Source organism: Hemicordylus capensis, chromosome 5 (genome assembly GCF_027244095.1).
Source record: "Hemicordylus capensis ecotype Gifberg chromosome 5, rHemCap1.1.pri, whole genome shotgun sequence".
NCBI classification, from domain to species: domain Eukaryota; kingdom Metazoa; phylum Chordata; class Lepidosauria; order Squamata; family Cordylidae; genus Hemicordylus; species Hemicordylus capensis.
Genome location: NC_069661.1, coordinates 81475858 through 81620036, shown reverse-complemented (window position 1 = coordinate 81620036; position 144179 = coordinate 81475858). Strand labels below are relative to the sequence as shown.

At 43.7% G+C, this 144179-nt stretch overlaps 2 long non-coding RNA genes across 3 annotated transcripts; both read left to right on the top strand.

The window, feature by feature from the left end:
• Nucleotides 1-55109: 55109 nt before the first annotated feature.
• On the top strand, nucleotides 55110-123117 carry LOC128326001 (uncharacterized). Of its 2 annotated transcripts, none has more exons than XR_008307790.1 (5): nucleotides 55110-55169; nucleotides 58273-58384; nucleotides 97639-97711; nucleotides 120519-120690; nucleotides 122985-123117. It is a non-coding gene; the product is annotated as an uncharacterized LOC128326001 (long non-coding RNA). The 2 variants fall into 2 exon arrangements; XR_008307791.1 differs by lacking the exon at nucleotides 55110-55169 and adding an exon at nucleotides 55214-55298.
• On the top strand, nucleotides 71950-76723 carry LOC128326002 (uncharacterized). Its single transcript, XR_008307792.1, has 3 exons — nucleotides 71950-72006; nucleotides 74213-74356; nucleotides 76413-76723. It is a non-coding gene; the product is annotated as an uncharacterized LOC128326002 (long non-coding RNA).
• Nucleotides 123118-144179: the final 21062 nt, after the last annotated feature.

Here is a 144179-nt window from a genome sequence, read left to right as displayed (position 1 = left end):
CATCACCAAGACCTGGCAATGGCTTAAGAATGGTTACTTGAAGAAAGAAACAGAGGGTTTAATACTGGCTGCGCAAGAACAGGCACTAAGAACAAATGCAATAAGAGCAAAAGTCGAAAAATCCACCACAAACAGCAAGTGCTGCCTTTGTAAAGAAGCAGATGAAACAGTGGACCACCTCATCAGCTGCTGTAAAAAAATCACACAGACTGACTACAAACAAAGGCATGACAAGGTAGCAGGGATGATATACTGGAACATCTGCAAAAAATACAAGCTACCTGTAGCCAAAAATTGGTGGGACCATAAAATTGAAAAAGTTGTAGAAAATGAAGATGTAAAAATATCATGGGACTTCCGACTACAAACAGACAAACATCTGCCACACAATACACCAGATATAACTGTAGTCGAGAAGAAAGAAAAACAAGTTAAAATAATCGACATAGCAATACCAGGGGATAGCAGAATAGGAGAAAAGGAAATAGAAAAAATCACCAAATACAAAGATCTACAAATTGAAATTGAAAGGCTGTGGCAGAAAAAGACCAAAATAATCCCAGTGGTAATTGGCGCCCTGGGTGCAGTTCCAAAAGACCTTGAAGAGCACCTCAACACCATAGGGGCCACAGAAATCACCATCAGCCAATTACAAAAAGCAGCTTTACTGGGAACAGCCTATATTCTGCGACGATATCTATAATAACCAACAGTACTGATGATAAAATTCAGCCATCCCAGGTCCTTGGAAAGGACTCGATGTCTGGATAAAGCAAACCAGTCAATAACACCTGTCTGACTGTGTAAATAAATAATAATACAAAGTTTGACTTATTAAAAAAATGTCATGGGTCTTATGCAAGGCTGCCAAGTGTCTCTTTAGCCAGCTACAGGGTGTTGTTGTTGTTGTTGTTTTTTAAAAAACAAAAACAAAAACAGAGGTCAATGGAAAATTAGGGGGGAAGGGCAGCTGAAACCAGGCACAGTTGTAGATAGGGTAGTGGGACTCTGTGTATTAAATTTGAAGTTGATCCATCACTTCAATGATTTTTAATACTTTTTTTTTGACAGACAAGGTGTTTCACTTTTATGTTTTTTATATCCCCATCGATCTTGCACAAGGCTGCAATAGGCCACCAGATGGCAGCCTTGTGCAAGATCGATGGGGGGGGGTAATAAGCAAAGCAAAAAAGAAATTTTTAAAATTAAAGCAAAAGGAAAAATATAGAAATGAATAAACAGACGTTGACTCCAGAGCACAGGAAACAAGTCTGCCCAGAGTGCTATCATGTTAGAAGTCACAGGGCAAAGCCACTCTTCCATCTTATCTCATCTTGATTTGCTGTATTTCTGGGGTCTCTCCACACATCAGAATCATACTCCACAGAATGACGGAGTATCCCAGGAAAACATTTTAGAAATAGCAATATTTTTGGACGCAAATTATCTGCATTAAGCTAAAGATAAAGATAAAACCTGTAAAGATAAAACCTGAGTCATTCCACATGCTATATGAACAATACCTTCCTTTCTTTGTAATGAATTCATGCTAAATCTTGTCCTCATCTGAATGCACCCCAACCCTCAACATCCAAAAGCACTGTAAACACCCTGTGCGGAAAACCTCCTGAACTACCTCACAGTAGGTGACATCGCCAAGCAAGCATAGGGTGAAAAAAACCAAACTCCAAATCTACCATTACTGCACAACCTTAGCTCCAGCTGTCTCTTGTTTTTTTGGTAATTTGTTTCCTTTTGTACATTTTTGCAAAAATTAACAATAGAATTGTTTTTAAAATGCAGTGTCTTCCCTCTCCCATTTACCTAAAGGACATAAGAACATAAGAATAGCCCTGCTGCATCAGGCCCAAGGCCCATCTAGTCCAGCATCCCATTTCGCAAAGTGGCCCGCCAGATGCTGCTGGAAGCCACAAGCAGGAGTTGAGGGCATACCCTCTCTGCTGATGTTACTCCCCCGCAACTGGTACCCAGAGGCACCCCGCCCCAAAGGCTGGAGGACATTTTGTGGGGGGTGGAGTGTGTCAGTCAATAGTATTCTGCATTTTTGCTTTACCAGCATGTGAGGGTTGGTTTATAAATGAATAATACTGCTGTGGGAATTCTAAAATGCCTTGTTGTGCAATGCAATCAACACCACTTTCACACTGATCTAAATATACATTTCCATGGAAGTCAACCCCACTATTTTTTTCCCAATTGATTGTACTTACAAGAAAGTGGTTGTAGGATTGATGTGTATGTATTTGAAGAGTATCTATGCAGTATTTGAGTCCTGTAATGATCTTAGACCAGGCAGTCTCAGCTTGGTTTATTAAAACAGGCTGAATGGATTCACTAGTTGTAGCTGGGGTATTTGCGTGACAAAGGTTAGGAAATAGAAGTCAGGCAGAGGATTGTAATAACTAAGAGTAAAGATTTCCTAGGAAGTGATTCTGCAAGGTTTTTTTTAGAACTGGAGGTTAGCCAGAAAGAAGAGAGAATGGAGAGCACTGTCAAAGTCTGGAAAAGAAATAGGGGTCAAGAGAAAAGGTTAATAGAGGAAAGGGACAGAGACTGGTGTAAGTGTTAAGCCATTGGAAAAAGGAAATGTGGCCGGGAAATATTACTCTCCTAAGAATAGCTGAATGGATTAGCCTGTAAGGAAGGCATTCATTAGTTTAATTAGTACTAGCTGAATGCCCAGGACAAACAAAAATGGTGAAGTTAAAAAAAAATTGGAGAGACTGGCAGGGGAGTGACATATTATGCATTAGAAAGAAAGAGAAAATTTATTTCGACAATTTGGAAATACTTGGACAATAGTAGCCTAGTACTGGTATACATGAGAGTTTTGATTTTCTACAAAACAATTGGGGAAATGAGCTGAATTCAAAGAATAGACCAGAAAGTAAAACTTACTTTTTTCTTTTAGTAGTGTTTAGTGTAATATGTGAGTAAAGATACATGAGTATATCAGTATGCACACATGCATGCTTGCCAGTGGTGGAGCCAGTGAAACAATGTCCCTGTTCTACAAATGGGGTTTGTCCAGGCTCCAAAGTACCCGTGTGAGCTCTCTGCTCCAGAGCTCATTTGCAGCCAGGATTTGCTGGTTGCTTGCATGATTTACCTTCCTCTCCCTCCAGCGAGGAGGAGAAACAGAAATAATGCAGTCAATCAGCAAACGCTGGCTGGAAATGAGCTCTGGAGAGCTCAGTCAGAGCTCTCCAGACCCTGTACACGCCCTGTTTGTCTGTGACATTGCATGTGCAAGGGGCATGTGGGCTCCACTGAGTCAGTGCGAGCTCTCCAAAGCTCATTTCCGGGCCTGCATTATTTCCCTTTCTCTACCTTGCTGGAGGGAGAGGAAAGTAAATAATGCAGCCAGCCAGCAAACGCTGCCTGCAAATGAGCTCTGGAGGGCTGGGGCATGTCCTCCAGTGATAGGGCCGTATCCATGTGTGTGTGACATCATGCACAGCAGGGATCTTACATAGCCCTTTTCATTGGCGGCACAGATTCTTTGAACCCTACTTCTCAATGGTGGCTCTGCCGCTGAGCACTTTCCAGATTACACACTCTACAGTGGTTGGGGGTGGTGTAAAATGTTTCGGTTTGGTAGGATTGCATGGAAACATAAAGAAAGGGTGGATTCCGTTTGTTGCATAGTTCGTGGTACAGCTGTGGCCATTCATATTCCCACCCATAACAATGTGTTTTCCCATGAGGGAGTGTTCGGACTGTGTGCTCTCCATGCCCCATATTGGACCAATGAGGTTTCAAAGGAGGTGGTGGATGATATGTGAGGCTTTTTTTTTTTTTTAAGCAAACCAACCTTTTTTCTTGGGGGCTTTGCACAAAGTCACCTGTAGGGGGAGCAAATAAATAAAGCTGAGAATTGCACAGACCTTCCGTGGCTGCTTGCCTCTCTGTCTCTTTCAGCTGTCTCTCAGTTCACTTCCCCCCTGATTTTTTTCCTTAGCTGCTGTGCTGACCAAGGCAGTTTCTGGTTTCGATCACACTTCCTCCTATAATGCCAGACTTCACTTTCCAGGTCTTTATGAGCAACCCCACACCCTGCCCCTGAAACCAGGAGGAGATTGTTGACTGCAAAGCCTGGAGCCTTTTGTGGTGTTCCTGCTACACAGTTCCTAAAGTGGAAGAAGACTGTAGATCTAATGTTAATGGCGTGCACGCATAAGGCCTCTTGAGGGTCCTTAGGCAGACCCTGAAGCTGAGCATTGCACCTTTGTGCTAAAACCCCAGCAAACAACTTTTTAAAAAATTATCAGAAGCTGAGAAAACTGAGGGAAACCCCCCCCCCGTTTCCTCCTGAGAACCTTCCCCCAGAGGGACCGCGTGGCAGGAGGAAGTAGCCCACCTTTCACCTTCCTTGGGTCCCAGACTCATACAGCTTTGAGGTGCCCCAGTAGTGAGGCTTGGGTGGCTGCTGGCAGGCAGCTCCACAAGCAGAGCGGTCTCCCTGCCTTAGCCCGTGGGGGGGGCACTTTTTCCTGAGGGGACCCGGGGGGGGGGAAGCAGTTGCATGGGCAGTGGCAAGGCTGGGTGCAGTGGCAAGGCTGGGTGATCTGCCTACCCAGAGGCAAGGACCTGCTCATCTGCAGGGGGAAGTAAGCCTTTCATGGCTTCCTCCCCTTGCCCTGTCGGAGCCCTTTCTCTGATCGTGAGAAAGTGCTCACTGTTCTTAAATGCATTCAGAACCCAGTCTTTTTAAAGCATGGTGTACAGAGGAAGTGTACTGTTGTGCCTGGGTTTTACGTAACATGTGAATAACTATACCTGCATACAGATACCTGCATACACTGAAAACAGATTGTTTGAGTGTTGAATACTGTGGTGAATTTTCCTGTGACTCTTTGAGGCTATTCACACACACACGTGCAAAACCAAGCTAAGGGAGACCAGCATGGTTTTGCACATGTGTGTGAAACACCTGGATTGGACCAATCCCAGCGGCTCCGTGGCGGACCCTCCGAGCTGCTGAGAGCAGCCACTGCTCTAATTCAAGATGACAAACACATGGACATTTGAGGCTCAAGTGGGCTAACTTGTGGACCATCTAACCGATTTTAACCAATTTTGATGCAGTTGTATTGAATGATATATAGGGACTCCGCAACCGGTGTACTTTGTGATTATGCCATACACCCTGATTCAAGATGGTGAATGTGTAAACGTTTGAGGCGCAAGTGGGCCAACCTGTGTACCACTTAACTGATTTGAATCAAATTTGCTACAGCTGTAGTGACACTTCAGTGGTGTAGTTTGTGATGATGTCATCCACCCCAATTCAAGATGGTGGATGCATGAACATTTGTGGCATAACTAGACTTACCTATGAACAGCCCATTCAATTTGAACCAAATTTCCTTACATTGTAGGGATGCATAGGGATGGCTCAGGGGTGTAATGTTGTCATCCACCCCAATTCAAGATTATTTCTTGTTTACACAGTCAGACAGGTGTTATTGACTGGTTTGTTTTATCCAGACATCGAGTCCTTCCTAAGGACCTGGGATGGCTGAATTTTATCATCAGTACTGTTGGTTATTATAGATATTGTTGCAGAATATAGACTGTTCCCAGTAAAGCTGCTTTTTGTAATTGGCTGATGGTGATTTCTGTAGCCCCTATGGTGTTGAGGTGCTCTTCAAGTTGTTTTGGGATTGCACCTAGGGCGCCAATTACTACTGGGATTATTTTGGTCTTTTTCTGCCACAGCCTTTCAATTTCAATTTGTATTTTTTAATAATAATAATAATAATAATAATAATAATAATATTATTATTATTATTAATTCAATTTTTACACTGCCCTTCCAAAAATGGCTCAGGGCAGTTGACACAGAGAAATAATAAATAAATAAGATGGATCCCTGGCTTATGTGTGGATGGCTTATGGATGGCTTATGTGTGAGCATTTGAGGTGCAAATGGGCTAACTTGTGGACCACCTAACCGATTTGGACCAAATTTTGTGCCATTGCAGTGAGTGATACAAAGAGACACCACAACAGCATAGTTTTTGATGATGCAATCCACCCCAATTCAAGATGGTGGGCATGTGAACATTTGAGACACAAGAGAGATAACTTGTGAACCTCCTCACTGATTTGAACCAAATTTGCTACAGCTGTAGGGACACATAGAAATATCTCAGTGGCATCGTTTGTGATGATGTCATCCACCCTAATTCAAGATGGTGAATGTGTGAATGTTTAAGTTGGTGGGCTACCTTGTACAGATGGTAATTAAGATTATAGTGAAAGGAAAGTAGACAGATTAGTTCTTACCAGAACAACTTGCTTTAAATATATAAATGAAGTCCTGTATACAAACCATGTCCATGCCTCAAGGGGTAAGATTCAAGAGTTATTTAATAGTAAGGATAACTAGAGATTAGTGGCAGTAGAGATGTATTAAAAGGACAGTGGAGGGTTTTAATATTAAGAAAACCCACTACAAATATACATTTGAATTGGGCTTTAAACACTGAAAGATTTAGTGTTTAGACCCAGTTTAGGAAGACATTGGTGTAACAAACCTTTGAGCACTGGGTTCCACTGCATGAGACATCTAGTCCCACCAGAATCTATGATTCAATATGTTAAAACTAACACAACTGGTAGGAAATATTGTGAGTCAATATGTAGTATTGGAAACTTTCAATTTTGTTGGAATGTTTAAGTTGATATGTTTAATATTGCTTTGATAGAAAATTGCCCCCAAATGTTTTACAGGATTTACATCTAAAATATTGGCTCATTATTTCATAAAGCTCTCTTCTGCATACCCTGGTGACTTAGAATGTCAAACATCAGCCTTAATAATCAACAGCCCTCGTCTCCAAAAATGAGTACAAGCTGACATGAAGCCCTGAATGGCATAAGGTCAAGAGAATCCCTTTCAGTCCGTTGTTAAATTAATGCAACCCACTCCTAAATAAAACAGTCTCTGGGTTGTTGAGAATCAGTGACAGTGAAAAGCAAAAAAATAAAATACCCATCAAGTGAATAAAAAGCCCTTAGGCTAAAACCATTAAAATAGATGACTGAAAGGTTAGCAGTTAGAAAGAAACCTACTTCCTCTAGAGCTTCTTTACAAACTTTAACAAGTATTTGGATCCCTGTTACTACACTTTTAGATTTGCTGATCATTTTTAGTTCATTGTATGCTCTCTAGCCGTTTGAAGGGGAACTCCCTCTCCCATCAAATCAAACTTAGCAATATAGAAATGAATGTTACATGTACAGCTAGCAAGTTGGTTACATGGCAAGGAGGACAAAAGGGCGAGCAGCAGCTCTATCCATACCATTTGCTCATGTAATTACTGTAAAGGAAATGTACTCATTAGTGTTAGACTGACAGCTCTGGAGCAGAGATAAACATGAGGAGGATCACTGTGTGTGCTTTCCCACACTGTCCTACCTGTAGCACACTGATGACCTGGAAGGGAGTTCATTCCCCGCACTGATGTAGGTTTCAGCCTATCTGGTGAGATTTCCAATTGGGGTGCCAATTAGAGTAAGCTTGGCAGTGGTCCTGTCCTTTTACCTGGACACCTTTCTGGCAGAAAGCAGTTCTGAGGTGTAAGAAGCTTAGTTAATGAATGTGAAAACAACAGCTGAAGAGAAGAAAAGCTCCTTTTGTTAGACATACTCTATTTGACTCATGTCGACACTCATGAAGTTAAAGAATAAGTTTCTGTCAATGCTGTTGCTACCTACCATTTCACACTGAAGCCAAGTTTCTTGTCTTCCTCTGTTATTGACTGGGAACATTATTCATGTATTCTCCCCTCAATGGGTTCTTGCTAACATTATAGCTACTTTACAGCTTCTAACTAAGAAGCAGACTGTGGGGCATCATTCACTCAGTCTTTGTATTGCTCACCTTCAGCCCGCCCTCATCTCCTTAAAACCAATGAATGATTTCTGCAGGAAATTGTTTCAGCTGCTTCATCATGGAACAGTTTAATTATTATCCCCATGATTTAATAGAGACAGGACTTCAGTTTAAAAAAATTGATTTAATATGTTGTTGTTCTGTCATGATTATAAAAGGTGTGGATATTTCCTGGTGTCTGAAAATGTAAGATAAGTTTTGATATTAACTCTCTTACTGAGCCTGACAAAAGCAATGCACAATTTCGGTGACTAAATGTTTCTTGGTGACAACATTTCCTTCTTCTTACTATTCCACACAGCCTGTGATACATTTCTGTTATAATTTTATTGGTAGCCTGCTATCAAAAACACAGTGTTCTTGGTCTTAAAGCCACACAAACCCTGAGCATTTTGCCTTGACTCACAATCCAGAGAAATTAATATAAATGCAGGGCCGCTGTGAAACTCTTTGGCAGTCACAGTGAAATTCCTGGTAAACAAGATTCTCATCACAGAGCAGCTCCAGGAATAATACCTTTTTGCTGTTAGGCCTGGTCAAAAAGCCAAAGATTTAGTGGGCATAAAAATGGTAGCTCCAGCTCTGGAATGAGGCACAATTTCCAGGAATATTACAGGGTGAAGTATCCGCTGCTTTTGATGTGTACTTAAACACAGGAATTAAGTTTCAAGGTTGTTATTCAGTGGGCTTTATGGCCCTTTGCTTCAGTTTTTGAAAAACACACACAGTTTCCAGAGGCAGATATACAATTTCTATCACTATGGCAGCTTCACAGATCTATAGGACTTCCTTGAAGGAGTCAATAAACTAATGTGGATAAGGGTGATTATGTCGATACTATGCATTTGGACTTTCAGAGCGCCTTTGACAAGATCCTCAATAAAGGATCCTTAAATAGCTAAATAGTCATGGCATAAAAGGGCATGTCCTCTTATAGATTGGCAATTGCTTAGAACAAGAACTGGCTAAGTGTAGCCCGCAGAGCTTCATTTGCAGCCCCCCTAGTTGAATTACACACTGACACTGCATGAGACCCTGTGGTTTCCAATGGCCTGCCAGATACTCCTTTGGTTTCTAATTCTCCCACTTGATACAGTGACATTATGTTAGATACCAATATCACTGCATAATGTACAAATTATGCTGCCAGAAAAATCTGCTCTTTTCACAGTGGGTATACCAACTGAAAGTTCAGATCTCATTTTGGGCATTATTTTTTTTTTAAAAAAACTGATTTGCTGGAGCACTGATTTTATATTGCTGGGCATTCTCCAGCATAGCATTTTAAATCTGCAGGACATTGTGAGAACAATGGCTATTGTCTGGTACATGCCCTTTCGAAAATGCACAGTTGTACTTGCCAGCTATACTGCTAATAGGGAAGCTACTGCATACCTGCTAATCTAGCAGGTGAACTTTAGCTGACAATGAAGTGAGATGTGTTCTATTAGATTTAGTTATTGTATCATCCACTTTTTGTAGATTACTGGAAAGTGTTAGCAGATATCCCACTGCCAGTCTCATAAGCAGTACTCAGCTACACTCATGTTCTGTCAACAACATGTATTTGCCTGGATACCTGGACACATGTCAAAATAGTAAAAAGGAAAATTTATCTCTGACATTTAGAAGCAATTCTCATGATCGCCAAAAAACAGGCTAAGGGAGCCTAGCCCACTTTTTGGTGGTCATGTGCTGTTAGGGGAGCCACGCAGCTCCTGGCAGCAAACCAGCCTAATTCCCCCTCCCCTTAGCTGAGGTTAATGGAGCAAGCGCTCCGTTAACCTCCCCTTCCTGATCATGTATTGCTGTGGTGCAGCTCCGCACTGCAGCAACACATGAGGAGACCCCCGGCAGGAGGCTGAAACCAGCCTCCCAGCCCTGGAGGTCTCTCCAGGATGCCCCATGCACTTGCATTTGTGCAGGGCATCCTGGAACTTCTGGGGGCGATGCAGCCTTTAATCCCCACAGCCCCTGCCAGCTCTGTGACGGAGCCGGCAGTCATGTGGGCGGCCAATCCGGCTGCCCAGGGCTCCACGGGTGATTTTCTGTGGGGAGAGCAGGCTAAGCCCACTCTCCCCGCAGACCTCATTTTGGCAAGTCTCACATGATCGTGAGACTTTGCTTTTTGTGTACAGGGAGGTTTTTAAATTTTGTATATGGGAGCATTTAATCATATGAGCCTCTACTCACAGTGGCCTGGTACAGATGTCATGCAGAATCTTAGCCATTGCTGGGCTCCGTGTGATGTCCCTGAGCCTCAGGAATGTGCGCTCCCTGCTCCCATCTCCACATGAGCATCTACTTCCTTTTTATGTGAAAATAAGCCAAGATTGGCATTGTTGTCTGAACCCATAAAGCTTAGTGTATTATTACCTACCTCAAATAACTCAAGTTCTGTACCTGAAGTAAGTTACAGATCTTGGGTTATTTGAAGCAAGTCAGTTAGAATAAGTCAAGATTGATGGGCTCAGACAATACAGCTAATTGTGGTGTATTTTAACCAATATAGGGGTGCAGCAGGGAAATGCTTGACAATCAAGCAGAAGGTTGCCGGTTCAAATCCCCACTGGTACTATATCGGGCAGCAGCGATATAGGAAGATGCTGAAAGGCATCACTTCATACTGCACGGGAGGAGGCAATGGTAAACCCCTCCTATATTCTACCAAAGACAACCACAGGGCTCTGTGGGTGCCAGGAGTCAAAATCGACTTGACAGCACACTTTACCTTTAGAAGGTAACTGGTCGTACAGATATGGGACAGGGGAGCACATGTTTCTGAGCCTCAGAGAAATTGGATAGAGCCTGGCAGTTCCACGTTATATCTGAACTAGCCCAGTCTGACGTAGTGAAGTTCAGAAACAGACTTACTCCATCATCTGCTGTTTTTGAGGCCTGAGAAAGAGAAAGAAACTCTCTAAGAAGTTTAGAGAGTTTGCTCTGGGGAGCAAAGCCAAATATTTAACAGACATATATTTGGTGCAACAGAACAGTCACCTAGTTATTTGCTATTGGAACCCATTCAGAGCATCTTGAAAGTCAACACCTGCTGTAATAACTAATGGTAGTAAAAGAGGAACAAAGAACAACAGAAATGACTTCTGAATATCTTTTTTGTTTTACTTTGGCCACATTCCTTCTGCTGTTTGGTAACATAAAAACTAAGCAAGCTTAAGCAAAGTCTTGCTTCACTGCAGAAGAGGAGAATCATTAACTGTAGCAGCTACACAGCCTAACTTGTAAAGGGTGCAAAATCTTTCAAGGGAAGTGAAATAAAAATATTGTCAACGGAGGTTAAAATTTCATTCTGAGAGAAGATTAACCCAATCCTAGATTGGAGAAGATGTACAAAGATTCACTAGATGAGAGATATGGATTTAATGCATAAAGCTTTGCTTCTGTTTAATAATGGCAAAACCCATGTAAAAACATCTATCTGGAGATTGGAATAAGTGATAAAAAAGCAGTGATCTGTGGATCAAGTATTTCTCATTACCCGAATGACAGCAGCATCCAGAAAGCCCAGTCAAATTCCAGTTAATCAGAGGAAGTAAAGTCCATGTCTTGAAATGTTAACAGAACAAGATCCAAATCCTGCAATAAAATTCACACAAGTAACACCTGTGGCAATGTGTGCATTCATTAAAATGACACAATTTACACACAGGGTATATTCATATGGACAAGGAAGTACACAAAGGATCTAATATTTGGTTAGATGCAGCAACAGATGAGTCTAGCAAATAAAATGGTGGGAAGATTTTCTTTCTCTCCCCTGGCTGCATATTAACTGTTAGCCTTTACTTATTAGATTTTTTATCCGACCCTTTCTCCAAGGCAGTATAACTAAAGAACCACTACCTCCAAAAGAAGAAGATAGAAGAAAACTCCTCTTCTTCTGTGGCCTGAAGAAGGTGCTCCCCCCCCACCCCCACCCCCCACCCCCAAAAAGGCATCTGGAAAACCTGCCAAGACTTTCTTCAAACTAAGTCCCAAGGAAGAGGATATATTTAGATACAGTTGTGGCAAAATACTTGAACATGTGTTCTCAGAAATCATCCCCAGATGCGGGCAGTTAATATCTGTTTCTGTGGGGATAATTCAGAAATCTTTATTATGGTTTTAGAATGTGTGTGCAGTATCAAATTGGGGGAGGGAGGTCCTGTATGAGAGCACATTGAAAGCTATAGTGGAAAAGAAGTGATACATGAGCAACCCAGACAGTAATTATTAAAGTCTTCCTCTTGATTCATTACATCTTGAGAAGGGAACTGCCCAGAAAAGAATAGATATATGCCCGAGCAGCCCCTAAAGGGCTTTGCTTTATGCACTGGGTGCTTGCACATGATCAGAAGGGTGGTTTGCGACTGGAAAGAGTCCTTACTCCATCCAGGACAGAAGAGCAGAACCTCTGTTGGGCTTTGCAACCCCCACTTCCAGATGAGTGCCACAGCAGTGAACTTGGAGTCAGGAAGACCTCCATAACTCAGGAGAACCTTCCCACAATGCACTGCACAGCCAGGAAGCAGGAAATTCCATTATATCAGCAGCCGTGCTCTAATTGGTAACAAGCGGGCAGGAGGCAAGGCAAGTTCCATTAAAGCCACTTCAAGCCAGCATTCGTCAGCTAGCACATTCATAGATCAAAGCCCCTCTAACCACAGGACTCTCTAAATAACATGGCAGCTGGTGGCCAGGACCCACAAATGGCATGGAAAGCGGACACATTATCCACTAACCTAAGTACTAAGGCCCCTGCTCTGCACTAACCTGGGTTAAGATTCAGGGTTAGAAGCAGGGTTAGCTGGTTTTGGAAAGCATTGGCTTGGGGTTTTTGCCCTGGTTTACATATGCATGGCTAGCAACACATGTAAACCCTGGTTTACACATGCATGGGTTAGCAGATTGTGAGGCTATATACATGATCCATGTGTGGAGCCTAACCGCTCTCAGCAGGGAGAACGGGCTTATTCCACTTTCCCTGCAGACTAGCAGGGAGCTCACCCTGGGCATCTGGATAGGCCACCCACACAATTACCAGCTCCATCATTGTAGGGGTGGCAGGAATCAGTAGGGGCTGTGGGAATCAGGGGCTGCAAGTGTGCAGGGCATTCTGGGGGGAGCCCCAAGGCCAGGAGACTTATTGGAACCTCCTGTTTGGGGGTCTACTCATGAGTTGAATTGCCACACTGCAACATCTCATAATCTTGAAATTGGGGTTAGCAGAGCACTAGCTTTGCTAACCTCATTTTAGGGGAGGGCTACTTTGGCAAGATAGCCATGGTTGAACCACTGGGCTTGCTCGTGAGCCTGGTGGTTCTTACAATGGGAGAAAACTGGGCTGGGCTCCCTAAGCCCGGTTTTCCTCCATCGTGAAAACAGCCTCTGTGTTTAGATGTTTACTATCTCCCATTCAAGGAGGAAAGTCTCACAATCAGTGAGACCCGCCAGAGGGGGTTCTGCGGGGAGAGCAGGCGTAGCCCACTCTCCCTGCAGAAGATCAAGCCTGCAGCCCTGGGTGGCCGGTTCGGTCACCCACATGACTGCCAGCTCCGTCACAGAGCTGGTGGGGGCTGCAGGGATCAGGGGCCAGGCAGCCCCCAGAAGTTCCAGGAAGCCCCGCACAAGTGCGCAGGGCGTGGCGGAGAGACCCCTGAGCCCAGGAGGCTGCTTGCAGCCTCTCGACGAGGGTCTCCTCATGGGTTGCCATGGTGCGGAGCCGTGCCGCGGCAATACATGATCGGAAAACCCGGGTTAGCGGAGCACTTGCTCCACTAACCTGGGCTAAGGGAGGGGTATTTAAGCGGGTTACCTGCTTAGGGGAAACCAGGCTCCCCTGTGAGCCCAGTGGTTCCCACGGTCCGTGAAAAGTTGGCAAATCTCCCTTAGCCTGCTTTCCACTGATCATGTGAATCGCCCCACAGTGTAGAATACCAAATCAGCCTCTAATTTCTGAAATATGTGAACTAAATGAAAGAAGGGTCATTTGGCTTCTCTGATAGTTACAGTGCAATTGTGACAATCATATGATAATTTGTATGCTGAAAATGGAATCTCCCAATTGCTGATTATATATCCACTAGCTGATCCCGCACAGAGCATCTGTGTGGCAGTACACTCCCCCCACCTTCTGCCCTACTCCCCTCCCCCCCCAGCCTTCAGCCCCAGTCCACTCTCCCCCCAAGTCTTCTGCCCTGGTCCCCTACCCCCCAAGCCTTCTGCCCCAGATTGCTCCCTCCTCCGTTTCCCCCTCTTTCTCTCTCTTTTTCTTTCTCTAATTCGTGCTCCCCCCCCCACTTTTTAGCCTGCTTCTGTTTTCCCTGCTGGCCGTTGCCGCCTCCTCCTTCCTCCAGTCCCTGGTGTCAGGCGGCCAAGCGTTCAGCCGGCTCCTTCCTGCAAGGCCCTCCCTCTAGACAGCTCTTCCGAAGCGGCCAGCCGTTTGTCTCTGCCCAGCCAGGGTCCGCCGCTTTCTCTTCCCTCAGCTTCCCCCCTCCCTTCTGCCCCAGTCCATTCAGTTCTCCTCTCCACTTGCCCATTTTCCTTCTTTTCCTTTCCTCCCCAAGCGGCCACTTCCCTACGTGGTCAACCGCTGCCCAGCCAATCCAGTGCCTCCACCGCCCAGCCAATCTGCCAGGTTGCCAGGACGCATCCCCACAGAGGCACTTCTACAAGAATTAATATAATTGATAGCTGGCAAGTAACTTATTTATTTATTTATTTATTTATTTATTTATTTATTTATTTATTGGATTTATATACCACCCTTCCAAAATGGCTCAGGGAGGTTTACAGCATGATAAAACCAATTAAAACAAGTTAACAATTAAAATCAAACTATTAAAACACAATAAAACCAATTAAACAGCTAAAAACCATGGAAATCAGGGCAACAATTTAAAACAGTTAGTCAATCATTTAAAACCTTGGAAGGCCAGGCCAAACAGATAGGTTTTAAGAGCTCTCCTGAAGGACAGTAATGATCTCAAATTATCAATTTCTGCCAGGAGTGCATTCCACAGCCCAGGAACAGCTACAGAGAAGGCCCCAGACAAACTGGTGGCAACTGGAGATGGACCTCCTCAGATGACCTGAACATGCAGTGCGGATAATGTAGAAGAAGGTGCTCTCTTAGATAACTCCGACCTAAGCAGTTCAGGGATTTAAAGGAGAAAACCAGCATTTTGTATTTTGCCCAGAAACATATCGGCAGCCAGTATAGCTGTTTCAAGACAGGCATAATATGCTCTCTCCGGGTTGCCCCAGAGACCAGTCAGGCTGCCGCATTCTGAACTAACTGAAGTTTCCAAACTATGTACAAAGGCAGCCCCAATGCTCTAGCACATTGCAGTAGTCAAGCCGGGAAGTTACCATCTGATGCACCACTGTTTTGAGGTAATTTTCTTCAAGCAGTGGGCACAGCTTTCAAATCAGCCGAAGCTGATAGAAAGCACTCCTGGCCATGGCCTCCACCTGAGATACTAGGGTGAGGCCTGAGTCCAAGAGTACTCCCAAGCTGCGCACCTGCTCCTTCTGGGGGAGTGTAACCCCACCCAACACAGGAAGATCTAACTCACCCCTCAGATTTTGAGCCCCCACAATGAGCACCTCTGTCTTGGTTGGATTCCGCTTCAATTTGTTTTCCCTCATCCAGCCCATTACTGCCTGTAGGCAGGCATTTAGAGAATGAGAGCCATTTCCTGAAGATGAAAAGGAGACGTAGATTTGGGTGTCATCAGCATACTAATAACACCCAGCACAAAATCTCCTGATGACCTCACCCAGCAGTTTCATGTAGATATTAAAAAGCATTGGTGACAGAATGAAGCCCTGGAGGACTCCAAATAACAGCTCCCATTTTGAGGAGCAACTGTCACCAAGCTCCACCATCTGGAATCTACTTGAGAGATAGGAGCGGAACCACTGCAAAGCAGTGCTCCCTGTCCCCAACTCCCCCAGGCGATCCAGAAGTATACCATGGTCAATGGTATTGAACGCCACCGAGAGATCTAGAAGAGTCACACTTCCTCTGTCGATTCCCGGGTAAAGGTCATCCATCAGGCCGACCAAGGCTGTCTCAACCCCTTAGCCAGCTCTAAAGCCAATTTGAAATGGATCTAGATAATCAGTTTCCTCCAAGACTGCCTGGAGCTGGTCGGCCACCACCCTGTCAATCACCTTGCCCAACCAAGGGAGATTGGAGATTGGCCTGTAATGGTCCATCAATAAGGGGTCCAGAGAAGGCTTCTTTAGGAGTGGTCTAACCAATGCCTCCTTCAAACATGGAGGCAACCTACCCTCCCTCAGCGATGCATTATTATATTAACTCAGCCACCTCCAAGAATCTCCCTGCTAGATAGTAGCAGCCAAGTCAGGCAAGTGTACAGAGAACAGGTGGTAGGCCGCACAGCCCCAAGCAGCTTGTCCACATCCTCAGGAGTCCCAGATTGAAACAGATCCAATCTAATACTGCTAGAAGGATTGCTGGACACCTCCTCCATAGACCCTGCAAAAATAGGGGAGTCCAAGTCAGCCCGAATACAGGAGATCTTGTTCACAAAAAACCTTTAATAAATACTAAGCAAATTTTTCAAAAACCAACTATGTCTAAGACAGGGAAAACTGGCCAGACAAAGAGGCTGTTCTCATGAGCAGCCAAGATGGGGCTCAGGCAGATTAGCCCAGGCTTGGCTTCCCGTGAGAACCTCCGGGAGTTGCATGGCTCCTGGTGGCACCTTGGCAGCAAACCCAGCTGTGGAGCCCACTGGTTAGCTGAGGTTAAGGACACAAGTGTGCCCTTAACTCAGGCTAACTGCTCATGTGCCAGTGCCGGCTGTGGACTCCCACAGGGGAATCCCCACAATGCACCACACACTTGCAGCCGTGGACTGTCTGGATGCACGATTCGCGTGACCAGCAATTCCATGAGGATTGTTTGTGGGGAAGTCATGAGAAAGAGCTCCATATCTTGAGGTTGTAGCCTAAGCATCTGAGGCTTCCATCTTTGGGTATTTCTTGTAGGTTCTTTAGTTTTTAATTTTTATAATCCTCAGTTTTTAGCATTTGAAATAATTTTTAATTTCAAACTTAATTCTGATTGTGGTTTTAGCCTGACTTTTAACTTGTTTACTTAATTTGGTTAATTTGGTTACTTTTATTTTACATTGTATCTATTTTATTGTTGTGAGCTGCCCCTAGCAGTAGTGTACTGGAGGAGCGGAGTATACATATGATAGATAGATAGATAGATAGATAGATAGATAGATAGATAGATAGATAGATAGGGGACTCCACATGCATGGTGGCGGGTAGGTATATTGAAATGAAACTTTTGATCCCCCCCATCTATTGTTTCCTACCAGATTTCATAATCTTTTGAAATTGTTCAGATATGGTGTATGAAAAAGATGCTGTTGAAAACAAATATGTGTTCAGAATGAGAAGTCTTTGAATTGTGTTAGAATATAACTGTAAGTCCTTGAACATGTTGTAAGTTAGCATTAACTCCTTTCGACAAACATGCTTTTCATTTCCTCAGGTGCATTTTTCTTGTCTTGTCTCCCAGTATAAAGCATTGCCATTGTGCAATATAATATAAATGGTAGTAAGTCTTACGGCTCAGTCTTTCATGTGCATAAGTAGTTACATAATTTTTCAAAAATCACATATAGGTAATCTCCGTGTTGATGCAAACAAATGCCTTTATTACAAATGCCATTGTACTTCACTGATGTTGCACTATGGTTTTACATTTGGAACGGTTGTATTGTTTTTCCTAACAATAAAATATACATTTCTAGCTGCCAAACTCGGCATCAGTATTTTTCTCCTGCAAGGATAATAAGAATGGGAAAGTCTTCCTCAGCTGTCAGATTCCTGGGAGCTATCCCAGTGGTTTTTGAGCTGATCTATATCCCACTCCCCACCCCTGCAAGTACATAAAGCAGGAAGTCTCACAGATCAGTAATCTCTGACCAGTGTATTATTTCTCAAGCATCTAATTAACATCTTCAGATAGTGAAAGTCTCCCTAAACAGACATTCTTTTACCACTGGCTGCCTAAAAGAAACAACCATTTGTTTGTTTGTTTCACAGCTTGTGTAATCTTGCAGAATTTTTAGCACAGGTGTTCATTCTTCTTGTGTTTAATAAAAGGATTGGGTAAAGTGATTACTAGGAGAACCGATAGAGATGTTTTAACAGGGATCTCTGCTAAGATGACACACATTTCTTTAAATAGCTGTTGGAGAACAATTAATCTTCAGAGAATATTCTAGAAAGATTTTCCGTCATCATCCTCATCCACAGTAAAGTAGGTTTCGTTAGAGATGTCCTGGAGTTTTGTATTTTTGTTGTGTGTCTTTTAATTGACAGGGAAGAAGTGTTTTCCTGTCTCTACATCATCATGAATTGGTCCCTGTAAATGATAAGATACAGAATTTGATGAAGGATATTCATTATTATAACAAGCTCTATATTCTTAGATGATTCTACTCTATTTACACAAGGTCTATTTGACCAGCTTCCAATAGCCCACAAGATGCTTATCTAAATAAATAATATACAGCTGGTAACACTAAATCATTTTTTTCCATTGAGTATAGGATGTTGGAGGCAAGCTAAAGTAATCCTTTAATTAGAGCCTAATTGTGAATGTTTCAAAGACTCAATCTATTCCCACCACACAGTGAATGATCCTCTAAAAGTCCCAATGAAAATTGGTCTCATGATGTATCCACTTGTTTATATAGAATGTATTCTAGCCAAGTGTCATTGATTTCCATCTGAAAGTAGATAAGCATGTGTTTAACTCCCATAGAACTGGGACTAGAACTTTGGCTGGAGTCTCCTAGCAGAACTCGGGATCAGGAATATTTATGAGTTCAAGTATAATGATGATCATTTCATCATTATAACAACAACAAAAAGCAGGGGGAAAGCAATCCTAGGATATAAATTATGAAATACAAAGAAACTACCTAAAGAATACAAACTAAATGTATGACAATGTAATGCTACATCCTAGGATGTAATGCTACATCCTAATGCTATATCCAACAATTGCCGCTCCAAGCAACAGTATTGGCTATTTTGTGTGACTTTCACATGCTTCGTCCTCTAATGCAAGAGGGAGAGTGGGATTGCAACAAGTTCTGCCCCATCTACATTCATTTAATCAAAAGTTGAAACAGAGCCTATATGCATATAACTGTCCATACACAGTTCTCATCACATAATCAGGAACTCTGCTTTTTCAGGGGTTCTTATACAGGGGAGAAAGGCATACAATCATATGGCTGTTCAATTTCAGTTTGCTACTGTCAAAGAGAAGATAGTTAAGTATATTCTCCACTCTACAAAATACTAGTAAATTCTCTCACTCTCACTCTCTCACACACACACTTCTTCCACCCAGACCTCTTTATTATGGGGGTGGGGGAGAGAGAGAGAGACAGAGAGAGAGAGAGAGAGAACCCTAACCCTACTAACCCTGGTTTCCAGGGCTTTTCAGGTGATAATGCTCAAGATTTCTGAATTACAGGAATAATTGACACAGGGACCTGTTAAAGCAGATATTGGGAGCATACATAGAAATGCCGTTCAGAAGTACAGACCTGTCATGTGATAGGGCAGAACACACATCAGGATGTCCTCCACAGACGTCACAGAGGGCATGCTCTTGCACAACTACATTCTGATTGCATGTGCTAGTAGACATACTATTTGATGTCCCTGTGTTTTTAGTCTACTTTCCTGTAGGCTTATGAGAGCACCCAGCATTCTGTGTGTTCCCCGCTCTCAACTTTGCAATGTCTGGACCAATATGAACCAAATTGGGTACACTTTTAGGGACACATATGGACACCTCAATGGCGTAGTTTGTGATGATGTCATCCACCCCAATTCAAGACAGTGGATGCGTAAACATTTGAGGCGCAAGTGGACTAACTTGTAAACTGCCTAAATGATTTGAACCAAATTTGCTACAGCTGTGGGGGCACATGGGAAAACCTCAATGCAATAGATTGTGATGATATCTTCCACCCTGATTCAAGATGGCAGATGCATGAATGTTTGATGTGCACATGGGCTAACTTGTGGATTTAAACCAAATTAAGTACAGTTGTAGTGAGTGGCACACAGGGAGACCTCAATGGTGTAGTTTGTGATGATGTTATCCACCCCAATTCAAGATGGTGGACACATAAACATTTGAGGCACTAGCGAGCTAACTTGTGAACTGCTTAACCCCATATGCTAACTGGGCAAAGAGGCACCTTTTACCATGGTGATTCTCTTTATGTAGCAGGGGGGAGAGTAACTGGCCCTATCCACCCCCAGCACAGTACTTCCAGTGACTGTTGCTGGTGTGTGTCTTATGTTTCTTTTTAGAATGTGAGCCCTTTGGGGACAGGGAGCCATCTTATTTGTTATTTCTCTTTGTAAACCGCCCTGAGCCATTTTTGGAAGGGTGGTATAGAAATTGAATTAATAATAATAATAATAATAATAATAATAATAATAATAATAATAAAAAATTTAAACCAAATTAGCTACAGCTATAGGGACACATAGGGATGCCCTAATGGTGGAGTTTGTGATTATGTCATCCACTCCAATTCAAGATGGCAGACACAAGAACATTTGAGGCACAAATATACTAACTTGTGTGCTGTCTAACAAATTTGAACCAAATTTGGTACAGTTGTAGGGGGTGACACACCGGGACACCTCAATGGTGTAATTTGTGATGATGTCATTCAGCCCAATCCAAGATGGCAGAGGTGTGAACATTTGAGGCACAAGTGATATAACTTGTGGACCTATATTTGAACCAAATTTAGTCCAGTTGTAGTGAAAGTAGGCAGATTAGTTCTTACTAGAACAACTTGTTATTTACTAGAAACATTTATTTCCCAACTCTACAGGGCTTAAGATGGCTTCCCACAGAACATCAACAAACAACAGAAGTAGCAATGAAAACAAGCAATAATAAGCAAGCACAATCATTTAAAGTGAAATAATAGGATATAAAGCTAGAAATAATTAAAATAAAATGAACACAAAAGTGAAACACTTTTGTAGAATTCTATCCATTCTCCACCATACTTCAGCTCCATATGTGAGCTGGGGGATTATTTTGCCTATGAATATTTCAAGAGGTGGGGCCACGAAATATCTTTTCTAAAGTACATTGTAGTATTTATTTCTCAAGTTTTTCTGTCCTCAAATACAGCATAGTATTAAACAGTTCAGTGTAATGGCGATCACACTGAACTGACATGCTCAATTTGCAATACAAAAAGGGTATTTACCCAGGCAGCCTCACCCATGCTAGGGCAGCCCAGCCTGGATTAGGCTGTGAGTGTGAAGTGCTGGGATCTGTGCAGATCCCAGCACTACCAGCCTGCCTAACCTGACTTTTGTACCTGGCTGTTAGCCAGGGTTAAGGGAGCCAACACACCCTTAACCCTACAGCCGGGATTGTGTGTTTGCTTGGGCTGTAGGCACCCTGAGCAGTCACAGAGAAGGGCACCTAGAGTATGCCCCAATGAGGGTATCCCCCAATGCGCCATGCTTATTGCACAGAGCATTGTGGGATATCCAGAGGCTGAGATGCATTGTCTAGGCTACCAGAAATCCATGCTGCTTGTAGCAGCATGGATTGTCAGGGAGCACGAGCCACTCTCCTAGCAGGAGTCCATTGACTGTCTGGGGGAAAGATGGTTGGATCCTACCTATCCCTGCTGCCTGCCCATGCTATCATGAGCATAGCCTTATAGACTTCATAAAAAAACACAATCCCAGTGTCTTAGTAGGCTTATAAAAATAGTAGAGCTGATGTATTAGCAAAGTGCATTGAAATACTCAGAAAAGGAAAATACAACTGTCTGAACAGGTCCACACTGCACTGGCTCTGAGGAAGGCATTTGGATCAGAGTAAAAAGGGGCTAGGGTTGCTTGTCACTCTGGTCCTCCTCCTTGGGCTTGGCAGTCAGAGTGCTGGCCTCTCACCACAGGTCTATACACACTCTCCTACCACCCACTCATCCCCAGTAGTCTCCCTTTTATAGGCCCCTCACATGACTCTCCACATGATCCTCTCCAGCCCCCCCCTGGTTAAGTCCCTGACCTCCTTTATTACCCCTGTATTGCCTTTACTTAAGTCAATGGTGAAGGGACAGGTGGCCCTTCCCCTGTTCTCCCCCTCCCCCACTCAGCCCCCACCTTTCATCCCGAGGCACATCGCTGATGTCACTACGATGCACCTCAAGCTTCACACCCTTGTTAGCCCTCCTTTCTACAGGAGCCTCCTGGCCGCTGTGCTGCTTTTGGCCTCTGCCGCCTTCAACACACCAGGAGGATCTGATTTGGTTCCGCCTTCCAGGCTACCACCCACCTCTGGAGCTCCATTAGCCCTTGGAGTCATTGCTGTAAGGCTGGCAGGGGCACCCATCGGACAACAACTTTATATATTAGCACAAATAACAGGATTTAGTTGCCCTGAGCTGATTTGATGTGAATTAAGAGCAAAACTACATGTGATCTGTGATCAGATCTTCCAATTCTTCAGGCACCTTCAGATGCAATGCGGATCCTCAGTTGAATTTCAGCATTCCTGGTTTGCTTTTAGTCTGAATGCACCTCTCAAATTCAACAGAGGTCCAGCAAACCAATCTTAAAAGCAGCACAATGTTAAGCATTTCATCATGCTGTTGAATCCCTACCCTCAAAATTGCTTTAGCCCTTCAGTATATAACAACACAAAAAAGCCTGCTTTCATTTTGGTTTACATGTTCTGTATGTTCTTCCAACCAATCCCTTTAGGTTGCTTCTGTACAAAGACTTTACCTGATGCTTTCAACCTGACATTCCCTGAAAAGCCTTTTGATTTGCTATAGCATGAGAGGCAATTTACACACACACACACACACACCACCACCACCACCATGGCATTGTACCTTGATTTGTGTGGATAATACTATTTACACAACCACCAATATTCCAGAATGATACAACTTGCTGTACAGGCAGATAGAGACTGGCATGAGTTGAAGCCTCAGAAGGCTAATGGAGCATAAGGACTGGATATGCTGAATGAATGCATTCAGTCCCCTTATATAGGCATGATCTTTGATGATTCTAGAGAATAGTGACACACATTTTTGTGATTATACAATTGTCCTCTCAGTGTTAGTCTTCAGGCCTATTCTCATGACCATTTCAGCTCAAAAATCAAGATTTGCAGTGGCATGCCAAAAGTCATGTCCAACATATGGTAGCACATGATGACAACTCACTTACTACTAACTGAAACAATTGGGAGGCTACCCAAGTAAGGCTTTTTTACTGATTCACTATGCAGTATAAAGAAAAGTCCTTTGGTTCCATATTTAAGCCCTAAGTAGTGTCTTACTCTAAGCTCAAATTTCTGAAAGGTTACAGAGATTTTGATCACCCTCTGAATCTGTTTTTCACATTAAGTGCTAATGTCTTTGTAAATGCCTTAGGGTTTCATCCTCTCAGTTCTTTGTTGACACAAGACCTTAACAATTAATGATGAACTTTCTGGGAAAGAAGTTTGAGGATTAGGCTGCCAGCAGTTTAAAAACAAAACAAAACCCTACTCTAACACTATTCAGTTCAAATGCCCTCCTTCCCCAAGGTCATGTGAGTTTTCCATTTGCCAAATTTAGAAGACATTCCAAGGATTGAAATTAATATGGATCATCAGTGACATCCAGTGGTTATTCAGGTAATAATCACAAAAATGTAGTACCAGTCTGGCAGACTACTTATAACAGATGTAGAGTGGATTTTTATGTCTATTATTTATTATTTCAACATGGCCATCAATGTACATGGCACTTTACAGAATTCCATAGACAAAAGAAAGACAAGTTCCTGCCCACAAGTTCCTGCCCACAAGGAGAGTACAATCTAAAAGAATAATTCTGGTTTAACATGAGTAAAAGCCCACTTGCATCATTGCCATAGTACATTATGAAGATACAATATTATATGGGCAGTGTTGCTAAATCTGTGACATTACCTCTGTCCCAGCAAACATTTTTCAGCAGCAATTATCCATTGTCCATTAGTTGGACTAAGACATCTGAGCATGGGTGTCCTTTCTAAGTATTCAAAATGTGGGCGGGGGGATGAGTAGGAGCAGTTCAATGCAAACCGCTGAAGTACAATTTTCCAATGTCATTTTTGTATAGCAGGGGCAACAATGAAAAGCTGCTGGTAGGTATTTAAAATGTTGCTGGCTTGTAGCATTTGTAGTATATAGACAATTAACATGTTTTTGTGATTGAGGCTATGAGCGACAGCTGATACAGACCTCAACACAGTCATTCACATGTAGAAAATGGTGATGAAAAACATGACCCACTATCTATCTAATTCTCTCTATGGAGTCATGCCCACCAATCCATTTCTATATTTAGTTTCCAACTAACCTAAAAGTCAGCTGCTTCTACTTCAGCTTCATGCTCCCTACTAGCCTCGTTCTAGCTAGTGAGTAATACCATAACAGCCGTTCCCGCTTATTACCGGCACTTACAGAGAATCATGTTTTTGTTTTCAATGTCAGTGATGAAGCCAAAAGTAGGTCTGCAGAACTAAACACTGTAAAGAAACATTTGAAATTTTGACAAAGCTTTCAAAGATCAAGAAGTAAGATAGTGAAGTATTTCTAATTTAGGGCAGCAAATTAGTCAAAGAAATGTTGCGTGCAAAAGTCAATGTAGATCATTAAAAACAGAAGTAATTTTTTAAAATGTTTGCTCTCAGGCATATGTAATTCATTTCACACATGTTCAGTTAGGGATTAGTTTTAAAACTGAATAGCTTCATCACCACATAAAGACAAAAACAAAATTTGTCTTGCAAAAGGATGGCATCACTTCAAACCACAGCTGAAAAGGGTCTCCAAAGACTTTCCACGGATGAAACGGTACCAGACAAAAGAACCTCAGTGATAGTTTACAGAATTGTCTGTTCTTCAGTTATTCTTTTGGTCCACGAAAATAGAAGTTTAATTCTTTTAGCCAAATGAAAACCACCTCTCATCCCAACAAAAGCAAGACAAAATTCCCTTTTGTATCCCTTCCTCTTTCTTCTTTCAGATACATAAAATAACTTTTTTTTACCTGCAACAAAAGAAGCTCAAAATCTTGTGTATGGTAAAAAGCGGCACCTCTGATTTCTTTCTTTAAAAGAGTTTAGTGTAAGCAGTTTCTAATAGGTGAAGCTGATTTTTCTCCACACACACATATACACACTATCAGAGTATTATGTAGGAATGAAAGTAGTACTCTTTTAAAAACATAATTATTAAATTGCTTACAAATGAAGAAATTAAGTGCATATTTTCTATAGATTGTTCTCACAACCAAACAAGGGGGTGGGGAAGAGAAGGGAAGGCAGGTTCCTACCTGTCTCCTCTCAGATGACCTGAGCCTCCTCTGGGTTCTGCTGTTCATGCACTTACATAAGCAGCATGTCAGCAAACTTCAGAGGGGTAAGGAGGAGGAAAACTCACCCTGGGTGCTCCAGGAGCACACAATGCAATGTGTGAGCAGCAGAGCTGCTGCTCTCAGCAATGCAACAGTTCCACTCTGCCGTCCACAGGATTCTATGGTCCTGACAGCCGCCAGTAGCTGGAGATGCTTGAAGACAGGATCATCAATGCAGATGACCAACTGGCAAGGTAGGAGGAGAGCTGTTTTCCTTCTACTTTGGTTTGAACCTAGGTAACAAAGTCAGCTTACCCAGGTCTGAATGCAACTGCTTCCCATGAGTTCAAACGACCAGGAAGAACTGGACTTTCTGTCTATAGCCCAGATTTTCTGGTCATGAGAACAACATGATGTTTTACATGTAAGCCACAGATCATGGAACTGAGTTGAACTGAGCCAAATTTTCACTTGATTTGTGTATCAAAATGTGCATGTTTACTGAAGGCAAACCTTTCCTCAAAGAACTGAGCAGCTGCATGGAAACTGAAAATGTCCCCCCACCATTTTTTGTCTGTCCATTATGACTCAGATTGAGCTATGCCCTGCAAAGGGTTTCAAGAATCCAGAGAACTGTGCAATTCCTGAGCTAACCTACACACCACAGCTCTAGAAGCTCTCAGTCTGTCTGACAAGTTTAGAGAAGTTCCCTGATGGGACTGAGATAAAGCTTCAGGGTGATTTTCTTAAATGGAAGACTTCCCATCATGATTGTAGACAAGAGTGGTGCTTTCATGAGGTGAGGTGAGGTGGTCACCTCAGATGAAGGACTATTGGGGCACCAGCAGGGTGTCCAAATAGTCTCCCAGCACCATCCGAGCAGCTCTTTGGGACTGATGTGACCCTTGCAAATTCACTCTCATTACAAAGCTGGCAAGAAGCACAAGAATACATATGGAAGGAGGCTGTTGATACCCTTTCTTCCTCCCCGCCCACTCTGCACCATTTTCAAAGCTTGCAAGAGTCATGAAAGGTGACTGGCCCCTACTAAGGCTGTGGGACAAGGTAGCTCTGGTGTTACAATACCTTGGGCTGCCCCAGAATGTAAGCCAGACTGGGTGAAAGGTTAGGCCAGGCCTATTGTCCGTCCTATGCTTGGAAAATGGCTTACAGGGAGTATAAAGATCTACCTGTTGCTCATTCAGGTCAACAAGCTCACCCAGACAAGCTTCAGTTTGCAGAACCAAGACTCAGGAATTTTCCTGAGCTGTGTTCTATGAGCTAATTCAGGGATTACACACAGGAATACACCGTTCCTTTGAATCTTAAATATTTGTCTTTGTTGAATTTTATGAACTTTAGTGTCTAATACTCTCCCTGCTAACTTTGCAAAGAGGCACCTTTTAACATGGCGATTCTCTTCATTTATCAGAGGAGAGTAACTGGCCCTTTCCACCTCCAGCACAGTACTTCCAGAGACTGTTGCTGGTGTCTGTCTTGTGTTCTTTTTAGATTGTGAGCCCTTTGGTGACAGGGAGCCATCTTATTTATTTATTATTTCTCCGTGTAAACCACCCTGGGCCATTTTTGGAAGAGCGGTATAGAAATTGAATAAATAAATAAAAATAATAATATACAGATTAAAAACAGACAAAATTTCAAGGGAATGTGCTCAAAATGTGCCCAAAAGAGAGGATGGGAGGTTTGTACCCTGATCCAAAAAAGTAACAAGATGTGAAATGAGTTAAACAATGGCTACACTTTATTGCTAACATGCATAACAGCTCAGCATCAGTAATAGCATAAATCTAGAGAGCAGGTGTCCCACTCAGCAAAAAACACTGTCCCTGCAGGAGACTGCTTCTTCTTCTTCCCAAAGGCAAAACCAGCTAAGCTTGGAAGCTAACAGCAGATGAGCCTGCTGAAGCATCTTCAGAGCCATGCAATTACCAGCTTGCCTGGTCTCCCAAAGTTCTGAGTGAGTGAATAAAAGCAGTTTCCATTCCCAGAAATGCCTGGACCCAAAACACTTGCAGGCTGTTCAGTAAAACCCTCCTTCATTTCAATAGTGTCTCCAGTGGAACACCAATGCAAGTTCAATATTCCTCAACACCTACACTCACCTGCCAGTGTGATGGGATCTCCCCTAATTGCCACCGTTCTGGCAAAAAGCCATCATGCAGAGCAGGCAGAAAAAATTCTCACCAAAGGGAATTTGGGGGTATGGGGAAAACAAAAAATTCCTGCTTGTCCCCTAGCAGAGACCTGTTAATCTGGCACTGATTGATGGTTGGGTAGGTGGGTGCTGATCTGAAGCATAACTCTGCCAGGCAGCAGGTGGGGCCAGCTTGTATAGTTACACCCCTCCTACCATTGATTGGGCATGCACAGTCATAATGATATGACTATGACTGGTGCAGCACCATAGTGATGTGCCTTCACCTCTCCCATGACCAGGCACAATTCCGCCCACCCTGGTGCCTCCTAAAGCCAGGGCAGGGAGCAGCTATCACAGATTAGTGAGCTGAAGAAGTTGGATCAAAACATCTGATGGAGAGTATGCAGTTGTCTAGAGAACCAGAGAGCATCTCCTCTAAGTTTTCTTAGCCTTCTTCTCAGGACATTTCTTTTTGATACCTTCATGATCCTCCAATAATCAAAATAATCTATTAAAATCAAATATACATATATCAAGAAAAGCTTTCTTTTGGCCCTTGCTGTTTGATCATTGAGTTCTTTTTCATAAATCTGAGGCTGAGCATAACCACCCTTAACCCTTAATAAACAAAATAAAAACTAGAATACTAAGTTAGGTATTAGCTATACCAGCAATCCACCCTTAAATATATTATCATCAACTTGTAGTCTGACACCACCTACTAATTATGGAGTAGTAGGTCACAGAGCTTAATAGGATTAGTTCAGTGTAGAGATCTAAACATTAAAAAGGAGGAAGAGGGAGTTTTCATACTGCAATTTTGTAAGCTTTCCATTTTTAACTATATGTCTTCCCAAGAGTTATTTTTCAGCCGCTTTTCTGAAGTAGTAGTGACACTATTGAAGGGCAAGATTAGAATCAATCAGACCCAAACTTATAGGTTCTCTTAGCCAACAGGTCAAGTTTCTTACTTGACATACAGAAAAGAGAATAGATTTGGAGTTGGGGGGAAAGGAAAATGTTTATTTTTACTTAAACGTTTATTTGTTGTATTTATGTTATATTTATGCAATGTTAAATTTTCTGATTTAATCCTTGCCCTAGATGACACTGGAGACCGGCAGTTATATTTTATATTGGTATAGGAATCCATAACAAGTCTCAGATGATCTTACAGTTAGGATTTAAGGATTCCTCTTGCCTCCTTGGCAGAAAATGCAGCATGGAATTCTTCCAATGTAGTGTTCACTAACTGAAAACAGCTTGAATGGACCTGAGCTATATTTTTATAGAAAGGCTTATCTGGGAACTGGCTCTAGGGTCTAGTTCTGCAGTTCATCACAAAGGGCAGGAAATAACAATCCATCCCAACTATCATTAGATAAATCTTCAAGTTAATATTTGCCCAAGGAGTATGTCCAGGTATCCCCCTATGAAGCAAAAAGAGAAGCATACTGGGATTTGTTCCAGCAGAGAAAGACACATTTGGCACAGGAGCCTAGAGGGAAAAGCTGCTAAAGGAAACACATTTTATTTTATCATTTGAACCATTTATGCCACATCTTATATAATATTTTATGGCAGCTGACAATAACATTTATAAACATAATTACTCCATGATATAAAATGAAACAAAAGAAATATTAAAAAATAGATATTAAAACCTTATTGCAGCAAAAGAGTAACTAGGACATGTTCCTTCCTTCATCTTGTCAAAGGACTTACTTTTGTATATGGCCCCATATTCCAGAAGAAGAAGAAATTCTTACTCACTTTTTATTATCGTCAAAAAAATGTGCTTTTTTGTTGCTGGGCAGAACACACTATGCAGAAAGGAAATAGAAAGCAAAGTGCAAGAGTGGAGTCTAACTCCAGCCCATACCTGAATGTTCCAATATTTAGCTTTTAATGGTCATGTGAATACACTTTCAGAACCAAGAAGCTTTGCAGAAGCATTTGAAAACCTGTGAAGTAAACCTCTTGGGAGAGGTTATTCTGCAGACTTATTCTGCACTCACAGAAATGCTATTGAAGATCATCTTGAAAGGTGAGTAGTTCATATGTGGAAAGATACTTTCTAATATAAGTTACAGGCCATACATATCTTTAAACATAAGCACCAGTACCTTAAATTGGGTGTAAAATGTTTACTGGTAGCCAGGGGAGGAAATGAATTAGTGTGGGTTTAATATGTTCCTACCAGCCAAAAAGGTTGTGCACACAACCATTGCAACCCTGCAGGGAGGGTGCAGGTGTGATTCAGTGTTGAGTGTTCAGGTTGGAGAGGGAGTTCAATAAAAGGAGAATGAGGCAAAAGATACAGTGACACAGAATGAGTGCCCAAACCAGGCACAATGCAGAAGAAAACATGTTCTTGGTCAGACATAATCTATTTCTGTCTGTCTCTCCCCGCCCCCCCCCCCCGCCCCGTTTTCTTTTGTATTGGCAAGTAGTAGTCCCTGCTGGTGTCAGGTTTCAGGAACTAGAGATCATTGCAATTGGGTTGCGCAGTCTGGCATGGGGTTCAGTCTGTGGCATAGGAGTAGCAGAGTGGGCGGAATCCCTCAAAATCAGGAGGATCTTCACATATGGGGCAAGTTGGGTGTCCAGTTTCGCTAGCGGTGAAATGGGTCAGGAAGCTGTGCAGTCAAGGCAGAATGGATGGCCTGCTCTTCAGGGTTGGCGGGCCTTGCATCCATCAGGAGGAAATGAGCACGTCTCATAAGGAACGGGGTGTAGAGTGGTTAAAAAAAGATTCTTCCCTCAGTCTCAGTCTTTTCTCAGTCCATTCTCTCTGTCTGCTTGCCATGGCCTCTCACCAGACTAAACAAAGAGGGGAGTAGGGGAGCTCTAGCAAGCCGGTAAAGCGGGGGAGGGTGCAGAGGAATAGAAGGGGTGACTGGGAGGAGTAACTTAAGAGAAAAGCAATGTGCAGATATCTGGAGAGAAATCAGTGGGGGTGGTGCCCTCTGTTTCCTCAGTCCATCTGCCCTTTGGATGCCAGTGTCTAGGTGGCCTTGACTAAATGCATCCTGAGCTGGAACAGCTGGAGCTGTGCCAAGTTTCCCCCCTCTTGCTCCAGAACAGCTGGAACCGAGATATTGGCTTGGGAATCTGCTGTGCCAGGTTTCCCCCCTCTTGCTCCAGGGTATCATGGTTTTTGTGCTACTAATGTCTGTTGGACTAACTTGGCTCCTGTGATCTCTGGCTTTGCAAAATATGTCCAAATGTCCTACAGGGGGAGCGTGTGCCTTACTCAGCCCCTCCTGGATCAATGGGTTTTTTATTTACACTACAGTTACTTCCTCCAAAGATCTCTGGAATGGATCCTCCTGGTTTGTTTCCCTCCTCTGCTAATTTAGTGGTTTCATTTCTCTGACACAACACTCTTGGACAAAGCATAATCTGGCTAATGCTGTGTCTGAGATGTTTTGCCTACACTTTTGTATTTATCAAATAGCTGCTTTCTGCAGGGGTATTCAACTGAACCCCTACCACTCTATCAACCTCCTTTTGCGATTGGGCCTGGACCAATTGACTTCTCCAAATTTCTGGGTTCCTGCCAGTCTGTCAGCTGGGGACTCCCACCCCTCTATCCTGTTGGGGCTTTCACCAAACTGTTGTGTGCACACACAAGACTCAGCTAATCCATCTGACTCCAATACTGGCAACACTCTTTGTTGCAAAAGTTCCTAGTGGCAAGGGCTACCTCTGCCTCTGCCTCTGCCTCTACAGAAGCCAGCTTACAGTTCAACTCTGAACTGACCTCAGAAACCTGACTCTTGCAGGATTCCTCTTCCTCTGCTCTCAAGGCAGAGACAACTTGGCTGGCGTGCCAATCTCCTATAAATTTCTGCTGCAACAATTCCTCAGTGACAAGGGCTACTCCTGCCCCTGCTTCTGTGGAAACCAACTTGGAAATCTGGCTCTTCCAGGATTTCTCCTCCTCTGCTGTCAAGGCAGAGACAACTTGGCTGGTGCGCCAAGTTCCTTTAAATTTCTCTGTGTGTGTTGGTGTGGCGGAATTGCCATCAGTCTTGGCCACACCCTGTTTCCAAGGCTCCTCTATACTATGTCCATTCTGATCCCAAGAAATGTTTCCCCAAAGATGCCAGTTTTCTTGGCTTTCCTCAATTTTACCTTCCCTGGCATCTGGGCACCTCTACAGGGTAAAGGTGGGCAAGGGAGGAAGATATGTCCCTGTGGTCTGCATCCACACCTGAGGTTATACCCCGTAGCTGACTCCAGCTACTGTGGTGAATGGGTTGGTTACGGGTGTTGAGATAGCTGGCGGGGAGGCTATCTGATTGTTAACTAACATTTGTGGGTAGGCTGGGACCACCTGGGCCCTTTCGGTTATGGCTGCAATTGATGCAGTCTGTGGGGAAGCTTGCTGTGATCTCTCTAGCGCCTCCACCTTGCTTAGGATCTTTTTAGGGATTTCTCTAAATTTTGGATAGACATGTTGAATCACAAGTTCCAGTAGTTTCTCTAACTGCCTGCACTGCCCTTCTCCTCTCATGATAGCCTTCTGGGGGAACCCACACCTGGTGTTGAACTGGGCGACTAGCCAGTTCCTCGACCTGGCGCCTGAGATCTGCTGTGGCAGCCCCATTCCAGCTTTCCATATCCTCTCCATAATCTAGCAGCAAAAAACCAAAGCTTGGTCCTTTCAGACATTGGCTTTTGTGGGTGCTTTCCCTGCTTATTGAAGCCTTGGCTTTCTCTCTGTGTTGGGACAACCCCTCCCTTGTTACTGTAGCTTACAGTCTCAGTGACTGCTGCCACCTTGTGGTGGGCAGGACTTTCTGGTCCCTCTGGATCAAAACCATATTGGGCAGTCACTCTCTGAGCTAGGTCTAGCATAACCTCAAAAGTTGCTGGCTCATTCTCTCTTAGGAGGCCCAGTTTATCTCTATACCAAGGTAGAAGAACCCGTAAGAGAGCCTTTAGGTCTCTCACATTCCATTGTACATCAGTGAGAATAAGGGCTCCATGTGGCACAATTAGTAAATCAGCCAAAAATCTTCCCATAGCTGCTCTGAAGAAACTGACTGTATCCTCCCCAGGGTTTTGCCTAGCAGTTACTGCTTTTTCCTGCATTGCCCCAGCTGGTAGTATTATAGAGCACATGGCCTGACATGCACTCCATAAGTCTAAAATATCTGCCTGGATAACCCTTGTTACATGCATGTTGAACTTTTGTAGGAGCCTGGCCTGTAATCCCGCTGGAACAGCAGCTCTTATCAAAGTTCTCATTTCCTCTAGGGTCAGCCTCATGTCTGCTTGAAGCCGGACAAATCCAGCCATCCACTCTACAATGGTGTTTGCACTTAGATCTGGCAAGGTTTTTGCCAATTCTTTGGCTTCCACAAGTTTCATATTTGTAATAGTAATAGAGCTCCCTTCCTTTAAACCATTAATATTCCTCTGTGTAGTTATGCTGGAAGTGATTGCTGCCACTGTTTCCCTAGCTGGCAGGGGAGCAATCTCCCTAAAAATTTCACTAGCTGGTTCCCTGGTTGGCTTTTCTATGGCTGATGATATCGCCTCCCAGCTGGTCTCAGGATCAATCTCTGTTATGCTTGCAATGTGTAAGGTCTTTTGTTGTAATTCCCTTTTTAACTGTTGGAACTGGGACTGGCACTTACAGGACTGTTTCATTTCTGGCCTAACTTTTGAGAGTTCTTTAATGAGTTCCCTGTAGCCAGGGATGGCTGAATTCTTTTTCTCCAATTCAGCCAATTTTGTGGCTAAGCACTGGTTTTCAATGCCTAGGTTTTCAGTGTGGTCTTGATAACTATATGTGGAGTCATCCAGCTGCTTTTGAGCAAGGGATTCCTTTGGCTTTGCATGACGTATCTCTTCCTGAGCTACATCTAGCTGTATCTGCAGAGTAGCCATGCAGGATTCTGTGTCTAAAGTCAAGCTTTTAATTTCTGACATTAAATCTTCATTCTTTTCTGTCAAAGACCTGATTTTCCCTTCTCTTAGATCAGCCTGTTCTTCTTGTTTGCACACCAGAATTCCAAGGAGAATTATTAAAGCAGCCCATTTGTCTTTGTTAGTGGAAGCTACCTTAATGCAATATCTCTCAAAGACTGCCTTGCAATCCTCAAGAGTATTGATCCTCTGCTTTACAAATGCCAAATTGGGGAAGGGGATAGCCAGTTCATCCAGTGCTTGTTCCCAGTGTCCCTTCCTAGGTCCCTGAAATGCCAGATCAATATCACTGTCCTCCCAGGACTGAATTTTGGGTTTGCTCTCTTTCTCCTCACGTTTCCAGAAAGCCATGGTTTCACCAGAATCCTGCCGACTACGCCATATATATTGTGAACCAAGCCTGATTTGTATACTAGATATGCTCAGGAGCTAGCATATGAAATTAGGCTGGCTTCACCAGTGTCACAAAGTGACCAGTTCTTTTATACGGTGACCATGTATAGTCTGGGCGCAAGGTAGAAAAGAGATCAAAGCAATCCTAAATGATTCAAGTGGCTTTATAATAATAATAATAATAATTCGATTTCTATACCGCCCTTCCAAAAATGGCTCAGGGCGGTTTACAAAGAGAAATAACAAACAAATAAGATGGCTCCCTGTCACCAAAGGGCTCACATTCTAAAAAGAAACTTAAGACACACACCAGCAACAGTCACTGGAAGTACTGTGCTGGGGGTGGATAGGGCCAGTTACTCTCCCCCTGCTAAATGAAGAGAATCACCATGGTAAAAGGTGCCTCTTTGCCCAGTTAGCAGGGGAAGTTTTTTATTGAGTATAAAAGAATAACAACATCAATCTAACTGAGCAGAAAGCAGAACAATCTATTAGTATTACTAACAATATTTCAACCATAGCCAGCAACAACATTCACCCAGTGTTTTTAACTATCATATGCGTGTGTATTAAATCCTCCTAGAGCCTAATATAATTCAGATATAGGCAGAAAAGGGGGGTAAGGAAGATTGAGGATTGGATTGAGGATTGGCATAGTTTGGGGAAATCAGGAATTAGTAGAGGGAAGAGGGAAAATGAGAAGAAGGGGAAAGGATGGAGGGATCCAGGGCTTGTGGAGCAGCTTATTACCAGGGTCATAGGCTTGACAGCGGTGGGGCTTTCAGCTGAAGGAGAGAGGCTGTAGCTGGAGACAGGAACTTGGGAGCAATGGTCAAGCAGGCAGTTTGCTCAGAGCAAGGCAGAGAATGAGAGCACCGTGGTTGGGGAAGTCTTGACTTCTCACTGTGCAGAAGTCACAGACAGTTCCTGTCCATGGACAGAGTTCCTGCTTGTTGCCCCACGGCTTAGCAGCAAACTCTGGGATGACTCTTGAGCAAGTATGCTTGTTAGGCGAGATTGCTAGCTCTCTGTTTGGCTTGCTCCATTTTTGTAGTTGCTTCTCCCTTTGATCTCCATAGAGTCTATTCAAAATGTCTCATCCTTCCTGGGTCCCCAAGAAGGTGATAATTTGTTGTTACCTTCTGGATATAGTCTTTTGATTATTCAGTATATGCTCAGTCCAGGGAGATCTGAATCCCACCTTCTGTTAGCTGCTATTTAGGGGAGGGGACATTCAATTTTGCCCAAAGAAAATCTGCATCTCTGAGCTGCAAATGGGCATTTTCTCTTGTCCCCAGATTGCTTGTGCCTGCTCCCAGAATGTGTTAAATGGTGTTAACAAAATAAGAATTAAAATCTATAGGTGTTTTCTTTGTGTGCATCTACCTAGAGGGGAATTTCTATAGACAGCAATTGAGTATTCCCTTTGGGCATAGCAGAGCAATAATCGACAAGGATTAACATAGACTTCTTGCAGGAGGAAGTGAGAGCTCTGCTTCTCACTTCTTCCAGACATTATCTGATAGTGGGTTAGATTTTAGCATTTGGATCGCTCAGGCCTGGCCTTTGTGTTTCTTTGAGTACCCATTTCACAATACAATGCTGGATTGCCTCTTCCTTCACAGAGCAGTTAGCAGAGACCTGGGTGTCATTTCACCTTGAGTTCAGGCATTTAGCAGGTGAACCCCCTCAGCAGGTGAGGGAACATGGGTGGGGATGTGGCGTGGCAGTGGTCTATAAGGATAACATTTCTCTTACCAGGGTCTCTGTCAGGATATTGGACCATGTTGAATGTGCGTACTTGAGTTTGGGAACCAGGGATAGATTGGGATTTCTGTTGGTATACCGATTGCCCCGCTGCCCAGCGGTATCCCTTACTGAGCTCACGGACTTGGTTGCAGAACTTGCATTGGAATCTCCCAGACTCTTGGTGCTGGGGGACTTGAATGTTCATTTCAGGACCAATCTGTCCGGGGCAGCTCAGGAGTTCATAGCGGCCATGACAACTATGGGCCTATCCCAAGTGGTCTCTGGACTGACGCATATTGCAGGTCACACGCTTGATTTGGTGTCTTTCTCTGCTCAGGGTGGTGTTCCATGGGTGGGGACTCCTGTGATTTCCCCATTGTCATAGACAGACCACCATCTGGTTATGGTTGGACTTACAACCACTTCCCACCTCCGCAGGGGCGAGGGGCACATTAGAATGGTCCACCCAAAGAGGTTATTGGATTCATTAAGATTCCAAGAAGCCTTGGAGGGATTTAATGTTGGCTTTGCTGGTGATCCTGTTGATGCCCTGGTGGAGAATTGGAACAACTTGCTGACCAGGGCGGTAGACACGATTGCTCCCAAGCGTCCGCTCCGACCCGCTTCAAAATTGGCCCCTTGGTATACAGAAAATCTACGGGGGCTGATACTGCAAGGTAGGTGACTGGAGCGCAAGTGGAGGAAGACTCGACTCGAATCTGACAGATTGCAACATAGAGCACATCTAAAGATCTATGCTCAGGCAATACGTGCGGCAAAGAGGCGGTTCTTTTCTGCCCGTATTGCCTCTGTGAATTCACATCCAGTGGAGTTGTTCAGGGTTGTGAGGGGATTAGTATCTACCCCTCCCCGAACCAGAATTTGGAGTCATCAGTTACCTACTGTGATGTGTTTAAAGAGTTTTTCGCAGATAAAATCTCTTGGATTCAGGCCGACCTAGATGGAGACTCCACAATTAATTTGATGTCTGAGCTGGAGGTGTCCAACGACTCCTCTTGTGTGATTCGACTGGATCAGTTTCAGTTTGTGACCCCTGAGGATGTGGACAAGCTGCTTGGATCGGTGAGGCCTACCACTTGTTCTCTTGACCCTTGTCCAACATGGCTTGTTCGATCTAGCAGGGAGGTTGTTGTAGGCGGCCTGGTAGAAATCATAAATGCTTCTCTGAGGGAGGGCAGGATGCCTGCTTGTCTTAAGGAGGCAATCATCAGACCTCTTCTAAAGAAGCCTGCATTAGATCCCTCAGAGTTGAGCAATTATAGGCCAGTTTCCAACCTCTCATGGCTGGGCAAGGTAATTGAGAGGGTGGTGTACTCTCAGCTCCAGGCAGTCTTGGAGGAAACTGATTATCTAGACCCATTTCAAACTGGTTTTCAGGCAGGCTATGGGGTGGAGACTGCCTTGGTCGGCTTGATGGATGATCTCCAGTTGGCAATTGACAGAGGAAGTGTGACTCTGTTGGTCCTTTTGGATCTCTCGGCAGCTTTCGATACTATTGACCATAGTATCCTTCTGGAATGTCTTAGGGTGTTGGGGATGGGAGGCACTGTTTTACAGTGGCTCCACTCCTATCTCTCGGATAGATTCCAGATGGTGTAGATTGGAGACTGTTGCTCTTCAAAATCTGAGCTTAAGTATGGTGTCCTTCAAGGCTCCGTACTTTCTCCAATGCTTTTTAACATCTACATGAAACCGCTGGGAGAGATCATCAGAGGATTTGGAGTGGGGTGTTACCAGTACGCTGATGACACCCAGATCTACTTCTCCATGTCAACTTCTTCAGGAGTTGGCATATGCTCCCTAAATGCCTGCCTGGAAGCAGTAATGGGCTGGATGAGGTAGAATAAACTGAAGCTGAATCCAGATAAGACGGAGGTACTTATTGTGCAGGGTCAGAACTCTAGAGACAATTTTGATCTGCCTGTTCTAGATGGGGTCACACTTCCCCAAAAGGAACAGGTTCGCAGTCTGGGAGTACTTCTGGATTCACACCTCTTCCTGGTTTCTCAGGTTGAGGCGGTGGCCAGTGGTGCTTTCTATCAGCTCCGGCTGATATGCCAGCTGCACCCATTTCTCGAGATCAATGACCTCAAAACTGTGGTACATCTGCTGGTAACATCCAGACTTGAGTTTTTTAATGGCTCTACGTGGGTCTTCCTTTTTACATAGTCCAGAAACTTCAGTTGTTCAGAACACGGAAGCCAGGTTGGTCTCTGGGTCATCTCAGAGAGACCATGTTACTCCTTTACTGATGGAGTTACACTGGCTGCCAATACGTTTCCGGACAAAATACAAAGTGCTAGTTATAACTTACAAAGCTTAGGCCCTGGGTATCTAAGAGAGCGTCTTCTTCGTTATGAGCCCCATCGCCCATTGAGGTCATCTGAGGAGGTCCGTCACCAGTTACCGCCAACTCATTTGGTGGCTACACAGAGACGGGGCTTCTCTGTCGCTTCCCCGAGATTGTGGAATGTGCTCCCTGCTGAGATACGATCCTCCCCATCTCTGGCAATTTTCAAAAAACACTTGAAAACCCTTCTTTTCACCCAAGATTTTTAACCCCCCAAGGGGGGTTAATTTCTGGTTTATTTTAAAATTCAAAACCTGATTTCAGCGGTTTTAATCACTGTAATTGTTCAATTGTTGTTTTAAAATGTTTTTAAAATTATTAATTTTTTTTAAAATGTTTTAGCTCTTTACTGTTTTAGTAGTGTGTTTTAATTGTAAACCGCCCTGAGCCATTTTGGAAGGGCGGTATATAAATCAAATAAATAAATAATAAATAAATAAATTTAATTGATTCCTTAATAAAATGGAATCAGACACAGGCCTGAATTCTACACAATTCTGGATTGGTATTCTGGGTTTAATGTTGGGGTCAGGCTATCCCCAACACAGGTGGAAGGCAGGATCGATCTTACCTTCCCCCAGATGATCCGGCTCTTTGTTTCCTTGTGTGCCCACATAATCCATGCTGCTCCAAGCAGTGTGGATCTCTGGAGGCGGGGAAAGAGTCCCAGCCTCCAGGAATCCCAAAATGCACTTCACAAGCAATGTGAAGCCAGGCACTTAAGGCACCCAGCTCTATGACTTCTCAGGCTCCATGATCCTGGACCTGGGATTGAGAGTGTGCTTGCACCCTCTAACCCCAGTTAAGGACTAGGTAAAAAGGCAGGCTAGTCAAATCAGAAGTGCCAGTACTGGGAGTGATCTTGGCATTCCACATGAGCAGCCCAACCCTGGCTGGGCTGCCCTAGCCTGGGTTGGGCTGCTGGTGTGTATAGCCTCTATGTCTGCTAATAAATAGGCTGCAGCACACTTCACTACTGCAGCTTTCAGGCCATCTTCAAGGACAGTTCCACACAGAATGCATTACATTTTACATAGAATGTCATCTATTGCTGAGGTTACTGAGGTCTGGTGGATTGTTGTGAATTATCTATCAACAAGTAGAAACAGCTGGCATACCACATGTAGAGCTAGAAATTTGTCCAAAGAAAAAATTCCGAAGATAATTTTAGGAGATTCTCCAAGGAAGAACTAAAATCTGAAGAGGAATTTCAGAGTTCCTCCTAAGTAGAAACTGAAATTCAAAGAGCATTTCAGGATTTCTCCCAAGAAAAATATCAGAGAATTTTCTCCAATGGCTTCTCCACACATCTGATTTAGGTGTAGCTGACAAATGGAAACCATCGGCTTTACTCCCAAGTGGAGATCAAGAAGGTAGAGTATTCCCATCTTTACCTTTTGGTGCTGGGTGGTGGTGGTGGAGGCAGGGATGGGCAGGCAGACAGAGTCATGCAAATGCTGACTGGTTACGCACATTTTCTGATGTCAGGAGGCTGTAGCCTTCCCAGGCTCGAATCCAGCTTTCACAGTTCAGCTGCAGTACACTCTGCCACCAAATCCCAGTACCAACAGGTAAGGGCAGGGATTATCCCTTCCTATTCCCATACATTGGATGCTTTTAGTTTTGTCTTACCACAAAAATCAGTGTTGTCACATCAGTTTAGTTTTGTCTTATCACAAAAATCAATGAAACGAATCCAGCACCAATTCTTTCACTCTACCCCATTTTACAGGTGGTGCAATAAGATGTTAAATTCTATTGAGAGGTCAAGGTGAATCAACTGGGAAGTTTTTCTCTTGTGCATCTCCAGACAAAGATCTCAGCCAGGCCAAGTAAACTCATTTCAGTTACATAACCAGGTTAGAAATGTAATTGAAAAGGACCAAGAAAGGATATGTCATCCAGGAAGCCTGGGATTACTCTACCAATGAACTCTCCCCCAATGGAAAGAGTGGATACAGGCCTGTAGCTAGCAGGTGCCTCTTTCGGACAGCAAGAGATAGTTACATTTCCCCTGACCCCTTGGTAATGGAGTCAGTCAGGTTCAGGCAGAGAAGCAAGCCTTAATGAAAAGGGCATACATAATCTAGGTAAAATGTATATATACTTCTATGATACTTTTATACAAATTTTGGAAGTATGGAATAACGCAGCTCACACAATACAGGTATCCAGGAAACATTTCTATTAATAAGCAGCTGGGGGTTATAACCTTTTCCTTATTAGATTTTTTAGCTGTTCAAACTAAACAGTATTTATTTCTGGCAAATAATGAGCTGAAAGACTGTACTGAATAATAATTACTTGTAGCATAAAATGAAAACCTTTACACCCTCCCATTCCCACCCCCAGCAGTTGCATCTGAACAAAGCAAGTAGATTCAAAACATTGTGTTACACTATGCTCTGAAAAATGGTTCATTTGGAACAACAACCTGCAAAGCAGCAATGCATTGCAAAATTTTTAAAAATGTTAGATTTGGATTTTTTTAATCCTTCTTTCTTATTTATAAATAATGGTCATTAATAATTGGCAAAAGAGAATTCAGCTATAATTTCTTTGGGCTTTATTTTAGTGTGGTCCCAATTAGTTCATTAAGAAGTTCAAGTTAAAACTTTCCAGTTACTCTCCATAGAGGCAGTGCATATTCGGAGCTTACTCACATTTTCTCTGGATAGCTTCTTTGACTGCGGATCTTAATAAGACTGGAGTCTAAACCATACCTTGACTATAAATGATCAGGAATGCAACTGTTACAAGGGGGTACTATTGTGCCATTTTGGGGACCTTTTAGTATAAGTTTATAAAGCAGATAGCTTCCCAGAAGATCAAAACCACAGACTAAAAAATTAAAATCCAGATCAAAATCATTGTGAGCCACCCAGAAACAGATGTTTGGTGCTGTATGTATATATGTGTGTACACACACACACACACACACACACACACACACACACACACACATATGCTTGGATAAAATAGAACACACTGGACATTCCCACATGTCAGGGAACATCATGAAAGGTGGACATGTGTCTGGCAGCTAATAGTTGACATTTGCTATATTGGCTATTTAAATGCAGGTGATATACTGAGGAAAAGGAAGAAGGTAAGAAGGTAGACGATGCTAAGGGAGAGAGAAAAAGGAAGAGATCCAAGTGAAATTGGGCAAAGAGAGAAGGCAGGCAAGAAGGCAGATTTGTACACTAGATATGATCCGGAACTAGCATATGAAATTAAGCTTGTTTCACTAGTGTCACAAAGTGACCACTTCTTTATACAGTGACCATGTACAGTCTGGGCACAAAAGTAGAAAGAAGACCAAAACACTCTCAAGTAATTTAATGGGCTTTATTGAGTATAAAAGAGCAACAGCATCAACCTAACTGAGCAGAAAACAGAACAATCAATCAGAACTACTAATAATATTTCAATTATAGCTAGTAACAACATCAACCCAGTGTTCCTAACTATCACATGTGTGTGGATGCATGTAAGGTCAGTAGAGGCATCATATTTACCAGGGTCCGGCGTGGGGCAGCAAATGTACACAGCTTGGATACGAGGCTTGGGAATGATGAGGCTTCCGATGGAAAAAGCTGGCGCTGGATTTCACAGACAGGGTTAGCCCTTGATTCTTCGTCCCGTGGCAAGAATCACTGAGCAGTCTCTTGTCTGCAGGTTTCAGGCCTCTGTTAGCTCCGCAGCTAGACAACAGGCACTTGGGATGCAGACATGAGCAAAGATCTGCTGGTTAGGCAAAGCTTGCTGACTCTCTGTCTGGTGAGCTCCTTCTTATAGTTGTTTCATCATTTGATCTCCATAGAGTCTATTCAGAATGTCATCATCCTTCCTGGATCACAAAAGGTGTCAATGGCTGTTACCCTCTAGATCCTGTCTTCTAATTATTGATATTAGTTCAGGATATTAGGTAAGTCCAGGGTAATCAGGATCTGGGTTCCATCTCCTTTTAACTGTTGTTGGGAAGAATATTGTTCTATTGACATTCCCAAAGCAAATCTGCATCTCTGAGCTTGCAAATGGGCATCTTCACTTGTCCCCAGATTTGGTGATGCCTGGTCTTCAAGAATGTTAAAAGGCAAAGGTGTTCAGAAAGAAAATGCAAGGCTATATGTGTGAGACAGCAATTAAATCATTTTCTTTTGTGTACATCTACCTAGAGTGTAATTCTAAAGAACAGCAAGAGGATAAAAACAATGCTTCTAATTCTACATCGCAAATATCTCCTCAGAGAAAGACAGGATTATTCCCTGTCTTTTCAAGACAATTCAGTGGATAGCAATTCAATGACCAATGACTAGTGTAAGCTTTCTGTCAGAGGAAATGCGAGCTCAGATCCTAGAGACATTACCTGAGAGCAAGTTCCAGACAATTTAAGGAGTTCACTCCTTTACTCCATTGGATTTCTGTTGCAAGGACTTCAGTGGTACTGGCAAAGATAGAGATCTCAGCCTGGCCCACTGGAATATGAGTTCTGGTACAACATGAATTACCTGGGCAACAACATATCCAAAGTGCTAGTGTGTGTAAATCTTCCTAACATGCATCTTTAAAGACAATCCAGAGTGATGGCATTTGGATATGTGTGAGATGGGAAGCAAGCCTAGCCATTGTGTCTCTTAATTACACGTTTCACAAACAATGAGAAACAATGCTGGATTGCCCCTACTTTCACAAAGTAATTACCATCTGTCCCAAAGGCAAGTCATGAGGCCTGGGTGTCATGTCCTGGTTAGTTCATCTGAGTTCAGGCATTAATTGATTTCTTAATAGAATAGAATCAGACACAGGTCTGGATTTCACATAATTTGGGATTCTGGGTCTAATGTGATTGTCAAGGTGGCCACAACACTATTTAAATGCAGGTGATATATTGAGGAGTGAGGAAAGGGAAGAAGGTGGAGGATGCTAAGAGAGAGTGGAAGAAAGAGATCTAAGTGAAATTGGGCAAAGAGAGAAGGCAGGGTCAGTGAGAAGATCCAGAGAAGGAGTGGGGACAGACCTGAATGAGTTTGGGGAGAGAAAGTGAATTGACCTGATCCAGAGATCCAGGGAGGGAGCTGAAGAAAGTGGAAGAGAGACTCAAATAAGTTCAGGGAAGAAAAGTAGATGGAGTTGGCTAGGGGACCAGAGAAGAACAGAAGACAGAGGAGAACAGATCTGGGCAGAGGAAGGAAAAGGAGGTTGAGACAGTACAGAGGACTGGAGGAGGGAGCAAAGGGGAGAGCAAAACAAAGTCGAGTGACTTTGAGTAAAGAAAGCAATGAGCCCAACTGAAAATCCAAAGAAAGGATCAAGGCAGAGAGATATGAAGCCTGAAAGAATTCAGGTAATGACACTAGGAAAGAGCAGGAAGAACTGGCTTTGTTCTATGAAGAGAGGGCCATGGCTTGGCTCACTGTCTATGGAGCAAACTTTAGGGTGGAGCTCAGTAAATGAAGGAGGACTGCATTTGAAATGAATGAGGACTTCATTCCAGGAATGAAAAATAGAAAACTCTCAGAGGTGGGGATTTGCCCGAATCATTTGGGCAGCCGTGGGGGGCAGAGGGTTGAGAGCAGGAGCTTTAAGAATGAGGCACACAGATCCTTACCTACTTTCTGCTGCCTCACCACTGTCCTGGTCACAGTGCTGTTCTTCCCCAAAGGTTGTGTGCGGATGCCTCGTGGTGGCCATTTGTGAGGTCAACAAGACCATTCTGACCGTGCAAACAGCCACCATGTATGAACATGGCAGCCATGTGCATGCCACTGCTACGATGCAGCCATGCACAGCCTTTTGGGAAGGACAGTGCTGTGACTGGAACAGTTGTGTGGCAGCAGAGGCAGTTGTGTGACTGCCAAATTGTTTCAGTGCCTCTTTAATGAGGTGCTGAAACAATTCAGGCACATCCAAAACTTTTTGGCAGGAAGCGAGTAGGAGCTTTAAGAAAGAGGCACCTTACTGCTCCTCTGCTGCCACACAACTGTTCCAGTCACAGCACTGTCCTTCCCAAAAGGCTGTGCATGGCTGCATCGTAGCAGTGGTATGCACATGACTTCTTCCACTCAGAAGTGGAAGAAAGAGCGGGGCTCTTCCTATATTTACGTGTCCAATGTGAAGAAAAGGAAACCGGGTTCTCAGTAGAGAAAAATGGGGTACAGTGATGGCAAAGTGGAGAGGCTAACAGCTTTCAGAATTGGTCCCAAGGACTGCACAATTGGGGAATTTTGGCCAGGAGTTTATAGAAAAAAAGACACTGAAGCATTGTCCATTCAAGGTAAAAATTAATAGGGATGGTCTTCAATGGAAAACAATAGAACAATGGATTCAAAGGATGATGGGATTACCGGAGAAACCAAATATTGAATTTAAAGATCTGAGAACCTATTGACTCTATTGCTTAGGCAGATCCAGAAATAAAAATGGGGAGGTTTAAACACCTAGATGAAAAAACAAGTGCTTGTTGAAAAACAAGTGAAATCATGGATGCCTGGTTTGGGGTCTCAGGAATTCCTCAGGGGCCATACAGAAAGTCTCTTTCAGAGTACTGAGAAGCCCTGTGCAGACTCTAATAGGGATAGGATGTGGTAGCTATGCCTCCTTCCATGATTGACATCCTAGGCTGACCTTAATTTCAGTGTTAAACACTGTTCCTTTCCAGGACTCACTCTCTTAAACACAGATCACTCCAGACTAGGTACCTTTGTATGGGTGCCAAGAGTCACATTTCTGGCCAGACAGTCACATTTCTGGACTGGACAACCTTGGGTCATAATATACATATTCAGAAGCAGCTCCTTCAACAGTTTTTTATCTATCATGTAATGATTATCCATTAGGTATCCATCCCATAATCATTACAGAACAAAGGCATTTTAGACAGCTTTTCAAATGTGATCAGAGCTCCTTATGAAAGTGGTAGAGGTCTGCTTGCCGACTAGTAGATCTGTAGCAAGGGTGCCACCACTGAAAAAGCCCTGCCTCCTCCTTGTCAGCCCTGCTTGTCAGGCCGGAGGCTACAATGATGCTATCCATTTTTTCTCTCATCTTCTAGGCACACACTCTGTCAAGGGGCCAGCACACACTGCAGATTGCTGCATTGGACAGCATGTGTGCATCCTGTTTTGCTGTTCCCCAATCTTTCACTGCCACTGTGTTTTCTTTTACAACACCAGGCTTGTCCACGTTTAGTGTTGGAGGGGAGAGGTTGGTTGGTTGGTTGGTTGGTTGGTTGGTTGGTTGGTTGGTTGGTTAAACAAACAAACAAACAAACAAACAGCAACAACAATAATAATGTGGTGGTGGTGGTGGTGGTGGTGGTGGTGATTGATGTATATGGCCATAGTGTTTAATTTAGGTGATCAAATGGGAGGGGTTAACAATGTTCTTACTTAACTTTCTACAGTTTCTTACAGAACTCCCCACCACAACCAAACCAGGCGTTCCTGGCCTGAGAATTAACTGCACGATTTGCAACTGCCAGATGATCTGATCTCCTGGGATGGATCTACAAGGGCCTAACAAAATACACACATATATTTGTTTACTAATATAAAAAATGGCAGTCAACATTGTAAGTCTTCAAAGGATGGTTGTAGAGAAACCTGGGCAAAAGAGTATGGGGAGGTTTTGTAGATGTTTGAATAAACATGGTGACAGAATAAAACTCAGAAATACAAAAATGAAGATACAGAAAAAGAAGAGGCTTTTTCTAAAGTACTCATAACTTTAGAAGCATATATTCTCAAGCAGATGCATGATGATTTTACTTATAGAACTAATTTTTATCTGCTAACTTCAGTAGATCCTTTTCACTAGCATAGAACTTCTGAATAAAAGCAGAACTGAGCTCTTGGTTATTCTGTTTTGATATATTGGTTAAATCCACTTTGATAAAAGGTGAATCAGTACAAAGGGAATTGTTAAATGGGTACAGATATCTGTTGCATCTCTTCTTTCCAGATGCTGCCAAAATTGTTTGTTTTTTGCCATCTGTTCAAATTTATCATTTTGTATCAGGCCCTATGTTGCTTGCATGATGAGAGCATTTCATTACTTCTGTTGAGAAAATGAAGAAATATTCTTCTCCAGATAAGAAGTATCACTTAGCTTGTTCAACTGATTTGTTTAGTATTTGTTTATAATGAGAGTATTGATTTTTTTTTGTCTCCTCTGAGTTAAAATGAAAGATTTTTATATTTTGCTTTACATGGTGACATGCTGTATTGAACTGAAAGAGCATTTGCAATTGGCAAGAGATGGCCAGTTCAATGGACTTTATTCCCAGGAAATGGTACCCAGTTCCCCCTTAAGCCCATTTATTAATTGTAGAGAAAGTAACAAGCTGTAGACATCATTCATGCCTCAATTAATCAATCATCAGAATGACATTAGAGTGAAACTGAGCAGTCATTTTCAACTGCAAGAAGGATAAACCTCAAACACTTATTTCCATTCCTCCCTACCCTACCCTGCTGTCCCCCACTCCTCTTCTACAGATGATGCACTTTATCTTGGCCGAAATAATCTGAATTATTTCTCAGTTAGGGGAGATGGTGAAGGTTCAGCACAATATATAGATTATTATTATTTCTGTAAAAGTAGAAAGTATTCTTTGATACACAATAGAGTAACCTAGGTGGTGGCAAGTGTGTGTGTGTGTGTGTGTGTGTGTGTTCCAAACTAATGATCTCACATTGAATGAGAAGAAAAATTGCTGCATTGCTCATCCAAAGGAACTGTTGATTCTTCCTATTGAAAAATCTTACTCAAATAAAATCTATGGCTCTTTCAGCAATACATTATTACATTTCCTTCCAGCAACAGAGTAGGTGAATCAGGTATATGACAGATCAGATACAGTCTTGGAAACAGGGAAGAGGGAGTCACATGCAGGTGTTTTAGATTGCTTTTGAATAAGATGGATGGTGTGTGTCTGGCACAATAGTTTGTCCTGATGTAAAAAGTATCTCATTTTGGTCTTGACCCCCAGTAAAAATGGCAAGGATTGAGGGCATATAGCTTTCCTTCTTTTACAACTTATAAAGAGCCTTGAAACTGGCACTGCCCTCCCACTTGCTCCAACCCATGCCCTATACACATGTGCACCTTCAGTTGCTTGTCAATGTTTGGGACACAATTCACACAAAGCTGGGAGAATTACTTGGTTGCTGGAAAACCCTTTTCTTGACCACAGCTAAAACTAATAGTCAGGGGAAGCAGGCAACTGTCTGCCCAGTAGGGTGAACCCAGAATTACTAGAACTAAGCTTGCAAGTGTGAATAACTATCACGTCAGGTCCAGGCAATGAAGTATCACTTTTGAATACCCAAGAAGATGAAACGCAGTCAGAAACATGGACTTTTTAAAAAAAAGAATGGTGTAAATAATATTTGTACAGAGCACAAGGCCAAAACAGGCAGATGCGTAACTATAGGGGGGGCAGGCAGGGCAGGTGCCCTGGGTGCCACTTTGGTGGGCCACATGGGAGAGGTGCCAAAAAGTGCCATGACCCCCCCCCGATCCCACGGCGGTGGTGGGTGGCGGCAGATCATGTGCCCCATGGCTTGTGGTGGTGTGGGAGTGAGCGTGGCGGGCGGCGGCGGATCACGTGGCGGTGGCGGGCGGTGGCGGATCGCTGAGTGCAGAGTGACGCCGAGGCCTGCCATCTGGCCCGGTGTCGCTTCCCAACTGCACAGGCGCGCCTGCGCAGTTCATAGAATGAACTTAGAGAATGGACTTAGCCCGCTCTCCCCACAGTTTTGCCAAAAGTGGGTCTCACAGATCATGAGACCTGCCTCATGATCTCACCTGTGCTGCTCTGTGTAGGTAAGAACATTAATCTTTTCTGTGTACACAATTCCCTCTTGCCCATCCTTACCCCTTGAGTTGTGTGTGTGTATAAAAATAAATTTGGGTATGTGTGTCTCCCAACACATGCTTGAGTTGCTCTCTGAGATCTCTCTCTCTCTCTCTCTCTCTCTCTCTCTCACACACACACACACACACACACACACACACACACACACACACACAGAATTCCTCCCCCCTATACTTGAGTTGCGCTCTGTGTTGGGGGTTGTAATTTCTGTCCCCCAGTTAATTAGCAGAGCACTAAAGAAGCTACCCTGCAGAATTTAGTTGTTGCAACTATTTAGAGAAATCACATGGAGATTCTTGTAGAACTAAGTACTAAGTATTTATTAGTGAAGTACACTTTGGATAGGAAAGACCTAATCTTTAATCTAAAGAACTGCATAATGAAGAGAGAGAGAGAGAGAGAGAGAGAGAGAGAGAGAGAGAGAGAGATCTGCTCTCTAAGATGAAAGGAAGGGATTCTGACTCTCAAAAGGAAATACCTGAAGCGTCATATCAGGGGTCATAGAGTAAAGACAGGTAGAACAGCTAGGGAGACCCTTACTCACTATCTCTACTCCCAATGCCCACAGTGGTCATTAAAACAGTTGGTGCAAAAGGTCATTGCACTGGAATTCCAATAGTTTGTGTGTGTGTGTGTGTGTGTGTGTGTGTGTGTGTGTGTGTGTGTGATTTCTCTCTCCCTCCTCTCTTTCTCTCTGGTTTTTCCCCATCCCCTACATGCCTGAGTTTCTCTCTCTCTCTCTCTCTCTCTCTCTCTCTCTCTCTCTCTATCTCTATCTCTCTCATTTCCTTTCCTCCCCTGCCCACATGCTTGAGTTAGTTTGAAGGAGAAATTTTCTTTTCTCCTTCATTTGGAAGTTGCCGTTGGGGGTGGGAGTTGATTTAATGTTAAAACGGTTTGGTTTTGCTAGAGCAAAAGAGCCCCTGTTTTCTGATTTAGAGCCACTCACCCACCCTGTCCCCAGAATAGTTCACAATTCTGTATAGGGAAAGGGGAAATGGAGCATTAAGTATCTTGAAAGTAACTTGTATACAGAGCTGATAAAAGCATGCTATTGTTGTTGTTTCAAATGGCCATGGTGATGTTAATGATATGGTATATCAAGTGTAAGCTCTGCAGTTGACTTTATCCTGCCTCTCTCTCTCTCTCTCTCTCTCTCTCTCTCTGTGTGTAGTGAGAGGATGCCTATCTTGTGGTGATGGCCAGTGGGGAGGTGGGGGGCAAAAGGCCTCTAGGTCCAGGCTTCAAAGTTACCTAGGTGTACCTCTGGGTTAGACATACAGTGGGCTGGAATGATGGAAAAATATTTGCATTAGAGCTCAGAAACTGTAGAAGTTTGAAGAAAATCTTATTCTGAGAAGCTTGAAGAGTCTAAGATAAGTTTGAAGAGTGTTAACAAGGCAAGACTGTTCAGATGAAAGTGCCAGAACAAAAGGGGTCTAGTGGGTCAAGTCTAATTAAGTGGCTAGAAATTGTTCTGATTGAATCTGGGAAGGGTTGGTTGGTATGCTAGGTGTTCCTTTGACTCAGGCTCCTGTGTGTTCCAATGCAAAACTAGCCTAATTTAAAATGCAGAAATGCTGGGTAGGATTGTTGCCTTCACTAGGCTCTTTGCACAAACTATTTCTCTTCGGTAGTCCAAGACATTGTGCTGCCTGAGCTGAAGGACAAAACCACACCTTCCCCTGTAACTTTCTCAGGCTATAGCACAGGTTTTCTGCAAGGCTTTACTGCAGGTTCGAAGTGACCCCCCCCAAAAAACAACAACACAAAAAGTGGATTTTTAAAATCCTGGATATTAATCAGGCTACACTCTAATGTGCAATAAAAGCCCCAAATTGTGTCTGAAGTGCTCCCCAATAGCTTGCAGAGACTTCAGGGTAAATTTGGCCAATATGTGAACACACCCCCTCCGTTCCAGAGGAGATGCGAACTAAAAGCTGGGTGTGAAAAACACCCTGCACTTGTAGTCCACATGCAGATTATGTTCTCAAACCATCCTGCCAAGCCAGGGAATGGGCATTGACAGCTCCTAAAAAAGATATTTCCGTTTATTTCATTTTTATCCCATACTTCTTCCAAGGTGCTCCAGCACATATGGCTCCCACACTTTACCCTCACACCAACCATCTGAGGTAAGTCATGCTGAGAGTAGAGTAAGGGCTATGGTCACCCAGTACTTGCTTACTCTGCAATAGTTTGATCCACACTGATTTAAAATCCAGGGATGTTTGCTCTTTTGTCGAAATATATTATTGAACAAATTTTACTCTCCTGAAACAGGATATCAGCAATTCAAAATGAACCTTGCTGGTGTGTGAAAGGGCAGACTCGGCATTCATGAGCAAACATTTAGACAAGAGGCATCCATTACCTCATCTTCTTTGCAAAGTCTTACAAGGGATCTGTGCAAGGCCCGAAAGTTTCCATAATTTTTTATGGAAATTAAAGGGACTTGTTAGTCATGATGACTGGCGTGTCTCATTGATTTCAAAGGTGCTTACTTGTGATTAAGGTGTGTGTGTGTGTGTGTGTGTGTGTGTGTGATATCAAAAATAATATATTCTATACAGTATATTTAGTATGATATACCTGTAATACTGCATTAGCAATTTTTCCTACATTCCTTCCCTGAAAAACCTCAAGAATGCCTTCATATGTTATAAATGTGAAAAGGCAAAATGAGACCTAGTTTCTGAAATGACATTTATGGACCAAAACTCCCGACCAAAACTTTAGCAGGCATCTGTTAAAACTCCCTTTTGGCTCCAGAGGCCAAATTATTGGCCTAGAAATAAGAGAGCCCTACCCTAATGCTTCTATCTATGTCAAGTTCATGCTGCACAAAGAAAAGCATGTTCAAGCAATGCAGAACAAAGTTTCAAAGCAAAGGTAAAATTCTAGCCCATGCTGAAGTTTGGAAGCTGACATAGATGACAACAGCTGTGTTATCACACCATAAACAGACTCACTTGTGCCTTTACTCCCATACCTACCGCCTCTACAGAAAGGAATATCAGTAAAATTATAGCCCGCAGGAATCTTGTGTAATGGCAGACCTTTGGGTCAATGCATCATATCCCCCTAAAGATGGTGCTTAAAGTCACCAACACCATCTGCTGAACTAAACCAAACACTTCTGCATAAGCAGCATTTCTCCAACATAAGAATGCCCCATCAAAATATGCCCCACTATATTGCTCTTGAAATCAGAATGAAGTTAAGAATTGCCTTTTACTGAGGCGTACCAATGACCCACCTAACGTATCCTGACTGCTGTATTATTGTCTATCCCATAAATGTAGTTGCAGTTGCACAACTAGTCTGCTACACTGTCTAGTAGTACTCTACAGTGAATACAGTGTCCTCAATGCGATGAGCCCTACTCAAACATTATATTAGGGTCAAATGAATGTAAATAGAGAGGCATTATGATGGAACGTTCTCTTCCAAGCCTTCTATTATGTCTGAAAAGGACTATGGCTTTTTGTTGTTGCTTTATTATCATTACTTGTTCCCTGCGAACACTGTGAAGATAGAATTATTCATGTTGTTGACTCCTCTGGTTCCCTTGACCTTCTTTACAAATGTTTTTAATAAAGTCCTGACATGGATCAGAAAATTAAATATAACAACAAGCAAGTCAGAAGCATAAAATGAGTTACGTTTTAGTGCAAAAACATTATTTTCATGAAAGCACCACCCTTCACTAATATGGAGTAGTCCACTTGTATCAAGGAAATAAATATTTCTCTCTTAATTATCTTCTATTTCTCTCTTAATTATCTTCTCGTAACACAGGGGTAGGCAACCTTGACTTTTTAGCTGTTGTTGAACTACAACTCCCATCATCCCTAAACACAATTTATTTTGGCTGGGGATAATGGCAGTTGTATTTTAACAACAGCTGGAGATCCAGGTTTGCCTAGCCCTGTTCTAACATGATCACTGAAACCATTGCTTACAAATGGAACATTGTGAGGGTGTGGACAAACTTTATCTACTCTGTTAACTGACCAACATATTTCCCCCCTAGTTGAATTAAAGGGGTGGGGTGGGCTGGAGTGGCAGTCACAGTTCTACATAGTTTCTGCTTAACATACAGTAGTTTGATGAGGAAGATCTGCTTCAGGAGGATGCCTGTTGGTCAGTGGCTCTGACATCACTAGCCCCTTTCTCCCATCTTCAACTCTCAAAACTATTTTACAACTTTTAAAATGCTTCTAATTGGTTTTCTTTATAGGACCAAGCTTAAATACATATATTTATTTTATTGTTAAATGTATATACTGCCTTTCATTAAAACAATCACAAGGCAGTTCACATAGAAAAAGTTAAAACAAGACTATAAAAATCACACAATTAAAATCTCATGCTAAAATATAAGAACAGAGCTATTAAAAAACATTTTAAAATACATACATAAAAATAACCATGCAATATACAAAGAAGCAGCAGTGGAGACAATCACATAAAAGCCTGAGTAAAAAGCCAAGTCTTCACGTGTTTTCTAAAAGCCATGATGGAGACCGAGGAGTGAAAAGCCACCAGGAGAGCATTCCAAAGTCTGGGGGCAGCAACAGAGAAGGCCCTGTCCCACGTGCATGACAACCAAGCCTCCTTCATTGTCAGCACCCAGAGTAGAGCCCCCTCAGATGACCTCGTCAAGTGAGCAACAACCCTTGGGAGCAGGCAGTCCCTCAGGTATGCCAGGCCCAAACCGTTAAGGGCTTTAAAGGTCAAAACCAGCACCTTATATACAGATATCCATAGATAGATAGATAGATAGATAGATATAGATATACATGTGTATAGATATAGATAGATGTGTATAGATAGATAGATGTGTATAGATATAGATAGATATAGATATACATGTGTATACATAAATATAGAGTCTATTCACACAATTGCCCTGGGCAGGTGGGGAGAGTGCAGGGGGAAGGCTGCCTTCACCTTCCCTTCCCTTCAGACAACTAAGCAGGTCTTCTTCAGTGTGCCTCCCACATGCCCACACGGGCAGCCCTGCTCCATACAGCTCTGTGAAGCAGGGAGTGAAGCAGAGGGATATGGGGCCAGAACTTGTTGTTCTGGCCTCCAGGCATCCCTCAATGCAACGCATGGCACAGAGATTGCATTGGGGATTCGTACTTCAGGTCGGTGCACTATGCACCCATCTCTGTGACTCCTTGGGCTGCACACAGCCTGAGGAATCACACAATACCTGGTAGCCGAGTTAAGGTTGTGAGAGCACCCTTAAACCTCAGCTAACATCCGGGTTGATAAAGGGGGTTAGGTGGGTGGGAATCTGCAAGGATCCTGACACTTCTCATGACCAGCCTAACCCTGACTGGGGCAAGGCAGGCAGGGTTAGGTTGATCATGAGAAGAGCTTCACTGATTTGTATATGTCATTTTAAAAAATTAAAAAGCAGACTGTCATGGACAAGACTGGTGGCTGATCCAGTGTTTGAACTCCAGTGTACATTCACTGAATGTAAGCCAGACTCACACTATAGGAAAAGAACCCACCATCACAGTGCTTTAAATAGGATGTTTGTTATCCTTTGCATGCTTGATATTACTGGAAAGGAACAAGGCAGTTTGATTCCAACACAGCAAAATCATAAAAGCTTGTGAGCTCCGTCCAACAGATGTTTGTCTTTTTTTTAAAGAAAGGAAGGAAAAGAGCAAATTCCGAGATTAACTATATTGTATTTTGTATTCCCCCCCTTTTTGGGGGGGGTGTCTGTTATTATGTAATCTGTTGTGTGTGTTTGGTCTATTATTATGTAATCTGTTGTGTGCTTTTATCTCATGTTTTAATGTTGTGTTGTAAGATGCCCAGAGAACAATTTCTTATGGGGTGGCTAATAAATAAAGTTTGTTGTTGCTAAGTTGCATTTGTCTACTTCAGAACTCCGAGGAATAAAAAATATTATATTGTCCCTTAAAGAAAAGAAAGAAAGAACAAAATGTCTTAAAGATTTGAAGGACATACCCATGGCCAAAACAGCTAGCAGGGCAGAGGGCTGGTGGGGAGACAGGCTCCTGCACATGATCATTGTCTGGGTTTTTTACAGGCTCTGCCGCTTGCCGCAGCACACAAGCAGTGCCACTGCAAGGGAGCAGGAGGAACAAGTCCTCCAGCATCCCTAAATGCATCGTGCCAGGAGCACTGTGCACTGAAGGATCCCTCCCTCTGCCGGGCGCTCTTGTCTCCCGACTCTGTGTTTGTACAGGCTGCCTACAGTCCTAACTTACACATTACCCTGAACCTGGGGTTAAGGGAACGCTTGCTCCCTTAAACCCAGGTTAAAGCCTGGGGTAAATTCCTGGGCTTGGGTCCAAAGCAGCACCAGGATTGGGTTCGATCCTGACACTTCACACACACAGTGAAACCCAGGCTGAGCTGCCTATGACTGGATTTGACTGCCCATGTGAACAGCCTCATTCTCTGCCATAAATAAAAATATGACATTCTCTCTTTTCTACAAAAATATGGACACATTTAAAGTGAAAAATATGTTTGAACAATTTTACTCATAACTTTTTAAATTTCGGAATGTATTAACATACAATAGGACTTTACAGTACTATTTGTAGGGGAAAGGATGATGGCATTTCAATATCTATATACAGTGGTCCCTCGACTTACAAACTACTCGACATAAGTATTTTTCGAGTTACAAACGGCAGTTTTAGATCCGGTTTTAGATGCGGTTTTTTCGACTTACAAATTTTTAGATGGGGTTTCCTCGACTTACAAATTTTTAGATGGGGTTTCCTCGACTTACAAATTTTACATGCAGTTTCCTTGACTTGCCTGCCTGTTTACTGCCTGTTTATTCTTGAAAAGAAATGTTCCTGTGCAGTTTGCAAGCCTTACTGGGGGTCTGGGTCTTTTTTCTAGGCTCCGGAATGCATTAATCCGTTCCCAATGCATTCCTATGGGAAACCGCTTTTCGACTTACGAATTTTTCAACTTACAAATGTGCATTCGGAACAGATTAATTTCGTAAGTAGAGGGACCACTGTACTTCTTTCTTGTAGATGGGCCATGCGCAGCGACGTGGTAGGAAGGAAGCGATTGGCTGAGTCTGCAAGCAGAAGCACCTGATTGGGCAGTGGGGATTCCATATGCAGAGTTTGCAAGCAGAAGCACCTGATTGGGCAGTGGGGATTTCATATGCAGATAGGGAGAAGGAGCCTGTGAGAGCAGAAGCACCATGGTGATTGGGCAGTGGGGATTCCCTATGGGAGGAGGAGCCTGTGATGGTTACGGTCAGTTGGAATGCAGCTGTTACTGGTCGGAAGATGTTCTTGATTGTAAAGGATAGCAGGCAGGGGTCTGCAAAAAGACAGGTGGTGAAGGAGGAAAGAGCCCCTTCAGGAGAAGGAGGATGCCGTTGTGTAAATGAACAAAATCTGTTAACTCAGGGAGGGAGGAAGAAAAAACATGAAGGGAGGGGGAAGAAAGAGTGGAGAAGAGCGAGTGGGGGAGAGAGAAAGACAAAAAGAAGGGAGGGGGAAGAGAGATAGAAGGAAGGGCAAGGAACGGGCCTGAGGCTGTCAGCAGCCTGAGGGGAATGAGTGGCCATGGCAGCACTAGTAGCAAGAAAGGGCCCAGTCAACCACTGCTGCTGTTTGGGGCTACCGAGGCCATTGTCAGAGAGAGGCAGGCAGGCAAGGGATGGGCCTGGGCGTGTCAGCGGCCTGAGGGGAATGAGTGGCCATGGTGGTGGCAGCAGCAAGGAATGGCCCGGTGAACCACTGCTGCTGCTCCTGAAGGGAGGAGCAGGAGCGGGGCTCGGGTGAGGGTGGGGAGGTCTCTGGAGATAGGGGGCTGCAGCTTGGCCAATAGGCAGCAGCAATGCAGCAGCCACAACCAAGAAGGGTGAGGAGGATGGAAGCAATGGGGTGGAGGAGGAGCAGGAGCACAGACCAGGTGAGGGTGGGGAGATCTCTGAGGTGAGGGGAGCAATCAAGTACTAACGCACAGATGCACTAGAGCGTGCAAGAGTTCCAGCATTGAAGCGGAGAGAAATAATGGCAGCGGTCAGGATGCAGAGGTGGAGGGCTGGCAGGCGAAGCCCCTCCAGCCAGAAGAGGTGGGCGGACGGTGGGCGAAGCCCCGCCGGCCAGCAAGAGGAGGCGGTGGCAGGGAGAAATGATGGCAGTGGTGAGGAGGTGGGCAGATGGCGGGCAAAGCCCTACCAGCCGGGAGGAGAAGGTGGGAGGTGGTGGTGGGATGGCCTGGACCTGGCCCGCCCAATGGGGAGAGCTGTGGGGGGGAGCGAGCGAGCGAGCTGCAGGGGGGAGAGCGAGAGAGTGAGCGAGCTACAAAGGGGAGAGCGAGCGAGCTTCGGGGGGAGAGCGAGTGAACGAGCTTCGGGGGGAGAGTGAGCGAGCGAGTTGTGGGAGGGAGAGTGAGCGAGCGAGCTGAGGGGGGGAGAGTGAGTGAGCGAGCTGTGGGGAGGAGAGCGAGCGAGCTATCTCTAGCAAACCAAGCTACAAATTCCAGAATTCTTTGTTCATGATGGTTAATTGAACAAATTGAACTGGTGTATTGTCTTTCATGTCGAAATTTTTTAATCTCTTCTTAATAACGGGACATGCTATTTTTTATAGTAAGCTTAAAAATAGTCTGAAGATGTTTATAGCCAGACAGCTCACTTTTGCTTTGTTGGTCAAGGAACAGAGCTGAGAAACAGGTTTCTTTTGTTATCAGGGCAACCAGATGATTTGGCCATTCAATGACACTTCATATCTTATGGGGCGCGGCGGAAGCAGCGGCGGCTGGGGCGGCTGGTTTCCAGCGCCCCAATTTTACAGTAGATTACGGCCACTGGTAGGGGCAAAGAGGCGCGGGAGGGGTAAACAAGCCCTCCCGCCCTTAAAGCAATACCCCCCCACCCGGACCCGGACCAACCAGGGCAGAACCGGTCCGGCAGTTCGGCCATTCTATAGAATGGCCGCCGGACCGGTTCGGACACACCCCTAGGGAAAGGTGCCAAGTCATGCACTCTCTTGGCACATCCCACCTCTTAATCATGTGGGGCAGTCCAAAATCATTTAACTGATCAGCATGTGCACATGGCTATTACACTTCCCATTTGAGAAATAAGCCATTTATTTAAATATCTATGGACAGTTAGCACTGGCTCTATTGTAATTTTTAATTCAAAAGTCACAAAGTGCTCAGATGAAGGTCTACATTTTTAGGAACACAGCCAGGTTGGTCTCTGGGTCATCTTGGAGAGACTACATTACTCCTCTGTTAATGGAGCTACACTGGTTGCCAATAGGTTTCCAGGCCAAATACAAAGTGCTAGTTATAACTTATTAAGTCCTAAACGGCTTAGGCCCTGGGTATTTAAGAGAGAGTCTTCTTCATTATGAGCCCCACCACCCATTGAGGTCACTTGAGGAGGTCCGTCTCCTGTTGCCACCAACTCATTTGGTGGCTACACAGAGACGGGCCTTCTCGGCTGCTGCCCCGAGATTGTGGAATGCACTCCCTGCTGGGATACGAGCCTCCCCATCTCTGGCAATCTTTAAAAAACACCTAAAAACACATCTCTTCAACCAGGCTTTCTCAGCTTTTTAAAACTTGTTTTTAAATTGTTCTGATTATTTAATTGCTGTTTTATGATGTTTTTAATTGTTAATCATTGTTTTATGCTTTATGATTTTTGTTTTAATTATTAACTGATTTTAATGGTGTTTTAATGTAAACCGCCCTGAGCCTTTTGGAAGGGCAGTATAAAAGTTTTAATAATAACTAACTAACTAACTAACTAACTAAATAACTCAGCTCTTCATACCAGCTCCCCTCACTAAGACAAAAGGAAGGATAAAAATTCAAGGTAATAAACACTTTGTAACAAAGAATGTCACCTCTTTGGTCTATTCAACCAAATGTTTCATTCCCAGCAGAGCCTTCACTTACATAGTAAAACAGTCCTCTTATTTTCAAGCCAAGTCTCCCTTTGATCAGCAAGGTCTCATTGTTATGTGACAATAGACAAGGCTCATTGTCTGACAACCACTCAGGAATAAGGAGATGTGCCCTTGAAGTATATGAATTATGTTGACATGGAAAAGAATTGGTAACAGATAAACAACCCCCTCAGTGTTTATTTAATCATTCTGTTTACCATGTTAGTGGATCAAAGGGATGTTCATAGCTTGCTTTCACCTTGACTTCCATGATTATGATGCCATATAAAGATGCATTTTGCACGTAGTTAAAGACTCGCGAAAAAACATGCTCACATTCTTACTAATTTATCCTTGTCACTTATACTTACTGTAATGCATACCATGATGCTCACTGTTTTTTCCCTTCTGTGTATCCTCCTGTTTCTTTCTTTCCTCCTCCTAGGTGTATAGTGGATCTTTCTCTTTCTTCTAACCACCCTTGGCTGTACCATCTGCAGGAAGATCAAAGACAGGGTCATATCCATCTAATAACAGGAGAGGAAACAATGCTGCAGGTGAACACTCTATTAGCCTCTTTCTTCTTTTTATTCAGGTCAGTGCTCAGGGACATTCTAATGCCTTTGAACACATGCATGCGAAAATGAAATACAAGTTCCAGTGAAATGCCTTGCTTTTCTTACCTGAGCCAGATGGATGGGCCAAACCTTACCTTTGCTAATAGACTTCTCACTAGATTACCCAGGGATGATCTTTTCTCAGCCATCCTCTGGTGCAGTGGGAACAGGTGCACTCTTGTGGGTACTGTACTCAGGCACAGAGTCTCTGATTAGCCTAATCTTGAACACAGCTTAAGCTTCATTGAAAACATATCAACATTTATATCTCTAGAAGGACTGAGGTGATAATATAAGTTGCATGCAGGAAATATATTTATTTATTAGTGCATCAGAGAACCAGAGTATGAGGTTACTTGCTGAAGGTCAAAGGAAGTCATTCAGATTTTCAAGCAAATTCATGGAAATTTGTGGGGAAATATATCTGAGTTAAAAACAAAAACAAAAACACCTTTCTCATCCATCTATATATTTATTTCTCTAAGGTGGCTAATCCCATGCATGGCAGTTCTCGCGAAAGTTCGCAAGCAGAAGCACCTGATTGGGCAGCGGGGATTCCATATGCAGAAAGGGAGGAGGAACCTGTGAGAGCAGAACCACCATATTGATTGGGTAGTGGGGATTTCATATGCAGATAGGGAGGAGGAGCCTGAGGCACTGTGGTGATTGGGCAGTGGGGATTCCATATGCAGAAAGGGAGGAGGAGCCTGTGATGGTTAAGGTCAGTTGGAATGCAACTGTTACTGGTCAGAAGATGTTCTTGATTGTAAAGGAGATGAATATATATAGCCAAGGGTTTGTGAAGAGAGGGGTCATGAGGGAGGAAAGAGCCCCTTCAGGAGGAGGCTGCTGTTGTGTGAATTAGATGAGGAAACAAGATTAACAAGATCTGTTAACTCAGGAATGGAGGGAGAGAGAAAGAAGAAGGAGAGGAGAAGAAAGAGAGAGGTTGAGCGAGTGGAGGAGAGAAAGATTAAAAAGAAGGGAGGGGGGAGAGAAAGAAGGAGAGAAAGAAGGCCATGGTGGTGGCAGCAGCAAAGAATGGCCCAATCAACCACTTCTGCTGTTTGGGGCTACCGAGGCCATTGGCGGAGGGAGGCAGGCAGGCAAGTAAGGGACGGGCCCGGGCCTGTCAGTGACCTGAGGGGAATGAGCGGCCATGGTGGTGGCAACAGCAAGGAATGGGCTGCTCCTGTGGGGAGGAGCAGGATCAGGGCTCAGGTGAGGAGGTCTCTGGGGATAGGAGGCTGCAGCTTGGCCAATAGGCGCCAGCAACACTGCAGCCATGACCAAGAGAGGTGAGGGGGATGGAGGAATGACCAAGATGGGTGAGGAGGATGGAAGCAACAAGATGGAGGAGGAAGAGCAGGAGTGTTGCTCAGACGAGGGTGGAGAGATATCTTAGGTGATGGTGCTGTGGCAGGGGGTGAGGGGAGCAATTAAGTACTAGCACGCAGATGCTCTGCGCGGGTTAAGCTAGTTTACTTTATATCACTAGCAAGTTCATAGTTGAAGGAAATTTATGGCCTTATTTTTGTTGCTCTGTATCAAGGCTGTACAACTTTAACTCGCCATCTTTTGTTGGACTACAACTCCCATTATCCCCAGAGGCCAGTAGTCAGGGATGATGGGAGTTTCAGTCCAAAATTTGCAGGGAGGTCAAGGTTGTGTAGGCCTGCTATCTAGTCACCTTGATAATGGTTGTGAGGTGTATTGCAGGCAGCTTGTCAGTCCAGTTGAAACAGGGAACTAATTGGGGTCCTGCTAGCTTCGGCTGAGTTCAGATGTACACTATAACTGCAGTTATAGCTGGCCGAGGTTGTAACTGCAGTATGCCTGAATTCATGAAACTTCGGTTACGGGCTGAGAGCTAACTCCATTTTGCCCCACCAAATTCCAATTGGGACCTATGGTTTTCTCTAAGCTTTGTGCAGTTTTGCCACCGAAGTGTTACACCTGACTGCTGACTCAGCTATAACCACGATTTCACACCCATTTCCAAACACCAGTCATAGAGGCAGTGGTCCAGACCTGCCCCAAGGACATGGCTGCTCCATGATTTTGGCACTTTTCGCTGGTAGCCTCTCAGAAAACCAGACATGCCACTCCTGTCAGCTGTGGAGCTATGGTGTTATGAGGCTACAGGGACACCAACATGCCCCATCTGTACTGGCCAGCCTGTCAAGGCACACAGCCACTCAGGAGCACCCCCCATTCCCACTCCATCCCTTGGTCCCCCTAGCAAGCAGTAGGGCAAGGGCACGGGATGACAGGGTGAGCACTCAGTGTTTTGCTACCCAAGAAGAGAACAACAGTCATGTATGTTAACAAGCACAAACACTCCAAGTGGCAGCACAAGCAGGGCATGCCTTCACAGTGCCGGGAGGGAGGCAAATGGGGTCACACTTCTCCAGAAGGAACAGGTACACATTCTGGGGGTGCTTCTGGATTCAAGTCTCTCCCTGGTGTCTCAGGTTGAGGCAGTGGCCAGAGGTGCCTTCTATCATCTTCGGCTGATACGCCAGCTGCATCCGGTTTTTGAGATAGATGACCTCAAAACAGCGGTACATCTGCTGGTAGCCTCCAGACTGGATAACTGTAATGCACTCTATGTGGGGCTGCCCTTGTACATAGTCCAGAAACTACAGTTGGTTCAGAATGTGGCAGCCAGGCTGGTCTCTGGGTTATCTAGGAGAGATCATATTACTCCTGTATTGAAGGAGTTACACTGGCTGTTGATATGTTTCCGGGCAAAATACAAGGTGTTAGTTATAACCTATAAAGCCCTAAACAGCTTGGGCCCTGGGTATTTAAGAGAACGTCTTCTTCATTATGAACCCCACTGCCCACTGAGATCATCAGGAGAGGTCCATCTGCATTTGCCACCAGCTCGTCTGGTGGCTACTCAGGGACGGGCCTTCTCCGTTGCTGCCCCAAGGCTTTGGAATGCGCTTCCTAGTGAAATATGAGCCTCCCCATCTCTGACAATTTTTAAAAATTCTTTAAAGATGCATCTGTTCACCGAGGCTTTTAAATGATACTGTTTTGATTGTTTTTAATGTTGTTTTAGACTGTTGTTTTAAAAAATTTTAATTGCTGTGTTTTAAATTTCTTGTTTTGGTTTTTAACTGGTGTTTTACTTTGGTTTTTATGAACCTCCCAGAGATGTGAGTTTTGGGCAGTATAAAAATATGTAAAATAAATTAATAATAAATTAATAAATGGCTGGGGTGGAAGCACAAAAGCCAGACCTAAGCAGGGAAGCTGGAACAACCAAGTCATATTCTTTATACAGAAAGGGTGGGGGAAGGCGTTCCAACCCCTTCCCCAGGTGGGGATATATGCTTCCTAAGTTTTGCTCATGAGAAGAACCATATGCGAGGACTAGTTTCAAATGCATGAGTTGGCACTCTTGTAGCACTAGGTGGTACTCTAGGTGCATGCTGCAACATTAGCCCATTATCTCATGGACCGCTCTCTCACAAGAGTGGCAGACTAAAGTGAGTGAGGGAGGATGCTCTATGCAGGAAAGCTGCATGGTTGGGAACTTGGGCAAGTGCTGCCCTAGTCTTGGTGACTGCCGCCAATTGTCTGTCCAAGCCTATGCCCTGCCAACCTTCCTCCCAATGTGGAGATGTGCAACCTGCCCCCCAGGGGTGACGCCGCCATCCCAGTGCAGCTGGATCCCCTCTCCCATTGATACCCACGCTGGGAGATCTGCATATGGTGGCACGCCAGGCCAGCACTGGGAATTTTGAATGGGTTGAAGGGTCCATGCCACAGCTTGGTGTCTGCACTGTCCATGCAAATGGTTTGTGTGGGGCTGATATTGACAGGGTTTGCAAGGCAGCCTCCCCCCACCGGCAGGAATTCTTGAGCAGTCAAGGTCTATTCTTTTCACAGAAAGGTTGGGGAAGGGGGCCCTAGCTCTTCCTCTTTTGAGGGTTCATGCCCCCAAAGGCTTGCTCATGATCAAGGCTGGTCACCAAGGTCAGTCTTGGGTCAACTGAGAACCTTTTTCAGGGATCCAACCACCCACCCAGGGCTCAATGACTAGGCATGCGAGTGAAATGCCACAGGGACACCGCAGGGACGCCCAGACAGCTCATGAGAAGGACCATCAGAGGAGAGACAGGAGAAATGCCTGGACAAATCTGTAATGATGCCAGATGGCCAAACACCCCCTTCCCATGTTAACACCCCCCTCACAAGAGCATCAGGCCATGGGTGCTCCTAATAGAGCAAGGATGTTTTCTGGATGGGACAGACCCCCAGCATCCAGAGAAATAACAAATAAATAAGATGGATCCCTGTCCCCAAAGAGCTCACAATCTAAAAAATAAACTGAAGAGAGAAACCAGCAACAGCCACTGGAGGTACTGTGCTGGGGGTGGATAGGGCCAGTAATGGCAAAATTAATTTATTATTCTGAGAGCCATAGCAGATTACACACACACACACACACACACACACACACACACACCTGAGAGAGGGGGGATTTGCTTGATTTGCTGATTTAACAATGGACAAGATGCCCATTGGGACAAAAAAAAACCCCAACTTCACGTATACACTGATGGGATCTGAGCTGCCTGTGACTGACCAGTAGAGGGATCTTGGGGTCATGGTGGACAGCTCATTGAAAGTGTTGACTTAATGTGCGGCAGCTGTGAAAAAGGCCAATTCCATGCTAGAGATCATTAGGAAGGGGATTGAAAATAAAACTGCTAATATTATAATGCTCTTATACAAAACCATGGTGCAGCCACACTTGGAGTACTGCATACAATTCTGGTCACCACATCTAAAGAAGGACATTGTAGAACTGGAAAAGGTGCAAAAGAGGGCAACCAAGATGATCAGGGGCCTAGAGCACATTCCTTATGAGGCAATGCTGCAACACCTGCGGGGGGTTAGTTTAGAAAAAAGGCTACTACAGAGAGACATTGTCGAGGTCTATAAAATCAAGCATGGTGTGGAGAAAGTGGATCTAGAGGAATTTTTCACCCCTCATATAATGCTTGAACCAGGGGTTATCCCATGAAATTGATTGCCAAGAAATTTAGGTCCAAAGAAAGGAAGTACTTTTTCACACAACATATAATCAACCTATGGAATTCTCTACCCCAAGATGTGGTGACAGCCAACAGCCTGGATGGCTTTAAGAAAGGTTTGGATAACTTCATGGAGAGGAATATCAACAGCTACTAGTCTATCAACAGCTACAAGTGCTATCAGCCACCTCCAGGTTCAAAGCATGTGAGCATGCATGCAAAATGCATCTTTATATGGCATGGTAGTCATGGAAGTCAAGGTGAAAGCAAGCTATGAACATCCCTTTGATCCACTAACATGGTAAACAGAATGACTAAATAAACACTGGGGGTGGGGGGCATGTTTATCTGTTACCAATTCTTTTCCATGTCAACATAATTCGTATACTTCATGGGCACATCTCCTTATTCCTGAGTGGTTGTGAGACAATGAGCCTTGTCTATTGTCACATAACAATGAGACCTTGCTGATCAAAGGGAGTCTTGGCTTGAAAATAAGAGGACTGTTTTACTATGTAAGTGAAGGCTCTGCTGGGAAAGAAACATTTGGTTGAATAGACCAAAAAGGTGACATTCTTTGTTACAAAGTGTTTATTACCTTGAATTTTTATCCTTCCTTTTGTCTTAGTGAGGGGAGCTGGTATGACAAGCTGAGTTATGATTTTGCCTGTGTTCCTAAAAATATAGACCTTCATCTGAGCACTTTGTGACTTTTGAATTAAAAATTACAATAGAGCCAGTGCTAACTGTCCATAGATATTTAAATAAATGGCTTATCTCTCAAATGGGAAGTGTAATAGCCATGTGCACATGCTGATCAGTTAAATGATTTTGGACTGCCCCACATGATTAAGAGGTGGGATGTGCCAAGAGAGTGCATGTCTTGGCACCTTTCCCTGATGCCCCCATATTCTCCCCGTGCATTCCTTTACTGAATGCGGTTCATCCAAACGACTGCTTGACATGTGGTCCTATTCTTCAAATCATTGGGCTGGATGAACCACTCCTCCTGTGATCAAGGAACATCCTGGGAGACATCAGGATGTCCAGGAAAAGAACATCCCACTTCTGAATCACTCTTGGCTCATCCTCACTTTTTGCCATTGCTATTAATATTGTTTTTATACCGCTTTTCAACAGAAGTTCTCAAATCATTCTATGTAGAAAAAGAAGAATAAGAAAATATTAGTTTGTCCCTAAAAAGCCAGCGTGGTCTAGTGGTTAGAGTGCGGGACTAGGACCGGGGAGACCCGAGTTCAAATCCCCATTCAGCCATGATACTAGCTGGGTGACTCTGGGCCAGTCACTTCTCTCTCAGCCTAACCTACTTCACAGGGTTGTTGTGAAAAAGAAACTCAAGTATGTAGTACACCACTCTGGGCTCCTTGGAGGAAGAGCGGGATATAAATGTAAAATAATAATAATAAGAAGAAGACTAGCAGTTATGAAGCCAGAACTACACAACACAGGCAGAATCAACCATCTGCTGTACAATCAACCATCTGCTGTACATGGACGATCTGAAGTTGTATGGAAAGTCCCAGTCAGAAATCGAATCACTGCTAAACACTGTCCGTATATTCAGTAGAGATATAGCTATGGAGTTTGGACTAGACAAGTGTGCTGCATTAATAATGAACAGAGGGAAAATAAGAAAAACAGAAGGAATAGAACTGCCCAATGGAAGCAAGACCAAGAACCTGGAAGAGAAAGAACCTTACAAATACTTGGGCATTCTCCAGGCTGATAACATCACACACACTGAAGTTAAAAGAAAAATTGGAAGTGAATACATCAGGAGAGTTAAAAAATCCTCAAGTCCAAACTCAATGGCGGGAACACCATACAAGCCATAAACACCTGGGCTATACCTGTTATCAGATACACTGCAGGAATAATAGACTGGACCCAGGCAGAGCTAGAGACGCTAGATCGTAAGACCAGGAAAATCATGACCATCAATCATGCTCTGCACCCCCGCAGTGATGTTGATAGGCTATACCTCCCTCACAGCTCAGGTGGAAGAGGAATGCTGCAAGTCCATCAAACAGCAGAAGAGGAGAAAAGAGGCCTTGAAGAATATATCAAGGACAGTGAAGAAGATGCACTTCAAATGGTCAATAACGCAAAACTATTCAACACCAATGAAACAAAGCAGGCCTACAAGAAAGAACAAGTCAAGAACCGAGCAAAAAATGGAAAAATAAGCCCCTGCATGGTCAATATTTGCACAATATAAGGGGAAAATCAGACATCACCAAGACCTGCCAATGGCTTAAGAATGGCAACTTGAAGAAAGAAACAGAGGGTTTAATACTGGCTGCGCAAGAACAGGCACTAAGAACAAATGCAATAAGAGCAAAAGTTGAAAAATGCACCACAAACAGCAAGTGCCGCCTTTGTAAAGAAGCAGATGAAACCATGGACCACCTAATCAGCTGTTGTAAAAAGATCGCACAGACTGACTACAAACAAAGGCATGATAAGGTAGCAGGGATGATACACTGGAACATCTGCAAAAAATACAAGCTACCTGTAGCCAAACATTGGTGGGACCATAAAACTGAAAAAGTTGAAGAAAATGAAGATGTAAAAATATTATGGGACTTCCGACTACAAACAGACAAACATCTGCCACACAATACACCAGATATAACTGTAGTCGAGAAGAAAGAAAAACAAGTCAAAATAATCGACATAGCAGTACCAGGGGATAGCAGAATAGAAGAAAAAGAAATAGAAAAAAACCACCAAATACAAAGATCTACAAATTGAAATTGAAAGGCTGTGGCAGAAAAAGACCAAAATAATCCCAGTGGTAATTGGTGCCCTGGGTGCAGTTCCAAAAGACCTTGAAGAGCACCTCAACACCATAGGGGCCACAGAAATCACCATCAGCCAATTACAAAAAGCAGCTTTACTGGGAACAGCCTATATTCTGTGACGATATCTATAATAATTAACAATAAAATTCTGGCATCCCAGGTCCTTGGGAAGGACTCGATGTCTGGATAAAACAAACCAGTCAATAACACCTGTCTGACTGTGTAAACAAGAAATAATAATAATAATAATAATAATAATAATAATAATAATAATTAATAATAGGCTCACAGTCTAAAATGTAACACAAAGTAGATGCCAGCAACAGCAATGGCCACTGGATGGAATCTGAATGGGGCCAGTTGCTTCATGCCCTTCTTAATCATCTGATCATTTCAGGTGAAAATGTATTGCCCACCCCACCCCATAGGTTATGCAATAGGAAACCAGGATGAACAAATTGAACCACTCCTCCTGTAATGAAGGAACATCCTGGGAGACGTCAGGAGGTCCAGGAAAAGAACATCCCACTTCTGAATCACTCTTGGTTCATCCTCACTTTTTGCCATTGCTATTAATATTGTTTTTATACTGCTTTTCAACAGAAGTTCTCAAATCATTCTATGTAGAAAAAGAAGAATAAGAAAATATTAGTCTGTCCCTAAAGAGCTCACAATCTAAAATGAAACACAAAGTAGATGCCAGCAACAGCAATGGCCACTGGATGGAATCTGAATGGGGCCAGTTGCTTCATGCCCTTCTTAATCATCTGATCATTTCAAGTGAAAATGTATTGCCCACCCCACCCCATAGGTTATGCAATAGGAAGCCAGGATGAACAAATTCAAGGTCAGATAAAACTGTAAACACCCCCTGTACAATGTGTAACAGTCTTTAGAGTGCTCCTTCAACAGTCCAAAGGACTACAGTAAATTTCTACCACCTAACTTCTCCTTTTAATTTCAATGGAAATACTTTGAAGAATATTCCTTATTATGTCAACCAGGAACATGCTAAGGGTTTTGGACAAATTCATGGAGGACAGGATTATCAATGGCTACTAGTTGGTGGCTATAGGCCACCTCCAGCCTCAGAGGCAAGATGCCTCTAAATACCAGTTGCAGGGAGCAAGAGAGGGGTAATGCCCTCACCTCCTGCCTGTAGGCTTCCAGTGGCATCTGGTGGGCAACTATGTGAGACAGGATGCTGGACTAGTTGGGCCTTGGACCTGATCCAGCAGGGTTGTTCTTATGCTTATGTTTTAGCTTCTGCATTCTTTAGCTGCTCTGATATTATAGGAAAGGTACTATGTATACTTTCCCTTTATACTGTTATACTAAATGTGTTCTATTCTTTTTGTTAACTGCATTATTGCAGGTGAGAAAAAGGAAGAGTTTGGATGATCCAGCCTTAGTTAAGCACTTTTAATTCCTTTTTTAAAAGGAGGGAAGGGATTTAGGCATGCCTAAATCTCCCAGTGAAATTGGTTGGGCATGATACTAATATTGTCACATTCCAAACCTGAACAGTAATTGTTCTGCCTTTGTTTTTAACTGCTTATTTTATTACAGCACCATATTTTGACAGAATAAGCTCTGCTTCCCAGTGAAATCATATGCATTCTCTTTAATAAACATAAGGTGCCTTTTTACTTAAGGTGTCGTACAAGTAAAGCCTCTCAAACTATTTGACAGTAACAGCTACTTTTGTGCAAGACATGCCAGAAAATAATTGCTACAATCTTCTTTGAAAGAGCTGCCATATGGACCCAGGTTCAGCAGACTGTTTTAGACCATGCTTAGCCTTATGCACGAAGTGCTTTGCTGAATTCAGGCTTTCGATCGCCACACAAAGCCTGGATCTGAATCAGATGTCATCTCCATACACTTAAAACGGTGGAATAAATGGGGAGTCATACTGGTGCAACTGCTGTCGGAATTGGACTCAGTTCTCTAATATTCAGCCTTGAATAATATATTGGCCACACAAACACTAATAGTAGGGATGTTTATTTAAAATTGTGCTGATTTAAGCTTAATACTCTGCATGGTGTAGGTCTCTTAACTGGGACTGCTCTTCTCCCTCCAGATCATTGTAGGCGACACCCGCATCTGTTCAGATAATGGTTATGTGCAAACCTGTTACTCTTGTGATTTAACTCAGTAGGCAAGCATCTGCATAGTCAAGGTCTGTGCCATTCAAATCATTGCACAATAGAGTTGCTATTGGATTCCAAGAAGAATGGGAATACTCCTTCCAATGGAATTATAAACCAGTCATCCCATGTATGAAATGCGGACATTGTGCTTGCAAACTCTGAATCAGCAGTTAGTTTAGGCAATTGTTGATTCACTATTAGGTTTAGAGAGGTTATATAGGGAGGGTGGGATTTTTAGGAAAAGAGTTATAATGAAGGGGTGAAGAAAATCATTGCCCAGGAAAACCATTGCAGGATTATCACAGGGGATGTATGAGAGCAAGGAGGTTCTAGGGAGGGTTTTCCACCAGGAGGAATATCTTATTGGCACCAATAAGTGTTGCTTCCAGGCAATTAGCTGCAGGGGAGACAATCTGGATCAGAACCATTGTGTGGCAATGGATTAAGACCCCTCTCTCCTTGTCACAGTCTTACTACAAATCTCCCCAACATGGCTGCAATTTAATAGGAAAAAAACAAGCACACAAGAGTCAATCACATGTTTAACATAATATGTTTATTATGTTTGGCATTATATGTTTAGTTTGGCAATTAACCATGCCATTCCTGATGCATGGGGTGCCTATATTCTAGAGTTCTGCAATCTGCATGTAAGGGTTTGGGGGTTTTTTGTTTTTGTTTTTGACGAACATAGGCAATTCATTGAAAAGTAGTAACAGGAACATTTTTACTAGGACTAAGTAAAAATGAAAGATGCTTTTCACATGCATTTTCCTACTTTGTGTAAAATGTTCATCCTGGTCAAAGCAAGGTCAGACTTCCTGCCCTCAATCTTAATTGACTTTTTAATATTGTCATCATGCAGCCTAATTGACTGTCTACATTGTGTTGTGATATCGCTGACTGAAATAAGTAAGATTCAGCAGAAGCAGCATTTTTCCAAATAAAGGAGCTTGCAAGAGAGGTAGTGTCAATGCTCTCACTGCTCCTTTTCAATATTCCTTCTCGCTGCCCCCCTCCACCCACCTGCTGTAAGGGGGATATAGGCCTCAGAAGAGGTGAGGAGGGGGTTGTTAGTCACCCTAGCCCTCCTCCACCCGTCAGTGATAGGGGTCACCCCGCTCCTCCCCAGGAGCCTTTAGGGCAAGCCAGCTCCCATCTCTGATGACCTCCTCATCCCCGGCTGTATTCCCCTTAAGTAATGCCCTGAAGACAGGGCAGTCCTGAGCTTCTCCCTCGGCCCCTCCCCTGTGGGCCAAACTGTCTCCCCACCTGTTGGCTTGGCAGCCTCCAGTGTGGCCATTGCCATAACTCCCTCCACTTCTGGTGCCATTACACAGCGCCATTGCAGAGGGGATGGGGCAGCCTTCCTGCCACTGCCACTGAGCAACGCTTTGTTGGGCCATGCCAACCCAGCCCTGGGCAGTCGACTCCCTGCCTCCTTGCTCTCCCCTTGGCTAAGGGGAGGCTACTGCCAGTTCCAAATGGGGCTAGATGCCCTGCAGGTTCCCTTTTTGCCGCTTTGCAGCCCAGTAAGTGTCTAGCCCCCACAAGAGCCAGAGAAAGAGCCCGACAGCAAATGCATGCTAACAAGGTAGGCATTTGGAATGCTTTGAAAGAACATATCTGTCCCCTGAAAAGCCTTGAAATTAACGAAGAACAAAAAGTCATACAACCCTAATTCTTTACACTTTCTAACACTACCCCTCAGTAACTGTTCCTTTTTTGAGCTATTGCAAGATCCTGAGAAATGACTTTGGATGATCCACGCAATGTGGTTGCTGACCTTTGCATTGCCTTTGCAACGTGGTTGCTGCCCTAATCCTGAATCCTAGTGGTGGTCCAAAGCTCGGGGAGTAATTTCTGAAAAGCAGGCCTCTGTGGTAGGCTATGGAATTATGATATTCTTTTACTCATACCAAAACAATTATCCAGAAATGGGTGGTTCACTGAAGAGGTGCAGATCTGAGGAGCTATCCTTCTCATTCTATTGAATTGCTAACCCATCTCCCCAATTTTATCCATCCCAAAATTGTCTTTCCTCTCCCCAGTGACAGAGTTGCTCCTCATGCTGTCTGTACCCCTCGTTCACTGATGTGTTACATATGACCTCACACAGGAGCCATTCAGTTCAAAACCCAAACAGCAGCTAAGTGGCCATCTCACCACAAAGTTCACATGAAAAAGTGTATAGCTTTTAGAGATATTCTCAATCATACAGAGAAAGTAAAATGGTGGAAACAAACAGGTATGGAAAAGGATATAGAGGCTATAGAGTAGGAGACAAAAGAGAATGGGGAAGGACTGACTAATGGGATAATATGTGAAAAATGGAGACGTCAAGGGAAAGTTTTACATATTGGCACTGAGTATGTTTGTGCTTCAGAAGCAAAATATTGGTATGACATTATATCAGGAAGGAGCCATAACCTAGTAAAAGCCCATGCTTTATGTATATAAGATAAAGCATGTGCTCTATTAGCAACACGGAAGCTGCCTTATACTGAGTCATACCATTGGTCCATCTAGCTCATTATTGTCTACACAGACTGGCAGCAGCTTCTCCAAGGGTGCAGGCAGGAGTCTCTCTCAGCCCTATCTTGGAGAAGCCAGGGAGGGAACTTGGAACCTTCTTCATGCAAGCATACAGATGCTCTTCCCAGAGAAGCCCCATCCCCTAAGAGGGATATCTTACAGTGCTCACACATGTAATCTCCCATTCATATGCAAACCAGGGCAGACCCTGCTTAGAAAAGGGGACAATTCATGCTTGCTAGCACAAGACCATATTTTCTCTCTTCCTAACTCTATTCCTAATTTAGCTGTAGTGAAATTCTGTTGGACAGTAATGCTAAAAAAGACCTCTGAGCGAGATCTTGGAAAGCTGCTCCCAGTCAGAAGAGACAATATTGACCAATGGCCTGACAGTACAAGGTAGCTTCACTTGTCAAAATAAGAACATCTTCCTTTTCATGTTAAATTTGATTTCACAAAAAGAAGTGAGCTTCCTTTTTGAGAGAGAGAGAGAGAGAGAGAGAGAGAGAGAGAGAGAGAAGCACTGCTAACACTGAAATATTTCCTATAATTAAAGCCTCCAGTTGCATACATTTTTAATGCCATAGACTCTGTGGTAATTGACATATGCAATTCCAGATCACACTTTGGATTTTAAATTATTTGCCTCTACTGAAATGTGTTTTAAGTGCACTATCCAGACATTTTTGGTAATTCAGCTGTTAACAACTATACTTCTTCACTCCACTGCTACCTTTGATGTTAAAATAGTCTTAAGAATTAATGTAATTTCCCCACACTGCTTGGGTTAAAGTATGATGTTTCTTAAATATTTCATGAAATAACTCTTTCAAACCCCAGCCACTGGTAAAATGTAAGAAGGATTTACTTACAACAAATTTAATATCTTGTACTTCACACCATTTCAACAGGTGATCAAGACCGACAAACCAGTACTGAAACTAGATCAAGGGGAAAAAATCATAGAAGCAAAGTGGATATTTTATTGAGATGTAAGAAAACATAAGAAAAATCTTTATCAGTTCGTAAAGGTAAAGTGTGTCATCAAATTGGTGTCGACTCCTGGCAACCATAGAGCCCTGTGGTTGTCTTTCATAGGCTACAGGAGGGGTTTTTCATTGCTGTCTCCCATGCAGTATGAGATGATGCCTTTCAGCATCTTCCTATATCACTGCTGTGCGATATCAGTGTTTCCCATAGTCCCATAGTCTGGGGAAAATACCAGCGGGGATTTGAACGGGCAACCTCTGGGTGCTAGTCAAGTCATTTCCCCACTGCGTCATTAGTTAGTGGCAGTATCCATTACAATCCAAAACAGTCTTCCCAAGGTAAATGATCTCTCTCCAAGCCATAATGCATAGAATTACGGACTACATACACTCCTGCCATCGTGTTGTTACTATCCATCAAAGCTTGGCATGGTCATGGAATTGCCAAGGCTGTCCTCAAGGAATGGACCCACTGGTGAGAGATTGCTGGCTTCTGCTTCTGTCTATTCTCACTGGGGCAATCCAGTGGCCAGCAAAATCCTTAACGAATGAGTGGGAGGCAGCAACAGTAATGAGAAGAAGCCACAGCAGCAACAGCCAATAGTAACTGAAGCAAGAAGGAAGGGAGGGGGCTGCACTGAGGGAAGGGCCAACTGAGTGCTGCTTGTCTGAGAGCCCCAAAACCTTAAAACACCTTTTGGAGCAGCAGAATTGAATCTCATAATGAAATGGATGTGATCCAAAAGGGAAGTTGGTGTGTCCATTGCAGGTGAGCTGGTTTTGTCTCTTATCTAGGTAGAGCTAAGTAAAAATATGAGGAACAGTATTCATATATGTATCAAAAGAAATCTGTACTTATTTGAGCCACAGACCAAAACCTCAAACAAGACAGATTTACCGATATCAGACACCATATGAATACTGGCTTACATACTGTACAGTCTACCATCATTCTGAGATGCCCACGTGCAGTTACATTTTATTCAAAAACATGCCACCACTGCTTGCAAATGCACAGAGCTTCCATGGCTCCTAAGCACAGCATCATCTCTGCAGCAACAATGCTCCCATCTGGAAACATGGAGACATCATTTCTGCAACCATGACATTGAACAGGAGCCATCAAGGCTCTCTGCATTTGCAAATAGCCGTGGGGTGTTTTTGAACAGAATGCATCGACGTGTGTGTCTCACTTAGAACAACAGTAGACTGCGTAGTATGTAAGCCACTACTATTTATAAAAACTTGAAAAAGATGGAATAATTATTCTTTTTCTTTTATACAGTTCTCTTAAAGGAGCTCCAGCACCTCTCTCTTTTTTAAAAAAAAGAAAAAAAGAAAGAAATTTACTCTAATGTGTTTTACTTCACTCTCTTTAAAACAGAAACAAATTGAAAACTACCACAATGGCTCAAACTTTAACTACCCCAGAAACTTCCTTCAACTAATAATGAAAATCATTGCATATATGTTTTCTGGTAGAAAAGGGACAATGCACAATCCTTTTTGTTAAAGGAACGCACCTCTTTAAATTCTCCCTGCGGTGAAGGTGTACTTTACTTTCAAAAACTGCTGAATAGGACACTTCCCAAACGGAGATTTGTTGTCTTTTGTTAACATACTGCAGACAATGAAGGAGCCAGTAATTGTTGCAAGGGTTCCACTGACAAACGCAAACTTGTTATCTTTTGAGAGGATTCGTTAGATGCAAGAAACAGGTTTGTACAGGTTCTTGACAATTATTTTTCAGGAAAGAGAGCAGCAGCTTCCTTATCTCATTCCTGAAATTGTCATCTTTTCCCTTTCACATATCCAGCCCGTATTTAAAGCAGTACTGAAGGCTGGGATATTCAGAAAATCCTATTGTCGCTGCTGTATCTGTTTCTAATAACAAGCAAAATGTGTTTTTACTTTAAGAATAGCAGAATGAGCTATACCTTTCTTTAAACAGAAAAAAAAATCCTTAAATCCTGTTATTGATTCCAACCCCCCTTAAGATTTTATTTGCTAGAGAGACACGAAACTTGGTTTTCTTCAAGATTTAGGAAATTAATTAATCACTGGCAAGCGGAGTGATATTACAAATCATGTTCTGGACATATTTATTAAGTTCTCTTTAGATTTTTTTCAGATATAACTATAATTTTTAAATATGTGTATAGCTTGTTTAATTAGCATTCTGCACAATACCAGTCTGAATTATTTCCAGCTCAAGATTTCCATCCCCCAAAGAAAGAAAACCATCACAAATCTGCTCCCCAGAGAAACTGCATAAACAGTCGGTCTTTGAAATTTGCCCTCAAGGTTATTCATGCAAGTTCCTAAAACTTCTAAAGCAAGTCCAGAAGTTAAGGTGAAACTTTTAAAAAGTCATATAGGCACATAGAACTGCTAGTAAGGAAGTACTATACAGCCCAATCTATATCTGTTCTGTGGTTTATCTCTATCAGTTGGGGGGGGGGAACCCCTCTCTCTCTTTCATTCTCATTCTCTTTTATTTTGTTTTGAAAAGTAAACAAAAACATGGTGGTGCCCTTAGTTTGAGGTTCAGCTCAGTTTCAATTTATCCATTGAAGAAAACCAATGAAAAGATCTCTACCTGCTATATTCAGTTTTGACATCAGAGGGTTGAAAACTTGGGAATCATTGTCAAGCCAGAATAAAATTCTTTTCAAGAGCTTACATGGTAGAATATCATGAATAATAGAGAGAAAAAATGAATTTTGAGGATAGTTTTGATGTCTCCAAAGAATCAGATGAAAAACCGTTGATGGTTATTTCCATTATCATCAGAGAGATCAGGTGTAGACCTGGTAAACCTCTTGCAGTTATTTCCAAGGAGGTCAGAAGGGTCCATGTGTCAAAAATCTCAACTTTCCAACAACTTTTTTTGATGCTGATTTCCCCATCTTTAAGGTGTGAGTACAGAAATGTAATATTAGATCTAGACCTTTGTACACTGAGAAGATTTACATATAAATATGTTATGTACATAAGATTGATTCACATGATCAAGTTGCTCATGAGCAAATTGTTCAAAACACTGTTTTTGCTCTGGCAAATGATTCTCATGTCAAATTAGTTATAGGTGAATTCCTTTCTCCCACTCATGACTTTTTCCAGTTGAAAAAGAGAAGCATATTATTAATGTGGAGGGTGTCAACACTGTTGGTACTTTTCATCCTCCTCCTTATTGATTATAACTGAATGGGATAGCCATGGAGAACAGTGATGTCACAGCTACCACTTTTCACACATGCAAAATCTTTTGTTAAAAATAATCTTAAGAAGATAAAACACTTTGCATCTGCAGAAGTGGTAGGTGAAATAGAAGTGGTAGACAAAATACTTGATTTCCTGATGGCAGTTAATTTTAGGACATCTCCATACTTGATACAACAAATATGTTTGTTGTGGATACATTGATGTACTGGTTTTCCACATCACATATTCAGTGTACAAGTTTGTCCAGATTGTAATGCTAGATAGTAACAAATGCATTGCCCCTAAATCCTTTTCTGGCTCAGAATGTTTAATATGCATGTATAGTCAGTATTCAGCAGACCAGGTGCCAAACCCTACATGCCCAAACTTTGTAACCACATAGGCAGACATTATTTAATATTAACTCCTTAATCCCAATATAAACTTTCATTGATTGTTCTTAACTACATGACCAGATAACCTCCTCAAGCAGATTTTCTTGCATTATCTTCCTTTTTTGGTTAGTTCTTGTGAGTGTTTCTTGCAGACATTTTATGTGGTTTTTTGTGTGCCCATCAATGTCTAAAACTCTCTGTTGATTCTATGTGTGTGTGGTGAGGCAGTTGAACTTCCAGAAGGATTTCTACCATAGCTGTGGGGCGAATGCACAGCAAATAACCCAAACTACAATTTCAAACTAGCAATATAGCAATATTTATTCACTTGGCACCATCAGCATACACATACCAAAGAAAGAACTCTGGGAACCAGATTATATTTTTCTTAATGCTCACCAGGAAAGCCCATAAATACGAAGCTAATTCCAGTCAAGCAAGGAGAGCTTACCCATTACAATGTTCATATTCATGCATATTTAAGTACATGTGTATACTTTCGGTATACACTGTGATAGATAAGCTCTCTTTGGTTTGATTAGGAATTGACTTAAGTACATGTGCATACTGACTCAATCAGGTTGCATGGACACAGCTATTTAAAGTGTGGGTGTGTGAGGGGGAGAGATCAAGATCTAGGTGTCTAGGGTTTACATGTTTGCTTTAGAAATATTGGTGTGGACATAGCAAAGACATTTGCTAGTGTGGAGCTGTGCTTAATACCAAACTAAACCAATAGTTGCTAGTACTTGTCAATTAGTGTACAGGATGAAATTATTCATACATGTTCCCTTGTTGCTACACTAAAAGGACCAAGCCCCTCTTCTTGAGAAGGAAGTCAACTTGCATTTGTCACTGGGAGAAAATGCACCAAGAAATTAGCATTAACAGCAGTGCTACGAACTCCAGGGAGAGAAAAGGAGGGAAAATCAACAGAACTCAATCCATTGCATTCACTTGGGTTTATCTTCCTGAAATAAGATGCACTGCTGACTTTCAAGGCAGCGATGTGAAGAACAGATGAGCTTAAAGAACCTTGAGTGTAAGCAGAATATACAGTGTCTTGTACATGCTGAATCTGTATAACTCCACCAGGCAGCTAGCAGGCCATTATAACTTTATTGTTTCAGGATATAAGCCTATTATATTCTGCAAATGAATACACTGACATTTTGCTGTATTGGTTGAAAAGATTAACACTTCACAAAGCAAACTGCCAAGTGTAGCAAATTAAATATATTAAAATGTGCACACTTTAAATTCCTACCTGCACTATAAACTTACATACTGTACAGTTTAAAAGGTCTTGGTGACTCAGTTAATAATAATGAAGTGGCCTGACAGCTTCGTAGATACAATTTAAGTCTCTTAGATGGCAGTAAGCTCTGACAGGGTGTGTTTTTCTAGGCTGCTGATAAATAGTGTAGATTCACTGGGACCTTGAAGCACAAAAATGTTGCCGAAGAACATTACAGGATTATCTTAATCCTGGAGTAGAGTTATGGCTGCTGCAGTAAAAGAGAAGAAAGCTAGCCACGAATGTCACTGATGGCCTGTACAATACTCAGTGATTGAATTCTCTTGAAAGGAGCCACACCACCAAATCCTCTAACAACTAGGCATATATTCAAAATGTAAAAACATCCCTCAATGAAGCAGGAGTGGATGGAGAGGAATGTCATAAAAGTGTGAAATATCAGCAACTATCTTGCTACACATACACAGAGATGCACCAATTGGACAGAGAAGAGACAGAGGTAACATGGAACCGGGGTCCAATGGAACCCGCAGTTACACACACACACACAGAGACACACACTCCTTTGCCCACTCTCCCGTCCTCATTCTGACAAAATGGAGCGCTACCTCTCTGCCGCCTCTCTCACAGCCAGGGGAAACTGTGAGGACTCCCTTATTTCATGAAGTACAGCCCACACAGCCAATAGCAGCTGGAGCAAGGAGGGGCTTCCCCCCTCAACACCAGTTGCAGAGAGGGAAACCTACAGCATTCAGACATAATGCTGGCAGCGCAGTACCAGAGTTGGAAGCAGCAAAACATTGTGAAAACCGAAGGTACAGATTACAGTTCAGGAATGGAAATCGCGGGTCCATTTATTGACAAGAATGCAGTTGCCCACATTCAGACATACAGTTTCGGAAACTGGAGGCAAAGGGACCTCCGGTTTGTGTTGTGTGCGGATGTGGCCAGTCTGTGTGGGGCTGTAGCCACAAGGATTGGACATATGAAGTTCACTGGTGACTTGCTTTGAGCAAGTTGCTGTGGGCCAGTTCAGACAATGCTGCCCCCAGCACACACAATGAGGAATGGGAGACACTGAGAGCATGCCCATTGGGAGTCCTCCACAGATGTCCCAAAGTCTTTCTGGCACATCCCTTTATCACATGGCATGGGGTTGTTCATCCAAATAACCCCTGTACTGTTTAAATATGTGTGGGTGGGGAAGGAGTGGGCACAACCAAGGCTCTCCTTTCTAGGTGAGGTCTGGAGTCCGGAGCAGGGTTCCCTGCAACGGGAGAGTTGGTCTTGTGGTAGCAAGCATGACTTGTCCCCTTAGCTAAGCAGCATCTGCCCTGCTTGCATTTGAACGGGAGACTTGATTATATGTGAGCACTGTGAGATATTCCCCTTAGGGGATGGAGCCACTCTGAGAAGAGCAGAAGGTAATAAATATTACAAAAGACCCGACTAAATAGAAAGGTCTTTATCTGGCACTGGAGTGAGATGAGATGCAGCACCAGGCAAATCTCCCTTGGGAAAACATCTCACAGACAGGGTGCCACCACTCAAAGGCTCTTTTCCTAGTTGCCACCTGTATAACCTCAGAAGGTGGGAGAAATGCCTTAGGGAAAGGTCTTCATATTCATGCAATTTCATGTGAGATAGACAGTCCTTTAATTACCCAAGTCTCAAGCCATTGAGCCTTGGATATTGTAAAGGTAAAGTGTGCTGTCAAGTCGATGTCGACTCCTGGAGACCACAGAGCCCTGTGGTTGTCTTTGGTAGAATTCAGGAGGGGTTTACCATTGCCATCTCCTGCACAGTATGATATTTTACCTATGTAAATTATCTGAGGAATTTCAAAGGAATCCCAAAGCAGTTGTAAATACTAGCAAAAATTTCTCATGTAGACTAATGGTAACATATGCAGCTGCTTATATGGGTTATACAGATAGTTACAGAAAACTTATTTTGCTAACAATGGCTTATATTCCAGCAATGTATCATGGGCATTGTGGAAGTGCCCATGGCATTGTGGTGCTGTGTAAGAGGTTAGTACTGAAACTACAGACTTCTTCTTCTTCTCCTCCTCCTCCTCCCCCTCCTTGATGTCCCAATGGAAGTAGCATGTGTCAGAGGTCAGTAATTCCTGTACTGCCCTCCTGCACAGCACCATTGCCACCATTGTTAGAGCCTCACAACATCACAGATGATTCTATATCAGCCATATAAGCCACAGTTAACAAAATTCATTCCATGGCTCAAATACTGTGCAGTAAGCCCTCTGTCTAAGTGACAGGTGAGCTTGCTGCTTCTCAAGTCCTTTAAGCCCACCCAGCATTCCTTGCAAAGACAGGGAGGTCCCATGCCTACTAAGGTCACATGCCTGCTCCTACTCCCATTGTTCCCAATGGGAACAGTAGTGGGAGTGCTTTCATGCACTCCTTAGTAGCCATGGGACTTCACAAGCTGCACCGACAGGGTTTAAAGGGGCTTGGAAACAGCGAGCTCACCTGTTGCTTGAACAGGCAGCTCATTATTCAATATCTGAGCCAGGGAACTATCCGTATGTCCCATAGAAGTGTCTGCATCTATGCAACATGTCTGGCCAACATCCAGTGTAGTATTATGTAAATGTAACAAATAAACAAACAAACTGGATGATGGGAACCTGTGCCTCATTTTGCACCTCTTGGCTCATTAAAACCAGACACTACAGCATTATAACACAACGTTATCAATATTATAGGTACCATTTCAGAAGAGGACTGAAATGTCCCCTTCTAAAATGTTAAACCATGCAGGCTGCTTGTAATGCTACTTACCTATCATATGAGGACAACACCATTGGACTGCATATCAAGGCTGCTGTAAACTATTCTCTCACAACCTCGTCCTTACTCCCAACCTACAATATGGGAATAACTCTGGACACAATATGGACATTATATCATGTCCTGGATTTCATCACTTGTCTTCTATGAGCAACTATTATAATAATGATGGAGAAATCTAATACTTTATTATAGCTATGAATAGTAGCAGTCATCATGCCTCACACACTCATGCACACACCAAAAAAGTTGAAGCAATGTCAGAAATTAAACTTCAACCCTTCTGATAAGGCGGGGGAAAGCCCATGGTGTCAAAAGTAATCAGGAAGTTCTGTCTCTAGACAAAGGAGTTGTCAGTCTATAAAGGCATGCCTGGCAGTTCTCATGAGCGCTAGTTAAATGAGACTGCATTGTACTATAAATGGGAAAGAACAGGATTAAGCAAAAATAAAATAAAAAGGTTATTGGGAACACAGCCAAATCCGAATGCAAACATGAACTCCTCAAAAGCCTGCTGAAATTCTAGATTTTGAAAGGAATAAGAATCTATATATATAATTCTCCTGGGTGTGCCTTGGAATGTGCGTCCCAGCGACCAGCTGATTGGCTGGGCGGCGGACGGGCCTGATTGGCTGAGGCACACCCAGGAGGATTGGTCGCCGTGGCGGCAGCAGGCCTGGCCGCAGAGGCCAGAGGCAGCGGCGGGCCCAGCCCAGCTGCGGAGGCAAGGCCCGGGGGGGAGAAATGGGGGGGCAGAAATGGCAGTGGGGAGGAGAGGTGGCTGGGTCTGGAAGTGGAGACGGGCAGAAGTGGGGGAGAGGCAACCTCCGGCCCCAAAGAGTGCACAGATGCTCTGTACGGGGTCGGCTAGTATTGCAGAAAAGTTTCTCAATCCTTGCTCTGCGAAGTGCTGTGCCATCATAAATGGTCAACATATCGATATAAGTTCTTTGAGTTTGTAAGTCCAAAGATTAGCATGGCATATCCCTTAAATGTTATTGGTATAACTGGTAATCTCAAGGGTCCTCTGACAAACAGCTGCTGTAGTGTGGCTCCCTCACACACAGAAGAGAAATTCTAGGAAGCTCTTGACAGAGCTACTGTCCACACAACCTTTCCTGGGGAATGTGAGGAAATTGGTATGCGAAATAGGTTGGTGAAAGCGTTGTGTGGTTCAGGCTTCCATTGTTACCTCAGCAGAATCTGAAGGAGTCATGCAGCATCTTTTACATAAGTATTAAGTAAGTAAGCATATATGTTCAGGGGATTTCTCATGTGTTTACTTCCATGAGACCAGCATCATTATTATTTATTTTTATTTAACACATTTTTATACCGCCCAAAACTTACGTCTCTGGGCGGTTTACAACAAAATAAAAACAGAAAGTAAAACATTAGTTAAAACAAAAACAAAAAGTTTAAAACACCTCAACAATCCAAAACCCTTAAAACAATATTTTAAAATAGCATTAAAACAATATTGTTGAAGGAGCTGGATGCTCAAAAGATAGGTTTGTTTTTTAAAAAATATATTTCCACCAGAATTCTTGCACTTTAAGGAGCTCAGTAAATCTGTCCTTCTTACCCTTAAAAAAAAAGGAAACTCCCTCCAATAATTCCCCCCTGAAGTATATTCCATTGGAATTCAAACATCTGTCAAAAATTTGTAATCCTTGGTTTTTCTTAGAATTCTGGCTGGTGTTTCTTTCATTAAGCAAAGAACTGCCTCAATCTGTGACTTCACCTCTTCAGCTGGGATTCCCAAAAGTAATACAAGCTCCTCCACCAGCAATATTTTGATGTTTTGGCCAACTCTTTCTGAAATACCTCTGAACCTTGAAGATCTCTCTTTTTGTCTAAATTCCAACAATGCCTTTTGATCCAATAAGTTTTCCTTGTCATCCTTCAGTGACCCCACTTCATTCTCCAAGGTGTAATTCAAATTACACCAAATGGCTAATGGAGATTAAAGGACTCTCTCTTGGAACATTAATGAGTTAAATACAAAAAACAAAACAAAACAGACTCTTTCATTCTTTTGAAATAAAATTTGGACATTGTGTGTTTGTAGAAGACATATATTAGAAAGCAAGAGAAAATTTTTTTAGTTAATAAGGCTTTTGGACAAGGATTTGTTTACCTAGACAAGAAAAAAAAGGGGGGGGTAGTATTTTATGTCAAATAATAATTTGAATTTAAATTGATTTTTAAAGATGAGGAAGATAGGTTATTAGTACTGGAAATTCAAATATTTGGAATTAAAATGGTGATAATTGGAATTTATGCCCCTAAGGAAAAGAAAGCTGAATTTTGAAACTATTTAGATTTTTGAGTTGGATTTGATGATTGGATTTTAAGCTCTGACAATTAGTTTCTAAATGTATAAAGTGTTACTTTTGGAGGAAACAAGAGAGGAAGTGGTTAAAACATTTATGAAAAAGTGGGCTCAAGATGTGGGGTGCAATATAGAAATGGCAATCTGGGAAAAATTATGGAAAATTGATTTAAAATTCACTGTATCTTATGCTTTAAAAGGAAATGATTATAAAATAATGTATAGATGATATTTGATTTTAAAAATGGCATTGATGTATATATGTATAGAAATGGAAAAGTAGTGAACTGCCTTTAAAAGAAGATTGGTTGATAAAAACTTTGAAATATGTGGAGATGGCAAAATTTATAACATGGATAAGAGACTAAAACTTAGAATGTTTTAAAGAAGATTGGAATTCCTAAGAATCTTACAGCTGGATTTGAAATCTGAAATGCAGGTTGGGTAGATTAATGGTGGTGGAAGGTTTAAATTTGTGTTTTTCATTAATATTATAATAAGGGTAAAATTTATAGTTGTAATCACGAAAAGAGGTGCGCGGGAAGTCAGTTTGTAATTGTGTTTATTATGACTGTTATTGTTAATATTTAATAAAAATTTGAGATGTTAAAAAACAACAACATTAAAACAATATTAGTTGAAAGCCTGGGGGACAGATGTGTCTTTAAAGACTTTTTAAAAGTTGTCCAAGATGCGGAGGCTCTTATTTCACTAGGGAGCGCATGGAAAGCACACATACACGTGCACATACACATATATGGCTTGAAACCCTTACAGAAAATATAGTCCAACGCAGAGAAAATCACAGTAAGCATACAACTAAACCTAAACCCCATGACTTTCAGTGGAATTCAGCTAGCCTGATTTTCTCCTGATAGCACTTGCTTTCAGTGCTTCTACATCTCTCTCTCTCTATGTACAATGTGAACAGTACATGCTACACCATGAAGGAGCATAGGATCAATCAAAATATCATGAAAACGAAAGATTTTAATGAGGGAAGGATGGATAGCAAAAAGATTAATCTTACCAAAATGAAAAACATCTGTAACATTGAATATTCTGCACTGATTGCTAGGCTGGTTTGAAAGACATATAACTTGAGAAGTCTTGTGCGTTCGTTGAATAATTCATCAGACAGATAGATAAATTTGTAATTGAGTTTTGAGGAACACAGCTCAGTTTTACAGAGGTGTTTCTCAATTAAATTTTTATTCACTGATAATCTAGTGCTCTAGTCATAATCGAATAATCTCTTTGGGTCAAATCTGATGTCAAAACATCTCATTTTTCCTAAGCATGCTCCTAATTTTTTTCAACATATATTATGTCTCTTGTTTCTCATTTATACTGCATATTGATAGGTGCTATGTAAGGCTGAATAACTAGTATTGGTTTTGCTATGACAGATGGAAGTGGGTTTCCTGTTTCACCAAAGACATGAATATGGTGATGAGTCATTTGCCATTCACACACCTTTTCTAGTGGTTTGCAAGAAACCCTAGGATGTGAAATTAGAGGAGAAAAATAGCATAAAAGCTTTTATACTGGCTTTTTATTAGCCTTTGTTCATTTCAGGGTGATTAACCTATTATAAGAAAAAGGGCATTTCTTTGAATAATTGAAGCCCACCTTTGCTTAAAGAAAAAAATATTTTTGAGCTATCTTTGAATTAGGACTATTCAAGATGGTACCACAGGAACCAATTATGTCTCACTGTTATTCTGTATAACAAAAGATATACAGAATCATCAATTAGGCTCTGAACAAAGCTATATTCAAATCAATACCTTTCCATTTTATAACTATCAATTATTGTTACTTAGGGAAATGACTAAAGCAATGCCTAGGGGGATTGCCAGTGGTTAAAATTTACACAAAAAGTGGAAATCTGCACATAGCAATTATTTCTAAATGTCAATGCCATACATCCTAATTCCAAAGATGTGGGGTGAGCTGCGATTACTCATCCAGTGGGAAGAATGCATTCTACATATCCTCAGAAGTACTCCCAATCCAAAAGGGTGAGATGTGATTACTAATCCAGTAGGAAGAATGCATTCTAAATATCCTCAGAAGTACTCTCAGTCCAAAAGGTATTAATCCAAGAACATAAGAACATAAGAACAGCCCTGCTCAATCAGGCCCAAGGCCCAGCTAGTCCAGCATCCTGTTTCGCACAGTGGCCCACCAGATGCCACCGGAAGTGACAGGCAGGAATCGAGGGCAGGCCCTCCCTCCTGCTGTCACTCCTCTGCAACTGGTACTCAGAGGCATCCTGCCTTTGAGGCTGGAGGTGGCCCACAGCCATCTGACTAGTAGCCGTTGATAGACCTCTCCTCCATGAAGTTATCCAAACCCTTCTTAAAGCCATACAGGTTGTTGGCTGTCACCACATCTTGTGGCAGAGAATTCCACAAATGGATTGTGTGAAAAAGTAGTTCCATTTATTGGTCCTAGATATTCGGCAATCAATTTCATGGGATGACCCCTGGTTCTAGTGTTATGGGAGAGGGAGAAGGATTTCTGTCTATCCACTTTCTCCACACCATGCATGATTTTACAGACCTCTATCATGTCTCCCCGTAGTCATCTTTTTTCTAAACTAAAAAGCCCAAGGTGTTGTAGTCTTGCCTCATAAGAAAGGTGCTCTAGGCCCCTGATCATCTTGGTTGCCCTCTTCTGCACCTTTTCCAATTCTACAATGTCCTTTTTTAGATGTGGTGACCAGAATTGTACACAATACTCCAAGTGTGGTCACACCATAGTTTTGTATAAGGGCATTATAATGTTTCAATGAGCTGTCCACTATGACCCCAAGATCCCTCTCCTGGTCAGTCACTGACAGCTCAGATCCCATCAGTGTATATGTGCAGTTGGGATTTTTCATCCCATTGTGCATCACTTTACATTTGCCACTTTGTTGCTAACTCCCCCAGTTTGGAAAGATCGCTTTGGAGCTCCTCACAAGCCGTTCTGGATTTTACTACCCGGAAGAATTTGGTATCATCTGCAAATTTGGCCACCTCACTGTTTACCCCTGCTTCTAGATCATTTATGAATGAATTTAAATGTACTAGACCAAGTACAGATCCCTGGGGGACCCCACTTCTTACTTCCCTCCATTGTGAAAACTCTCCACTTATACCTATCCTCTGTTTCCTGTCTTTCAACCAGTTAGCAATCCACACATGTGCTTGCCCACTTATCCCATGACCGCTAAGTTTCTTCAGGAGTCTTTGATGAAGAACTTTGTCAAAAACTTTTTGGAAGTCCAGGTATACTATGTCAACTGGATCACCTTGATCCACACACCTGTTGACACTCTCAAAGAACTCCAAAAGTTTGGTGAGGCAAGATTTACCTTTACGTTAACTCCCAGCAGGGCCTGTTCTTCTAGGTGCTTTACAATTTTATCCTTGAGGATGCTTTCCATCAATTTGCCTGGAACGGACATTAGGCTAACCAGCCTGTAATTTCCCGGATTGCCCCTGGATCCCTTTTTGAAAATCAGTTTTACATTTGCTGCTCTCCAGTCCTCTGGTACAGAGCCCGATTTCAGGGATAAGTTATATATTTTAACAAGGAGGTCGGCAATTTGACATTTGAGTTCTTTGAGGTCTCTTGGATGGATGCCATCCGGCCCTGGTGATTTGCTAGTTTTTAGTTTTTCCAGACTGTTTAGAACATCATCTCTTGTCACTTCTATCTGACTCAGCTCTCTAGCCTCCATCCCTAAAAAGCCTGGTTCAGGAACAGATATATGCTCAGTATCCTCTGCCGTGAAGACGGACGCAAAAAACTCATTGAGCTTCTCTGCAACCTCCATATCCTCCTTAATAATCCCTTTCACTCCCTCATTATCTTCTGGTCCAACCATCTCCCCGGCAGGTTTCCTGCATCTGATGTATTTAAAGACGTTTTTGTTATTCCCCTTGATACTTTTAGCTAAATGTTCCTCAAACTCTCTTTTTGCCTCCCTTATGGTCATCTTGCATTTCTTTTGCCAGAGTTTGTGTTCCTTTCTGTTCTCTTCATTTGGACAGGCCTTCCAATTTTGGAAGGAAGTCTTCTTCCCTTTTATGGCTTCCTTGACGGTACCCGTTAGTCATGCTGGCATCCTTCTGGACTTAGTGGCACCTTTTCTCCTTTTGGGTATACAATCTAACTGGGCTTCTAGTATTCTGGTTTTGAGTAAACTCCATGCACTCTGGAGCGATGTGACTCTCCTGATTTTCCCCTTCAGCTTTCTTTTCACCATACTCCTCATTTTGGAGAAGTTTCCTCTTCTGAAATTCAAAATGTCTGTGTTAGATTTCCTTGGGGATTTTCTCCCCACATGTATGCTGAATTTGATCACACTATGGTCACTGTTCCCTAAAGGGTTGATGGCACTGACATCACACACCAAGTCCTGGTTGCCACTCAGGATTAAGTCCAAGGTCGCCTTCTCTCTGGTTCGTTCCAAAACCAACTGTTCTAGGGCACAGTCATTCAGCGTATCTAGAAATCTTATCTCTTTGTCATGACCTGACTGTAAATTTACCCATTCTATGTGTAGGTAATTGAAGTCACCCATTATTACAGCCCTGCCTTTCCTTGATGCCTCCCTGATTTCCTGCTGCAATTCCCAGTCACTATCAGCGTTTTGATCTGGAGGGCGATAGCACATCCCCAGTAGGACTTTCCCTTTCAGGCCTTGTATTGTCACCCACAGGGTTTCTGTAGAAGACTCCAGTCCACCTAGGTTTTCTAGCTTGTTAGATTCTATCCCTTCTTTAACATAAAGTGCTACTCCACCTCCAAGGCGCCCCTCCCCGTCCTTTCTATAAAGTTTACATCCAGGGAGAACAGTGTCCCACACTGATTCTCACAGTTTCACCATGTTTTTGTTATGCCCACTATATCTATTTCTGCATTAGCAACCAAGCACTCCAGCTCACCTCCAACACAACTATGTAGGTTTCTTCATGCACTCAGCAAGGCTTCTGAGGCCATTTTTTGAAATGCAGCACATCTTGCTTTTGCAACCCAATAAGCCACTCTGGACATTTTTGAGGATCTTTAGGAGCAATCTCTGACACAATTAATGGAGCTGCACTCTGCCCCCCCCCCAAAAAAAAGTTAGAGCAAGTGTCACCAACCTGAAGCTCTCCAGGTCTCATAGAATGATAGTAGTTCTAATCCAGCAACAGCTGGGGAGCCTCAAGTTGGCCAGTCTTGAATTAGAGAAGCATTGGCATGCCTATAGAAGTGCTTTCATGTGCCTGTAGTGCTATTTGATTCCCACCCTACAGTATTGTCCCATGTAACATCCACCCCTGTCAGAGTACCTCCATGCCAATTTTAACAACAATAAAAAAGAAAGTTCTTTCCTGTCTTAAATTCTTTTCAGCCAAAACAAACAAGATCCAGCATTCAACAGCATTTATTCACACAGATGGAAAATGTAATACTTGTGCCATAGTGTTATATAGACTAGTGTCATCCATACATCTTGGAATCTTGGAAAATAATATACGGAGAAAACACTGTGCAGCAGAGCATAGAGTTGGAGCTGTAAGGCACAGACTATTCTTTCCTGATCATATAAAGAATGTATGATTTCAATGTTAGAGATATTTTCACAACCTGGAAAGTTTTCCTAGAACTTTTTAAAATGACAAAATAATATTTGAAAGCCAAGCTGTATAAGCTTTCTAACCATAGCTTAAATCTGAAGCCAAAGGAAATGAGCAAGTTTTATTAGCTCCATTTTAAACACCTCCTAACTTCAAAGGGGGAAGGGCTATTTATTAATCTGCATGACAGCAGAAATGCTTTGGATTAAAGAACTTTCATTACAGAAGTGTTGGGGGAGTAAAGTACAATTAGGCCAAGCTAAATACTTGTAATGCTTGATTACAATCATCTGAACTGGGGCAGAAGTCCACACTAGCACCGAGGCCATTGGAATAAGGGAGTAACATATCTCACACATTTAAAAAGTGAAATTTACATGCAGAGTGGTATATTCTCTTGATGCCCACATATAACTCCCATTAAAATTAATGGGAAATATATATATATGCCTATCAAGAGGGAAATCTATCCTATTAAACTCCTGAATATCACATCAGTTTCTGATAGCTAACAATATACAAACTGTTTCCCATATTTGGAGTACTTCACTTAAATATGTTGCTTTTTATATGCTGATTTCAAAGCCTTTAAAGGAGATGCTTATGTTATTATTAGAGCGTGTGGTGAAAGCAATAAATAAATAGGTGAGTTAGCCTTACCGCTCTCAGTCAAGAGAGGGTAAGTGGTGCAGAATATAATTTGATACAGAAGCATAGTTCAAGTTTTAAAACCTAATTTTCTGCTACCACTGACTTAAGTTCTTTCTCAAAATACAGTGACTTGCAAAATACAATGACTTGTGTCCCACAAAGTCATGTGGGATGTGCCAAACCCCAGGGGAGTATCTAGGGTCGGGCAGGCAGGGCACGTGCCCAAGGCGCCACTTGAAGGGGGGCACCATTATAAAAAAATAAATAATAATAATAATAAATGGCCACCAAAACAAAATGGCCACCACGCATGCTCTAATGGCCTCTGTGAGGCCCTAGGCCATGCCAGGCCTCACAGAGGCCATTTGAGCATGCACAGTGGCCATTTTGTTTTCAGCAGCCATTTAAAAAAATATTTTAAAAAATGGCCACTGCGCATGCTCAAATGGTCCCTGTGAGGCTCTAGAGGCCAGCAGGGGGAGGGGGAACCTTTGCAGACCCCCCCCACAGCCTTTAGGAAGCCCCCTGAAGGGGCTACAGATTTTTAAAAAATTAAATTAATATAAGTCACTGTACACATATTTAGTTTGGCACTATGTACAGAGAATCAGGGTTTGTGAATACTGAGCTGAAGCTTATGAGCTAGGATTGTATTCATTTGCTTTACTTTGCTTCTTGTGATAAGTGAGTTAAATGTGATGTCTTAATAATATGACTATTAATGGTGAGTTTGTCTTTGAATCAGTGTGAAATCCTTCGTATTAAGACCCACTGGGAGTTTCTTGCTCTCTTTCTCTCATTTTAACTGTCTTTCTGAAATACTAGAATATATTCCAAGCAGTGACACAGTTTACTCTGCATATCCTTTAATTATTTTCAGAGTATCTGGGAAAAGTCAAATTCTCCATTTATTTTTAAAGTTTATGTAATAGTGATGCTACAATGCATAGTAGAGCATTAGACAGGCACTTCTGTTTAGTTTTCCAAGTACACATCCACATAGTATTTGGGTATTTCATGAACTTCTCCCAATTCTCCCTGGTCAGTGTTTTATGAAATGCTGACTGGCTGGGGTTTGACCCCTTCTACCAGGCAGGGGGAAAGTCCCAAGCCAGCCAGAATGAAACACTGGCTGGAAAGAAGAATGATGCACCTCACATTCCCAGCTGACAAGTGCTTCCTTCACTGTCTGGGTGCAGGAGGGGACAAGGGGGTGCCCCAGATGAGGAGGAGCCTTGGTGCCCCCCAGACACTGGTTGTCCCCCCTTGCACCATTGTCCCCATGCCCCTGGGCAACATCTTCTTTATCATCTTCCTCCATCTTCAACATCTTCTTTAACAGTTACGCCTGATGGCATGAATATGTTGACACATATGCAAGACAGTGGCTGACAACCTCAGCTGCCTATTGGTAGCATGCAAGGAAGTTATCCCTGCATGACAGAGAGCTTCTGCACTATCACTGCTGCCTCACTGATACAATTTAATATTATACAATACAATATCGTATGGCACCAAATTGTATCATTTTATCAGACATATTTTTTGTTAGATTGATGAGATGAAAAGCTGAGGTTGTCAGTTGTGAAATACACTGCTGAATACAATCCAGCTTCTATAGGCAGCTCTACGTGTTATGTAGCAAAAAGAATTGCTGCGGGGACATCAACGGCTGACATGACGTGCAGTCCTCCAACACTGGAAGGAGAACTGTGGACTGCTGCAGGCATGCCAGTAGCTTTCAGCAACCCTGAGCTGAAGGTTCCTCTGCAGATGGGAGGGCGGAGCAATTTTTGCATCTCTCCCTCCTCCAAAAACCCTTTCCAGTTGTAGAAATTTGTTCCTGGGAGCTGTGCAAATCTCAAGAATCAGTTTCTACAATTGGGAAGGGCTTTTGGGAAGGAACAACAACAACAAATATTTATATACCGCTTTTCAACAAACATTTCCAAAGGAAGAGAGAGAAGTAAAAATTGCTCCTCTTCCCCTTTGTGTCTGAACCACTGCACAAAACAGCCTTCAACACAGGGATGTGGAAGGCTGCTTGCACACCTGCAGCATGGCATTTGTGCAATTTTAAACACCCATGTATACTATACATGAAGTGCAGCTTTAGCCCAGTACAGCTCCCATGCACACCACATGCCAGTGTTTTAAAAAGCTCATATTTATTCATACCTTATGTGGTTACTGCAGAAAACAACAGTGCGATCCTTGTACACCTGTAACAATTGTGTCTGCTGTGGTACAACAAGCAATGCTTCTTTGTGTGCTGTGGTACAAGAAGCAATGCTCCTTTACAAAACGATTAAAAACAAGAAGTTCTGGTAAGAACTAATCTACCTACTTCCCTTTTACTATAACCTTAATTGATAATTACCATCTTCACAAGTTAGCACACTACCGTCACAATGTTCATGCATCCACCATCTTTAATTGGTGTGAATGACATCATCACAAATGGCACCATTGAGGTGTCCCCCCTATGTGTCCCTACAACTGTACCAAATTTGGTCTAAATCGGTTAGGCAGTTCACAAGTTTGCCTACTTGTGCTTCAAACATTCACACGTCCAGCTACTTGAACTGGGGTAGATGACATCAGCACAAACTATGCCATTGAGGTATCCCTACTTGTACCTACAACTGTACTGAATTTGGTCCAAATCAGTTACCACTTGCATCTCAAATGTTCACACATCTGCCTTCTTGAATTGGGGTGGATGGCATAATCAGAAACTACACTGTTGTGGTGTCCCTATGTGTTCCTCTAATTGTACTCATTTGGTTCAATTGGTTAGGTGGTTCACAAATTAGCCCACTTGCACCTCAAATGTCCATTGGTATTCAATTGGGGTGGATGACATCATCACATAATTTGATGTCAAGGTGTCCCTATGTGTCCCTAAAACTGCAAAAAATTTGGTTCAAATCATTCCAGTCATTACAAAGTTGATGGAGAGGCACACACACACACACACACACACACACACAACTGGGTGATTTTATTTTATTTTGATTTATTCATTACATGTAGAGAAACATGGTGGAACAGTGAGAACTAGTGGGACACTGCTATCCCTGGATATAAACTCTATAGAAAATACAGGGAGGGCGCCTTAGAGGTGGAGTAGCACTGTATGTAAAAGAAGGGATAGAATCTAACAAGCTAGAAAACCTAGGTGGACTGGAGTCCTCCACAGAAACCCTGTGGGTGACAACACAAGGCCTGAAAGGAAATGTGTTACTGAGGATGTGCTATCACCCTCCGGATCTAAATGCTGATAGTAACTGGGAGTTACAGGGGGAAATTGGGGAGGCTTCAAGGAGAGGCAGAGTAGTAATAATAAGTGACTTCAATTACCCACACATAGAATGGGTAAATTCACAGTCAGGTAATGACAAAGAGGTCAAATTTCTAGATACGCTGAATGACTGTGCCCTAAGACAGTTGGTCTTGGAACGAACCAGAGAGAAGGCGACCTTGGACTTAATCCTGAGTGGCAACCAGGACCTGGTGCATGATGTCAGTGTCATCGACCCTTTAGGGAACAGTGACCATAGTGTGATCAAATTCAGCATACATGTGGGAAGAGAATCACCAAAGAAGTCTAACATAGACATTTTGAATTTCAGAAGAGGAAACTTCTCCAAAATAAGGAGTATAGTGAAAAGAAAGCTGAAAGGGAAAATCAGGGGAATCACTTTGCTCCAGAATGCAAGGAGTTTACTCAAAACCAGAATACTAGAAGCCCAGTTAGATTGTATACCCAAAAGGAGGAAAGGTGCCACTAAGTCCAGGAGGATGCCAGCATGACTAACGGGTACCGTCAAGGAAGCCATAAAAGGGAAGAAGACTTCCTTCCAAAATTGGAAGGCCTGTCCAAATGAAGAGAACAGAAAGGAACACAAACTCTGGCAAAAGAAATGCAAGATGACCATAAGGGAGGCAAAAAGAGAGTTTGAGGAACATTTAGCTAAAAGCATCAAGGGGAATAACAAAAGCTTATTTAAATACATCAGATGAAGGAAACCTGCCAGGGAGGAGGTTGGTCCATTAGATAATGAGGGAGTGAAAGGGATTATTAAGGAGGATATGGAGGTTGCAGAGAAGCTCAATGAGTTCTTTGTGTCCATCTTCATGGCAGAGGATACTGAGCATATACCTGTTCCTGAACCAGGCTTTTTAGGGATGGAGGCTAGAGAGCTGAGTCAGATAGAAGTGACAAGAGATGATGTTCTAAACAGTCTGGAAAAACTGAAAACTAGCAAATCGCCAGGGTCGGATGGCATTCATTCAAGAGACCTCAAAGAACTCAAATGTGAAATTGCCGACCTCCTTGCTAAAAAATAAAACTCAGGCTCTGTACCAGAGGCCTGGAAAGTATCCAATGTAACACCGATTTTCAAAAAGGGATCCAGGAGCGATCTGGGAAATTACAGGCCAATTAGCCTAACGTCCGTTCCAGGCAAATTGATGGAAAGCATCCTCAAGGATAAAATTGTTAAGCTCATAGAAGAACAGGCCCTGCTGGGAGAGAACCAGCATGGTTTCTGCAAAGGGAAATCTTGCCTTACAAAATTTTTGGAGTTCTTTGAGAGTGTCAATGCATATGTAGATAAAGGTGATCCAGTTGACATAGTATACTTGGACTTCCAAAAAGCTTTCAACAAAGTTCCTCATCAAAGACTCCTGAGAAAAATTAGCAGTCATGGGATAAGGGGACAAGTATATGTATGGATTACTAACTGGTTGAAGGACAGGAAACAGAGGATAGGTATAAATGGAGAGTTTTCACAATGGAAGTAAGTAAGAAGTTCAGTCCCTCAGGGATCTGTACTGGGACCACTGCTTTTTAATTTATTCATAAATGATCAGAAGTAGGGGTAAGCAGCGAGGTGGCAAGATTTGCAGATGATACCAAACTCTTTTGGTATCCAAAACGGATTGTGAGGAGCACCAAAAGGATCTCTCCATACTGGGTGAGTGGGCAACAAAATGGCAAATGCAGTTTGTTTGTTTGTTTGTTTGTTTATACATTTATATCCTGCTTTTCTTCCAAGCAGCCCAGAGTGGTGTACTACATACTTGAGTTTCTCCTCACAACAACCCTGTGAAGTAGGTTAGCCTGAGAGAGAAGTGACTGGCCCAGAGTCACCCAGCTAGTTTCATGGCTGAATGGGGATTTGAACTCGGGTCTCGGCGGTCCTAGTCTAGCACTCTAACCATTACGCCACACTGGCTCAGTGCTGGCAAGTGTAAAGTGATGCACATTGGGATGAAAAAACCCAACTTCAAGTATATGCTGATGGGATCTGAGCTGTCGGTGACTAACAAGGAGAGAGATCTTGGGGTCGTGGTGGAAAAAGTGTCAACTCAATGTGTGGCAGCTGTGAAAAAGGCCAATTCCATGCTAGGGATCATTAGGAAGGGGATAGAAAATAAAACAGCTAATATTATAATGCCCTTATACAAAATTATGGTGCGGCCACACCTGGAGTACTGTGTACAATTCTGGTCACCACATCTAAAAATGGACATTGTAGAACTGGGAAAGGTGCAAAAGAGTGCAACCAAGATGATCAGTGGCCTAGAGCACCTTTCTTATGAGGCAAGGCTACAACACCTTGGGCTTTTTAGTTTAGAAAAAAGATGACTACGGGGAGACATGATAGAGGTCTATAAAATCATGCATGATGTGGAGAAAGTGGATAGAGAGGAATTCTTTTCCCTTTCTCATAACACTAGAACCAGGGGTCATCCCATGAATTTGATTGCCGGGAAATTTAGGACCAAGAAATGGATCTACTTTTTCACACGACGCATAATCAACTTTTGGAATTCTCTGCCACAAGATGTGGTGACAGCCAACAACCTGGATGTCTTTAAGAGGGGTTTGAATAACTTCATGGAGGAGAGGTCTATCAACAGCTACTAGTCGGAGGGCTAAAGGCCACCTCCAGCCTCAAAGGCAGGATGCCTCTGAGTACCAGTTGCAGGGGAGTGACAGCAGGCGTGAGGGCATGCCCTCAGCTCCTGCCTGTAGGCTTCCAGCGGCATCTGGTGGGCCACTGTGTGAAACAGGATGATGGACTAGATGGACCTTGGGCCTGACTGAGCAGGGCTGTTCTTATGTTCTTATGTATATAAAATTTCATTGCATTTAAAAACTATCATAAGTAGGCTTCATATCTATTCTTTTTAAAATTCTAAAGACTTGTAGATAGAAAAAAAACACCCAACATAATTACATGAAAGTGGGATTTAGATGCAATTATGGGAAAAGAATGTTGAAGAACAATTTGGAATCAAAATTATCTTAAATCACAATCTTTGGCTATTGGGGAACTGAACACAATTACTAGATAGTACAAAATACACCTCATGTATTTTGTCACACATGTTCAATAATTATTCATCCTATGCTGGAGAAAATGTAGAGATATTAAGTCTTTTGCTCATATGTGGTACAGTTGTCCAAGGATTTCAAAAAATGTGGTTAGAGATTCTGGGATTTATAAAATCTATAAACAGTATCCAATTACATCTAGACAAAGTTAATTTTATTACATTTTTATTTTTATTAATTTTATCTAAAATTGGTTTGTAGCAGAAAATGTTTGGTTTTACAACTAGTAACAGCAACAAAACCGATTATTGCAAAGAACTGGAAGAACAAAAACAGGAAGAACTAAAATCTTTCATTTAGATCTGGGATCTTGTAATTCAGTATAGATTGTCAGAATGGCCACCTTCACACATAGCATGAAATCAGGAGTTGATGAACCTGTGATTGAACCCTGGTATAATCCTGCAGACGATCTTCCAACCCAGATTGGGCAATTTCCTGTTCCAGGGCAGAGGAGCCCATCCCTTTTCTTGGTCTGCCAAGTCTGCATCCCATCAAGCTCCACAGAGCTCCATACTCAACTCCAAAAGACTCCCAAGGATTCTGGGCCACTCCATGTGTCCAGCCGTTTCCCTGTGGGCTCAGTCTGGAAGGATCAGGGATGGCTTAAAGTACACATTCAAAATTCCTGGGCTTGTATCAGTGTTGTGACATATGCAGATCAGCTGCTGTGGGGAATTGTGGGTGAGGGAAACACCTTTTTCCAGCAATCATTGCAAACAGGTTGGCCATTCTGGCAAAAAGGAACATGCATATGTACCAAGGGACAACAGACTGCAAAAGTGAGTGCTTTCACCCCTGCCGTCCACCAGCTGCCACAACCTGGAAAGGTGTTGATGTGGCAACCTTCCCTGGGGGTTTACCTGGATCTAGCAGTGGGGCTGAGCAGTGAAAGCCTCTGGGCCACATGCATGTCTCTATGGCCTGCCACTCTATGAGATAGTGGTCCTTGGAAGAAAGGGCATAATCACACATTATTAGCGATCAAGCCCAGCATTTCCCAAGATGGTGCTTCTCATGAGTAATGCCATAGAGGGTGTGCTTTCACCCAAGGTGAAGGGGATGGGCCCCACTTCTAAACTGTACAAAAACCAGAGCAGAGCCACTCAAGTATTCCAGGGGCTGCCTTTCAATCTGGATCTTGCAGATGACACCCCGTATGTGTTTTATTTGTTTGGAAACAACCGGGTTGCCAAGTTTATGGTGCCACTGGGACTCCATGTGCTTGTGCAAAGATTTCTTTATCACTTGATGTGTGGAGACCTTTCTACAAAGTGCCTGTCTTGTCATCCCACCCCCTTTCCCCGAGGATTGCCAAGGGCAGGAACCTGAGACACAGTGGAAAGCGGGCATCCCCCAATGTGGCTTTTCCCTTTGACATGCTGTGAAGATTGGGACACAGCAACACAGTGTCCCTGTTGCTAGGCAATGGCTGGAGGAATGCAGAGACTGTGAGGGTGGGGCAAGGGCTCTGAGAGGCAGCCAGTGAGAGCACAACAGGCTTTCGATAGAGCTGGCACATTTCTGGGCTGGTCTGAGCTACCCTCTCTATGGTTTGGGCAGTAGCCAAAACACAAAACCCAGGTTACAGCAGTGGCAAAATTTGGACAACAAAAGGCTGCCCCCACACCTCAGGTTGGAGCAGCAAAACTCACTACAAACCAATGGTTCAGCTTGAAAACCTTGGGTAGCTCTTGTGACCAAACAGTGGTTTCATGCATTCTGATAGCCACAAAATAGAATCTCTTCCCCATCACCTCCAGTTTGGAATGATGTGCAAAGGTGGCCAATATATTAAAGTAACCCTAAATCTCAATCATATTGATACCTTTTTTAGCAGTGGCAACTGGAGAGGGCAGTGCAGTGTGGGGGAGCAAGAGATACTTCTAAAAGTCTTAAGGGACGATACCTGTTATGGCAGCAGCTAGGTGGATGTTATAGGTGAGGCGGCTGCCACACAGGATGCCAGGCAGGGCACCGCTGCTCCCTGCTAGGGATGTGCACAGAACTGGCAGGGGCCAGTTCCAGGGTGGGGGGGGCATGTTTAAGAGCGGGAGAGGCTGCACTTAACCCCCTGCCATGTTTTTCCCACCAGCAATCTCTTACAAACCGGTCTGGTGGGGCGGCAGTGAACCTCTCTGCCATCCCGTTCTCTACTCAGTCCAGAAGTTACCAGAAGTACCCCGTGCACATCAGCACGTCATGCACACACCTGATGCGCAAGTGAGCACGGGATTACTTCTGGTCACTTCTGGACCAAGGAGGGAATGAGGCAACAGGGAGGTACGCTAGCACCTTACTGGACTGGTTTTTAAGAGAGTGCCAGCGGGGGAAACGCAGTGGGTGGGGAGGGGTAAGTGCACCTTCCTCCACCCTTAAAGGTGTCCCCTGCCTTTGAACCGGCTAACCAGCTGTTTGAACCTGTTTGGGAGGCCCATAAAAGGGCCTCCAAACAGGTTTGTGCACATCCCTACTCCCTGTGGTGTCCAGGTGCTGGTGGTATCCCCCATTAAGACTTTTAAAGGTTTCGCTCACCACCGGTCACCACTGCTTCTTAGGTACCACTTTGGAATTTTATTGGCGGCGGCTGAAGGCTGCTTTGCGCAGTCGTCTGGACACAGAGGAGAAGAGGAACATTTTTTTGCATCTCTTCCTGCCCTCCCAAAGATGTAAAATTAACTATAAGAGACCATAAAGATTGACGGTAATTTATATTTGGTAAGATGGTTAAAAATCTGTTTTGTTCATGAATAAACTGGTTTCTTAATCTGATAGGATAAAGAAAAAAATACATGAAAATATATATATTATATATTATTGCTGCATACCATGGGTAATTCTGATGAATTTCTGAATGTATTTATGAGGGATCTTTTATATGTACTTAAGTTGTTTTCATTATATTGTATGTATTTTTTTAATTTTATTTTTTATATTTTCAAAAAGAGGCATTGGCCCATCTTAACCTGTAGCAGAAATACCCAGGAAGCAAGCACCCTAGATTACAGAGGAATGCCAGGTAACTCCATTGCTTTATAACTCCTTCTTATGTAGGCTTTTCCCTTGAAAGGGCAAGATTAATTGTGTTAATATTTTTTTTTTAAAATCATCCTATCTGACCCACACTTCCAAAATGCTTAGGGCACAATCACAGGGCTCATTACTCATAATGGACACACTATAAAAAAATTGTGCAATATAAAAGTACCATCTAAAAAGAGACAAAAACAAACAAAATGCAACTAGAAGAAGCAGTACTGCCAGGTCAGAGAGGGAAAATGAGAAAGTTGCTGTTTGAAAAATGTAAAACTCCACCGACAAATGCCTCCGAGTATTGAAATAATGGGTTTCTCTTACATTCATATATATTTTCTGTGAATAGATGTTCATTAGCCTCAACTCCACAAGTAACTCAGGATTACTAAATCTCCTAAGGCAGTATCATGCGCTTTCTGGGGGTGGCTGGGAAGCTCAAATCAAAAATGTCAGTGGAAGTCTCTGAGCTGTGTTGTCTACCAAACTTCCACTACAAAAACCTCTTCTGGTTTTACAGTTCTATAATGTAGATTTGCCTTTAAGGCACAGTTGCCTGCTCTTACAAGTATCTCATGAACCTTCCTGTGTTAGGAATTTCTTAAATAATATATGAACTATAAAGCTCATGAGAAAATCACAGAACATTTTTATTTCATTAAGGTTTCTAGGCCTCATCCTTGCAGATACAGACCATGCTGGGTTTTTTTACTCCAACATTCACCATATAAGCACAATATAAACTTTTAAATGTGTTTAATGCTTTTAGCCAATAGGGCATAACCCATTATTTCTTAATACTCACAGTGTTTGATAAGAGTCATAAAATGGAATGTGTCATAAGTACCACCATAGGAATCTTTGGTGTTAGGGATGTTCACGAATCGAGGCTCTGCACTGGTTTAGCACTCAACCAGTTCAGATGTGATCCAAAGTGGAATGGAATCTTTATTTCAGTCACTGACCAGACAAAAATAAAACACAATATATAAGTAGTAACCTCCAGCAATCATTGAATCTGAAATGGTTCGGTGCAATGGGGAGGGGAGCAGCAATCAGGATCTTTTAAAAAGAGGAGAGCAGGTCCTTACCTGCTACCACTGCACACAGCTGCCTACTGTGACGGCACTGCCCCCAAGAACTCACACACGGTACTGGAATACACATGGTGTCCATGTTTGTGCACATCCCTATTTGGTGTGGCCAAATTTGGAATAGTGTCAGCACAAGCTTATGCAGTTCTCTATAAAGCTTCAGGGAGAGTCATAAACTAGGAAATTTCCTTAGTACTGCAGCCTGTGTACAGTCTGATCAACCTGTCTCAAAAAAGGATGTCTTGGAGCTAAAAAAAAAAACCCCAAAAACCCCTACACCAAGAAAATGGCAACTAAAATGAACAGAAGAGAAGGTGACCCGAAGGAGGCATGATGCAGGCTTAGAAAATTATTGAGGCATTTGCTGGCAGCTGTTGGGGAAATAATGTTTTATCCCAGCAAAGTCGTTCTTATGTTCTTATAACCACACGAACCCCCATACATCTGGAAAGTCTTCATCTAAGTAGTAATCAGAATTCATTATTCAAACAATTTGATCCCACAGAATCCCAAGTAAAACATTTAGCATGGTGAGAATCTATTTGCACATTTAAAAATTAATTCCCTAGCTGACAACTCTGTAAAAGGATAAGAAAGAATACAGAAGAAATCAACAAAAACATCCCATTTCCCACACTTTAACCCAGTCTTTAGAAATAATAATGTAATTAAATCATAGCTTCTCTGATAAGGTAAAAATGTTTTACAAATGTTTCCCGATCAACTGCATTGTTTTTATACTTATTCCTCTGCTGTGCTTTGTCATTATTATTAGTATCAATTTGATTTCTATATCAATTTCGATATCAATTTGATTTCCCTTCCAAAAATGGCTCAGGGCGGTTTACAAAGAGAAATAACAAACAAATAAGATGGAACCCTGTCCCCAAAGGGCTCACATTCTAAAAAGAAACATAAGATAGACACCAGCAACAGTCACTGGAAGTACTGTGCTGGGGGTGGATAGGGCCAGTTACTCTCCCCCTCCTAAATAAAGAGAATCATCACAGTAAAAGGTGCCTCTTTGCCCAGTTAGCAGGGGTCATTGGCCACATCTGATCATATGAACATAGGAAGCTGCCATATACTGAGTCAGACCATTGGTCCATCTAGCTCAGTGTTGTCTATACAGACTGGCAGTGGCTTCTCCAAGGTTGCAGGCAGCAATCTCTCTCATCCCTATCTTGGAGAAGCCAGGGAGGGAACTTGGAACCTTCTGCTCTTCCCAGAGTGGCTCCATTGGATGATCCCCTAAGGGGAATATCTTACAGTGCTTATACATCATTCATATACAACCAGGGCAGACCCTCCTTAGCTAAGGGGACAAGTCATGCTTGCTACCACAAGACCAGCTCTCCGCTCCTGAAAGAAGTTATATGGGTGCACAAGAGAAAGATTTGTGCTCATTGGGACTTTTGTTTGACATTGGTACAGCAGTTGCCATTTTCAGAGACAAACCATTTTTTTAAAAAAAAGCAGTGAGTCCTCTAGCAGTAGGAACTGCAGTAGCAAAAATAGGAGAAGAAAAACCCCACTCCAGACACTCATACATTCTCTTCTGCATGTCCCCATCACTTCAAAGAAGAGAATATGATTCACATTTCACATGCCTAAGATTATTTTGCACATGCAAGAGCGGAGGAGTGATTCCCCCCCTTTCTGCTGCTGATTGATTGATTGATTGATTGATTAAGTGACGTCAAGTTGGTGTTGACCCTTAGTGACCACATAGATAGATTCTCTCCAGGATGTTCTGCCTTGAACTTGGCTTTTACGGTCTCTCAGTGGTGCATTCATTGTTATCGTAATCGAGTCCATCCACCAGATCCTGAAAACATGCTGATCCTCCACCATTAGCGGCCCTGAGTATTCTATTCTTTATCAAATCTATGATATCCATCCAAATCTTCTGAAATTTTGTACATGGAAACTAGATAACAGGCCCCGCAATCTCTCCAGATTTCCACCATTGAGGAATATTAGTATAAATATATCTTCTAAAGAAAAAGTGACCTTTTTCACCATTGAAAATATACCATTTAAAAATGTTAGTGCCTCTGTTTTTATCCAGAAATTCAGCTGCATGCTAGACTAGTTCCTTTTGCTCTCTCTGTGTGTATATATATTTAATAGTCAGTGTTCACATAGTAACTGAGTAAAATCAACTAAGGGCACAGAGCAGAGATTTTACCCACTGGGGGTTCTGAAGTGAGAGTTGGGAAGGGCAAGTCCTGGCAGCAGGGGTGTAGCTAGGGGAGAGGGAGCCCATGTTCATCCCTCTCTCTGGCGGCTCCCCAGAGTGAGGGAGATAATGAAGAAAATAGGGAGGAATGGAGCTAGAGGGCCCTCAGCAGCTGGGGGCCCATGTTCTTTGAACCCTTTCGCTCAATTATAGCTACGCCCCTGCCTGGCAGGTTCTAAATAGTGACTTCTTGGTTCTGAACATAGTTACCTGATAAGGAGAATCTATGAGAACCGGCCCTTGAATAGTTAGACAACCCTTCCTTCCTTCCTTCCTTCCTTCCTATTGTCTTTTGTTTTCTCATGCTTTCTTTTATTTGGTTTACTTTTATCTTTCCCTTTATCTCTTTTCTCTTACCCCCAGCAAAACTAAGACCTGGAAGGATGCCTCCCTCCACAGCCCATGGTGAATTGTGGGTACACAAAGCCTCATTTTAAAGCCATTATAATATATGAGACAGTACACAGTCTTTACTACTTACCTGACACAGAAGTTATGGTAATCAGTTTAACTTGCAAATTCCATGCTTTTCACAGCACAAATGAAAAAGTTAAGTACCTTAACTCTCACCAAAACCAGAAATTTTTTAAGTATTTGAATTATTTACATAAGCACATATGGTCAGAACAAGGAACACACAGGCAAATGTCCAAAGGTAAAATGAACATTTCCAATGCAGTGCAAAGAATGAAAAGCTGAGGGCGGGGATGCGGGGGAGTTACTGAAGAAGAATAGTGCAATGCCAGCACTAATAAGAACATTGGGAAGAGCTAAGAAGTCACATTCAGGTTTCAATAAGCAAAGATGTATTATGCTGTTCAAGCAGGGAACACACACTAAGCCTATAGCTTTATATGGTGGAAGATCACATCCCCATTCTCATCCTGATAATTGCCTTACGGAAGGACTGAAGTTGTGCCATTTAGAATTTTAATTGGAAGCTTTGTTTTGAGTGTGGATTAATTTAAAACTATATTATGTCTTTATAGTAATTGTGTCATGAGAACAAAGTATCGGAAAATGAGTAACATGTTGCCCAATTCACAATGTTCTGTGAAATAGAATAATGTGCTGCACTGCCTTGACCTTTTCTATATTCTGTGATTTGACTGAATGGTCATTGCACTTGTCCCTCATTAACAGCCTGAGTAACCAGCACCTGAATTGATGGAATGGGCACAAATTCAAGTTCCAGAATAATGAAATCTTCAAAGTGCTGCTCTGTAGTAAGAGTGCTCTATTTAAGGGGAGATATTAGCCATTAAAACCTGAAATAGTCTACTTGAGGAATAGAGGAAGATATGAAAATTGGAAAAGGCTCAAGAAGAAAGGTGCATATGACAATTGGACAGGCTTAACCTGTACTCCAAGATGTCTTCTTATAGAAAACGCTTTAGTGTGACCTACACAACTTCTGACCCACCAAGCTATTTGCAGCCCACCAGCCAGACATGGCAGCTCACTAGAGGCTCAATAGATTTGTTTTGCTATCTTGTCAAAACTGCATGGACAGGGAAATTGGGGATTGGTTCTCAATCAAGCCATAGTACAGGGCTGATAAGCTATAGGCTGGTTCATACAACCATTAGAATCAGAGTAGGAGGTGAGTTATCCATATCTGTATGATTGTCAGAACTCATGCATTTCCCTCCAGCTTAGGTTGCTTCCAGCAGGGCTACCCAGCTTTTGTACCTAGGATTTTACTAAGGATGGAGGAGAGGAGAGCCCTCCTACCCTGAATGTTTTATCATGAAGACTCACCTGCTGATCCTACCTGGGCTACCAGCACATGCCCCACCCACACTTACATGGCAGCCATAGACATCTGGGCACAGAACAGTTGTCAGCAAAGAATACACTAGTCTCTAACAGGGTTGATGAGACTGCTGTTGTGGACGGTCATAACCCATCATAACCGGAGGTACCAACTCAGAAGTATGGTGAAATATAGGCCCGGAATACAGGCCTGTATCTGATTTCATTTTATATCAAGAAATGAAGTCAAACCTGAATTCTGGCATACTGTTCCCTGCTCTGCGAAGAGAGGAGGAACCTGGCATTGTGTTGTTAAAATGGGACATGCAAGGGAACAATGGAGCCAAGTCTGAATGCTGAATGCTGCAATCCATATGCTAAATTGCAACTGGCTACCAAGTGTCTGTGAAAGGGGCCAGGGGGCTGATTCCCCTCCTTTCTTGCTACAAGAAGTCAGTGTTAAATCCTTGTCAGTAATTAACTGTATTGTCTCCATGGAAGTTCGACGTAGCCAAATGGATACAAAGATAATGCTTGTAGACTTTAATTCTCACCTCACTAATGCTACAAGTCTCACACACATGTATGTTCCTCTAAATATTCTCTTGTTTTCAATTACAAGCAAAACACTGGATAAAGGTACATAATGGAATGACTGACACCAAATAGGACCAATTCCACAAATTCCATTACTAACTCTGAATTTTCACAGCTTCTGGGGACCAGACTGCCAAGATGTAATTTGCAGCATCTTAAGATGCAGATTTCCCCACCCCTCCCTTCCTGAGCGCACGCAGTTTACAGAGATGAAATCCAAAGATATCTCTGGACTAGCTGATATCCTGAATAATTAAGATTTTGTTGAGAAGGTGGCAGGAAGTTGACACCTGTTTGGACATACAGGAAAAGAGGAGATTTTTGAATAGATCCTATTCAAGGATCAAAGAGAAAAATGACTATAAGAATGAGGCTTGAGACAGAGAGTTCAGCAGTTCTGTGCCTACGGGCATTCTGCTCACACGCTAGCATTCTTGTGCCTACAACAAGATTAGTTCACACTCTTTCCCAGAGTTTGCTGCACAGCCGCAGGGGCTAAGCAGGAACTCTGCCCGTGCTCAGAGGCTATGACTCTCACTGCGCAGTGAGAAGTCAAGGCTCCCCAGCCATGGAGCTCTCAGCTATGATCTGAAGCAACTGCACAACTCCTGTCTCCGCCAGCACCTCACTGCTTCAGCTGAAGTGATTCATCTCTTTACAGCCTCTGATCCTGGTAATATGCTGCTCTCCCTTCCTCTTTTACTGCTCCCTTCTCCATCCCCCCCTTTTTTTTCTTCCCTTCTACTAATCTCCCCGAAACCATGCCAGCCCCTCCTTTCTTTTCTGCCTATATCTGAAATGTATTAGAATCTAGGAAGATTTAATTACACACACATAAATTTAGTTAGGCACGCTGGGTGGAATATTGGTACTGGCTAGATGTTCTGTTTTAATACTGTTAGCAATTCTGCTTTGCTAGGTTGTTGTTAAGCCTTTTATGTTCAATAAAGCCCATTGAACCCTTTTAGGAGTGGTTTGATCTCCTTTCCTCTTGCGCCCAGATCACACACGGGTCACCATATAAGAACTTGATGACATTATGGGCCAGACCTGATTTTGTATACTAGCTAATGAGCATATTTGGTGTATAAATCAGGCCTGCTCTGTAACACTGCCTCCTGGATCTCCTGGACAATAGGATGGCACCACTAATGTCATGAGGCTTTTCCAGTTTACTGGCAGTGCAAAGCATGCTGGGAAGGCATACACACCCTAGGAAGACTTTCCATGGAGTGGCGAGGCTTGGAGCTGATTATTGCAGCTCTAGAGTCCTCAGGAGCCATAATTGTATACAGACTGGGTTAGCAGAACCCAGCTTCTGTTCTGCTAACTGTGTTGCTTGTGTGCTGCTGATGGGGTAGCAGTTCGCCTGGGCTCCTACTCACCTCCAAATGGTCATGTGAACAGCCCTTATGTTTCACTTGGTCAGAGGCACTCTTACCCCCAGACTTTGGGGCTGAAGTCCAGGGCCTACACAGCCCCTGTGGCTCCCCAAATCCTCCTTTGTCTGTCCTGGATGGTGTAGTCACCCGGAAGAGCATGATAATGCTTAATTTGCAGGGAGTGTGGCCTCCAAAGGCCTTTAGGTCCAGGCTCCAAATTACCTGTGTGCACCTCTGCACTTGGTAGATTTTAAGCCTTGAGGATTCTAACACGTTTCTCATTGAGTGGCCATAATGGCAGAGCTCAGTGCTGTGCATGCAGTAGGTTCATGATTCCTCAGTTCAGTCCCACATAATCACTTGTATGGAGAGGAATAAGGCACCAAGAATGAATGACACTGATGTGTTGATCACACTATAGATAGCATAACAGCCAACATAGAAGCATGGCTTATAGATATCTGGATGCCCAGGAAAGAGTAGATCCTTCTTCCCATTGCTCTAATGATGGGAACTTGTTCCAGGAATTAGGTTTGTATAGACTAGGCAGACCTGAAGGGACTATATATGGTGCCCTGATATTTGCAGAGGAAGGATGGGATACACAAGCAATAAACAGGACTTCATCAGAGTGAGAAACATAAGCTACAGCCAAAGATAGAATGAGTTGAAAATAATAAAAATGCAGGATAAAGATCAACAGACATTCTTATGTAATTTGCAATTTGATCAATTAATCTAACCCTGCGAATTATAGACCTATTAATTTATTGTCTAATATAGGGAAGTTGTACGCTAGGTTCTTAAATAATAAGTTAACATCATTCTTGGAAATTGGATCAAAAATTACAGAAGTACAAGCTTCTCTTAGGAAAGGCTGTTCTACTATGGATCATTGTTTGGTCCTGTCTCATATTGCAGAAAAATATTCCAGCCCTCCAGATGGAAAATTATTTGCTGCATTTATGGACCTGAGGCAGCTTTAGATTCTAGGGATGTGCACAAAACTGGTTCGCCCGGTTCGGTTCGGATCCGAACCGGGTCCGAACTGGGAGGGGGTGGTTTGGTTTTGGTTTTGTCCGAACCACCCCCTGGTTCGGTTCAGATCCGAACCAGTTTGGATCTGAACTGAACCAGTTCAGATCTCGAAAAGTAGCTGGCATTAAAGCTGACCTTGTGTTCCACCTACCACCCAAACCTCAAGTCGATTGGACCTTCCTCTGATTTTTTACATTTAAAAAAAAAATTAAAATTTTGCCCATAACTCCCTATCTAGAGCACTTAGGGGCAAGAAGCTAGGGTGGGTGGTAGGCACCCATGGGTGTCCCCCACCCCAAGAATCCCAAGGCAATTGGTTGCTCCTAGTATTATTGGTGAATTTTTGAAAATAAAATTTTTCCCATTGGCTAGAATGGGGATTTGGGGCAGCCCCGTACCCACCTCTGTGGCAAAAATGGCTGCAGTCCCTCCTGGCTATCCCCGGAGAGATAGGAATGATGGGTTTTTTAATTAAGATTTTCTAAGGCATTAAATAATATCTAATTGTAAGAATAGAATGTGTGTCAGTGGCTGAAAGGTAAAGCCAGCATAGCTCTGAGAGAGGCAGTTATTTAATGCCTTAGGAAATCCTAATTAAAAAAACCATCACTCCTATCTATCCGGGGATTGCCGGGAGGGACTGAGGCCATTTTTGCCATGGCCCCGGACCCACTTTGGGGGTGCTGCCACACCACAGAGGCGGGTACGGGGCTGTCCCAAATCCCCATTCTAGCCAATGGGATTTTTTTTTCTCTTCAAGAAACCCACCAACAATGCTAGGGGCACCCATCAATTGCCACCCCAGCTTCTTTGCCCCTCTCTCTCTGGGCGCCCTACACGTAACACCCAGTCAGTCCACCTTAATACCTACCTACCACCTACCCAAGCAACTAAGATGACACTCAGAGAGACAACACCATTCTCTGATCTAACAAAAAGGCCACTGCTGCTGCTGCCTGCCAGCAGCAGCAGTGGAGCAGCACAGCAACACACACACAGAGAAGAAGCAGGAGGCGGAGCAGAGAAGCAGACCTGCTGCTCTGCATGATGGGTGATGTGATGCCCAAAGAAGCCACCGCCTCACTCAGTGCCTGCCACTGAGGCCACCACAGACAGACAGAAGCCAGCCAACCTGCTCTTCTGCTCTTCTGCTGCTCCTCCTCCCCATGGATGATGCACGCACACCCTACATCTGCGTCCAGGCAGGCCAGGGGGACCAAGCCAAACCAGACCAAGAGCGCAGAGTCAGCACAGGCCAGCCCAGCCAGCAACAACAACTACTACTACTAGTAGTACTACTATTACTACTACCACCACCACAACCAGTGTTGCTACGCCAACATTGCCAGTCACACGCACCACAGCCTGAGCATAGCACACAGCCAACAGCTGCTGCCAGCCAGTGCCTAGCAAGCCAACCAAGCCAACAAGAGGAGAGCTAAGTAGACGGCGCACGCACACCAACCCGTCACGACGCGCAACTGCAAGGGGAGAGGGCACAATTACAGGCAGGCAGGAGGAGGCGAGGCAATCCTAGCACAGATTTGAAAGTTAGAATCCAGGACATCTTCTACCACCAGCTGTAGTGTCTAGTAGTGAGTGCATTGAGTGCAGCTGAGCTGAGCTGTGTGCGAGGATGATAGTTAGTTTAGTTTCAGCAGACTGAGCATGGAGCATGGCAATGGCATTGGCAAGCAACACAACACTCACCTGCTGCTGCTGGTTCTAGTAGTTGTCATCTCACCTCTCCTTCGTGTGTGCGCAGTGAGAGTGCATGCCTTTTGCCTTACTTGAAAGAAATGGTTCTCTGGTCCACCACATATTTGCTCAAGGACACAGAGAGGCCCAAGGCACAGTGGTGGCACCAGTGTGAGTGCATGTGTGCTGGTGTTTGCCACCAGGTGTTGTGTGTGTGTGTGTGTGTGTGTGTGTGTGTGTGTGTGTGTGTGTGTGTGTGTGTGTGCTGCTAGCTAGGAGGGGGGAGGGGGGAGGGGGAGGAAAGGGCGGGAGGGGGAGGGGGAGAGGGATGTAACAGCAGAGGGGATTGAAGGGGGAGGAGGGTCCGGCTCAGAGTTGGTCAGCCACATATTATGCACACACGTGATCACGTGTGTGCTTCGGTGGGAGAGAGTCAGACCACATTCTCATCATTGCCAGACTGGGGTGGGGGCAGGTGAGGTGGGCGTGGAAGGGAGGATGGAGGGTGATGAAGAGAAAGGGGTGAGGGTGAGGGGAGGGATGGAGGGAGGCATGGGGGGAGGGAGTCTTGGAGGGGGGAAGGAAAAAAACATGTAGACACTACAGAGACCACACACACAGCACAGACAAAAGACAGCGCACAAACTACACAGCAAGCATCCACACAGACAGACAGTGCTAGGCATCCATTCACAAAGACAGACAGACACACAACAGGAAGAGACAGAGCCCGCACCACACACACACACACACACACACACAATTTCCCCTGCATAGTTATCAATCAATATGTTGTGTTGGCAGTCAGTTCATTGCTATTATGATGGTTTTAGTTTTTTCGCCATCAGCCAACATCAACAGTGACCACAATCAAGATGAACATAAGATGATAATTCATTTGTTTCATTAAAAAAAATCATTAAATCATTTTTTCCATGTAAACCAAGCCCCCCACACATGATTTTGGGTAACATTTTCAATAAAATCAATTCATCTAGCATTAATTTTGTTCTCCCTTGGTTACCAATTTTTTTTCTTTTGAATAATTTTGAGGGTTGATTTTGACATGGGATTTTAAAGAAAAAACTATTTACATGTTTACATACTGGTATTTACATATTTACACTGCATTCGAATGTATACCCGCTGCTGCCACTGAGTCTAGTACTATTAGGGCTGTGCTACTTTGGGGGTGTGTGCCGTGCCCACGCCAGGTCCCCAAATGCTGACAGGTGGAGAGATAAGGGCCTGTGCTGCTGCTGGTCAGCATTGGGTTTCTTTTTAGGTGGGCGTGGGCATTGTAAAAGTTTGGCCAGTCGCAGCACTACAACTACTACTACCACTGCATCTCTGTGTGGGCACACTACATGCTGCGACTGGCTGGCACGGCTCAGCATCTGTCACAACAGCTCAGCTAGAGGTGGATGTGGGGAGGGGAGGGATAAGCACAGAGGTCGAGTCAGGCAGGTGACCAACCATGGGGCAACCCACGGTAATCACTCACCCATCTCAAACTCCACCTTGGGGTAGCCCAGCAGGGGGAGGTTCACCTTAAGGAAGACCAGCTGCTCCACCAGCCCAGCGACCAAGTGGAAGCGAGAGGGTGTCACCACGTCCCCGGCATGTGAAAACACTCGCTCGCTCTGGACACTGGTCGGGGGGCAGGAGAGGAGGCGCACAGCAACCACCGCCAGGTCTGGCCAGACTTGGCGGTGGGTTGCCCAGAACTGTGCGCAGTCCATGCTATCTTCCTCCACAGGCTCCTCCAAGTACTGCGCAACGCATTGCTCAGCACTGGAGGGGGTCCTGGCAGCTCGAGCCTCCCGCATACCAGGCAAGGCGCCATAGCAGACCCGCTGAAACCACTGGGCGGATTTCGCAGCGGGAGCAACTGGCTGCTGCGATGGCGCTGCCTGGGATGCCACGCTGCTGGACTGGGAAGAGGGAGGGGAAGGGGAAGCTGACACCGGCTGGCCGCCCACGCTGCTGCTGGGTGCGGGTTGGGCCACGGGGGCTGCCCCCGCACCACTACCAACATCCTGGTCTCGGCGGGCCCTAGCGGCCTCCTCCTCCCTCACCTTCTGTACCAGGATGTCCCTCCACCTGGGCAGTTCATTGGCACTCACGGCATTGCCCTTGATGGCTCGGTTACAGAGACAAGCGAGAACATACTCCTCCCTGTCTCCCAGCGCACCAACGAGCCGCCTGTCAACCCCAGACTTCAGCCTCCCAGCCAGAGCACAACCCCCTGGCGTGGTCAGAGAAATCTGGAGTTCGCCCATCAGCTTCTCCAGACCCATAGCTGTGGGCAGCACCTGGCTCAAGGGAGTAGTGTCACCAGACAAGCCCTTCGTGGCAAATTGGAAGGGCTCGAGTGCCGACACCGCCTTGGACATCTGCTTCCACTCTGCGTTCGAGAGGTCACAGACGTCCAAGGACTCATCCCTCGCCAGGGCAACAAGGGCTCTCTCCTGCTCCAACAGGCGCTGGAACGGGAGGAAGGTGGAGTTCCACCGCGTCTCAACTTCCATAGGGATGAGATGGCGAGGAAGCCCAAGGTCATCCTGCTTCTGGCGAAGCAGTCTCCTGGACTTCTCGCTGCGGTGGAAGTGGGCGGCCAGCTTGTGAGACTTCTCAACAAGCGTGGCCGTGGCAGCAACAGCACCTAGGAGGGGGCGGCCCTTCTCCTGGGACACCTTCAGCTCCTTAAGGCCGAGGGCATCCCTGACAGTCAGATGGAGCGTGTGTGCCATACACCGTATGTTCACACAGCCCATGACTGTCTCGACAGCGGCGGTAACATTGGCTCCATTGTCTGTGACAATGAAGCCGCGGGAGAGGTGTGGACACCCGCCAATCCACTCCTCTATATGGCGGTCGAGTACGGCCGCCACCTCCTCCCCGGTGTGCCTCGTGTCCATCGTCTCCACGTGCAGAACGGCCCACCTGTGCTGTAGTGCAGCGGGAGCCGTGCCAGACCCGGAAGCATCGCCTGAGGAGGTCCCCTCACTCTCTGGTCCCCACCAGTGGGCAGTGAGGGCCAGGAAAGCAGCGTGCATCCCACTGACACTGGTCCAGAGGTCAGTCATGAAATGCACGCTGGTGCCCGCCGGAGCCGCACGCAGCCCTGCCGACATGAGCTCCCTGCACTTGCAGTACAGGGAGGGGACCACGTTCCGGCTGAACATGGTCCTTGAGGGGATGACATATTCGGGCACCAGGTACTGGAGTATCTGGTGGAAGCCGGAGTTCTTGACCACCTGATCTCCCCTATGAGGCGGGTGAGGTGATGATGGTCCACACGAACAGTACGCTGGCTGCCCGACAACTGTGTCCACCGCTGGACTGGCAGTGTAGCCTGCCTTTTGGCTGGCACACTGACGCTGTCCGCCCTAGTGGCAGATGCACAAGGTGCACTAGCGCTGCCAGCCTGTCCCCTGAGACCTGGGTGGTGATGCTCTATGTGTCTCCACATGGGCGTCGTACCCAGGTGCCCAGGGTTCATTCCACAGCTGACCTGCATCCTGCAGTGGACACAGCGGGCGTGGAATGGGGCATCTTGAGGGACCTCAAAATGCGCCCATACACCACTGCCCTTGGCCTCCTGAACCCTGGGTGCCGTCCTAGGCCGTTTCTCGCAGGGTGGCTGCAGTCCTGGGGGGGGGCGCCGCTGCCTGCCCACTGCTGCCACTGAACCCGCCCCTTCCACCCTCCACACCAGAGGAAGGGCCCGGCTCCACTGGCAGAGGAGAGGCAGGCCTCTCCTCCACCACCTCGCCAGACCACTCCCCAGAGTGTCGGGCTTCACGAGGGGGGGGCCCACTGAGCGGCGAAAGGATAGGGGGAAGGGGCCCCAGAGGGAGGGAGAACCTGGCTGCACGGTCCTCACCGCCCTCAACCTGCTCTTCCACATCCTCAGTCTCCACCACCACAACAACTGGCGGTACCTCAGCAGCACCTGGTGCTGCCGAGGAGGGACCCGCCACAGCCCTAACACCTCTGCTGCGATTGCCGGCAGCAGGCAGGGGGGAATTAATCCTGCAGACCAAACTCAGAGCCAGGGCGTAGATTTGTCCAATGGGGAGGACCTGGGTATCCTCAGGCTCCCTGCGTCCTCTCCCTCTCCGCGCCGCAGGCGCACCCCGCACCCGGCCTCTCCCACGTCCTCTGCCTGGCAACCTAGCGCGAGGCCTGGCCGGAACACGGCGCTCACCTTGCTCAGACATGCTAGCTTTTATCTAGGATGGAGGGAGACTTTAAGAGGAAGGCCAGAAAGGGGCAAAAAAATAATTTGGAGGGGGTTGGGAGGGGCAAAAAAAAAAAGCCAATTGATTTGGAGCCAGCGGGGGGGGGGAGTTTGTTTTGAAAAAGTAAGTCAACTGGGGGGAAAGGAAGACTTTTTAATATGGGGGGGAAGCCAATTGAAGTGAGGGGGAGGGTGACCTTTTGAAATTTGGGTGTCAAGCCAATTGGGGAGATGGGGCTGGGTGTTGTTGTTTTTTAAATTGGGGATTAAAGGGTGGACCCCTGGTGTGGGTGGCACGGGCAGTTGGGTGGAGTAGTTGTGGTGTGGGTGGCAGGTATTTTTATTATTTTGGGGAGAATGGATGGGGGGAGGGCACAGCACCTACCGGGGGGGGGAGGGACGCAGTCAAAGCTTGGGAACCTGCAGATCAAAGGAGGAAACCCTTATTTAGTGAACTGAAACACAGTGTGGCATGGTTCTGGGGGGGTGGTTTTCAAGTAATGCTGTGGTGGGAGCATCAACCTCAATGCAGCCTATTTAGTGACTTTAAATTTCACACAACCAAAACCAGAACCCAGTCGCACTTTCACAGAACCCACCCACTCTGACTCTGCCAGTCTGCCCATGGCAAGCAAGCAGCAGCAAACACTTGATGGCAGCATGGATGGAACATCATCATCATATATCTTTCAAAGATTACTAGAATGACCCCAGGAAGGAAACCCTTCTTTGGCAAACTGATGATGAGCAGAGCCAGCCTATAGGAACTTTCACTGACACAAAACCCAAATTGCACTTCACTTTCACAGAGAGAGAGAAGAACCCACCCACCCACTCTGTCTGCCACCCAAGGCAAGCAAGCAGGCATCAAACACTTGGCAGCATGAACATCATCATAGATATCTTCCAAACATAATGACCTGGGGACGGTGTGGTAGTGTGTTGGGTAACCTGTTAAAAAACCACCTCATCTGCATGCAATGCAACAACATACAGCAGCAATATCTTCTTCAAGCAAGACACAAGTCACAACAGTACATCTCCAAGGGTCCCTCCTCCCACACAACCCAAATGCATTTCAAAATAGGGGTGTCCCTATTTAAAACTGCCAACTAGGGAGGGAAAGGGGGCAACCATAGGTGCACAATTGCGCACGCACTAACCCCTCTTCTTCTGGTCCTTCTCCTGCCGCTCACTGCTGGTCACGGATGCGCCACCACCAGCCAGCCACCCTGGGCTGGGACACAGACAGGGCGGCCGCACAAGGCACAGGCAACCGGGGTAGGTCAACGATGGAGGGGCAGAAGTGAGGAGACAACACTATTTGTGTCACTCAACTCACCCCCAAGCAGAGACAAATGAAATCAACAAAAAACTTTCAAAAGAAAAAAAAAATGATGGCAGCCTCCAGGTGAGGTCGGAGGTAGGCTACTCTGTGGCTGCAGCTGTGGGAGGAAGTGGAAGAAGTGAAGGGGAGGAGAGGGGGGGCGAGAGACAAAGAGAAAGAGAGAAGAGAGAGAGAAGAGAGAGAGAGAGAGAAGGAAGAGAGGAGGAGCGCAGCAGAGAGGGGGGATTCAGGTGTGGGGGGAGGAAAGCAGCAGCAGCGGTCCCAAGAAGTGGGACCAGAGGGTGTGTTGTTTGGGGGGTGGAGTGTTTGGCAAGGGGTCTGGGGGGTATGGGAGTCAGGGGCAAGAAGAGGTGGTGGGACCAGAGGGTGTGTTGGTTTGGGGGGTTAGTGTGTGGCAAGGGGTCTCTGGGGTATGTAGAAGGAGTCAGGGGCAAGAAGAGGTGATGGGACCAGAGGGTGTGTTGGTTGGGGGGGGGGTTAGTGTGTGGCAAGGGGTCTCTGGGGTATGTAGAGGGAGTCTGGGGCAAGAAGAGGTGGTGGGACCAAAGGGTGTGTTGGTTGGGGGGGTGGAGTGTTTGGCAAGGGGTCTGGGGGGGGTATGGGAGTCAGGGGCAAGAAGAGGTGGTGGGACTAGAGGGTGTGTTGGTTGGGTTAGGGTTAGTGTGTGGCAAGGGGTGTTGGGGAAAAGGGGAGGGGGCAACAAACAGCAAATGAGAAAGTAGAACAACTCAGGCGGGCAGCAGCGATGGGGAGAAGGCTGGATGGGAGGGGGGAGAAACTGGGCTGAGTGTGGAGTCTGGGAGGGGGGAAGCATGGGGGGAGCAGGCAGGGAGGAGGAGGGGAGCAAATCAATCGATATATCAATCAGGGGTAGTAGGGACAAACACAAGCCAAAAAGTTTAAAACCCAATTCTAAACCAATGAATGATAATAAACCAGCAGAATCTCGGGGGGCGGGGGGAACCAAGCAAAAAGGCCCACTAAGAAGCAGCAAACAGAGACAATGAAACAATTGCTGAAATAATAATATGGACTGCAAAGCAAGTCTGCACAAACAAATCTGAACTCGGGCGGGCAGCAGCAATGGGGAGAAGGCTGGATGGAAGGGGGAGAAACTGGGCTGGGTGGGGTGGGGTGGGGTGGGTTTGGTTGGGTCTCTGGATGGGAGGGGCAAGTTAGGAGCAGGGGGCCACACAGAACAAGGAGCAATAATAATCTCAATTCAAATCAAATCAACAAATGCAAAACTAGTTGAACACAGAATGAAAACCAATCTGAAAGAATCAAGCAAAAGCAAATTGGGCAAGTCTCGGGGGGGGGGGGGGGAGAGCATACAACCAACCACCAAAAGAGAACCAAAATAGATTATATGGGACAATCACAACAAAAATTGGCTATAATAACAGAATCCTCTCGGGGGGGGGGGGGGCTCAGGCAGGCAGCAGCAACAAAATGCAAAGTACCAGTTAACAATTAAAGCAAACAACCAAAGCAGCAGCAATAATATATAAATGAAACCAATGGAATGCAATGAAAATCAAAAAGTTGAACAAAAACAAGGCAAGGCACAAAGAGCAATAATAAATTGAACTTTTAAAGCAATGAATGCAGTGGGTGGGAGTGGGGGAGGGTAGGCCCAAGGGAGGAGGGAGGAGAAGGGAAAGGGGGAGGGGGAGGAAAGCAGGACAGACAAAAAAAAACAACAGGGAAATTTGGGGAAACTTAAGAAAAAAGTAAAGTAAGTAAAGGGAAGAGAAGACAGAGACACACACACACACAGAGTCACAGAGAGGGCAGGTGGACAAAAGATTAAAGAAGGTGGCACACAACAACACAGAGAGAGAGACACAGGACACAGTCAGGGACTCACAGTCAGACACCAGCAGCAAAGGAGCAAGCAAGGGTCTCAGATGATCCCACAACTGCAGCCAAAGAGAAGTTTCTAGGCAAGAGGCTTGGGTTTATATAGGTTTGAAATTCCCTCCTTTGGGAGCCCCCACCTTTGCACTCCCCCCACGGCCAACAGGGTGCCAGCTCTCAACAGTACAACAGCCAAGCAGCCTACCAGAGCAAAGGACTCATTCTGGCCAATCAAAGGATCAATAGCACAGCCAATGCAATGCCTGAAAATAGCCTCACAAAATGGATGCCAGGAGCAAAAGTTTCAGGAAGGAGCCACAAAATGGAGGACACACTTTAAACTTGAAAATAACACTCCAGACACTCAACTGAAGGCAATGGGACTTCCGAACCGGTTCGGATTTTCCGAACCTGTTCGGATCCGAACTGGCCCGAATTCGGTTCAGATGCGAACCGAAATGGGCCCGATTCGGTTTGGACCCGATCCTCCGAATCCGAACTGGTTCGGAACAAACCGGTTCGGATCCGAAACGAACCACACATCCCTATTAGATTCTGTTCCTAGACTTCATCTTTGGCAAAAACTTGATGGGCTATTGCCTGATAAGCATTTAGTTTTTCTTATAAAAGCTTTGTACAAAAATAGTAAATTGCAAATAAGATGTGGTAGTGAGGGCTTTCTCACAAATGATATTTCGATGGACAGGGGAGTACGACAATGTTGCATATTGGCCCCAACGTTATTCAATATTTATCTTAATGATTTGGAGTCATCTTTAAATTGTGTTGAGGGCCATTTCCTTCTCTTGGTAATAGGAAAGTATGCTTGTTACTTTATGCTGATGATGCAGTTCTACTTTCTCATTCAAGATTGGGCCTTAAATGCCTTCTAGCAGCTTTTGTTACATTTTTCAGGCATAATTCTGTTGTAATAAACTGGGATAAATAAAAGATCCTGGGTTTTGAGAGGAAATTTAAATGCCATAAATGGCTGGTTTGTGGTCACCTGATTGAGCAGGTCAGATGTTTTAGATATCTTGGTTTGCTGTTTCATCATTCCTTATCTTGGTCAATCCATCATCGTTCTGCTATACAGAAGTCAGATGCCTTTTTGGGTGGGGGGGATACTTTTGCAGTTTTTTCGTTCTAACAGCAGATGTTATATTCCAGCCACAATTAAAACGTTAAGTTGTCCTCACAACTTTTATATGGTGTCTCTCTATGGATAAATGCAGCATCTTATGGGCTTTGTAATATTCAGGCCCATTTTTAAGAGCTTTGTTAACATTACCCAGTTGTGTATCAAATGCTGCGGTCCTATTAGAGATGGGGCAACATCCATTGGAAACCAAAGCATGGTTGGCTGCAATTAAACTTTGGTTTAGCATTTATGTGTTTCGAAACACTTCAGGGTTACTTTGCCATCTTGTTGAGGATTCTTTTATTAGCTCTTGGTTTAAAGCTGTTTCTTGGAAAATTAGTCAAATTGGTCTGTCTCCTGACCTTTTGCTTTTGATGGGGCGCACTTCAGCCTTCTCTTTAATTAAGCAAAGACTTTGGGATATAACTTCTCAAGAGTTAGTTGGTAAAGTTAGTCCATCCTGCTCTTTAGTTCAGAATAACTGGCATATGGCTCCATAATTCATTAATCCTAATAATAGTTCTCAACAGATTGCTTTTGCAAAGGCCCATTTAAATGCTTTTCCTTCACAGGTGTTGTTAGGGAGATTCCAGGTATACCACTCATGCAAAGATTCTGTCCATGCAATAATTTAGAAATAGAGACTGTGGCACATGTACTTTTGGTCTGTGGGTTTTATGATGATTTAAGACAAAATCTTATCTGCCTATTATTAATATCACAACCTAGCCATTCAATCCAAGTATATGCAAGATTCCTCTTATTTGATTCCAGGTCTGAGGTTACCCTTTCTATAGCTAAATTTTTAGCAGCTGTGATTAAACATAGGAGGAAATTAATAGCTTAAATGGTTGCTTTGTTGATATCTAATGGCATATCAAATTTTTCCATGTGATGTTTGTTGCTTTTTATGGTGTTGACCATAATAAACTGACTGACTGACTGACTGACTGACAGTTAATTAGTAGCTGTGCATAATTAGTTGTAACATAAGGCATAACTACAGATTGCAGTGAACCCATCTTTAGAAACCATTTTAGCCTTAACCCAGAAATGGTCTTTTATCATTAATTAGCTGCAGGGCCTCCCAGTCTGTGGTTGTAGTGTGTGAGGAGTTCATCATTTTTGCATCATTTTTGTGCATACCCCCTCCCAAATAGTGATTTGCCCCCAATTTGCTGCAATTGGTATTTTAAGTGCAAAATTGGCATGGAGGAAAGTGTGTACCCTCCCCTCACTGAGGGCCAGACAACTGGCCCAGATAGGGGCCATTAGGGATGTGCACAAAATTGATTTTGTATTCTATTTTGAGCTTGAAACAAAACACAAAATAGCCAAAATATTTCATAAAAACAGCGGTCGGGCTGGCTGTTTCAATGAAACAACTCAAAACGTTTCAAGTTTTTTGTCCATAGGGAACAACAGGGAAAATCAAAACACCCATTTGTTCCCCATGGGTAGGTCCTAGGGACACCAAAGTGGGTTGGATTGTAGGGCATGATGGGTGCTACCTACACCCACTTTTTTTTTTGGACAGGGTATACCTTTCAATGCAGATTGTAGAGCAGACCATAGCAGTGAGTGAAGCATAAGTTAGTCTCAAGGCCAGACATGAAGCTCATCACAGCAATCACCAAGAAATATTACACAAAACACACACACACAGAGAGAGCTGTAACTGTCCATTTCTTGCCACAACACTATCTCAAAAACAAAACAAACCACAGCTCAGGGAAGGCAGGCAGCCAACTTCTTCCTTTGACAATCTAAGATCTAGCAAAACCAGATAGTTATAGCAGCAATAAGACAGCATATTATACTCAGTGCTAGAAAAGAAAACCACAGAATCAAACCTTCCTTCCTCCTCTCCTGTCCTGATGTATCCTGTTCTTCAAGAAAGGCACAGTATAAGGGTTTCTCTCTCTCTCTCTCTCTCTCTCTCTCTCTCTCTCTCTCTCTCTCTCTCTCTCTCTCTGCCTCCCAGGCCCTTTGAATACATTTTGAATTTGAGATTTCCTCCTTTGGTGTTCCCCCTATCTCCCCCTCCCCCCAGCCAATGGGAGCACAGTTGCCAATGACAACACTTGATTTGTATGATAACAAGCCAGCCAAGAAGCAAGTTGATCACAAGCCAATTGGAAGCCAGCGCCCGAAAAGCAGTCAGCTGGGGGTGGGGGGAGGCCTCCAAAATGTCACTTGAAACATCAAAACATTTCAGTTGAAATGGGGTTGTTCTGCTCCATGCTCAAAACAGGCCCCTTTTTAAAATGGTGTTGTGTTTCGAGCTTGAAATACTTGAAATGGCCTGTTTCGAGTCACAATGTTTCAACATCGAAATGTTCTGCATATCCCTAGGGGCCATTGGCCAACATCCAGCAATGTTGTGTGCCTATAAAAGTGCACAGTGAGGCTGCTGCACCCTTCAAAGGTGGTGTCAGCACTCCACCCCCCAAAAAGGAGGTTGCACATACAATCATTCCAACATTTGGGATAATGGGGAAATGTGCATAAGTGCTGCTTATGCAACCACCAATTTTGTGCAGCCCCTTTGAGGGGCTACATTATGAACATGAAATGCTGCATTGGATGTCAGCCCCTTTGGTTAATTTTTAAAGATAAAAGGACCAGTCCACCTCTGGTTTAAGCTCATCTTCTAATTATGAGTTTGATGTCATTTGTGGTTGTACTCTACTGCTACTATTTCAAATATTTATATACCACTCTTGAACTAAAGCTCTCAAAGTGGTTGATATAGAAAAACAAGTAATAAATACATGAGGTGGTTCCCTGTCCCCAAAGGGCTCACAATTTAAAAAGAAGCATAAGGCAGATACCAGCAACAGCCACTGTAGGCAGAGGTACACCTAGGTAATTTTGGAGCCTGGACCTAAAGGCCTATGGAGGCCCCCCACTGCAAATTAAGCATCATTTTTTAACACATAGGGTCTTGAGGGCACAAACCATGCCACCCAGGACAGACTTAAGAGGATTTGGGAGGGCCCCAGGTGGTGTGGAGGCCCTGGACTTTGGCCCCGAAGTCCAGGGATAAGAGCACCTCTGACTGTAGGGATGCTGTGCTGGGGTTGGATAGGGCTAGTTGCTCTCCCTGCCAAATATAAGAGAATCACCACTTTAAAAAATGTCTCTTTGCTCAGTTAACTTATTGGAGAGAACAAAGGGGGAAAACACATTGGAAGAATGCAGGGGGTGGGGGCATTCCAGCAGGAGGCAATGATGTACAATTTAACCTGCCTTAAGAAACTGTGGGATAGTCTGAAACTTCTAAAGGAAATGTCAGATAATTGGAAGATAGTTATATAGTGGAACACCAAAACTTCCTCTGCAACAAGGAATTCTTTTCAAGACATTTTTCATACTATTTAGAAACAGAGAAATATTGTATCTTAGAATTCAATACTTCAGTGCAATGATTTTCAGCATTTTTCAAGTAAGGTCACAAGCAAAAAATCAGCACTTTTCTCAGCCAGGGAGGGCCCTTTAGGGGAGATGAAGTCCTCTCTTAAGAGAAGCAAAACTTCCCAGAACTCTATAGACATATTCCAGGATGGTGCAGGAGCTCAAGAGGGCTCCGTTTCCTTTAAAGGAGCCCCCCCCCCGGCTGGGCAGCACAGTGAGACTTCTTATCTCTGCATGGTGCCAGGAGGACTGGGCAGATTATTCAGCTGCACCTGAAGCTTCACACAGGCCCAATAAATAATTAGCCAGGGAGTCACAGGGTTGATGGGGGCTGCCACTGGCCTTACAGTGAAGGGCAATGCTTTAGTGGTAATAAGACATTGTTTTGAGATCCTGTTTGGAAAGACTGTTATCCTATCCTCTCTTTTTTGAAACTATATATGGTACTTTAAAAATTGTTATGGATGAAATGAAATAAAACACGTACTGCCAAAAAAAAAACAACCAACCCAAAGAACTCCAAAGAGGAGTACTTCTGCAAATGCAACTGCTCCCTACCACACCCTGTGCAAGAAGAAATATAACCAGGCATTTCATGCTCTTCCTGTGAGGTTACGTGTAACAGCTGTGAATTCAGTTTCTGTGCTTGATTCTCCCTTTTTGATCATTATGAGGACAACCATTTATAATTTCCAGGAAAAGGGCCTCAGAGATAGCTGACATCCAAACATTGTTCAGTGCAGATAAAAAATGGACAGTGGCAGTGGTATTTGGCTGCGGATTGATGATGCATTGTAGAAAGATACAGAGGCATTTCTATAAAACTTGGTAACACTGTGGTTTAGGGAATATTTAACCTTTAGCACAAATCATTTTTTATCTCCCCACTGGAATTCAAAGCTTTTATTTTTATTTTTATTTAATCCGTGTTATATTTTCTTCCCTCCTTTTTTGCCTGTACTGTGACCACTGCAGGTTTTGTCTCTGGCCGGCACAATGGAAGAGAAGAATAGAGAACTTGATTGCATGACAGCAGTCTGAGAAAGCAATATAAAGAACACCAACTTCAGTCTGGAGTAAATTTTTAGTGTAAATGAGTGTGAAATTGGACTTTCAAAAGAGAAGAACTACCAGGCACATTGAAAAGGTGAAATGCTTTTTTTGTTTTGTTTTGTTGAAACCCTTTTATAACTTAATCTACTTTCAGAGAATGGGAAAACTAAGATTTAAGCTCATAAAAGTTAGGAAACCATGTGTTCTTTCTCTCTATTTATTTTTCGATCACTATTTTCTTGCTTTTTCCTAGCATACTTAGACCCGTCTTTCATTCAGTGTGTGGTCAGCATCCATGGGATAATCTCCTGCACAGGAGAGGAATGAATGAGGGTTGCTCTCTGGGGCTTGCACAAGGGAACAGCCTGGTGGATTGTATCCTAAAATGATAGACACTGGACTTGTGCAACACCATCCAGCAGAATTAGTTTGTTGCAATGGGACTGGCTCCCTAGCCAATCTGTTCATGATTGCAGCCTTAGTTAATGAATTTATTCAAAATATTTATAGCCCATCTTTTAATTTAATTCATAGAACACATAGAGCCCTTTCTCACAACTGGTGAGGAGGGCTCCAGAGTAGGCTGCGGGGAAGGTGAGTTAGACTTACCTTCCCCGCAGATGACCGCTTCTCCTGTGCTGGGTGCGCTCCCCAAGTGCCCAGATGATTCTCCGCACGCCCAGGCAGCAGGGAGGGTTGGGGAGCTGGACAACATCCTGACCCCCGGAAATGCCATAATGCACTGCACAAGTGTGCAGTGCATCATGGGGATCCCCCCTCCCCTCCCCGGGCTCCCCACAGTCTGGTAGACAAGCAGGAAAACCAGGTTAGGAGAGCGCTTGCACTCCTAACTTCATTTTGAAGGATGGCTTCTTAGACAGGTTTTCTGCCGTAGTGCCATTGGGATCAGCTTGATCCTGGCAGTTCACATCCCAGTTCTTCCTTAGCCCGGTTTTGCACGCATGTGTGAATAGCCTCTTCAAGTGCCTCGGAATATAATTTAAAGTTCATCACTATTGCTGGTGCAAAAGACAAAAATAAAAGTATAAAATAAACAAGCAACCATCCACAAACACAAAAGTCATTAAATGGCACTGGATCTTTAATCTAGAACAAAATATGTTTGCTTGCCAGCAGATGGGTGAGATGTACCTCCCATGAAAGGATGTTCCATAGCTTTGTTGTGTCCTTTCTCACATCCACAATAACCAGGAATCTGAAGTTAGTGGGACACAAAGAAGGGCTTATTCAGCTGATCTTAATTCTCCAGCAGGTTTATATGGAAGAAGGTAGCTGTCCAGGTAAACTGGTCCCAAGTTGTTTAGGGCTTTAAAAGTCCAAACCGGCACTTTGCAATGGCCCAGAAATGACTCAGGAGCCAGTGCAGTTGTTGTAACAAGGAAACCACATGCCAGCATCTTTGGTCCAGTCACCTTCACTCAGCCTCACAGGTGTGTTGTGAAGACAGAAATGAGTGGGGGTGTTCTTCTGAGCTCCCTGGAAAAAAGGCTCAAGAAGTGGAATAATTCCCCATTCCAATAATTATTCACTGAAATACATACTTACATACATATGCATGTATGAAATACATCCATACATGCTTTTTCCAGTTTTGCAGGGAGAGTAGGCTAAGCCTGCTCTCCCTGCAGATGAACAGGGTGGGAGCCCTGGGCGGCTGGGTTCCATGATGGAGCCGGCAGGGGCTGGGGAGTTTTGGGGCCACACAGCCCCTGGAAGTGCCAGTATGCCCTGTGCGAGCATGCAGGGCATACTGGAGAGACACCTAAGCCAGGCGGCTGCTTTTAAGCCTCCCGGTCAGGGGTCTCCTCGTGAGTAGGCATGGCGCAGAGCCGCGGCATGGCTACTCACGATTTCAAAAACCGGGTTTGCGGACCGCTTGCTCCACAAACCCCCTACATGGGCTGCTTGTGTGTGAATAGCCTCAAAGAATTGTGCTCTCTGGCTCAACTTTGCCTTTTGCTGTGAATCATCTGCAGCTAAATAAGATATAGTATAAGTGTCTATTTTATCAGCTAGGGAAAGTATTAGAAATTAGAACCATTTTTAAATGAATTCCTTTGACTGAAATTTTATGTTCTCTGGGCTTTGTTCATAATCCTTACTATTGGATTAACTAAAGCTGGTGTGTTCTGATCTGCAGGTGGAGGGATTCAAACCACCCCATGTTCCTGCCTTGATATTTTCAGCCAAGAGATTATAAATATGTGTGCTGTAAGTCAGCACCCCAGTTAGATCTCTTCTCCCATGGGAGTCTTTTTTAATTCTGCAGGTGGAAGCAGCTATTGATTCCTTGGGTGTTTTAGGGTGAATGTAGGCTCAGTGAAAAAGCTGGAGAGACTACACACTCATCTAATTCTTCTTATGTAGTGACCCCCTGGGATGTCTGAATAAGGAGAATGGGGGAAGAAAGTCTGAAGGACCTGAGGGACATCACACCAATTTTACACAGATATTGTGAGAAGTAACAAGACAATGATTACAAAGTGTTTTGTACATTAGAAATGCCAAATAGATGATCAGTAATAAAACAGAACCTGACATTCTCCTGTGCAGTGTGATGTTGAAAAACTCTGTGGTCCCTTTCAGGGCATGAAGCTTCTTTGTTTTTTAAAAAAAAAATGTTTCATGGAGCAGGATATATCTTCCATTAAAGAAATGAGAAAGTCAAACCAATTTTGTGCCAAGAAATGGATACTGTGACCTGTACGAAGTATTCATAGTGAAATGACATTTACATTTGAGTGCATATATTGCATAGGATTTTATTCTTGTCCTAACTAGGGGCAAATAGCTATGCATGACAATGGGTCAGTTCAACCACAACTCCAAAATACAGCTCTTGGTGTTACATGAGCAAATCCTGTGCTCATACACTGGCTCTTCTTTCTCTTCCTCCTTCCTTCTTCTACAACAAATATTTATATACCACTTTTCAACCAAAGTTCTCAAAGCATTTTATAAAGAATAGTAATCAATAAGATTATTCCCTGACCCCAAAGGGCTCACAGTGTAAAAAGAAACATAAGGCAGACACCAGCCACAGTCACTGGAGATGCTATGCTAGGGGTGGATAAGGCTTCTTCCTGCCTCTTCCCTTTGCTCTGGTTTTTTATTTCCACTTCCAGCTTAGTGGCAGATCTGTTACCATGTTGGCTCTGATATATGGTTGATACCATGCTTCATGACAATGCTTTGGCTTGAGTGGGGAAATTAACTCGAATTGGGTGCAAATGTGCATAGAGCAGGCCTGCTCAACTTCGGCCCTCAGATATTGGCCTACAACTCCCATTATTCCTAGCTATTGGCCACTGTTGCTGGGGATTATGGGAGTTGTAGTCCAAAAACAGCTGGGGGGGCACAAAGTTGAGCAGGCCTGGCATAGAGCTATGTTATTTTATGAGGCAGCTGGAAAGCTGGGCATGGATAAAAACAGTGTCAAGACAAGTTTCTTGAAAAACAAAACAGAAATTTACAAGACAAAAGCCCCCATTTTCTATCATCTGTGAGTAAAAAGCAAGGTATGAAGGGAAGCAGCAGCTAGGTTGGAGGGCTTGAACTCCTACCTTGTTAAAGACCCAGGTACAGCTGGTGGGTGGGAGAGGAGGTAGGTAGGAGAGGAGAGCTTGTCTTGTGGTAGCAAGCATGACTTGTCCCCTTAGCTAAGCAGGGTCTACCCTGGCTGGATATGAATGGGAGACTAGAAGTGTGAGCACTCTAAGATATTCCCCTCAGGGGATGGAGCCACTCTGGGAAGAGCAGAAGGTTCCAAGTTCCCTCCCTGGCTTCTCCAAGATAGGTCTGAAAGAGATTCCTGCCTGCAGACTTGGAGAAGCCGCTGCCCATCTGTGAGGACAATAATGAGCTGGACAGACCGATGGTCTGGCTCAGTATATGGCAGCTTCCTATGTTCCTATGTAGGAGGGAGGCCTCCAACCCTGCTGCTGCTTAGACATGATCATTGCCGGTGCCTCCTACCTTGTTCTTAACTCACAATCAGAAAATGGGAGCCCATGCAGATCCCAAACTAGGGCAGGAGGCTTATCCTACTTAAAAAATAGTTGTGTGAGTGAGCCTATAGTTTGTTCAAATCTGATCAGGAAGTCAGAGCAGGAGGGAGATGAAGGAAGTGTGCAAGCATCAGGCTCATTTGGATAGTATTTTGGCATTTTGTCTGAACCCTACTGCTAGAAATCTTGACATGCTTGAAAGTCTCTCTCTCTCTCTCCGACACACACACATACTCCTACCTTTCTGGAATGTAACCAGGTACAGCCAAGGCACTCAAGTCTATCTTTGTACCTCCCATGGCTAGGATTTGTGGGTTTTTGTAAAGCAAAGATTCTCAGAATGCCAAATTTCACATGCAACATCAACATTGTGCAGTGTATTCATGGAAATACACACCGCTCTTAAAATAATATGGGAGACCCCATTCTAGAATTGAATCAGTTTTGTTTTCATCTCTACTGAACAGTTATGCCAGTGAGGCATATTGTAATCAAGAAATAGCAGTATGTCTCATGAGACAGTATTTCATCGATTAAAATAGACAAGTTGGGGGAGGTTAAAAAAAAATCAATTGGATTACGATGCTTAGTCTGAGAAAGCAACTTTGCTCAATGTGCTGGGTTGAAAATGACTATGAGGTAATGCCATCATAAATAATTGCTTAAAGCACCTCTGTAATATGAAAGTTATAATTTCAAACAGAGAGAGAGAGACACCTGTGACTGTAAAAGCATGTTGAAGGCTAGCTCTTAAGATAATTGAGGATTTTTCAGTGGACACTTGCTTTCTATAGTGTTCTACTTTTGGAGTACCCTCCAGCTGGTATCTGAAGATCAAAGGAGCCCTTAGATTTGTTTTTAAACTGATATTCCCAAAGGAATTAAAGGAACTAATGGAACAAATTACAGAGCTTTCTATGCACCATAGCAGGGTGGGGGGTACTCACTATGGAACTGTTTCATACAAATAGCCTAAAGGCAATTTTAAATGCATTTTGGTCTCAAAATAGCATTTCAGGCTGACCTGTAGAAAAATTGAATGCTGACTTTAATGAGTGCCATTAAAGATTTTCCATTGTTACCGTCAGGATTCATTCTTTCCTTTTTGGGAGCCCAAATCTAAAGCTTAGGATGTGAAGAAAACAAACAGCTGCACTGCACTCAAGTTCTTTGATCACAGAAACAAACAAAGTGGCTTAATAATGCTGGTTCCTCCGTATTCTCTCCGGCTGACTTGGGGGAATATAGTGCTCTCTCTCGCTCTCGCTCTCTCACACCCGGTCTCTTTTTGTTTTAAAGAAACAAAAGAAAAACAATGGAAAGCATATCTTCTATCATATTTGTATACATATGTGGTCCTCCTATGGATAAGATTTGTGGGGTTTTTTTCTTGAAAGAAAAGTGACTTCTTACTCATATTTTATCCACAAATGATCTCATCCAGCAAAGTAAGTTAAAAATAGTGCATAAGCCCCTAATGTAGTAGTAAAAGGGTTTACTCACTTTACTTGCAATGTAATTGTATTTCATGGCTAGAATTTACTTCTTTAAAAAAAAAAAAAAGCAAAGATCCTTAGAATGTCATGTGCAACATAAGTTCTATACTTGCATTGAATACACACAGCTCTCAAAAAACTAAGGTAGATTACATTCCAGAATAAAGTGTATACAGTTCTTGAATATCTGCACCCACTGGGGGTTACATCCCAGTATATGATCTGAAGTTACATGATACAGAACTTTGAGAAGCTAAGGAGATCACCAGTCTGATCCATTGCTCTAAGCCATGGTTGATCACCAAGAAGGTGTAGGGGTTGGACACTATTTATTATTTTTTATTATTAAAACTTTTCTACCGCCCTTCCAAAAGGCTCAGGGCGGTTTACATTAAAATCAGTTAATAATTAAAACAAAAATTATAAAAGCATAAAACAATGATTAGCAATTAAAAACATCGTAAAACAGAAATTAAATAATCAGAACAATTTAAAAAACAAGTTTTAAAAAGCTGAGAAAGCCTGGTTGAAGAGATGTGTTTTCAGAAGTTTTTTAAAAACTGCCAGAGATGGGGAGGATCGTATCCCAGCAGGAAGCACATTCCACAATCTCGGGGCAGCAGCTGAGAAGGCCCGTCTCTGTGTAGCCACCAAACGAGTTGGTGGCAACTGGAGACGGACCTCCTCAAGTGACCTCAATGGGCGGTGGGGCTCATAGCGAAGAAGACGTTCTCTTAAATACCCAGAGCCTAAGCCGTTTAGGGCTTTATAAGTTATAACTAGCACTTTGTATTTTGCCTAGAAACCTATTGGCAGCCAGTGTAGCTCCATCAACAGAGGAGTAATGTGGTCTCTCCGAGATGACCCAGAGACCAACCTGGCTGCCGCATTCTGAACCAAGTGAAGTTTCCAGACTATGTACAAAGGCAACCCCATGTAGAGCGCATTACAGAAGTCAAGTCTGGAGGTTACCAACAAATGTACCATTGTTTTGAGGTCATTGATCTCAAGAAATGGGCGCAGCTGGCGTATCAACTGAAGCTGATAGAAAGCACCCCTGGCCACCCTCTCAACTTGAGAAACCAAGGAGAAATGTTGATCCAGAAGTACTCCCAGACTGTGAACCTGTTCCTTTTGGGGAAGTGTGACCCCATCTAGAACAGGTAGATCAAAATCGTCTCTAGAGTTCTGACCCCACACAATAAGTACCTCCATCTTATCTGGATTCAGCTTCAGTTGATTCTCCCTCATCCAGCCCATTACTGCTTCCAGGCAGGCATTTAGGGAGGATATGCCAACTCCTGAAGAAGTTGACATGGAGAAGTGGATCTGGGTGTCATCAGCATACTGGTAACACCGAGATCCAAATCCCCTGATGATCTCTCCCAGTGGTCTCATGTAGATGTAGACTTGTCCAACTTCTGGCGTAAATGTACGCCCATAATGTCACTACTTGCTGCAGTCGTACATAAATGAATATTTAATAGAAGCTATAGCTCTTTCACCCAAACCATTTTTCTAATATTTTTATTGCCACATCTTTGGTGTGGTAAAAACACAATCTATGTGGCCTTGAGTTCCATGAGGGGAGAAAGGTAGAATATAAATGTAATAATATATCCACACTTGTTAGACATCCCCTTTAGATGACTGTCAACAATCATGGATGTAGCTCTGAGTTTCTGAAGCGTCAAAGAAATATTCTGGGATTCTCAGCATTCTTAGGTAAAGGATATTGGACATTGTGCAAGTAACATTTCCCTGAAGTAATACATACAGTGAGGGAAATAAGTATTTGATCCCCTGCTGATTTTGTCCGTTTGCCCTCTGACACAGAAATGACCAGGCTATAATTGGAATGGTAGGTTTATTGTAGCTGTGAGAGACAGAATAACAACAAACAAACCCTCTAAAGCCCAGTGCCCAAAAGTCAGCGATGGATTTGTATTGTAGTGAGGGAAATAAGTATTTGATCCCCTATCAACCAGCAAGATTTCAGGCTCCCAGGTGTCTTTTCACTATATGCAGGTAACGAGCTGAGGTGAGGAACACCCTCTGTAAGGGAGTGCTCCTAATCCCAGCTTGTTACAGTACCTGTATAAAAGACACCTGTCCATAGAAGCAAGCATTCACTCAGCTTCCAAACTCACCACCATGCCCAAGACCAAAGAGCTGTCGAAGGATGTCAGGGACAAGGTTGTAGACCTGCACAAGGCTGGACTGGGCTACAAGACTATCGCCAAGCAGCTTGGTGAGAAGGTGACTACAACTGGCACGATAATTCGCAAATGGAAGAAACAAAAAATAACTGTCAATCTCCCTCGGTCTGGGGCTCCATGCAAGATCTCACCTCGTGGAGTTGCAATGATCATGAGAACGGTGACAAAGCAGCCCAGAACTACACGGGGGGAACTTGTCAATGATCTCAGGGCAGCTGGAACCATAGTCACCAAGAAAACAATTGGTAACACACTATGCTGTGAAGGACTGAAATCTTGCAGTGCCCGCAAGGTCCCCCAGCTCAAGGCAGCACATGTACAGGCCCGTCTGCAGTTTGCCAATGCACATCTGAATGATCCAGGGGAGAACTGGGCGAAAGTGTTGTGGTCAGATGAGACCAAAATCGAGCTCTTTGGCATCAACTCAACTCGCCGTGTGTGGAGGAGGGGGAATGCTGCCTATGAGCCCAAGAACACCATCCCCACCGTCAAACATGGAGGTGGACACATTATGCTTTGGGGGTGTTTTTCTGCTAAGGGGACGGGACACCTTCACCGCATCGAAGGGACAATGGACGGGACCATGTACCGTCAGATCTTGGGTGAGCACCTCCTTCCCTCGCCAGGGCATTGAGAATGGGTCGTGGACGGGTATTCCAGCATGACAATGACCCAAAACACACAGCCAAGGCAACAAAGGAGTGGCTCAAGAAGAAGCACATGAAGGTCCTGGAGTGGCCCAGCCAGTCTCCAGACCTTAATCCCATAGAAAATCTGTGGAGGGAGCTGAAGGTTCGGGTTGCCAAACATCAGCCTCGAAACCTTTCTGACTTGCAGAGGATCTGCAAAGAGGAGTGGGACAACATCCCTCCTGGGTTGTGTGCAAACCTGGTGGCCAACTACAAGAAACATCTGACCTCTGTGATTGCCAACAAGGGTTTTGCCACCAAGTACTAAGACATCTTTTGTGAAGGGATCGAATACTTATTTCCCTCACTACAATGCACATCCATCGCTGACTTTTGGGCACTGGGCTTTTGAGGGTTTGTTTGTTGTTGTTCCGTCTCTCACAGCTACAATAAACCTACCCTTCCAATTATAGCCTGGTCATTTCTGTGTCAGAGGGCAAATGGACAAAATCAGCAGGGGATCAAATACTTATTTCCCTCACTGTAAGTTGAAACAGTGATATTCAAAACTTAAACCTAAAATGGAAATGGAGGATCCTAGGAGCTCCCAGAAGTTCCTGAGAAGCAGCTTGGGCTGTTCATTGACTTTAACTTTTAAATACCCAACCTCAGGAATAAGCAGGCCACTTCTGCTTCTCAGCTGATAAATGATCCCTTTAAATGCCCAAATCCTTCTCAGCTGAGAAGGCATGAGCTGCTCATTTGCTAACGCATTTAAATCCCTAACCTGTTAATGAGCAGCCTGTGTTGCTTCTCAGCTGAGAAGGGATTGGGTATTTAAAGGGATCACTTATCAGCTGTGATCCCTGGAATCTCTCATTCCTGGGGTTGGGGATTAAAAATTTAAAGAGAATGAAAAGCCCAACACTTCTTTTCAGATGATAAATGGCTGGGATAACCTCTTTAACTTTGAAATCTACAACCCCTTTGTAGCTGGTCATTCAAGGGTATGGAAATTTAAAATTTAAAGGTGATGGTTAATGCTTCATTAAGGGAGGGCAGGATGCCATCGTGCCTTAAGGAGGCGGTGGTAAGACCTCTATTAAAAAAGCCCTCCCTTGATCCCTCCAGCCTGGACAACTATAGACCTGTGTCTAACCTGCCCTTTTTGGGCAAGGTGATGGAGCGTGTGGTGGCGTCCCAGCTGCAGAGGGTCTTGGATGATACGGATTATCTGGACCCTTTTCAATCTGGCTTCCGCCCCGGGTATGGGACTGAGACTGCCTTGGTCGCTCTAGTGGATGACCTACGCCGGGAACTAGACAGGGGGAGTGCGTCCCTGTTGGTTCTGCTGGACCTCTCGGCGGCGTTCGATACCATCGACCATGGTATCCTTCTGGGCCGCCTCTCGAGTATGGGAATCGGAGGCACTGCGTTGCAGTGGTTCCGGTCCTTTCTTGAGGGGAGGGTCCAGAAGGTGGTGCTGGGGGACTACTGCTCGGCCCCGTGGCCGTTGGCCTGTGGGGTCCCGCAGGGTTCGGTCTTGTCCCCCATGCTGTTTAACATCTACATGAAGCCGCTGGGAGAGGTCATCCGGGGATTTGGACTGAGTTGTCAGCAATATGCGGATGACACTCAGCTCTATCTCTCCTTGTCATCTGATCCTAGGGAGGCGGTGGATGTCCTGACTCGGGGACTGGAGGCCGTGATGGGTTGGATGTGGGCTAACAAACTGAAATTGAATCCGGATAAGACGGAGGTGCTGTTGGTCAGTAGGAGAGCCAATCGGGATGTGGAGATTTTACCAGTTCTGGATGGGGTTGCACTCCCCTTGAAGGAACAAGTACGCAGCTTGGGGGTACTACTGGACCCGGCTCTGCTCTTGGAAGCTCAGGTGGAGGCGGTGGCCAGGGGTGCCTTTGCACGGCTTCGGCTGGTGCGCCAGCTGCGTCCCTTTCTCGAGGAGGCAGATCTGGCCACAGTTACCCACGCCTTAGTCACGTCGCGGCTGGATTACTGTAACGCGCTCTACGTGGGGCTGCCCTTGAAGAATATCCGGAAACTGCAGCTAGTGCAAAACGCAGCAGCGAGGGTGTTATCCAGAGCTGCCCGTTGGGAACATATCACCCCCATTTTGAAAGAGCTGCACTGGCTACCGGTTCGTTTCCGGGTCCAATTCAAGGTGCTGGTTTTGACCTTTAAAGCCCTAAATGGTTTGGGCCCAGGGTATTTGAGGGACCGCCTGCTCCCAAGGGTTGCTGCCCGCTTGACGAGGACATCTGAGGGGGCCCTGCTCCGGGTGCCGACAATGAGAGAGGCCCGGCTGTCGTGCACTCGGGACAGGGCCTTCTCTGTTGCTGCCCCCAGACTCTGGAATGCTCTCCCAGTGGTCATTCGCTCCTCGGACTCCATCATGGCTTTTAGAAAGCTTGTAAAGACTTGGCTTTTTACCCAGGCTTTTACATAATCGTTTTTACTGCTGCTTCTGGGTGTTTTTATTTCTTGTATTGTTTTATGCCTGTTTTTATATGTTTTTATACTCTTAGCATGTTGTTTTTATTGTGTTTTTATTGTATGTTTTTAACTTTTGTAAACCGCCTTGGGGCTATATTTTAACGAAAGGCGGTATAAAAATGCAAAAATAAATAAATAAATAAATAAAAGGGTTTTCCTTTCACTTTTACATCCCAACTGGAAAATTCAGTGAAAGCTAAAAACTAACCCTGCAGTAACTAAATTTATATACCAGGAAGTTGCCCACAATAGTTCAAAACCACAGAAGTTAAACCTACAATGAAGCTCTTCTCAACAATCAGTGAGAAGAGCTTTGGAGCTAACTGCAGGGAAGGAAGGTTAACCTTCCCTTCCCTGTAAATAATCAGTAGTCGGTCTCTGGGCGGGCGGATCACCCACCCAGATGAGTGGCGGCTTCCCTGCAGTGCTCTCACATCTCACTAGGGCAATCCAGGGGTTGGGCACATGTAGTTCCCCACCCCCCAGAGCCCCAATAATGTACCATGCGAGTGTGTGGTACATTCCTGGGAGCCCCCTTCCCCCCCCAGTGTTTCCGCCGTGGCTGCAAGCAGCTGTGGCACACACATACACAATCATGTAGCTTGGTTTGGGGGCATGCTTGTACCCAAAACCTGGGTTAAGTGGCGGTCTACTTTAGAGGGCTCGCTGCTGCACCACCGCTGGGTGCCAGACCTTAGATAAAAACTACAACAATAAAACATAATTTGAATAATTTGTGCATAGTTATATAATGTGATATAACATGAAATCTATTTGTGGGCATGTGTACACAATGTACACATCCTGTGCCCTAAGATAGTTGCATGTATCAGGCTGATGCTTATTCGGGACCATCTGGTATGATAATGTTATTAGATAGGATTCCATATCCTATTTATTATATACCAAGCATTTATTATATACCAAGCATGACATCACATCATAAATTGGAGAGCCAGCGTGGTGTAGTGGTTAGAGTGCTGGACTAGGGCCAGGGAGACCCGAGTTCAAATCCCCATTCAGCCATGAGACTAGCTGGGTGACTCTGGGCGAGTCACTTCTCTCTCAGCCTAACCTACTTCACAGGGTTGTTGTGAAAGAGAAACTCAAGTCTGTAGTACACCGCTCTGGGCTCCTTGGAGGAAGAGCGGGATACAAAATGTAATAATAATAATAATAATTGGGGCAAAGTCATAAACTACCAGTAGAAATAGCATTTTTTTAACCTCCTCTTCCCTTGGTCGAATATTGTAATAAAGTATTGATTGACCCCCTTTTATCCTTCACAAAGGGGCTGAAGAAGCCAGGGAGGAGGAGATGGAGGGGCAACTGTAGGGCTTGAAGGGATTGTAGATGGCTGGGAAAGAAAGGTAAGTGGCATTGCTTTTATGCAACCCGCAGGAACATAATTTTATGATGCAATGGACTTCAGAGAGAAGGGGACTGGCATATATCACCCTTACCCTCATTTCTGTGACAGCGTGGCAATAGTTTGCAACTCTGCCCTGTTTCATCTGTTCAGTTCTAGTCTAGATGTTAGCCATTAACTCTATTACTACTAGAGTTTCTATTTACAAATTAAGCCCTGTCCACTGAGTTACATGAGATGTCTCTTGAATCACTCTTACAATTCCATATAATTCCTCAGTTCTGCATTTCCCTTGATTCCTACATGTGTGTTTTTTCTTGAGGAATGCAACAAGATTCCAGTAGAGAGAATATTATATTTCAGCAGCTGCTAAGAACTTATCTACTCAAGGTACAATCTTTGGGTGCATATTTACCTGGGTGTCCTATAGATTTCAGTGGACTTGCACTTTACTGTATTGCAGAACTCCAGTCATAGTCAATGTTATCTGAAGTTGTTACACAGGTGCAATTAGCTAAAATAAACAAAACCTTCATCAATTTCAACTCACTTTGACTTGATCTTAAGTCTGTTCTCACAAGCAGCCTAACACAGACTAGGGCAGCCCAGTTTGGGTTAGGCTGTTCATGTGCAGCACCAGGATCGAGGTATATCCTGGGGCTGCCGTGGTGCCTAACGCACCCTTTTGACCCAGCCTTTAGCCATGGTTAAGGGTGCAGTCATGCCCTTAACCTGGCAGCCAGGATCATGTGCTTGCTCAGGCTCCTTGCAGCTCCAGAAGACAAAGTCATGGATGCCTAGAGCAGGGGAATCCCCCAATGTACTGCACTTGTCACGCGGTGCATAGTGGGATTCCCTGAGCCTGGGACACATTGTTCTGGCCTCTGGAGAGATGCTCATGTGTATGGCTGAGCCACCTGGCCAGGATGCAGTGGGGAGGGTTAGGAGACCATCTGGGCAGAAGGTAATTTAGGTAATTTAGAAGGTAATTAGCAGAAGGTACCCCTGCAAACTGGGCAAAGAGGCACCTTTTACCATGGTGATTCTCTTTCTTTAGAAGGGGGAGAGTAACTGGCCCTATCCACCCCCAGCACAGTACTTCCAGTGACTGTTGCTGGTGTGTGTCTTATGTTTCTTTTTAGAATGTGAGCCCTTTGGGGACAGGGAGCCATCTTATTTATTTGTTTGTTATTTCTCTTTGTAAACCGCCCTGAGCCATTTTTGGAATAATAATTATTATTATTAATTTCAGCACAGCCTTCCTCCCACCTGCCTGCCTGCCCCACCTCCAGACATGTGAATAGCTTTATAGTAGCAGAGGAAAGGTTTGTCAATTTTCCTTTGGCTGCATTCATACAATCAGATCCTAGTGCTGCTCTCCCTCTAAACCCTGCTTTTTACCCTGGTCTTTAGAACAGGTATGCCTTAAACCCTGGCGCTGGGGTCTGTGTGAACACTCGGGCTGCTTGCTGGGCTTGTGGACCCAGAGACGAGCACCTAGAGCACCCATCTCACTGGGGAATCCCCTAAACCACTGTGATCATTGTCTGGTGCATTATGGCATTCCCAGCGGCCAGGACACATTGTCCCAGCCTCCGGAGATCTGTGCTGCAGCGTGCAGCACAAATTGTGTGGGATCGCTGTCCACACTCCCACCAACATACAACAATTATTGGTGGGGGGTAGGTCAGTTTTGTACAGCCTTTCCCATACACCCCTACCTCCAGTCGTGTGAGTACTTTTTACACACACACACACACACACACACACACACACACACACACACAAGCTCCAGATGCAGATAACCAGCATCTACCTTCAGGCAAATAGATAGAGCTCAGGAAGAAACAATTGCATCTAGACGTAGTGATGTGCAGAATACGTTGAGAACAAATGACAATTGTTTCAGTGCACCATTAAGACCTGTACACTGCTTACCTCGACTGAAAAACAAAATCAGATGCATGAGTGGAAGAAATCCTCATTATTTGAATAAGCAAGAGCAAATTGGGCATTGACCAGTCCCAAAATTAATTGTAAACATGCTCCATATAAATTCAGAGGATTTTACACATAAAAGAGAAAAATAACAAAACTGAATGTGAGGCAACCCGTCTCTAGCTGGGCCCATATCATTCAGGTCTCAAGTGACAGCATCTCAAGTCTCAGCATGATATTGAGAGTGACCTGTAAATCTTGGCAAACATTCAGTCAGTTGGCAATTTTTTGTAACCCCAAGCAACACTGTTAAAGTATGAAAGTGAAATATTTCTATATTACAAAGATAGGACACAAGCACCAACTTCTTACTTTTATTCATCTCTCCTAAGATACAAAGCTTAAGAAAAAGCCCACTAAAAAACATCATCGCTTTCCAAAAACCCAATACCTTATCGAAATGTAGCATGTGCTCACCAAACAATCCGTGTGATATAACAGTGTTGTAAACACCTTTAAAATAGGCCTCATAACTTCCTTGCTCTTGTGCTGCTTCCTGCTTCAAATATGAGGTGCAGATATTTCTAAGCCAGCAAGATAATCTGCAGAATGAATTCACTGTGTGACTCAAGGTAAAAATCAGTTTTTATATTACTTCTATCCACTACAATAAGATCAGATTCAATACTTGCTGTCTCTTTCTGTTGGATCATATTACTTCCATTCAGTGAAAACAAAATGAAGCTGTGTATAAGGCTAGAGAGAGAAATGATATATGCTCTTGTTTGACTTGTGTCCCAAAATCAAAACATGTTCCACAAAGTCCCTGTGCTTCTGTAAACCTCTTCAGAGCTGTGTGATTGTTCATTTCCCCCCAAGTTTTGAAGATATGCATGGCAACTGATTTTGTTTAGCAATTCACTACAAGTTCTGAAAATAATTTTTGCTTGTAGTTTAAAAAAATCAGAGGCCACACAGAAAAAAGAACAAAAGACACACACACAACCTGTGAGATAGGTTAGGCTGAGAGAGAAGTGACTGGCCTAGAGTCACCCAGCAAGTATGGAGATTTGAATTGGGATTTGAACTCGTGTCTCCTGAGCCCAAGTTCAACACTCTAAAAAAGGATTCCATGTATACTGACAGGGAGGGGGAGTCACTTTCATTACATAAACTATGTGAAATTAACTAGCAGGATTTCCTAAACTAAACTAAAATAATACAATTTTTTTTAAGCTTTAGTGCTTCAACAAAAAAGAACACTGCAAACACAATATAGCTGTCAAATTAGTTATATTTTCGCAAAGCTATGCATCACTTGGATAGAGGTCATGTATAAATATATGGCTCAGAAAGGTGATTCATTATGGTGAGTATTTGCCACAAACATCAAATCAGTCAGTGAAAAATAAATTTTGGTTTGGAGTAGGCCATGGAGGCAGGCACTGTCCTGGTAGGTGGTATAAAGGGATAACAACCCTTTGATTTAAATGCTTCAGTGCTTGTCATTAACACCCTGTCACTCAAGCAAGGAATTATGCAGAATGCCCCCGGCAGGATCGTTTCCAGTAATTTGAACAACAAATTAACTGTATCTTTTATTTATAGCACTATCTCCAGCAGCATTTTAATTCAAAGTAAAAAAGAAGAAGCTGAAGATATTTTCTTCAGTCTATAAAATGCTTACATCCTCCTTTGATAGTAGGCTCTGAAGCTAAAATTAAACATTATCCTTATTTACCAGTAGGAAACAAATTACTTGCCCAACCTGCATCCCTCACTAAAGGCAAAGGCTGGCATTTGAACTAACACTGTCCTCAAGCAATGAACAAAGATGCACACGTGCAAGAAGGTCATATAGCTGAGCGGATGCTCAACGCTGTGCAATCTGTTGCAGTTTTGTTGCACTTGTGCAACAAATTTAGCAGATAGATTTGCATCATTCGTGCCAATGCCAACAAACCGAGTGTGGCTTCACACGATTGCTGCCAAGTCAGTACACAGGGAAACTCTGGTTCCATGTAAGCACGTTTTCCTGACAGGCATGTTGTATGAACCTTCCAACTATTGGTTCCTGCACCGGACTTCCTGAGATTATCATAAAGATATCCTTCATATTTCAGAGGCTACCATTTCAGTCACATATTGTAGCTAGACAATTTAGACATGGACTCACCAGTACACCCATGCATGATTGTAAAAATAGGATTCAGATCAGAATGGGTTGGATACAGAATCAAAAATGTTGGTCCCCAAAGGTTGGGGTTGGTAAAAGTTGTGGTCAGTAAAATTGGCAAAAATCCCCATAGAACTCTATGGAAAAAGAAATAATAATAATCAAACACAAATCTGGCTACCCCCGGGAGCTCTCAAAGCTGGCACGCAAGAAGAAAAGGATGGTTGGACTCTGTGTATTTAATTAGAAGGGAATCCAACCATCCTTTGATTTTTAGATTAATTTTTAAATGGAATTTAGAAATTACACTCACTGTGAATGTGGAAGAAAAGTTATGTCACACCTAAGAATCACAGAGGAAATGATATGTCAAATAATCTCAGGGGAAGTGATCTAACATCCAAGAATCTCCCATTTTAAGCTGTAAGTAAAATTAAAGACTAATTTTAAAAAATGTATCCATGGGCAGGTTGGCAGGCAGACAGGTGAGCCCGGGTGTGCCAGAAGGTGGCTCCCCCTACCCCACTTAGACATGACAGGGGGTGGGGGAGGAAGCAAATTCCTGCTGCCATTTGGAACTTTGAAATGCTCTGATTTTTTATGAACAGGGCCAGAAAAGCCTGACCTGAACTAGACTGTGCAAGTTTGGGTTCAGACTCTCTCCAAACCCCAATCTGGGTAAAAAAATATTTTTTACCAATTTGGGTAAAATCAGACCATGTCCAATTTTACCAATCCCAATTTACACAGGCCTACTGTGCAGCATCCCACTAATGGGAAATATGCAGGATATGCTTATGGTATTTCTGCTAAAGGGCACATAATCTATAAAAATGATATTGATAAAGACAAACAAAGCAAAGCCGCTTATTAGGAAGTCCCATGGAAGCCACTGAAGGATTTACTTCTGAATAAACATGTTTAAACATGCTGCACATCAAGTAGACTTTACGAGAAACTAGTGAGTTTAACAGTCTCTCCCTTCTTTAAAACAGATATACTGCTTTCCCCCTCTGTCACAATCAAGCAGTGAATGGTCTCTCACATGGACATTTGGATAGGCCTGGTCTACACATACAGAACCATGTGATAGAATGCTATGCAGGATGGACTCTATAGCACAATGAACAGTACTAATGAAGGTGTTCACCTTAGAATAAAGATGGGGAATAACATTTGGATGTTTTAAAAAGTCTGAGGTTATTCACACAAGCAGCCAAACCCAGACTTGGAAAACCTTGACTGGGTTTGGATGCCCATGTGAAGGGCCAGGATTGGCCCTGATCCTGGCCCTGCCTGCCCTGTAAACCCAGGAAGTTGAAACAGGGCAAGCGCACCCTTTACCCCAGGTATAGGGTCATGTGTGTGCTTGGGCTGTGTGCAGGCCGAGCGTATATACCCCATACCTGGACTAAAGGGCATGCCTGTGCCCTTTAACCCAGGTTAAAGCCAGGGGTAAATTCCCAGGAGAATTCCAATAGGAGCACCCAACTCAAGGGGAATCCCCCAATGCACCATGCCCATCATGTGGTGCATTGTGGGATATCTGAAGACCAGGCATCCTTCCCACATCCTCCCTGCTGCTGCTTGCTGCAGTGGCACTCATCTATGAGTGTGGTGCAATGCGCAGAAATTCAGCCCAGATCTTGTGGAGAAAGGCAGGAGTAATCCTGCCTTCTCCTCCATCCCTCCCCGGCTCCAAGAACAGAGGTTGTGTGTGTGATCTCACTGCCTACTGCTATCACTTCTACTTGCTTCCTGATCTGCTAATTTTCAGTTTGTTGAGAATATTTTACATGACTGGTGAATTTAAAATGTTATTTTCCCCTACAGGTTGATTAGGGTAAAGGTAAAGTATGCCATTGAGTCAGTGTTGATTTCTGGTGACCACAGAGCCCTGTGGTTGTCTTTGGTAGAATACAGGAGGGGTTTATCATTGCCATCTCCCATGCAGTATGAGATGATGCCTTTCAGCATCTTCCTATATTGCTGCTGCCCGATATAGATGTTTTGTGGGGATTCGAACCGGCCACCTCTGGCTTACTAGTCAAGTCATTTCTCACTGTGCCATTAGGCGGCTTATTAGGGTAGGTTTCCCTAATCTATCACCTCATTCTGCTGTATATATATTTAGGCAAGGTCATCTAATCTAGGATGTAACCTACAGAATCAAGGCAAACATTATTTTAGAACACACATTTGTTCAGTTGTTTGGATCTTTTCTTGTTAAAGTAAAGATTCCCTTCCTCCTTATTTGCATCAATGTTAATTGATCCAGTAGCAAAAAAAGCTCTTTCTACCAAGTTCTGCAGTAGAATAACAAACAACGTATTTGTAAAAAGACAAATGCAAATTAGCTCAATTACTGTCCTGAACCCACTTTCTTCATTTTCCTGCAGTACCATCATCAGTGCTGCCTCTGTGGTTATTGACAGTGTGGGTGCATTGTCCTTGTGCTTGCCAAGGGATTTAGATAATTCTTTAGTTCCTCAAGCCAGTCTTACATTTTCTACTGGACAGTAACAGGGGAAAGAAAAAGAAAAGGAGAACTAGCAATTCTTTGTGTAAATGAATTATGCAACCCACACCAACATTTTAAAGTGGTTCTTTCAGTGATATCAATGTGTCAATAACTAAAAAATGATGATAATACCCTTAGAAGCTATATTATTAAATTCAAAACTTGGTGACCCAAATGATGGGTTCCTTTTTAGGTGAAGGCAGATGGTCGCTAATAAACAGTCACTGTTAAATTTTGTTTTGCTCTGTTAGAAGGGGGAAAGAACTCAAGAAAAACTGTCTCAATTTTTTTTAAAAATATATGAATTTCATAACCTTACTGAGGACAGAAGAACTATCAAAAATGTATACAACATCACCTCCATCAGAATAGTTTTTCTTAGGTCCTTTCTTTTCAGATCCAGCTATAACCAGTTCTGTTATAATACAGGCCTAAATCACACTTCTTGACAGCCTTGCAGAGAGTGGCAGCTTCCCAGTGGAGACATGCTGAACATTTCTGCTGCTACCATCACCACCAACTTTCCTAAAGCAGACAAAAAGTACTGAGATGTTCAGTCTACAGCGTCTATAATTCTCTTGCTTCTCATTTTGTCACAGCAGCCCATGGAACTAGACTGTAGATACTAAGAAGCAAATGTATCTCTTTGTGTATCTTGATTTCCTCTTGCATGAAAAGAACAGGAAGCCATTAAGGAGACAACATGCTATTTTGGAATTAATGGCCATTTTTCCTGTGTAACTCTCACTGACATCCTTTTAAGATACTCTTTTCTTCCTGCTTTTTCTCTGATAAAAACGCTCTTCATTTTCTCCAGTCTGGTCATTCTCTTGGCTGTCCAGGACTATACAATGGGAATAATATTTCCACCAGCATCCAAATGTTTCAAGAGAGGATCATTAAGATTCCAAAAAGGAACCCATTTTCAGGTATAAATAATCTGAGGTTTTTTGGACTGTGTCAGTGAGCATGATGTAGCTTTTTGTACAAAATACAAAACAGATTATGAGGAGCTTTTCAGATTCAGCTACTCAGAAAAATAAAATAGCTCAGTCTAATATCCTATTTTATTGGACTAAAGGGAGTATTATATCACCAAAGCATGGAAGGTCTCTATAGGGAGTAACCACAATTCTTTACCCCTACCTTGACGCTTGTAAACATTTTGAAGTAAAGAAGAGATAAAGCCTTTTACCTCCAGCTTTCAAGCAACAAAAAAACTATGAAAATGCTGTATGAGATAGGAGCCAGGAAATGGCAAAATGATTATATAGAGTGCAGAACTGAACATTTCCAAAAGTTTTTTTTTTTTTTTTAAAGAAAGAAATTAAAAGTTACAAATTCAGATTCAGAAAGTAAGGTACTGCGCAAGTGCACAACGCAAAAGGACACAAATACATTTGCATAATCACAAAAGAGCCCCTAGCCAGTGAATTAAAAATTCACTGTTAATAAAGCTCTAGGGATGTGTGAGCCAGCTTCCTTTGAGCTGGGCTCAACATCAAGCTGGCCCGGTTTGAGTGGTCTGAATTCAAACTGGACTGGACCCCCAAAGGGAGGTGCCAGTTCGAGTTTGAACCGGACTGGCTCCCAGTTTGTGGTCCAGCTCAGGTATACTTGTAAAGGGGAATCCTTGAGGATTCATTGTCATCACTAATCCTAATGGTAAAGGTGGTGCAGGTAGGAGGGTAGCTAAAGAAAATGGCCTTCACTGGCCTCCTTACACTTAGAGGAGGCAGCGGAGAACTTGCGGAGGCAAAAGGGGGGCAGTGGCGAGGGCTCCTCCAAGCCTCACAAATAACAGCCCAGGCCACTACAGCCCGGTTTGGGTCTCTGCACATACAGAGGCTGGTTTGGGCCTCTGTGCACCATGCAAATCCTGTGGTGATGCAAATGGCCTCTGCGCACCTGCAGAAGCCCAAACCTGGCCGCAGCCTGATCTGGCTGTCATTTAAGAGACTGGCAGTTGACTTGGAGCAGTCCCTGCAGCCACCCCCACCACCTCTACCACTGTTCCACCACCTCTTCTAAATGTCAGGAGGCCAATGGAAGCCTCATTCTTTAGCTACCTCCCCAATTGTGCTGCCTTTATCATTAGGATTAGGGATGCCCTTTACTTGTAATGGGGAATCCTCAAGGATTCCCCTTTACTAATATACTCAAGCTGGCTCAACCTGGTTGATGGCAGAACCTGACCAGGTCGGTTTGGCCAAAGCCCGCACACCCTACCAACTCGCACACCCCTATCCAGGTCCCAGGGATCTGGGAGAAAAAGATCCCAATTCGATTCAAGTTCGAATAATTCAAATCACCGAATTCGAGCTTGAATCAATTTGCACATCTCAAATGTATGGTGCAGACATCGGAGGCAGCAGCGAGAGCTGCTTCAACCCCCCCCCCCAGCCTCCCAAATGAGTCTGGGCCAGCTGCAGCCTGGTTTGGGCCTCTGCATGCAACCAGCCCAGACTGTCATTTGGGAGGCCAGTGGGCAGGGGAGGGTTGGAGGAGTTCCTGCTGCCACCTCCAATGTCTCCACCACTGCTGTGGCCACCTCCACCATCCCCACCACCTAAATTAAGGTACATACTACTCCCCCCCCCAAATTAGTGTAGGGAATTCCATGAACCGGTTCCATTTCGAACTCAAACTGGCACCCCCATTTGCGGGCTGGACGTGTTCGAACTCACACTGCCCAGACCAGGTCAGCTTGACGTGAGCCAGCTCACAAATCCCTAATCTCAACCTCATCCATACACTATTTCAAGTGCCCATACTACTTTCAAGCACAATCTTATATTTTGTACAAATGCTTAGCAGGAACTTGGCATGATTTCATGCAACTGCCTGGAGATGTTTCATATCAGGCTGTTTATAAATCCAATAAATAAATAAATGATTTCTGCAGCACAGAATGATGGCTAGCAGGGCTATCCATAGGCTGCTGCCAAATCAGCATGTGTGGGGCCTCCTTAACTGTGTAAATAGTGTGAATGAGTTTTTTGGACATGTCCAAACAGCTAGGACATATAGTACATTTCTAAGGTGGGGGGAGATAAAAGCACATAGGACTATTTTGATGTGTTTTTTAAATTAAAACAATATTAAAAACCAACAATTTGTCCAATCCACTTCAATTTAAATATACATTTGTCATGTTTATTTACGGTCATAGACCAAAATTTACATACATAATAATACACGTAATAAAGTAATAATATATACATAATATAATCAGGAACATGGACTCATCCTAATCAGCAATTTCCCGTTAGCATAATCTGATTTACCATCTGTTGTCTAGCCTTCTTAGCTGCCTCACAGAACTTAGCAACTTTAAATGTTACTTCCTCCTTCTGATCTGAGAGCTTCCTTCCTCCTTCCTCCTTCTGATCTGATCTGAATTTAAATATACATATTCCTCCCACCCTGCCCTACATCTCTGCCCTATGCCAAGTCATCCCAAATGATCTAAAGGCTGGGGAAAGGGAGGTGTTTTACCCTTTTTTATGGAGGCAAAGGGCAGATTCTTCCATATGGCGGTGGAATGATGGTCTAAAGGGGGGTTTCCGTTCCAGACACGTCTGTAATTTTCTGCCATGATGCAAGCCACTTATAGGACTTGTTTGATGGTTTTCTTTAAAAAAAATGAAAAAAAAAATTCAGTCTTCCCAATCTGCCCTACATCTGAGCCTGATATCAAAGCCCTATGGCAAGCTGATGCTTCAATATTCAAGGGGGTGGGAAGAACAAGAAAAAAGAAATCACATTATACCTCCATTACTAAGCCCGAGGAGTCTGACTGTAGGCAGGCAAAGGCTGGGTTAGGCACAGCACAGAGCTGGGAGTGATCTCCTGGTAGCCCTGCCCTAACACAGCCCTGGCCAGCTCTTGCAGTTAGAGGAGAACCCACCCTTTTTCCTAGCTGGCAGAACAGTAGTAATGAAAAGGGGTGAGTTCTTTTTTGAATGCAAAAAGCTGGCCAGTAGATGGCACTGCAAAAATTGTATGAAGTCCATCCTCAGCATGGGTACAGAAGAAAAGATCGTACTAGGGAGCAGGCAGCAGGGATTAAGTTCACATTTAGAGCAAGAAAGCTTTAAATATCCCTCAGCAGGGGCGTAGCAAGGTTGGAGTGGGCCCAGAGACAAGATTTTCAAATGGGCCCCCCTCACTGAAGTAAAATTTATCTATATCTATATCTATATCTATATCTATATCTATATCTATATCTATATCTATATCTATATCTATGTGCCACAATAGAACATCATCCTAAATTATTATTTTTAAGGTTTTGTAAACTGTGGACGATGCGAGTCATTTACTGGTACTAGAGGTCTTAACACTCACATCAGTTTTGAAGGATGAATACAACTGAAGGAAGACCGGGCAGGCACGCAGCTGGGAGAGTCAGTCATGTGACTTGCCTCGGGGGTGGCAAGGCAGTGGGCCCCCAGACAACTGTCTCCCCTTGCCCTATTATAGTTACACCCCTGTCCCTCAGTATATTGCCATCTGGATTATCAGAAACAATAGACATTATACCAGCTATTTACAAATCTATGAGCAGCAATAAATGCAAAGAAGCTATGCAGCTGATTTCACTAAAAAGGGAGGGATTTTATTCCTACGATTTGTTAGATCACCTTGAAGGCTGGCTTGGACCAAAAGGCAAGTTAAAAGCCATTAAAAA